Source organism: Carettochelys insculpta, chromosome 1, assembly GCF_033958435.1.
Source record: "Carettochelys insculpta isolate YL-2023 chromosome 1, ASM3395843v1, whole genome shotgun sequence".
In the NCBI taxonomy this organism is placed as follows: Eukaryota; Metazoa; Chordata; order Testudines; family Carettochelyidae; genus Carettochelys; species Carettochelys insculpta.
In genome coordinates, this window is record NC_134137.1 from 151,540,762 (window position 1) to 151,653,150 (window position 112,389).

Below are 112,389 nucleotides of genomic sequence, written 5' to 3' on the forward strand. Positions count from 1 at the left end.
AAAATATTTACAGCTTTTCTTAAACATTACAACTAACTTGCTGATTTTAATATACATTTTTCCCATGGGTTTTTCACCCATTAAGATAGATTAAGTGACTATTCTTATGCACAATAGCAAATTTTGCCCTGTGGTTTAGTGGCTGGCTGTGGTTGACTGATACTCAACCCTGTGAATCCCTGCTGAGTATCTAAGCTCTATGAGCTGCACTGAATGCATTTGATCTACATAAAAGAACACAAATTGCATATTAGCCTTTTTGAGCCTAGTAATCAGTTTTACAGTTTACTTCATCCATTTCCCTGCAATCTGAGTGGCTGCTATGTGCTCCAAGGAGGCTACACAGATTCTCATTTTTTTCCTGCATCAAGTGAAAGCAAAGTGTTTGCATTTTGATTGTGCTCATTGAATGACCCCTGTAATTTATCCATTGTTCATATTTAGTGCTGACTGGAACCCTGCTGGGCAGCTGATAACAATAATTTGTAATGCAGAATATGCAGCTCTCTTTTGGTTCTTGTTTTCCTTAACATAATGGAATTAGATTTCTTAATTAAAATAGGTGAAGCCAAATATGATTCCAGGACTGGAAATAAAAAAGTGTATGGATTATCTCAGCCTGAAATTAAGATTGTTATACTATTTGGTCTTTTAAATTACACTGAAGTCTTAAAAGTAGGTACAACCTCACACCATTCCTGGAAGTAAAATGCTGTTTCCTAACTTGCAGATGAAGTAAAATGAAGCAAAGAAGTTCCATTTTCCAAAGCTTTTGTGGTTTGGTATCAGTGGATCAGACATGAGTTCATTGTAACACCACTGGTTGGGTTAATTTTGAATTCCAGACTCTACATGATGACAGTGGAACTGGGGTGATTTTTTGTTAAGTGTGGTTAGAACTTTTTGTCCAGCTTGAAAAGGGGCTTTTTTCCCCCTGATTTTTTGCTGTGGCATAGCTGAACATGTTGGGATTTTCTTCAAATCCTCATATGTAGACAATAACTGCTGTTCCACTTATTCATAATGCCTGGCCCGTAAAGCAACACAAGCCACACATGTCAAGGTTTGTTCCCCTTAGAAAAATTCTTCAGAACATCTGGTCGACAGATATGAAGTTTTCCTGTTTTGAATTTTACTGATATTCTGAGTATCTGTTATGTGAAGCATCCTTACTTTTAAAAGAGCATACCTTGAGCTTTAAGTATAGAGTAAATTAAATTATCTACTAAGGATTTTAACTAGGTTCAGGTTAGCTGTCACTTTTAACTGAATATATTATAAGTAATGGAAGAGAGAACATTAAAAACATGAGCTTCAACAATTTTCACCAGGAGGCTATAGGTGTTGACAACAATTGTATAGCCAAGAGTGGAATACCATATTACAGAGTCTGTAATGCCCAGCCTTATGCAATGTCTACACTAGTGTGTTTTGCCATCAAAACTTACAGAGCGTCCACACTCCCAAGGCTTTCTGTTGACAGTAAATTGACAGAACACAGCGCTTTTGTCAACAGCATTCTGTTGCTCCCCCATGAAGCAGAATGCTTCTGTTTACAAATCCGTCGACAGAAAGCCAGCCTGGACATTTCAGGGGCCTTTCTGTCGACAGGCAGGGCTTCCAGGACACTGGACAGCCCTGACTGCTGTGCTTCTGGTTGGCCCTTTTGTAGAGCGAGTGGCTGGGTGCTCCAGCCTCTCTCTGTTGACACAGCAGATTACGCTTTTGATTTGCTTTTCTTTCTGGCCGTGATCTGTCGAAGAAGTTTTGTCAGAAGATATCTTCTGACGGCAACTTCTGTCAACAGATTGCTTTAGTGTAGACATAGCCAAATACAAAAAATTTGCCACTAGACTGCAGGCTTCTGTCGGGAATTGTCAGGAGCGTTCCACGAGGAAGAAGGGAAGCCTCAGCAGAGGGGCTTTTCCTGACATATGACCCAATGTGCGCAGTTTGCATATCTTTTGTCAACAGTTCTCAGCAATCTAGACACAGCCTGAGATGCTAATCAATCAAGAGAACTGAAGAAACAGACAATGTAATATCTCTCTTATTTTGGTAGCCTAATGTTTAGAATAAATATTTCTCTTTAGTCTTGTGTATAGGATTTCAACAGGGAAATGTGTGAATTGAAGTATCAAGTATTCCCAATGGCTAATAAACTCACAATTATTTTTGAGGTCTTTTGTGTTAAAGTAGTGCTGAGAAATCAGCGGGAGTGTATTGAGTTCTGCTTACTGAGCTGCTGCTGCTGCAAAGCAGAGTGGACAGACACTTGTCATGTGGCCAAGCAGCATAGATGTGAAGCTGCAGTGCAGGTAACTCAAATAGTTCCTCAAGAATAGGGCTGTATGAAAGGAAAAACAGACCTATGCGCCCGTGATGCTTCTTAAGGTTCCACTAGTAGTCTCAGTATTATTTAAATTGTGGTAGCTTATGCCTACTTCGGAAGCATTGACTTTTTGTCCTTGTTGAGGAACAGTAGTGGTTTGGGAAAACATTGTTCAGAAAATGTTTGTGGCTGGACACAGCTCCTTAGTGAGTGATGGACCTAATGTGGGACTAGGTACTGAGCGCAGTTGTGCTGCTAAAAAATCCAAGGTAACTCAGTTGGCTCTGAGATCACTAAGCAGGATACTGTTGTTAATTTTAAAAAAATCACTTTAGCTTAATCCAGATCAGCATATAGCCATTAGTCCTAAGTGGCAAACAGTAACGCTTAGTCTATAAGGTGCCACGGGACTTCTTGTTGTTTTTGAAGATAGACTCATTCAGCTACCTCTCTGAAACAGTAACGCTGATAACAAGCAGACCTGTGGCACTTCAGAGACCAACAGTTAACACCAAGAGCTGGTTTGAGAAGTGTGCTAGAGCTACCAGGAAACAGTAATGCTAACACGGGCCACTTCTCACCGCCATTATGTTGCATCGTCTCTTACTCTGTGAGAAGGTTTTCTGAAGTCAGTGGCACTACTAGCAGTCTCAGAGTAAGGTATGATCTAGTGCATGGAGAAGTATCTTTACTTTACAGGCATAGGTGCTGGAGCTCGAAGTGCTCTCTGTGTGTGTGTGTGTGTGTTCTGTAGCATCCCTTGTCTTAAAGTTGTTTACACTATATACAGAAAGAGAGCACAAAGTTGGGTGTGTGCCCCCTCGGAGGCGGTGACATTTCCTAAGGGAGGGGGGCGCAACATGATTGGCTGCTGGGTCTCTAGTTCATCCATGTCATTAAAAATGTTGAAATGTGTTACTGTTTTTTTATAGATGTGTATTCACATTTATATACCCATTAATAAAGTTTTTACCTTCTACATACTTACTTTCTTACAGGTGCTGAAAGGGGTTTTGTTTCATATGAACATAACTCATATTTCCATTGGTTTGGATTACACCAGATAGGTTGCGGGTGGCTGCTGCTAATTAGAGGGATGAAAAGTGGAGCCCAATGTAAAAAGTTGGTTCACCCCTGATATACAGGATTTATAGTTTGGTTCAATGGTGCTCAGCAGCACCCCTGTTATACAAACTGTCCCAGCATTTCTATTTGCAGGATTGGAGAACACCTGCAGCACAAGGCACAGACCACACATTGAACTGTGACTTTGAGAATGACAGTCCCCCCTCTGTTCCCCCTCACACCAGGTAAGATACTGCTCCCCTTTATGTGCAATGGCTTTTCTCCCCAGTGTGTGCCAGCCAGAACTGGCTGGGCTAGTAGGGGACAAAGTCAAGGCCCTCTCCATCCCCTCCCTGTGCAGTAGCTCACAGCAACTAGAATCAGGCAAGTCATCCACGCTCTGCCCCCAGCCGCTGGAGCAACAGTCTGAGCAGGGCAGTATGTAATCCGTGGGCTAAGTAAGGAGTCCAACTACTCATGGGAGGGTTTCCCTGCTGTTCCCATTGGCTGGATTTCAGCCAATGGGAGCAGTGGAGAGCAGTGCCTGGGAGTGTCAGGGAGTGCAGAGCCAGGTTAGCACCCCATACACACACTTTCTCCTCAGGTTCAGCTCCCACTCCTGCTCCCTCCTGCCCAGCTTTCCTCCTCATCCACTCCTACACCCTCCTCCCACTCAGCTTGCTCACCCCGCCTGCACCTGCATGCCCCTCTCGCTTAGATGCCCCACTCCCAGTCCACTCCTACACCCTTCCCACTGGCCAGACATCAGACCCCCAGCCTGCTCCTGCAAACTCCCCTTCGGCCACACACACCAACTGCAGCCCATTGCTGCCTTTCCCTGCCTTCCAGTGCTCCTGCTTCAGTCCTCTCCCCTCATCCTTTCCTGGCCAGACCTCTGCCCTCATCCTGCAACCTCCCTCTCACCTAGACCCCCACCCTCACCATCATCCCTATGCCACTCCCTGGCAGCCCCCTCCTGCACACTGAGCCCCTAATTTTTCGCCTCACCCTCATACTCACAAAAACTAACCCAAGGACCCCAAAAGCATTAATCTGACCTGTAGGAAGCCATGAAGCTTGGTCCTTCCCACTGCCTCTCTCACCTTCCCCCTGCTATGGGGCTGGAGCACCAGAGGAGTGAGGCGACATCATTAAGGGTTGGGTTTTGTTTGTTTTATTTTTGCGGGGCAGATGGTTGCCTTACACTTGTTTGACCCCCAACTGATTTTTCTGTAGATCAGTGGTCTCCAACTCAAAAAGGTTCCCCACCCCTTCCATAAACAAAGACAATGTTGAAAAATGTTTTGAATGTAAATTAATATTTTACTTTACCAAACTTTATTTAAATAAACTAAAATGATAAAGTTGAAGTGCTTAATCTGTTTAACTATTTTGATTAACAATATTTCCTTTCTTACTGGTTACATACGCCCCCTTACGTTACAGCTCCACTACCCTAATATGAATAATTTAGTATTTAAAGTATTTAGAGAGCAATGAAGGCATTTTGCCATCATGGATGGTTGGCTGGTGGTCCACAGAAAGGTTTGCATTGAGCGGTGTGGGCCATAAGCCAAAAAGTTTGAGAACCACTGCTTTAGCATGTTGAACTGTCACCCATCATCATAAATGTCAAGCAGAGAAATTCTTAACCAAAAAATCAGGAAGTAAGAAACAGTCTGAAGGGAGTAGGTAGGAAACTGAACTCCACCGAACCAGCATGAAGCCTGATTTAGCATATGGTGCCTTTATCAGAGTCACACAGTACATGAAAACCCTTCTGAGAGAGAGAGAGAGAGAGAGAGAGACCGACCCCCTGGCTATGTGCTTTTATATAGCACCTTATGCCACATGGCCTTTTTCCAACAGTTCCCCAAGGCACTACTGTAATGTATGACATAATGCAGAATTCTAATAATGGGGACTAAGAGGACATAAGAACATAAGAATGGCCATACTGGGTCAGACCAAAGGTCCATCCAGCCCAGTAGCCTGTCTGCCTGTCTCTCCCCCGGTCCCAGCCAGGGTTCCTGTGTCTGGCTCTGCCAGCCAGAGCTCTGCCCTGAGCCAGCTTCCAGCCACAGGGATGGGGGTTCCCCCCATATCGAGTGGGGTTCCCATGCCTGCCCTCTGTTTCCTTGCCTTCAGAGCTTGATTCCTCGCCAGCAGCCACTGCTCTCCAGCTGTCTAGCTCTGAAGGCAATGCTGCGCTAGCAGCCACGCAGAAGTAAGGGTAGCGATACATAACTCCAAGGTAAAAAAGTTGTGACCTCCCCTGCGCACACACACACACACAATATTCCCCTTTTGGGTCAGGACCCCTATAATTACAACACTGTGAAACTTCAGAGTTAAATAGCTGAAACTGTGGAATTTACCATTTTAAAAATTTATGACTGGGAAATTGACGAAAATGGACCCTGAATTTGCTACAGCCCTAATTATCTCCAAAAATAGGGGATATATGGGCTTTTAAAAGACTGGAAACAAGAAAGAATCTGCCAAATCACAACACTGAATCCTGCTGTGTACTGAAAGCCTTTGAATTGCTGTAATTCCCCTCAACTACAGTGGGATGTGAGACCACTCAGTACATTGCAGGATCAGGTTTATAGTTAATAGTAGCACAAGAAAAGACCTTTTTGGGTCATGTGCCCCTCTGTTACTTACGGCTCCTCCCTGTTATCCCAAAGAATGCGTTCTCTAATCTGTGCTTACATATTTGCAGTATTATTTTTTGGCTTTGTGCTTCACCCACTTCCCCTGGCAATTCTTCTTCATATTAAGAACTGTTTTCCTACTGCTTAACCAAAATTTCTCTTTGCTTACCCTAAGTCTCTGGATCATTGTCATATCATAATTAATTCCATGCCTTCACTTCTATTGCTCACTTGTAGGTATTTATTGCCTGTGGTCATATCTACCTGAGAATTGTCTTTTCTCCACTAAAATAAACTGGGCTTCTGCATTCTTAACCTAATCCTCCAGGATTCTAAGTATAGTCACACAAAGTAATACAGAATGTCTCCTCTGTAGTTTCATGTATAGTTCCTCCTCGATACACTGCAGAGCAGCACTGTGTTCTTTCTCAGTCCTGTTACCTTGCTCTCTATGATTAATCCTAAAATTTCTTGAACACATTAAGGTTCTGAACCTACCACAGCCACTTAGGTAATTCCCTGTACAAACGGAATCCTGTTGACCCCAAACATCAGTAGGTACAAGGGATCCCCTTTCCTCTTTGCTTGCTGTGAGTAATGTAACAAATGAGCTGACCACCAAGATGAGTTGAAGAAGCAGGTTATTTTTAAGCAAGTCTGCAAGGAAGACAAATTCCAAGCTCAACATATTGACCGCACATGGACAATACAGTGGTGCAAAGGACCACAAATTTGCTTGTGTTGGCTTCTGTAAGCTATACGCTAATATTTCACCATTATAACATAACTGAAGCTATGTCTAGACTGCAGGCTTCTGTTGACAAAACTTCTGTTGACAGAGAGCATGTCTAGACTGCAGATCTTTCAGAAGAAATCTGCTGGTCAGGAGCGTTCTGTTGATATCCTTGTACACCTCATTCCATGAGGAAGAAGGGATGTCTCATCAGAGGAGGTTTTTCCAACATTGGACCCCGTGTGGACATGCCAAATGTGAGAAAAGCCCCTCCAGACAGAACTGTCCGCAAAAGATACACAAATGTGTTACGTGATTTGGGTATCTTTTGTCAACAGTTCTCAGAAATCTAGACCCAGCCTGACAGTGATCAATTCCAAGAACTTCTGGATCTAAACAATGCAATTACAGCCAAGCTACAGAACAGTCAAATTTCCTTAGCTCTCCTGCAAACCATGCGGAGAAAGCAAAACACTGAGGATGTGCCTGTGACAGTTAATGACATTAAAAATGATATTTATAGTAATTTCTGTAATCTTATAAAATGCATTAAAACAGCAGATGCTGACTGTGCCGAGAGGAAACCAAATGCAGCTTTACAGATGTGTCATACTGTGAAATTATATTTGCATAATCGAGAATGAATGTTGGCTTGTGATGTTTGATGGTAAATCTCTGATTTATTCTGCTCTTAATGTTATAGGGATATGGACATTACTATCTTTTGAAGATAATTTTATGCAGTCTTCTCTGTTACTAATCTTTCCCCAAGGAAAGGGGGAGTAGGGGTAGAGAAAGACAGAGAGAGAAATATAAACCAGTTTATGGGCTTTACCAAAAATTACCATTGATTTCACTGAGACTTTTAGATGTCAATAAATGGGGGCTCAGACCATTTATACCTAGATAATCATTGCTACCATTTTTAGTATTACCATCTGGGAGTACTCAGATGATAATACTAAAATAGTATGATAAACAATTATTTAATAATTTAATAAACAATATTGAATTGTCAAGCGAATTTGAGCCAGTATCTTCTATAGGGTAAGAATCTACAAAGTACCATTAATTAATACTATACTTAGTTTAATTGCTGTTTTAAATATTTGGTTAGCTGTTTTTAGGGTGGAAAATTTCAGAAGCTATTTTTTTAGCTTTACTTGAGATGGGGTGTTAGAGATGGGTTAGGGAGACCTGAAGAGATGAGGCTTTGTAATGTTACTTTGATACCATCACAGACAGGATGTTATTATTATGTGACCTTGCAGTCCATTTTTAGTGTAGAGCACAACCAGGCACAGTTTCTGGAAGTAAGGTGGAAGCTTGTTAAACAAAAAAGCCATCCTGCTTCCTGCTGGAAGAGCGAACACAGGCTGCTCATGTCATATTGTTACACTCACGCTATCTCAGAGAGAGCAGAAAACAGATACACGTGACTTTCTCTCACACACTCTGAGCCTTTCTAGTAGGGCTACATCTCTTGGGTGAGAGCCAAGACACAGTCTCTCACACACAATCAATGCAATACCTGTGTTGCGTGATATAGAAATTGACATTGCCACCTGTTGGTGAATATGTAGTTTTTTTTAAAACTTTCTCATTTACATAATTCTTGATAATGTCTGATTTTTAATTATTTCAAGAAAGGAAGTTTTGTAAATTGTGAGCAAGGTGTGGTGGGGGGTCTAGTGGTGAGAGCACAGGCTTGGGAGGCAGCAATTTCTGGGTTCTAATTTCAGCTTCTACTTCCTCTGCCTTGGATTGCCCTTTTGACAAAGGAAGCTACTCTACTCTACATATTTGAGAGAGATTGTCTACCTGTGAGTGTATCTGTCTGGCTGTGTGTCTGGCTGGCTGGCTGGCTCTCCAAGAATTCCTCCTGAACGGTAAGATCTAGGACCATCATATTAGGTATGCAGCTTCCTCCTATCATAACTTAAAGCAGGGTGAAGGTTTGGTTGTGCCAGGAAAATGAGAAGTGCCTGGAATGGGATTGTTTCTCATCAAGTGGAAAGGGAGGACTCTGCTCTGTAATGACCATGTGAGAGCAGCATTGGCTGTGGAATGGCAAGAAGGGGTGGTTATACTGTATAACAACCACAGGGGTGCAGCAAGGGGCAGAGATGGGGACCGAGACAGTTATAACCCCATTGAGGAAGCAGGAGGCAGGAGTGGAGAAAGGGACTGCTCTCTACTATGTATTTGAGAGAGTTTGTTTATGCGCCTGTCCCTCCGACCAGGGTGACGTGCATCCCTCCCCTGGCTCTGCCCACTGCAGCTGTAGTGGCATGAACAGGCACTTCTCACCTGGCCTCCAACTGCTACAGTGAGGTAGGGCTGGGGTAGAACTCTCTCCCCAGGGCAGCCTGCATAATGAACCCCTCATCCCCAGCACCACTCCAGAACAATGGTTTAAATGAAAGAAAACAAAAATAAATTGAGTGAAAGACTCAAGCAATGCCAGGTAATTCTTCTGGTGCATGCTAATTATAAAGAGCTGTTAAACTGAAAGCTCTGAATGTACTATTAAATAAGGGTGAAATTCACCCACAGTGTGGGTGTTCAGTGCATGGTCCTTGCAACCATTTAAATCCCTATGTTTCGGCTGGTTGGAGGGCGTTACAGGCACAGCAGCAGTACGGTGCTGCCTGTATGTGCCGCTTGGGAAGGAGACTCTGAATTAGACTTTTTGAGGGAGGGACTGGTTTTTGTTCTGTGTTTGTGCAGTGCTGAGGGTAAGGGGCTCCTAGCCCATGACTGGGGCTCCCAGATGCGATGCTAATACAAATAATAAATGATATAAATCCTACATAGGCTGCTGCGGTGTGGAGAGATGTGATGGGCTGGTGTGTTCATGAAGTTTTACCCTGTTTTCACTAATGAGACTAATGATTAAAGTGGGCCTGTAAGGCCTCACTTATGACAATGAGACAGAGCATGCAAGGATGGATAAGGTGGATGTGGATGCATTGGGGCAGGTCCAGTGGAGGGCAACTAAAATCACCAGGGGACAGGAGCACAAGACCTATGAGGAGCAGCTGAGGGATTTGGGCTTATTTAGTTTGTAGAAGAGAAGACTGAGGAGCAAGTTGACAGCAGTCTTCAACTTTCTGAAGTGGGGCTCTAAAGAGGATGGAGGGAGACTGTTCTCAGTGGTGACAGATGGCAGAACAAGGAGCAATGGTCTAAAGTTACAGAGCAGGAAGTGTAGGTTGGATACTAGGAATAACTGTTTCACCAGGAGGGTGGTGAAGCACTGGACTGCATTACCAAGAGAGAGGTGGTAGAATCTGCATCCTTAGCCGTTTTTAAATCCCAGCTTGACCAAGTCCTGGCTGGGATGATTTAGTTGGGGTTGATCCTGCTTTATGCTGGACTCAATGACTCCTGTGGTCCCTTCCAGCCATAGGATTCTATGATTCTAGGTATATGATTATACAGTCAGGTAGAAGCAATGTGGAAGTGCTATGACCACTATTTCAGCTCATAAAACCACAGTAACAGCCTTGCACGAGGGTGAGAGCTGCACTTTAATCCCACATCCTAATCCTGGGTTCAGAGTGGTAGATTTCAACTACAGTAAACCCTCCAGTTACACAGGGGTTGTGTTCGTGCAAAACAGGGGGTGCGAGATGGATCTGGGAAACTGAACAGCCCACTAGTTTCCTGGCTGCTTCTCCCTGCCTTCCCCCAGCCACGCTGCTGGGAGAAGGCAGGGGGAAACCTTTTAGCTTGCCTAGCTGCCTGCAGCTCTGGGAAGCGAGGTGAGCTAAGATCTCCTTCCCCCTGCCTTTCCCCAGCCCCATGGCTGACAGCCATGCGGCCGGGAGAAGGCAGGGAGAAGGGGCTGCTGAGAAGCATCAAGTTGTGCTTGACTCATGTTAAAGCAAGTTACGTGCCACTTGAAGCCACGTATGTCGAGGGTTTACTGTACACGCTGCATTTCACCTGGCATGGTGCCCACCCAGGCTCAGTGCAGGAGAAATGGATTTCCCCTCATGCTTGCATTTATGTATGCAGTAATTTGGATGGATGTATTAATGTTAAAATTCGTCACTGTGAGCAATGGCAAAGGAAGCTGTTTTGGTTTTGGTTTTTCCTAGAAAGAGATTCCAGGTAAGCTTTAATTCTTGGAGGAATAATGGTCACCCTGCTCTGTGCCAAATATGTTTTTCAGGCTTTGAGATAACAAAACAGAGCATGTGTAAGGGTAGGCTATGTCATATAATCTAATATTGAAGTCTGCTCATAGCAAAACTCTCCTTTTACTCTTCTTTAACGACTGTTTGTACTTCCATAAATTCCAAAGGGTTTATAGTAAAAGCTCCCATGATAAAAATTCACTCTGGCTTTAAGTGCTAATGCTGCATAAGTATATTAAATAATTTGGTACAAATTTCTTAAGACAACAAGATTATCTAGAATGTCAGCAAAGAAACCAAATCTATCCATAGGATTTCCACACTTGGCCCTTATGGTCCATTGCCCAAATAATGGAATATGCTCCTATTTTTGTAGACTAATACATGAGCATATCTGCTCATATATAACTCCCCAGAGACGGGGGTACAGGATACACATTCTCGCAGCTATTTTATTTTATTTACTGCAGCTCGTACCCCTGCAGTGGCACTGTAAAAAGAGCGAAATATGTCAAAAGTGAGCTTCAGTGGGTTTGGATCACTAGTACGTCCCTTCTGGGCATTCTTGGCCATCTGCAGATCCATTCAAGCTGCCACATCCCTTCTGCATCTTCTAGTTGTAGTGACTTTCTGTTCAGCCATGTGAACAAAGCTCTGTTCTATATTGAGGAAAGTGTTCTCTGTTTCCAATTTCTCACTGTCACTTTTATTTCTAATAAATGGCAAGATAAGACTTTCACTGTTAAACTCAAAAAGACACTCAAATGATGCAAACTCTTAAAAGGTGAAACAAGTTGAACGGAGAGCAACACTCATTTGTTCTCCAGAGACCTGTATGTTTTAAGGTTGTACTAATGCTTTATGCTCTGTTTAGAGCAGATCTGATGTGTGGTAAAGCAAACCAAAGCAGCAATGTTTTCCTGGGTTTTTCCATTCTTTCATCTCCGTAGGTATGTGATTTGACTTGATGCCTTTTAAATGATCCTTTGGATAAATCAGATTATTTTGAAAAGATTGAGAGATACAACATGGATTTCTTATGGAGGCAGACCGTTTAGAAAGAAGATATTAAAGGAAGATCAAGAATTAGAAAGAGCTAGAAACTGGTAAGCCTAACCTACAAATTTCAGCTTTATAGAGTGAGCCACTCTAAAAATAGCCTCTAATTGTCCTCCAGCTGTTCTAGCAGCACAGTGAAAACATGAGTGGTTGGGCAATATCAACAAAGAAAGGACTCTGTGTATATTTTTAAAAAGTGTTGCAGTTTCAGAAAGTTCTAATTAAAAAATTAAAACAAATGCCATGCTCTCTGAAGTCTAGGTACAAGTTAACCTTTTTAATTGTACACGCTCTATTTATTTTACCCCGAAAGGCAGTATAGGCTGCATTCCAAAGATCCCTAGGCATTCTGTAAATGTAAAACCTAGCTGTCCTCCTTCCAGAGCTGCAAGAGAACTCACGTAGTGCTGATTTCTAGACTCAATATTTTAAAGGGCAGTAGTGAATATCTGGTCCTAAGTGGCCTCTCTTCTAGGTAAATCACGGAATTTTTCCTTTCTCTTTTTAATAGAAGTGGAAAGAAGGGTGGCTCTGCTGTTGCCATTCAATTAATCTGGAAAGGTATTTTGAGTTGATTTGTTTTTTAGTTCATAATCCAAAAATCTGTAGATGTTACACATCTCTCCTTTGGTTTAAGCCATTTCTGTACAACAGGAATACACAGGATTAAAATACAGCAAGATCCAAAATTAAGACAACATAATTTCATATGTAAATGATAGTTCTTGTAAAGAATCAATTACCAAAGGAAGCCTTCCAAGTCTGACATTTAAACAACAACAACAACAACAACAACAACAAAAACCCCTTTAAAGTAATTATAAAACAAACACCTATTTGGTAGGAATATCTGAGACAAACTACCAGTTCTCTAGTCGCAAAGATTCATGGGTTATGATATGGGGTTGGAGATCTGTGAGGCTGTGGATGCACTAAAAAGAAAACAAAATAAAGATTGACCCTCTCTTATCTGGAACCCTTGGGACCTAACTTGTGCTGGATGAGAGAATTTACTGGACCGGGGTAGGTCAACATTGTTTAGCAGCATTACCAATACTTCCACTGCTTACTGGGCTCTTAGAAGACATTTAGGGGTAAATTACAGCTAAATAACAGCACAGAACACTCAGAGCCAGGACTGGTGGCTGGAAGCAAATTTTTTGGGACCACGGGAAACTTGGCCACACCCAGGATAGGTCCACTAACTCCAAATCAGGCCAGATTACGGATGATGCTGGATGAGAGAGTTCTGGATTAGAGAGGTTCAGCCTGTGTAAGAAGTCTCAGAGTACCCCGGCCATCACGTTTATTAGAAATCATCACACCAGGGAAGTTCCCCCGCTCATAAGTGAAATAAATGCTAAACTCCAAACAGTGAATTCTAGCATTGGGAGCATCTCCATTTGACCCTGAACATACCTCTTAGTGCTCTCGAAGCAGAAGATGGATGAGGGAATGCAGGATTATTAGGGATTCAAACAGGCCCAGTGAAATCCAGTGGATGACATGATACGGGCTTTCCCATCCTGTATAGTTAGCCTGCCTACCATAAGCAGAAATACACAGATTTTCAGTTGGTGTAAGGTGGCATATCTCCTTTGAATTCAATGGAACTACACCATTTACACCAAGTGTGGTTTTGGCCCATAGTCTTTTTACATTGCACTGGCAAATTATGCAGGAAAAACATTAATGGTAATGGGCTGCATAGAAGTAAATCTTCCTCATACTAAAGGAAGAACAAATCCCTTCACAACTTAGCTAGTTAATAAGTCATTCCCTTTCCTTGATTATACAGAACTTTTATGCCTCACAGAAGCAGGGCTAACAGAGCCCTTAACTACTCGGAAATGCAGGGACAATGTAAAATTGGCATTCATAAATCACTTTAGGGGCATATTAACAAAAAGTAGAATGAGAACACAGTTAAACCATTAATGGGATATTTGAAACTTCCTGGACTAGATGGAATCAGTCATATGCATGCCATAGAAATACATATATAATGCTCTTCCGACCATGTATCACACTTAACCCAGACACTCAACTCTTATTGATGCTGTGAGGAGCCCTCATGTTATTAGCTCAGGAACTGTACATGGCTTAAAATGTGCTCTCCCCCTAAATATCTAAATCATTTGCCTGTACAATTTGTATGTCAAAATGGCAAATGAATATTGAGCATCGATAAACAGCTAGGTGAGAAACAGATGGCAAGAATAAATATGCCTAAGTATAATCCAAAAATGAATATACTTGACTTAAACCCATGTACTCTGAGAGGCGCATGGATCATCTACATGTCTTTTCCACTTCACTCTGTCTCGAGATAAAACTTCTAGATGACTCCAGGAGTTCCCCAGTTGTTGTCCTTCAATCTCAGTAGATCTTAGTATAAGGACTAAATTATTAGTTATATATAGTAAATTTGGTTTGTTTTCCCCAGTTTCATAGATTCCAAGGGCCCATTGTAATCATCTAGTCCAATTTTCTGTTTATAATATCCCATAAACTTCCCCAACATGGTTCCTGCAGCACACATTTTAGAAAAACATTCAATCTTGGTTTAAAAACCCTCAGTGACTGTGAATCCACCATGACCCTTGTGTAGTGGGGTGAGTGCTTCTCTACTGCAAGAAAAGGGTTAAGGCAGGCTGGGGGAGCATGCGCAGCTCCCCTCAGCCAATGAATGAAGGGCTCCTGGGGGTAACCTATTACAAGCAGCTTTCTGGAGCAGCCTAGTATATACGAAGCTGCTCCAGCAGAGCTGGGTCAGTTAGGTCCTAGCCAGGAAAGGGGTGGGACCAGCTCCGGCTCCCAGTTACAAACTGCACCTCAGGACTCAGAAGAGTGGGCGGGTCTGAGTCCCTCCCTTTCCCCCCTTGTACTGCACCTGGCTACGCCTCAGTACCCTGAGGTGAGGGGCTAGACCAAGGCTGCAGTGGGCCACAGTTGTGGGTGTCCTGGATTGACCCAGGACTGCTGAATCCCCTGGAAGGGAGCAAGGGACTAGAAGATCAGGCACTGCTGGAGGTCAGTGTCTTGAAGAGGACACTGCAATCTTGAGAGTAACGTGGGTCCAGAGAGTTGATTGTGCAGCGAGAATGGGCAGCAGAAAACACACCTGCCAGAGAGAGGTGCTGAGTTGGAGGTCAAACAAGTTGATTCTCCATCAACCAACAGGAGGCGCCGTGGCAGTGAGTTTGCCCTGTTATGCCATGCTGAATTGCTCCAGTGCTGAATGGCTGATTTCTCTCAAATGTGCACCTTTTCTTCCAGTCTGAATTTGTCTAGCTTCAACTTCTAGTCACTTGCTCATGTTATACCTTTCTCTGCAAGATGGAAGAGCCTGTTGTAAAATAGCTGTTCCCTATTTAGAAAATACAGCCTGAGATTAAGTCATAGCTTAACCTTCTCTTTGTTAATATAGAGTCAAAGAGCTTAGTCACTGTAAGGCATGTTTTCTAACTCTATAATCATTTTTGTGGCTCTTCTGTGAACTCTCTCCAATTTAGTAACAGCCTTTGTTATATTGTGGGCACCAGAACTGGACATTGGTTGCACTAGTGTTTCATGAAGAAACAAAATAATTCTCTTAATCCTACTTGATATTCCCCTGTTTATGCATCCCAGGATTGCATTACCTTTTTTTGGCCACAGCATCACACTGGATATTCACGCTCAGCTGATTATCTACCACACCCCCAAATATTGTTCAGTCACTGCTTCCCTGGATAGAACTCCCTATTGTGTAAGTATAGCCTATGCTCTGTGTTCCTAGAGGTATATATTTACACTAAGTGGTATTAAAATACCTGTTGTTTTCTTGCAACCAGTTAATCAAGAGATTCTAATCTCTCTCAATCAGACCTGTCCTCTTCATGATTTATCACTCCCCCAATTTTTGTGTCCTCTGCAAACTTACTGATGATTGTTCCTATTCTTATTGTTCTTCCATGTCATTGATAAAACTGCTGTATAGCATCAGGCCAAGAACTGATCACTGTGGGACCTCACGGGAAAGACAGATCTACTTGATTCCCTGTTTAGAAGTTACACCTTGAGACCTGTCAGTTGGACAGCTTTTAATCCATGCACTGCAGACCACGTTAACTTGATATTGTTCTAGTTTTAAGATGGAAATATATCTTCTCTTCTAGAGCCTATACACATGGGATTTAAGTGGCGTGGATGGCAGGAGATGAGCTTTTCACATGTGGACCACTGATTTGAATTCAACCTAGGCTGACAGTGCAAGAAAGTAGTTGCTGTCTGCTGGCTGGCTCAGTGACCTGTGTGACCATGAAACCAAGGACTGATTAGGCATGAAGGCTGCTCTACGATGCATTTTACATGGCTGTGAATTTGGCGGGGCCCTACCTAGGCACAAACTATTATCTCTGGAGTGAAGGGATTCTTTTGTGTGGTAAAATGAAACTAAAAATAGGAACTATTAAAATATAGAACGCTTTTTTGGCAAGCCATCTATCTTCCCTTTACAGATGTTTTAGAAATACTGTATTGTACATAGTGTCCATGAATTTATAACTTATGTGTGACTCACCCCGGAATAACAAGAAGTCTTGTGGCACCTTATGGACTAACAGATATTTTGGAGCATGCACTACCCAGCCACTCACAAAAAAATCCCTTCACTCCAGAGATAATACTTTGTGCCTAGGTAGGCTTCTATCAAATTCAGTAGTAGGCATCCTTCGATCCTGAGGGATCATGGGTTTGTGCCCCAGTTGGACTGATTTGAGCAGCATCTTCTGTGGCTGTGCAATCCAATGCGGGAGTGGGAGTCCTTTCCGCACTGTGAGCAGCAGTAGGCAGATGTCGCTCTGGTATCACGGGCACGGATCTTCCTGAGGGCTCTCCTGTCTTCTGCTTCCTTCACCAAGGTAGTTTCATACATAGCAACAGGTTCCCTCACTCCCTGTTTCCAGGCATGCCTGTCTGAGGTGAGTGAATGCCAGGTGTTCACACTGATAGAGAGAGCGCTGAGGTCACACTTGCACATGTCCTTGTAGTGCAATTTAGGTCGCCCTTTCGTCCTCTTTCCAGACGCCAGTTCGCCGAAGAGGAGGTCCTTCGGTATTCGGCCATCTGTCATGAGTGAGACATGGCCCAGCCAGCGCATACACCTCTGTTTGAGAAGGGTGAACATGGAGGCGGTGCCTGCCCTCTCAAGCACTGCACTATTGGGGACCTCGTCCTGCCATGAGATACCGAGTATGCGCCTAAGGCAGCGCATGTGGAATGTGTTGAGCCGCTGCTCTTGTTCTGAGCGCAAAGTACATGTTTCACTGGCATACAGCGGTGTGCTCAAAACACAGGCTGTGTAGACCTCCACCTTGGTGTGTATAGTGAGCATATTGTTAGCCCATACTCTCTTCGTCAGCCTGGAGAACATTGTGGCGGCTTTTCCAATGCGCTTGTTGATCTCGCTATCAAGTGACAAGTTGTCCGAGATCGTCGAGCCTAGGTACACGAACTCATGGACGACTTCCAGTTCATAGTCTAACACGTTGATAGATGGCTCGTTACCCATGTTTTGGCCCATTACCTGGGTCTTCTTTAAGCTGATTGTGAGGCCAAATTCCTTACATGCATCTGCAAAGCAAGTTATGAGTTATGCATCATGGGCTGTGAAATCTGGTCTTTTGTGTATGTTTACCCTATACTATATGTGGGTAAGAGTACATAGGGGCAAGGCCAGAATTTCTCAGACTGGGGGTTTTAGTCCAAAAGGGAGTTGTGAGGGGGGGTCACAAAGCTATTGTACGGTAGGTGGTTGTACTGCCACTTTTATTTCTATGCTACCATTAAAGATGGGCAGCAGATGCTGACTGACTGCTGTCAGTCAACATGTAGAGCTATACTCTTCCTCATAGATCTTGAGAAAGTATTCAGAGGTCATCAAGTCCAGTCACCTGCACTCACAGCAGGGCCTATCACCACTGCTAGCCCTTTTTTTTTTCTTCAAATCTATGTGCCCTGGATACCTAAATAGCCCTCTCAAGGCTGGAACTCATAAGCCTGGGTTTGGAAGACTAACGTGCAAACCACTGAGCTATTCCTTCCCCTTGCTCCCTGACGTCTGGAAGCCTCTCCCTCTTTGGTGGGATGGCTGGCTGGCTGGCTGACAGCCTCCCCACATTCCAGGGCCAGGGGTAAGGGCTGGGGCTACGCTGCCCAGCCTCCCAGTGGTCTGGGACCAGGAAGACTGGAGCTGCACTGCTTCGCCTCCTGGCACTCCACAGTCACAGGTGGTGTCTCATCTAAGTTTTCCCACCTCTGAACCAAATGAATTCTATGTGCACCAATGTGGTGGTGATGTGTGACACATCACCTTCAAAGTTCATACTGGTACAAACCTCATGTGGCAAGAGGTTGGGCAAAGGGGGTTTGAGTGTGAGAAGGGGCTCAGACCTGAGGCGGTGGCCTGGGGTGTGGGAATGTGAGGGCTTTTGCTGGGGGCACAGGCGATGGGGTGGGCATAGGGATGAGAGGTTCAGCATGCAGGCTGCCATGGGGAAAGAGGACTACTCCCAGCCCTCTCTCACTGCAGCAGCTTGGGGCCAGGTGAGCGGTGCCTCTCCATGGCCACAGAAGCTCCAGTGGGCACAGCCATGGGACGGGTGCCTGTCCTCCAGCCAGGCCAAGTCCAGGTTAGGCTGGATGGGGGCCACAGCAAGGGGCACCTGCCGCATGCCCGTGGCAGCTTTGGGGCAGCACTAAATTGGGTCTCTTGGCTGGGGGAGAGGCACCCCTTCCCCAAGCCCCAGCACAGAGCTACCATCACCAGACGGTAAACCCTTCCCCTGGGCCCAACATGGAGCAGGTGTGGCCAGGAGGGAGACGTCCCCTGGCATGGAGCTGCTGCGACTTCCACCTTGGGGCCAACGGGCATAGGTGCCACTCTGTGCACCTGCCCTGAGCCCTCTGTAGTGTATGTTAGAGGGAACTTAGGTCATAGGGGCTGAAGCCACACTGCCTGGCAACCCTGCGCTCCAGGACTGGACTGGGGAAAGCTGGAGCTGCGCTGCCCGGCACTCTGGGCCCGGGGCAAAGCTGGAGCCATGCTGGCTGGCGTCTCTGCGGTTGGGAAGGCTGGGGCTGTGTTGTCCAGTCTCCCCATGCTCTAGTGCCAGAGGCCTGGGGCTGTACTGCCTGGCCCCCAGTACTTGTGGTGGGGGGCTGTAGCCTGTAGGGGCCAGTAGCTGTGATGGCAGGATTGGAGACGTGGGGCAGATGCCAGTAACCACAATGGGGGTGTGCTGGGCTCCGGTGGGCACAGAAGGGGCAGCGCCTCAGGCGGCAGGGGGAGGGCTGGAGGACCTAGCCTCCAAAAGCCAGCAGTTCACCCACTGCCCATGGATCTGACATTGCGGGGCTCTTAAACGAACACAGTGGCAAAGGAGGTCAGGGCCACGAGTGATTCGGTATCTGCACGCAGCCACCAGCCACTCTCCCTTTTGAAGGGAGAGCACACAGATTGTGGGATCCTATAAGGGGATGGCTGCAGTCGTGAGTACAGAGTGGCTGTGGGTCCCTCCCTGCCTTTGTCCCTACAAAGATCCTCAGCATCTGACCGAGCTGTATGCGGTCAGCTCAGAAATGAAACATTTGGCCTTGTGAACCCAGAAAAATAAACTGAGCTAAAGAACACACTGAACTGCTCATTATATGTGAATTGATTTCACCAGACCTGGAGGACGATCAACACACCATGCTGAGGATCAATGTGTCTCGAGTGCTCATGGCTGTCAGGGTGTGAGATATTTCTTTCTCTCTCTCTGATTCAATTGTCATATATATTGATAAATTGCATTGTTCGTAGATGACGCAGAGTTCTTGTGGCATAATACTTAGACTGCATCATTTTGTATAATATGTTTAAAAATAGATAACGGATGTATATTGTTCCAGTGATGCAGCTAATGCAATGCACTAATAAAGGCATACACAAGTAATGTGCCCAAGGATGATTTGGGTACCACGCAAAGGTCACTGTCTTCAACCTCTAATTTTCCAGCAAATGTGACATTTAAATTGTATATCATTAAGATCTCAACAAATTTATTTATATCCTCTCTCCTCTGTTATTGGATCATATTTCCACACATAATATGTTTGATATATTATGTGCTAATTGGACCACAATGCATTTACATCATAACACAATGTAATGTGCTGTCACCATGACATTGGGTGTTAGGCACAAAATGTTACTCATTTGCAAGTTGTCTTTGTACGAGCTGTCAAAGCAAGTGGGCAGAGCCAACATTATTGGAGATGCTTTAAGAAATAATCCAAAACTAAACCATGAAAAGGGGAAGGCATATTAAGAAATTACATATATGTAATTGTGTGTGTGTGTGTACATGCTCACACATACATATGAACCGGGTGCTGAATCGTATCTCCAGTGTTAGTTTTAATGAATAAAACTCTCATTGAATGCACTGTCAAAGAAGTAATTTTTCAACACTTTCAGGAATTGAATCTTTTTTTAAACTGAATGATAAGGGCACTTAATGAAGTTGTACATTTAATGTATCTAATTAGTATTTTTACCACACTCATATGTTTGATTTAAAACACTGTGTTTTAGCTTAGTGAATCTTAAAGCCATTAATATCCTTCTAAGACAAACTCTATTATGGGAGGTGCTTTTTCAGTCCTTTTTAGTATATGTGACTGCTAATTTCAGGAAACGCTGGCTGGATGCAGGTTTAGATTTAGAATTATTTTAGTGTATTCATTATTCTCCGCTTGATAGTTCACATTCACATTAATTATTGGATATCGTGTATTATTTACCTTTATAATGCACCTTATATACTTAGTGCAGTACAAATGCTAAAACAGCAGAAAGCGATATTTTAGCTATCTTCCTGACCTCATAGTGCAAGGAACAGGAACTAAACGAAAGTGCTAGTTTGCTTCTGAAACTGCAGATATGTTACAATTCATTAGAAATTTTTCTCAGTGTTTAGCTCTTCCTTTCTTCTGCTAGGGAACTGGGGAGGATGGAGGAATGAAATGATTTTTAGTAAAGCCTGAGAAACATTTGATTTGTTGTATTTAAGGACCTCAGACAAAGCTTAATGGGATTTCTTCCACTGAATTAAATAGGCTCGGCATCAGAACCTAGGTGCTCTCCTTTATTTTCCCCAATCATATTTTTTGTATTAAAAATAACAAGGGAGAGAAAAGAGAAACAGTCAGTGTAGTGGGGCAGAATTTTTCATATCTCACTTGTATTGCTCCTTCTCTTTGCATTCTACCTTTCCCTCAACATCTCTGGTCTATCTGTAATTTTCTGTTCTCTTTCCAGCCACTGACCCCACAGTACAGATTCTATACTATTACACTCTACACACATCACCATTGATGGACTAGTGCTCCTTGCAGCATAGTTCGTGCATTGTACAACACTCACACGTCCATGTGGTGATTTTCATTCATAGATCTCAAAGTACTCTGTAAAGAGACCAGGTGTGAAATTTTGACCACATTGACCATATTGCCATTAACTTCAATGGGACCAGGATTTCACCCTATGTAACAATTGGGGTAACGAGGAATGGGGAACTGAGGCATGCATATGCTAATTGGCTTGCCCATGATCATACAGTCAGTGGTAGGGCTAGGAATAAAAGTCAAGTCTTCTGGCTGCCATTCTTCCGTCCTATCCACTGGACTACGCTGAATCCACTGAGCAGAAGCCTATATGGAAACTTCAGAATCTAAAACTAATCAGTTTTGATTTCTAGGATGGCTGCACAATGTACTTCAGGATGGGGCATTTGGCCCTTCATAGCTGATGCCTATGATAACAATCTTTCTCAATGCAGAACTAGGCATGCCCAACAGGCAGATTTCACTGTGAAAGGCTGCTCCTCTGTTTGGTTGCTGATTGTGTTACAGCTGAGATGAGCAACCATGAAGAGTGGGTAGGCCGCATGAGTGGCCCTCCTTCATCTTTGTGGGCTGCAGTAGCCTACAACCCACTGGGATTCCACCCATGGGCTCCCCTGTCTGCTCCCCTCCCCTATACGCCTCTTACAGTGCTCTGGAGCACTGCACTTACCCACTCCTCCCCTCCCTCCCAACATTTTTGGAGTACACCAAGCACCTGATTCATGCTCCATCCCTGCTCCTCCTCTGCCCTCCCAGAACTGGAATGCCACTAGTCGGAACTACTTCCCACCACTGCGGTGAGTGCAGGGGTGGGGCCTGACCCCCTGCTGCCAGCACCAGGCCCTCCCCTCCCCTGCTAAACCCCTGGATCACATTGCATTCCTTGGGGGGAGGGTGCAAGGGGGTGGGAAGGCATGGCGCAGTGGGTGGGAAGAGGTGGGGCAGGGGGAGGTGGAAGGCGTGAAGTGGAGGTAGGGCAGGTGTTGAGGATGGGGGGGTTGTCCTGGCTCTGCCACCTTTGAGGGGTGGTGCTGGACACTGTAGACCTCAGGAGGCTGCAGTGCATGTTCTCCTTTCACACACTTAAAATATGGGCAGTAAAGATCAAATTTTCAAAGATATGAGGTGTTTATCTGCATATTAAAGAACCTACATGATTGAAATCAATTAGGGAATAGGTGCCTGACATGCTTAGGTACTTTTGAAAATCTCCCTAGATGTCTGTCTGCTTCTTCAGAAGCCTAAATACTTCTGAAAACCTGGCCCTAATACCTCAGTGAAGAAAGGTCCAGGACAGCCACATTTTAAATGCCAATAAAACACACTTGAAAAATAATAAATATGCAAACCCCATTAAGAGACTGCTATCATGAATCTACAAGGCAGATACGCCCAGTGGAAGTAAAAAGGCTAAGTTATACCCCACTCTCCCTGGTAACTGGTATCTTACTGTGAAGGTAGTTGTGTTAAAGGAAATGGTGCTATTTGTTCTGAGTGATGCAGTGCCATTTCAACCTGCACTAAACCAAATTTTCACCATCATACCCTGGCCCTGGAAAACCTTATGCAACTAAACTCAGTCAGTCTTGGATTAATTTTCATTATTGAAGGGTATACAGGGCCTGTTTCTGATTTCTCTTAACTTAGTTTTACAGAGATGTGCTTTGGAGAGTAGGATTAAAATTCAAAATGATCCTGGACAAACTGGAGAAATGGTCTGAGGTAAACAGAATCAAATTCAATAGAACAAATACAATAAGGACAAATTGCAAATGCTTAATTTAGGAAGGAGCAATCAGTTGCACACATACAAAATGGGAAATGACTATGCAGGACTGAGTACCGTGGAAGGGAATCTGGGGGTCATAAATATCAGAGGGGTAGCCGGGTTAGTCAGTGTCTGCAAAAACAATGAAAAGTCCTATGGCACCTTATAGACTAATGGATATATTGAAGCATAAGCTTTCCTGGGTAAAGACCCACTTTGTCAAATGGGGGTTGTAATGTACCACAAGCTAAATACAGGTCAACAGTGCAATGCTGTTGCCAAAAAGAGCAAACATAATTCTGGGATGTATTACCAGGAATGTTGTGAGCAAGAATCAAGCAGCAATTCTTCGTGTCTACTCTGTGCTTATCAGGTCACGACGGAAGCGTTGTGTCCATTGCCGGGCGCCACATTTCAGGAAAGATGTGGACAAATTGGAAAAGATCTAGAGAATAAGGGGAAAAAATTAAAGGTCTAGAAAATATGTCTTATGAGAGTTTGTTTAATCTGGAAAAGAGAAGACTGAAGAAGGACACATGGTAAACTCTTTGATATCGAGCAACCCCAGGACCGGGAGGTTGCTGCCTGCTCCAATATTTCAGTTAATGCAGAGCAGCTGGGAGAAGGCACAGGCAGTGGTCAGTGGCCCCCTGAATAAGAAAATTCAGCCCCTCCTACTCCCCAGTGCCAGCTCCCACTCAACTGCTGCCCTGTTTACCTTTTGGTGGTGACAGCAGGAGCCGCTTGTGGGGCAGCGGACACCACCATGCAGACACTGCTACGCGCTGTGAGGAGCCACTTGTTGGGCCATGGACACTGGCATGGACATCATCATGTGGCACAAAGAGCCACTTTGGGGCAGCAGACACCGCCACATGGCATGAGGAACCCGGAGGGCTCTCACTCAGCCTGAGGGGGATCATGCAGCACCCAGGGACTATCTGAAGAGAGGAAAGAGGGAAAAAAAAAGGAAGCCACATTTGCCAGAGTTATGCCGGTTATCTGAGAGTTCTGGTTGATCACGAACCAGAAAAACAAGAGTTTACTGTAATAGCTTTCAAGTACATAAAACGTTGTTCCAAGGAGGGAGAAAAATTGTTCCTTGAACCTGTGAGTATAGGACAAGAAGCAATGGGCTTAAATTGCAGCAAGAGAGGTCTGCGTTGGACATTAGGAGAAACTTCCTGTCATAGTGTTTAAGCACTGGAATAACTTGCCTATGGAGGTGGTAGAATCCTACCATTGGACATTTTAAAGAGCAGGTTGGACAAATTCCTATCAGGAATGGTCTAGACTTAGTCCTGCCATGAGTGTAGGGGACTGGACTACAGGATCTCTCAAGGTCCCTTTCACGTCTATGATTCTATGACTACACCAACATGAGACTGGAATTGGGCCCATCATCTTTAAAGATAAAAGCCAACTTCATTGTGGCTATTTCTGAAGAGTCACCTTCAGAAACAGCTGGTTCAGCATAGGGCCCGATTCAGTGAGTTTCTTGGACAGCTCAGACTGCTACAGGTTGGTGGTTTTTCACATAAGCTGGAAAGCTTCACGTGAGCTGAAAGCAGTCTTGCAGGCCAGCTGCACATTCTTGACTAACAAAAATATCTTGGCTAATGTTAGCCTCCTACTCAGGTGTGATGCTGAATAGTTCCCTATGAGATTTTTGGCTCAGGCCATGCATAGTGGGCGAACGTCTCAGCTTGCCATCTAACTGATTATGGTCTGACTGCAGCTGGCTTCTCTACCGGCTAAGAGCCGTCTTACAACTGTGTTAACTTCAAAGAAATCACATGTCCCTCTGACCCATCCATGTTGTTGGTTATCGTCAGGACTACCTGACTGCTTCTCTCTGCTACTTGTGATAGAGGCAGCTTTCCAGCAGACTCTCCAGCTACCTTATCTGTTATTAACATGTAAAGAGTACCATTTCAGAACAATTCTGTGGAAGGGGAGGCACCATGTACCTTTTCACTTATGAATCTCAACATCCAAGGTGTAAAAAGGAATTTTACTGCATCGCTTCTGTATGGAGAAAAAGGAGCATGATGCAGGATGTCAGTGTGAAGATGATGAAAGCAGGTGGTGAGGTTGAGCCTCTTCATATAAGAGAATCATAAGATATCCCACTTGTGACTACATTGAGTACAAGCCATGAGTTACCACTTTTCTTTTTCAATTGGAAGGATGTGCATTTCATTATCTAGTACAGTTTGTCACTTCTTGTGACCTAAGTTGAGATGTATTTGTCCTGAAGCATTAATTAATTCAACTTGATTAGGGCAAGAAGCTATCCTGAATTTTCTTCCCAAGGCTTTAGTATGGTGACTGTTCTCCTCACCCATCTCCCTTTGGAGTATTCCTTGGATGTTTTTTCCAGATTCTACAGTACTTAAGATGGTTCTTGGATAAATGCATCTGATATTCTAACTTCAGCACTGACAGGACTGAGATACAAGTTTGAAAACAGAAGATGTTTTACTCACATTCTAAAGGAGGATTTCTCATATTATTCTTGCCTCAGGAATAGAGCTAGTTGGAAAATTTTCATCAAAACATTTTTAAGAGAAAATGACTCATCGACGTTGAAAAACTTACCAAAATATGTCTTTTTTTTTTTCAAAAATTCCTGGGGAAAGCTATTTCAAAATATTTTCTTCAGTTTCAGAAAAAATTGCAATGTCATTTTAGAATGTCAAATTTCCTTTAGAATTTAATATTATGGGTTCTATTGTTTAAATATTGTATTTGTACATTATCGCATGACCTGTCAGTAGTAGTGGGAGTACGTAATATGGCACACAAAGTCTTAAGAATGCAAACAGGACACACTTGATCTAGAAAAAAATATTTCAGTTTATCCTTAGTAGCAACTGCCCTTAATATTTTTACAAATAAAAATAACAGAATATTAAATTTCATGTAATAATAGCATCAGAGGTAGTGTGAATATTATAAATTATAGCATTAATAGTATTTAATGCGATAGTATAAAATGAAAAACATCAAAGAAAATGCAAAACAATTTTACAATGAGAATCCAAAAGCAAAACACAATTCGGCAAGGAATTAAAACAAAAAAAGCAGTAATTTAGCACTTTAAAGACTAACAAAATAATTTAGTAGGTGATGAGCTTTTGTGGGACAGACTCACTTCTTCAGATCAAGTCCCACACAAGCTCGTCACTTAATAAATTATGTTGTTAATCTTTAAAGTGCTACATGACTGCTTTTTTGTTTCAATAGAATACAGACTAACATGGCTATCTCTCTGTTACCACTCAGCAAGGAATTGTTATTGAAATAGAAATTTTGCAGACATAGCAGGTCATATGACATTTAGAAAATATTTTTTAGTTCTGGATTGGATATTTTGAATTTCCCTTTAGCTGGAAAATCTGAGCTAGATCAGCTCTGTTCAAAAGCTGGAACCCATGGGGAAAATATCCAATGGCTAGAGGACCTTGGCATTCACCTTTACCTGAGGGAGAATTTCACTTTCCCTTCACAGATAGGTGAACAGCATTTCCTGAAATAAATAAATAAATATATAAAATTCTGGCGGTAACTCATAGTCATTGAAAGAGGTTAACAGGTTTTCATCAATATTATCATTGCACTCCAATTCGAAGAGATTCTCTCCTGCTCACTGCTTCTGCATCTCATTCAGTTAGAGGCCTACTGAATGAGTCTCAGACACACTCCTATCTTGTCAGATTTCCATCCTCCTCCAAAACTGACCTTTTCAAATGTTAATATGTAAGGTAGATGATGTGTATGAGTCTCTAGTTGAGATTTTACAGCTGACTGCATTGCAATAAGAATAGCAATTGGCTGCCTGCATAAAGTGGTGGGTGCTGGGATATGTGTGGAAACAGTATCTCCTTTGCAAATGATACCCCATACTTCAATCAGCTGTAGCCTCATCATTTTGCAAGTTAACTTCTTTTAGACCATCACAATTAGTGAAAGAAAAAGTTGTAGTTTTACAGAGATCAGTAACATTTTCTGATCCCTTTGCTCAAGTGAGTAACCATTAACTGACGGGGCCAGCACAAGCCATCACCCACAGCAGTGACCATTTTGAGAAGTAAATATTTAGAAAGGCTCCATTCTAAAGCACCCCAACATCTCTTCCATCTAATGGATGGACAATTTCAGGCAACTTACTGCTTTAGGAGCATCTCTCCACTGCAAGATAGTGGCCTAGGCCATGGGTGAGCAAAGTTGTGGGGAGGTGTGAAATTTTATAAGGAAGGGTAGAGCATGACCTGCTGCTGGGTCTCAGGCGCATCCATCTCATTAAAAATGTTGCAGTATGTTGCTGTTTTTAGGTATGTGTATTCATATTTATATGTCAGTTCATAAACTTGTTGTATTCTACATACTCATCTTCTTACATGTGCTGAAAGGGCTTGTTTTCATAAGAACATAACTGCAATTCCCATCAGTGTGGATACATTACACAGGTTGGGCGGAGGTGGGCGGAGGGAAGAGGAGTCTGCTAATTGCAGGGGTGAAAAGTGAGGTTGTCAAAATACCTGTCAATGGCTCTACACATTACTTAACCTGACTTCAGTTGCCTCATTAGGACAACTCCTATGAGTAACATCACTCACGTAGGGAGGGAGGATGTCTTCTCTCAAGATTTGGCCCATAATGAGACATGAGTACAGTCTGATGGTGAGAAAGTGGTGAAAAGTTCTCCCAGTTTCACAGAAAAAGGCCCACACAGTTTCCACTGATCTTTAACGACTGATCCAAACCCTACTGCAGTTGACAACAAGACTGCCATTGGAAAGCCACTGGGCTTTGGAACAGGTCATAATAAATCTGGGAATCCCTGGGTGTGATCCCACAGCCACTCCACATGCTGAATTCCCACTGAAAATGGGGGAGAGTGGTGGGTGTTCTGCTCCAGGATACCCTTTTAACCCCTTGTAATATTAGGTGAGCTCAGATAGTGAGCTTTGCTTCCTTCTGCCTGACCTCAGTGCAGTAGCGCACGTTCCAAGAAAGCTAATATCTCTGTCTAAAGCATATTTAAAAAAAAATGCTTAAAGCAAAACTAATGCATTATTCACTACTTATTGAGACAGGAAGAGCAGAGGTGGACATATAGGCCCGGGGTCTTTCCTGAGAGGTGCAGTATGCTGACTTGATGTGCTTATGGCATAACGACATTCCTCTCAATAGATTTTTCATTACCAAAATTGTTTAAAAAGCCCTATGTTCACAGGAAGAGAAAATGGTATGTGTGCTTCTGGAGAACGACATTAAATTCATCTTTGCTTTTTTAATCCTATAATGGCCAGAGATGTTTCTGGTGCTACATCAGTTTTCTAAAAGGTAAAATAAGCATTTCTTTCTTTTAGAATATTAAATATTAGGGGCACACATTGTGGGGTGGGTCTTAGTGCAAAATCTTCTCATCTCAGCAGCTATAGAACTTATTTCTGAATCTGGCTTAATGAACACAGGTCTCACCACCATCCATGCAAAATTTAAAACTTGCTTATGTAACTTTCCCAAAATAAGAAAAATAAGATGGGGTTTGGGGAGAGAAAGTTAAGGGACATAAAGTATTTATAATAAATAAGTAAAAATCCTTGTAAGACACTCAGATTTCATTGTGATAAACATAGTGTAAAAACCTCGACAGAATAAATTTACCTCTCACTATAGAAATCATAATTTCAGCACAATCACAGAGGCAAGGTTCTTCCTAGTCTTCCAGAACATGCATTTTGGACTTTTACCATAGAACAAAAAGGTTCCAATTTGGGAATGTACAGTATATCTCAGTAGTTATACATGTTGTAGATGCATCACATACAAGCCTTCCCTGTTCTACAGGGGACATTATGTTACACAATTTCTTCTGCTGTTATTGGTCAAAAGAAACATCATACTTGGCTATAAAATGTGAAAATTCATCAAGCCTGGTTAACTGTATGGAGAAGGACTGCTGGACCCAGGAATAGCATAACTGAATTTTAGTTATAGTTTCTCAAGTTAGATTCAGCCTAATTTGTTTAGAATCTGACACTTTAGCTGTGTCTACACGTGCACGCTACTTCGAAGTAGCGGCACTAACTTCGAAATAGCGCCCGTCGCGGCTACACACGTCGGGCGCTATTTCGAAGTTAACTTCGACGTTAGGCGGCGAGACGTCGAAGTCGCTAACCTCATGAGGGGATCGGAATAGCGCCCTACTTCGACATTCAACGTCGAAGTAGGGACCGTGTAGACGATCCGCGTCCCGCATTGTCGAAATTGCCGGGTCCTCCATGGCGGCCATCAGCTGGGGGGTTGAGAGATGCTCTCTCTCCAGCCCCTGCGGGGCTCTATGGTCACCGTGGGCAGCAGCCCTTAGCCCAGGGCTTCTGGCTGCTGCTGCGGCAGCTGGGGATCCATGCTGCAGGCACAGGGTCTGCAACCAGTTGTAGGCTCTGTGTATCTTGTGTTGTATAGTGCAACTGTGTCTGGGAGGGGCCCTTTAAGGGAGCGGCTTGCTGTTGAGTCCGCCCTGTGACCCTGTCTGCAGCTGTGCCTGGCACCCTTATTTCGATGTGTGCTACTTTGGCGTGTAGACGTTCCCTCGCAGCGCCTATTTCGATGTGGTGCCACGCAACGTCGAAGTTGAACATCGACATTGCCAGCCCTGGAGGATGTGTAGACATTATTCATCGTTGCTACATCGAAATAATCTATTTCGATGTAGGCTTCATGTGTAGACGTAGCCTTTATTTCTTAACGGTGATTATACATTAGTTTGAACTCAGATGGCTATATTCTTTAAGATTCTACTACTATCTTATTAATATCCACTGCTGATGTGGCATTTTATCTATTTGTTCAGTTTGCTCAACAACAGAACAAAGAAGTGACTACACTGAGCTGTAAAAAAGAAAAAGATTGTTTTACAGGTTTCTCCACAACCACACACCTGGTTTATCAGTAATTTTCTTCATAACCTTAGATTATAGTTTTAATTCAGGCCATAACATGATTTCTATAAATAAGAGTTTATTAAAAAGAGAATAATTGAGAGGGGAAAGAGTTATTTGAAGTCTCTATTCTTGACAGAATTTATATTTTTCTTCTGTTTGATCCCAGAAGCAAAGTCTTAAAAGCTGACACTACATCTCTATATTATTGGGTTGCATAATGGAATAATTTTTTAAAATGTAAAAATCAGTCAGTAAATGGCTAATAAACTGTGATTGGAAGCACCACCCATTAGTGTGATCTATTTTTTTAAGTTAAAAATACCTGGTTAATATGAGCTAGGTTATAACTACACTAAGATGACATTGCATATAAAACAGCACATGACATTATGGTGACATCACAAACAGCTAAACAATGCCCATGTCATTTATTATTGTCACTAAAATCTTTTATTATATATAGCAAATGGGAAGCCAGAGACTATATAATTCCATTGTTGCAATACAGTGATGAAATAAACCATGCAAATCAAGTGGATTATGACCTCATGAAAAATAACAAACCCATCTTATAAAATCTTCTATTTGTTATTCTTTTTGATAGCATACAATTTTTAAAGATGCCTAACAAGTAATTTGGCCCTGCCTTAGGCTTCTTGCTGTCCATTCCTTATTGGTTCAAAAGCTGAAAATTTCTCCTGTCACCACGAATCTTGCATCTGTTCAGAATTTCTGTATTATATGCTCTCACCCCCTTTTCTGTGTTCTAGAGAATTTAGAACAAATGATAGGCAGACAATGGATTATAAACTCTACATGGCTCATCGTATCAGTGATAGTTGTAATTTGTGAATTCAATTTAAAATTTGTAATCCATCTTGATTGCTGCATTAGTAACAAAATGTGCCAGCATTTCTTTTTATATATATATATATATATATATATATATATAGCATTGTCACGTAATCAAAGTGTTTCTTTGAAATCAAGAATAAAGCAAAGATATGAGATCCAATTGGATTACTTGTGGTGCTCTGTAATGGGAAATAATAGTACAATATTAGGATTACTATTAAAAATAAGATATTAAATTGCTATAGCACTGATATACAAGATGATCCTCATCACTTTAAAGCTAGTACAGATTAAGGTTCTAATTCTGTGCTGGAATCCACTAGTGCACACCCCATGTCCATGCAGAGAGTCCTGATACTGACTGGGGGCCCTAACTACACAAATGCTGTATTTTAATTTTGCCACCCAAAAGTGTACAAATTCCCTAAAGATGCTCAAGTAGTATTGTGGGGGGACTCTATTATGCCAAGATTTATGCCATAAGTAGATTTACTCTTGCATGCAAGTATTTTTGCAGATTAAAGCCTCTTAATTTCCACCCTTATTCTAGCTGCCATGGGTACAGCAGTAGAAGCAAATTGTTCTTAACAGAAACAGGATTCGATTTGAGCACTATCACGCTATGTTATTAAGATAAATACTTTTAGGAAATACCATAGATGGCTGAGGTAGATAATGCAGATACACACCTATGGAGCAGTACAAATGAATAAATAATAATAATTGCTCTTTTAGTAACATGGTGAAGTGCCCGAGGCTGTGCTCTCTCACCTTCCTCAAGGGATATACAGCAAAATGGCATAATGGTTTCTTACTTGTTTAGTTGACATTGACCATGGCAGGTCTGTGAGAGCATCAGTGGGAGACATATGAAGAGGGCAATCAGCCATCATTGCCAAAAGGATTTTTAATTGATTTTAAATTAATGTCATTGTCCCCAGGCCACAGATAGATTAGATTTTTTCTGGCAAATTTTAGAAGGGTAATTGTAAAGATGTGCTGTGTATGTATCTCTGACTTAAGGGGTGACAAAGGTTTTGCATAGATCTGTGATCCAGCAAGCCTTTAAAATGTACTGTGGAAATACATCTAATGTTGACCCTATCCCTCTGACAACAGTAAACATCTTGTTTAACTATTCAATTTATTGATAGTTCAAAATACCACCATAAACATTACTGTTTCAAAACACTCCAGATCCACAAACCAGTTAGTCAACATTTTAATGGAATGGGGCGTTCTATTAATGACCTAAAGGTATGTGTGTTACTGAAAAAGAATTTTCGCACAGTTCTTCAAAGGGAAGCAGGTGAGCTGGCTTTTATATTCAAATTCGGCACATTAACACATGGTTTAAACCAGGACTGGAACTTTCTAAGTCATTATAGGGGCTTGTCTGCATACTTGGCTTAATCTAATTCTTGACCTCCCCCCTCACCCCTCCACTCTCTGATTTGTTCACCTTGATTATCTTTTTCTGATTTGTCCTCCTTGCTTGCTGTTTTTGGTTCTCTGTGCCTTAAATATTGAGTCTGTTCTGGTCTGGCTATGGTCTGAAGAAGTGGGTCTGTCCCACGAAAGCTCACCGAATAAACTATTTTGCTAGTCTTTAAAGTGCTACTTGACTGCTTTTTGTTTTGATTACTGTTTCCGTTCTACATATCTAACTAGATTACAACAATCTCACGTAATAGTGCAGACTGTGTCCCTACTCTTGGTATACTCTTGGTATATTACTCTGTGAAATACGCTAGGTAATAATGATCTCTCCAGTTGTCCACCATTGGATAGCTGTAACTCAGTTTAGGGAGTCTCCTTTAAATTCAAGTTCATAATATTAAAATATTTGGGGATGGGGGAAGAAGAAGACTTTCTCTAGCCTATGCTATATACCTAAAAATGGAACAGCTAATATCTATTATTGATTCCTTTTATGTGTTGATTCCATTTGCTGTGAAATCCATCCCTTGCCACAGAATTGTGTTCCAGGACATACATTTTTTTTTTTAAATCATAGTTCTCATATAGCTTTCATATCTGCGAAGAAAACTTTGGAACTGTGGACCCAGTGTACGTTGGTGCAATGTTGTCTCCCTATGAGTGCTGACAATCCTGAAACAATAGCTTCTCCATTCATCAAAATGGGGTGTTGATTCTGAAACCTAAATATTACAATTTAAATAATTGATGATAATTTTACTGAGAGCATCCAGGTAATGTTTTCCTCCCATAGTCCTAAACTGCCTTCTATGGAACCAAAAATCCCAAATGTCCTCTGAGAAGACTCTCCTGCTTTTCCTCCCTGCTTCCATAATGCAGTTGTGCATTTCCAATACATAATTTTATACAATACTAAAAATTAAAAAGTTGTGCACAACTGTTATATGTAAAATCAAGTTAAAGCACAGAGGCTGCTTCACTGAGTGCATTATTTATATTTGATTGACCAAACCCCACCATTTTTAAATTTAAATGAACCTACTATTCAACCCATATGTGCTCTATTCCACGTGGTGTTGTTTCCAGGCACTACATCACTGGATGCAGATCAGTATATGCAGGGCATTGGCTTGGTGGTGGGTGTGTCTGAAAAAAACTGACAACATGGGTAAAAGAAATGAAAGATTAGAAATGATTTAATGATCTCTGTCTCAGTAAAATTCATTTCTCTGTTATGAAAAATGATTTTCTGATCTGGATTTAAAAAATCTAAAAGGTCTACTTGGCCATGAGTTCTCAATATGGGACCAACTCTGCCTTTTTTATATTGTTAACGGTGAAAGGGCTCACCTACAGTTATAGTTTGGAAAAATCCAAGAATCACAGTATTAAGTAATCAGTCAATAAGCTTCTATTAGCTTTCTTATTTTGAAGTGTTGGCATACATTCCTAAGGGGTGGCAGAGGAGCATTTGAAAAACTGCACTGTTTGGGACATGGACCTAAAGTCTTTTTTCCCCTCATTAATTCCAATGGTGCTATGATAAGAGGGAGGGTATGTCCTTCAACATTTCTAAATCCATAATCCATTTGATCCATGTCCAATGAAAGATTTTGAAATGACATCATAAATGAAAACTCCAAATCTGGAGTAGTTTGTTAATATTGTCATAAACAGAGATGGGCACATAATCCTTCATCGAATGGGCGTTTAAAGGCGTATTATGTAATACTAGACAGAGGCTTAGTTTAATGCTCTGAACCATCCAACAGGCTGCGTGCCATTAACAGAAAACTGAAGTATCTCAAAACACTTTAAAAACGGGGTTGCATGGTAACAGCTGGGGTGGGAGGAGTTCTGGCGATGGGGAACGCGGGTCTGAGAACTGCACGCAGAAATGGGGTGCAAAGTGAAAACCAAAGCAGGGGTCCGAGCCGGAAAGCAAACGGGAGCGTGCACAGTAGAAGCAGGGGAACCTAGTCAAATCTGGGGGAGGGGACAAGACACACACCGTGGAAGGGCACACAGGCCAGAACAGCCATTAGCGGGGGGAGGTCCCATTGTCTCAGCTGTTTATCAGGTTGTCAGGGCCGTGTGGGAAACAACAAGGTTAAAAATGCGGTGATAACCCTCCTCCCCGCAACGCAAGCGCCCACCGCAGCTCTCTGGTTGCAGAGTAGGGGCCCGGCCGGGCCGCCTCTGACAGCGGGATGAGCTGAGGCAGCCCACGGCTGACGCCACCGGTGCTCGGCAAGCGGCCGGGGCCGCTCACGCAGCTCCACTTGCAGAAGGGGGCCTGGCATAAGCGCTGCAGAGACGCGGCCGTGGGGGCGCGGGGGGGGGAGCTGCAAGCGCCCCGCTTCCCGTGGGGGGGCCTGGCTTCCTGCCCCCCGCACCCCGAGTCTTCCCAACACCCCGCCTCGCCCCCGGCTCGCCCTGCCCCCACCCCGTGGCGCCGCGCTGCATCCGCCGCTCCCCGCCTGCCTCGCCCCAGGGGGAGCCCGCGAGCTGGGGCTGCAGCCGCTCCGCTCCACCGCGGCTCCAGCGCATCCCCCCGCCGCCACCCCGCCGGGCATGCGCCGTGGGCCGCGATTTTGGCAGGGGCGGGAGCGGTGCCCCTCCCCGGCATGTGCCTGGGGGGGCGGAGACAGCGCCTGCACCCGCTGCCCCCCGCCTCGCGTGGGAGGAGGCGGCGGCGAGCCAGCGAGACGCGGCGCAGCGGCAAGGGTAGGGCGGGCGGCGCGACACGGCACGGCACGTACCGGGGCTCAGCCACGCCAGGCGGGCGGCGGCTGACAGCGCCTCAGGACCCCCCTCTCCCCCAGCCGCAGCGCGGCCCCCCAGCGGCGGCGGCGTGACGGTGCGCGCCCCATGGCGCCCGGCTAGCGGCTTGTACCCGCGGCAGCCGGGGGGGCCGGAGGGCGGTGAGTGCGGAGGGGGGAGGGTGTCCCCCCACCCCCAGGGTGCACCAGGCCCCCCCCGCGGGCGGGGCGAGGCCGCGGGGCCGTCCTTGGGAAGGTGACATCAGTGGGGCTGGGTGGGAGGCAGGGCGCAGCCGGCTGACAGGTCGCTGGAGCAGCCGGGGGAGGGGAGGGCTGGCGGCCGGGAAAGGGGCTGAACGGGCGGTCCCCGGCACCGAGCAGCTGCTCCGCCAGGTTTGCCCTGGAGAAGGGAAAAGCCGGGGGGGCGGTGTCGGAGGTGACGTGGTTTTGGGGTGCTCGGGGCTGGTTGGCGCAGCCCGGGGGTGCGGCGGGATCCGGCGTGGCGCTGGGGGAGGAGGCTCAGCGCGCTGCTGGCTGTGCGGATTGGCATCCAGCGGAACAATGCTAAAACTGCCTGGGGGGGGGGGGGCGTTGTGTGGGGGAGTCCGTCGCCTCTTGGACCTGGCGGCTGGGTGAATGAATTGGGGTGTTTGGGTTTCGCTTTTTAAAGGCTGTTTAAAACGCGGTGCCTGCTCCCCGCGGGTCCCGTGAGCGGGGTTTGCTGGGAACTCGTATTTTCAAGGGTTTTGCAAAATATCTCCTTGCACCCGTGCTACGTGCACGGTATAGCCGTCAGTATTGGCTCTGCGGTATGCACTTCGGGCGCCGTAGAATAAGCCTTCTGATGTGCTGGGAAATGGTCAAAACAGGGCAGATAGGAAGTTCCCGGCTATAAAGCGTGGCAAGCACGCAGAGAATTGTAGTATTTTATTTCTCTTGACTTTGCTACATTTCTAGCTCTCTCCATTGAATGGCTAAGGCAAATAAATCCTGCATCGGATGTGGTTTTTCTAGCTCAAGGAGTTGATTGCATAGACATTTGCTGTAAACCATGACTGTTGTGTCACCTCTCTCTGAATGATGTCTGAATGTTTCCCGAAATGAAATCCCATCACAGTTGCTGTTTAGGGTTAGAAATGTTGCCAAACAGCTGCTGCTTTGTGTTTCAATTGTAGAGGTCCCAGGAGTAGATTTTGGACACGGTAAGAGAGATGGTGTGTAAACATTGACGGGAGAAGATGAAGAGGCTATAGGTATGTTCATAGGGTGCCTCTCTACAAAACTTTTAAATGTAATTATTGGGGGTCTGGAGCAGCAAGCTTTGCATGTATATGAGACAGAGATAATTTAGGTAAGGTGGTCCAATTTTTAAAATCACCAAACATTTCCCAGTGAACATTGCTTCAAATATTTGGACCACTGTCCTATAGGAAATGCTGGAAAGAAATTAAAAAATATTGTTAGAAGATTGGCAGTAATTTAACTATGTGGATATTTTTCATAATCATTAGTGAAACACTAAGATTTGTGGTTCAAAAGTTGCATCAATTCCTTTTGCATTGTTCAGATTCATAGTGAACGTTGCCAGGAAGACAAATTGTCACCTGTGCTCTTTGTTATGTACGGTAGATAGAGTTAATTGTTTGTTCGGGACTAGGTAATGATGGATTTTGTATCACTAGTGTCAGAGTAGTGAGTTCTGGATGCACATCACCTTGCATTTTTAAGAATCGGTAAATATTTTACTAACGGAGTTTTATGTGAGCCAAATGATATTGTGCAGAGTCTGAGTGTGCAGTGATGGGGATTTTAAAACATTTTTTTCTTAAAAGATAGGTTTTGCTTATGGGTTTTTTTTTTTTGCAATTGTTTACATTAGTTTTCTTTTGTGTTATTCTCAATATAAATACTTTTTAGAAGGAAACCTTTCTTAAACTACCAGAAAAATTCAGTGAGGTAAAATATAATCTTTAATTCTAATGATTTGAGAGAAAAGATCATTTTGTTGCTAAAGAATTCTTGTATTCTACTATATTAACACTTAATTGTCTAGACCACATATTTTCTTTTTCATTGTCACCTCTTTAATAGAGCTTATTCTTTAGGAAAAATATTTAAAATTAATTTGAAAAGAGCCATATATTTTTGCTGTTTGGCAACTGTCAAAAAGATGTTTAATTTCTATTATACTGGAGAACCTTGCAGTATTTCCAGGATAACAATTCTATATAGCAGTAGCTCTCAGACTTATTTTATTGGGATCTCCCTTCTTCACATCTGTAACGTCTATGGCCTCAACCCAAATCGTACATATTCTGTCACCCAGCTCTAAAGGCAGAGCCTAGAGCGGCAGCTGCTGGCAGGATGCCCAGCTTTGAGGGCAGTACAATGCCAGCAGCAGCACAGAAGTAAGGGAGGTGATGTGAAGAGTGATGTGTGTCAGTATCAATTTTACAGCAGACTTAGCACCCCATTGTCGCCCTTCTGTGCTCCTGCAGTGCTGCTGCGACCCTGGGACTGGTAGCAGGTGCCCCACAGCTCCCAGATGAGGGCTTGGAGGAGGGGAGGTAGGAGAACTCAAGCCCTGGATGCTTCTCTGTGAGGGATTGAAGAGGGTGCGGCAGGACAGCCTGAGTGGTGAGGTTCTAGCTGAATCTTTATCCCCAAGCTCCCAGCCATGCACAATCCTTCTGCCTGAGCCCCAGCCACCTGGAGTTGACAGAGCTCTCAAAAAACAAACATCCAAAACCCACACAACTTGCATCTCCCTCGACACATTTTTGCACCTTCTTTGGGAGGCTTGCCCCATAGTTCGAGAGTCACTGATATAAAGTAAAGTAAGAGTGCTTCCTTTTTCTTTTAATTAGATATATGGATCTGGGGAGTTTTTCTACTCCTGGAAAGAGAGACATAAGTGGCACTTACTGCAGTTGGAGACTGTGGGCTAAATATGTACCTGGGGATTGGCTCCAATAAGATGCAATTACTATGCAAATTTTCCCACACATCTGGCTCAGTGTAGTTCATTAATTACTTCTAGAATTCTCGATATTTTTTTCTCAGAGTCTCCAGTCAATTTCATGGTAGTTCTATATGGTAAGAGCAAAGCTCCATTTGGGGCCTCACTGAAAGAGCTGAACCTTGCCTCCCCTACTCTGCTCCAATTTTATTTTTTTAATTTAATCACCTTAGTCTGATACATCTGAAATGGTCACAGAGGGAGATAGGGTGAGTCAGGGCTCTGAGGTGGTATCAGGCATTCGTTCACTCAGATGCTTGGCTGGCTGGTTCTTGCTTACATGTTCTGAGTCTAACAGATATGGGGGATCAGGAAAGAATCCCCCTCACACGTTGTCACATTAGCAGTGACCTTGATGGGGCTTTTTGTGCTTTTTGCTGCAGCGTGGAATGCAGGTCACTTGCCAGAAATATCTGGGCATATCTGCCTTAATCATTTCCTTCCCACTGAGGGAACGTCAGGCACTGGTAGACTTTGATCCCTCCTGTTCTCGACTTGTGGCGGCACACGATAATCTAGTCTGCTCTGGGCTGTAATACTTGGTCTAATTTTGGTTCTTGGATTTAGTGTGTGAGTGCGGGATGGGGCTGATGGCCTGTGATTCATAGGAGGTCAGAGTAGATTCTCTAGAGCCACAGTGTCCATCATGCTAGCCACATGTGGGTATTTGGTCGGCTGAGTGTGGCTTGTTGGCCTGAGTAATAAATGTGTTTGCAGAATAATGTGGTTAGTTTGCTATAGCAGTTGCCACTATAGTGGTGATTGTGTCAGAACTGGTTGGACACCATGGAGTCTAGTGGTCCCTTCTGGCCTTGAATTCTATGACTGTAAACCCATTTGGTCTTGTAATATGTCTGAAGCCAAATTTGCACGAGGTGAATGCTAGTTAATTAAGCTAGAGTGACATTTAGTGTGCATGTGTGTATATACAATTCTGAAAAAGTGCCAGTAGAAAGAGCTGTCTGAGTCTCACTGCATCAAGAACCTCCAGAATGATAATTTTTTCCAGGAGTGCTGACCTGTGTTCCTTGTAAGCTGAGTGCTTAGGTGGCCATCCAGCACAGATTCAGGTACGGCCCAGCTGATCAGCAGAATGCCCACAGCGCCCATGGCTGGGCAGCATGTGTTTCTGTTGTTGGGGCACAGGCGCATATGCCCAGGTGCACATAAACAAATTTTTTTGTGCACATGGATGGAAAAATATTAGAGGGAATATGGGTGCTGACTGCTTTCTAATGGGAACACAAATGCTAAGCATTAAGTGCATGGATTGCATTAAAGTACAAGTGTCTAGGATAGAATTAGTGGAGCTGATTAGAGGGAGGCATAGAATGTATGGATCTGAAGAGGATGCAGGTTTAGGAGGCTGGAAGCTTCAGCGAGCAGCCATTTGAAACTCATGCTTGATCTGAGCCCAAAACAATGTGGATTACAGTATTAGAGGTGAGTCCATATGTAGTGAAAGAAGGTTGACCCTGTGGTCTGGGATATATAAGGTCCAGGTTCAATTTCTATCTTTACCACAAAGTACTTATGTGGCTTTAGGCAAGTCACTTAATCAAAACAGCTAAAACTGACAAAGGATGGAGGAACGCTGGCACAGACAGATCATGAACTGTTCAGGGCAGGGACTGTCTCTCACTGGGTGTTCATAAAGTGCTGAGCACAACAGAGCTTGGATCTTAGTTGGGGCTTCTAGGCATAATTGTAATACTCATCATTAATAGTAAAGTAACAAGAAAGTCATCAGCAACTGGTACCTTGAGAGTTCTGTGTGCTACCATATGCATTAGTCAACAGAGAATGGAAGTGGAAGGAAGCAGCATTCTTGGAATAACAACCAGCTTCTTATTTTAGCATGGAAAAGAGCCAGAGATAGGGAGGTTTTTGCTGCCTCGCTGGTCACAGTAAACCAGAAGTCTTGCTGAACGGGCAAAATTTGGGTACAAGGAGAGCAGAGGACTGTCTCTGGACTTAAGGACAGAAAGCTAAAGCAGCAGTTTGCATCTAGAAAAATACAAATGATTGCAATGAGGCCTAGATTCTCAAGTGACACATGGGTTTATTTATTTCAGCTGTTTCTCAGTCCCAGAAATAGGGTTAAATATGAGGCATTTGATGTGGCCTATAGTTTAACCCCAATTACTTTTACGTAAATTGCATGACAATTAGAGGTGGTAAGTACACATGTGTCACATTAGAGCTACCTCTGAGAAAAGATTAAGGTAACTTTTAAAAATGTTATACTGAAAATTTTGAAAAAATAAAAAATACAATAAGGCATTAGCTTGCCTTCACTGTGCATTATGGAATCCATTGTACAGACAATGGAGCCACCTATCTGGCTCCGATCAGAGAATGAAGATGCTTATCTAGTGTCCTGTATTCTACTGGAGAGTGTTTAAAAAAATGAAATAAGAAAATCAAAATTCTGTAGCTGTGTGAACTCTTTGTGCTCACAAGTCTGACTGCTTAGAGGACTGAAATGGTGATTTTGTCAAGCAGTGAACAAGAGAGGGAAGCAAAATGGGAGCTGGCAAATATTCTTCTTACAAAACTGTCATGGATAAACGATTTACAGGCATGTTTGCTTTTTAAAAAAATTTTTGCACGGAAGGACTGAGTTGACGTTATGTAGTGATAGCTGGGAACTGTTTGGTCTTGGGATCAGCCTGCATTAACTTACACACCTCTCCAGAATAAAAATTAAATGAAATACTTTGTAACATCTCTCAGAAATCCAGCTATTAATTCTGTTGCCTTGGTTTAAAAAACCTTTTTTTCTTTCAGTCCTTATGCCATTCTGCAGTGGTTCCAGACAGAAGAAACCACATTGTCAACAGTAATGATCTAGTAATAAGTAACATTACTTAGTTATTTTGAGTTTCCCTCCCTCTTCTAGATGTGAACGTGTGCACATGTTACCACCCTCACCACGTCATCTGTGCTAGCCCTTTATTGTCACCAGTTTCCCATATACACGTTGGCAAATTTGAGAGTAATTTTCTAGAATCAGATGAATGATTTTATTGCGTTCTTACATTATAAAATTATTAAGTGGATGTGAACAGGGAAGGTGAAAGTGTGCTTTAATGTCATTTTGTGCCTGGCTGGAGCACTTGGGGAGCCTTAGCAACAGTGCCACAAACATTGGCACATGCCCTCTGTGACAGATTACTTTATCCTTTTTTGTTCTGTAATTACAAACCTGAGAGGCTACTTCAGGAACAATCCTTTCAGTATCGGTTTTGGTTACTATTATAGTACAATTCCTAGAAAATTCTTCTGTCACACATCTGGCAGGAAGCTGAATTGTCTGCAAGAGCTAACCCAAATCTCTCAGGCATTCCCCTCTCAGCCTCGCCACTTTTTTTTTTTCTTGTGGCCCATTACTATCTTCATGGCATAAAGTGCCCATCAGCTTTGTGAACCTCATCTCACTGACACTTCCACCATGAATCTGAGTTTCTTTAAATTGGTTGTGGAAGTACTTTCAAGGAAAACGGGCTGGGACTGCAAGTACGGTTGGTAATGGTGAGCTAATTACTGTTTCCCTTGAACAGGTACGTTTTGATTTTTTTCCAGCTGGCGCTTGTGGAGTTCTTTGAGCAAGTTCCAGGACTGGTCATGCCCAGAGCTTTTCATTCCAGTTCCAGTGCGAAACAGCCTTCTGCTGAAACATGCCTATAGGGATGCCCGTCAATCCTCTAATTATACATTGGCAGCAGGGCCAACAGCCTTGGTGGGGCCTTGGGCAGAAGAGGTAGGGGCAGCCAGACCTCAGTGCCACCCAGACCACAGTGCTCCCACCCTCAGCCCTTAGAGCTGCCTGGAGCATACCATGCAGTTTTCTGGCAGTGATTTAAAGGGCCCAGGGTTCCAGCTACTGTCACTGCTGCAGTTGCAACAGCAGCAGCCAGGCATTCCAGGCATTTTTGTATCACTGGGACCAGAGCATTTACCTTTTTTGCCTGCACTCAGTAAATGAAGTCCTCAGTTGAAACTATAAAGGGCGCGATCCATAGTCTATGCAGACTGAAGGATGCCTACTAGTACTACTACTCCTTCCCTAGCCCCTGTTGGGGGTCCTGCATGCTGTGTTCATATATCTTTGAGCTTATTTTACAGTCTTTTGAAAAATCTCAGCTTGAACTGTTGTGGGAATTAAGAAGTCAACCTCACCTGTATTTCCGTGGCCATTGGGTGCCTAAAACATTTTCCTAGACGCCTTTGAAAAAATCCCAGCTTTAATCTTTGAATTTAGTTATTTTAAGCTAGTGCGAAGAGCAATCTTGAGTCCAGCATCAGAATTTACTTAAAAAACAAAAAAGCAGTAAAGTAGCACTAAGGATTTACTTAGGCTTTGTGTTTTTTCTGCTTCTATTGAGACCTGATAACAAAGAGACTAGAAGAACACTGTGGCTAACATGAGGGCTGGGAGGCCAATGCTCTTACATGCTATGGAAGACAGGGTATTCTTCTTAGCGGGAAATCTGGGTTATTTGCAGGGGCGCACTGAGCAAGTCCTGCATTCCCATGAAAAATAACTCATTAATGGCAAGAGAATTACCAGTTTGCTCTGGAAAGCCTCTCCATCTGCATTGCACCAACTGTTCTTTTTTAGCCTCTGAATTGTAAATGACAGTCACGGCTAATTTCTCGGTATTATCTATTTCTAACTGCAATGTCCTTTTTCTCCTGAGTTTTAAAGAGAATATCATCGGAGTAATTGCATTTTATAGCTATTTATCACTGTTCGGGGAGGACTCCTCCTCTATATTTGAAAAGCCAAGGGCTTGGTCAGTTGGGACTAGATTGGCTGATCTGCTGCAGTGATTTTAAGCACCTAAATTCCAGAACTAGGCCCTACTGGTATTTGTGTACAGAATCCTGGCTGTGCTGCTGCTGAACTCTGTTCCTGCTTATGGTCCCACAGTTCCTATGTTATAGCAGTATAAGTTTTCCAGGTGCCTATGTTTATGCCTCCGTCCGGATACCTGAGCACCAGAGCAGGTCATGAAGCAGGTGAAGACGTGTTCTCTGCATAAGTTGCCTGTAGGGCCTCATGTTGTAAGTGGACTGGGAGCTCGCCTACCAGACTGAGTCTCTATAGAGGAGCTTAGACAAAATGGGAGGATGGGGAGTAAAGAGAAGGTCTTCCTTTATAAATAGCTTTATAGATAGGTCTTCCTTTATGGATAATAGATGATATATTCTCTATAGAGAATATAGAAATAGATAATACCAAGAAATTAGCCATGACTGTCATTTACAATTCAGAGGCTAAAGAAGAACAGTTTGTGCAATGCAGATGAAGAGACTTCTTCTCTTGTGGTAGGGGTATTCACCTAAGAAGTAGGAGGCCACTGGTTTGACTCCTTGCTATGCCTGAGAGGAAGAAGGGATTTGGTTAGGGACCTGCTACAGCTCAGATGAGTGCCCTAACCAGGGAACTATGGGATATTTTCATGTGGTCTCAATCAGTCACTCAAGCTGAAGCTGTTCCACTATGGGTAAATATTTTTTTAGAAGTAATTGGAGTAGGAGAATGGATTCTGAGTCTCCCACCTCCCTGGTAAGTTCTGCAGCCACCAGGCTACACAGTTGTTCTCATGCTTTCTCTCTGGTCCAGTGATTCATTCATTCTTTAGTCACAGTGAGTGAGCATCCGCAGCTAAATCACTGGGAAAGATAGCCACTTCCCTGCAGCCCAGTTTTAGGTGCCTAACTCTGCAAGGGGGAGCGGGGCACAGCGCATACCCTCTCATTGACATCTTCCATGGTCTAACTTAGCATGCTGGCTTTTGTTTCAGACTCAGGAACTTATGCGCCAACTCCAGCCCTGGAGCACCCATGGGGATAAATTAGCAGGTGCACAGCATCCGAGCTCCCCCCCTTATGCCCCTTCCCCCAATGTCCTTTGCCCACTCGCAGTTCAACTCTTCTCCTTCCCTTCCTTCCTTCCTCCCTCCCTCCCAGTCTCTCACTGCATTCAGTTGTTTTGGGGTGTTCAGGATTTTCTGGGAGGGAGGGGCAGGAGTGGAGCCTAGGTGTGCCCTGGAGAATAGGCAGGGAAGTGGCAAGGTGGGTTGGAGGATTGGGAGAAGGGGGCAGATGGGGGCAGGGCCGTGGGTGGAGGGGGTGTTGTGAGCTGCTCCACACCCCTGGCTAGACTTGAGGGGAAGCTGGTGCCTGTGCTCCCTGTTCATTGTTTAGAGCGCCGAGGCAGTCACCTCAGGCAGTGAGAAGTGCAGCGTTCCCGTGATTTTTTTTTTCTGAAGCCTAAAATCGTGCAAATACCTTTGAGAATCTAGTCCATCTTCTAGATTAAGTTGTAATGTCTCATGCTTCTTGATCCAAAAGTCCTGGGTTCATTGCCTGCAGACAGCCCCTCCAGGGCTGTAAGACACTACACTCTTTGTGATCTGGCGTTCGTGGGGAACAGATTTGCCAGTTAATCAAATGTGCCAGTTACCTAAACTGGGGCTGCTGCCTCCATTCTCAGCCACTCGCGTTCTCATGTCCACCAGCTAGCTCGGGTTGCCTGCCTTGGCTGTGCTCCCAGCTGCCAGCGGTGCTGCTGGTCATGCTGCCGGCTCCACTCTACTGCCGCCAGCCCTGCTCATGCAGCCAGCCCGGGCACATGCCAGTTAACTGAGCTTGCTGGTTATTAGTGTGCTAAATAACATGTTTTTTACTGTAATATAGGCGACAGAGCTCTGGCACAATACGCAGCGTATGAGAATCACTGCTTTATAAGCAGACAGTTGCATTCTTTGTTATATTAAATTACTGAAGCATCTAAATGGCATTACTGTGCACTGTACTCCATTGAAGAGTACTGTGGTGAGAAAGGTGTGCAAAACTGTAGCTGTGTGTCATGTGGCCTCATGGCTCTTCATCCCTCTGTTGTGCTTACGTTAGTTTGGGTGACACCTGCTCTGGCTTCTGGTTAGTTTCCAGGTGGAATTGAAGGTGTTGGTTTTGTACCATGAAGGCCTAAATGATTACGAATTATTGCTTGAGGGACTCCCTTACTCCAAGTGAGATGCTAAAGGTAACAGCCTCTTGCTTTAAAAGGGACAGGGCATTTCTATTAGGACTCTTCAGTTCCAAACTCACTACTCCTTTCGCTGTGATATGTCACCCCGTAGGACATACAGTAAGAGTTATTTTCTCTCCCACAGGATCTTGTTGAAAGGATAGGTTAAAGATTATTACAGGAAGACTAGTAAATTGCACTGGTTACACTGGAAGTGCCTCTGCTTAAACATTTAATGTGGATTTTTAAAAAGTCACTAGTAAACATCAAAATTATAGTGTATAGTTGCTGCTGTTAAATTTGACGTGCATCTAAGAATGGAAAATCAAGTCTTTTAGGTTAACAACACAAAATGTTTATAATTACCATTCAGTGTGTTTTAGTGCTTTTCTAAATCTGCCTTAATCATTTTAAAAGGTTACAAAGGCAAGCTTTAAAATGAGGAGAGTGGGAATGGTGACATTTCTATTACTGCATATAGTTTTGCATTTGACTGCAGTCAAAATATGATAGATTTCAGTATGGGCCTGGTCCAACCAAACCTTATTCTCATGAGCAAGAGCAGGTCTGACCTAAATCAGCACACTCCTGTCTTCACCTCCAAGGAATTTGGCCCTTGATTCTGCAAAGTCTCTCACATGCAGCTTGAGGTGTGACAGCAGAGAGATAAATATAGTTAGTATTGCTCATTTTAAAGTAGTTTAAGAAGGGGCTAATCTGCAGCCCAAACATTTGGTCATTTCTCATGCTCTTTGTTTGCCATTCTAAGTGTTTTAGGGAGAAGACTGCACATTTCTTAATGTGTACAGATCCTGGCATATTGTGGGTGCTGTCTAGAGTGGCCACATAGCCAGGGTGAAAAATCAGGATGGGAGGGAGAGGGAATAAGCACCCATGTAAGAAAAAGCACCAAATTTCAGGACTGGTCCTATAAATTTGTTATATCAGGTCACCATAGCGCTGTCAGGAGCAAATTATTAAGATGTGAATAAATCCCTTATCTTTATTGAGGCCTGTTCCACGCTACAGAGTTCTCACCAGGGAACCAGGAGTCCAGTTGGCAGCAGAACTGATGATGAGTTGGTGGCAGCCTGGCTCCCCTTGGAGAGCTCTTCCTGGGGCTGAGAGCCCATGCTCTGAGCCCCTGACACTGCCTTTCTTAAGTTGGTGCAGACATTCCCAGTGAAGACTCCTCCAACAGAAGGATAGAGTGGATATGAATAACCACAGTAATTAAGTCAACGTACAGCCACTGCAATGACTGAAGGCCTCTTATGTCTGTAATGTAGATGTACCCTGAGAGTAGCTGCCAATTACTGGTATGAGCAGGGCTTTATAAGTGGGGTTCTACCAAATTTATGGCCTCAAGAAAATATGTCATGGACCGTGAAATTTGGTCTTCTGCATGCCTTTATCCTATATTGTGCAGATTTAATGGGGGATACCAGTGTTTCTTGAATAGAGTGTCCTGACCCAAAAGGGAATTGCAGAAGGGGTAGGGGGGTCACAAGGTTATTTTAGGTGGGTCACAGTATTCGAAACTTAATTTCAGCACTTCTTGGCAGCTGAACAGGTGTCTCTGTTGGCTGGGCACCCAGCTCTGAAAGCAGAGCCCTGCCTGCAGCAGCGCAGGAGTGAGGGTGGCAATTCTCCGTATTGCAGTACCTCATGACATACTTCTCTGCTGCCTTCAGAGTGGAGCAGCTGGAAAGTGGTGGCTGCTGACAGAGGGCCCAGCACTACAGGGCAGCAGTGCAGAAGTAGGGCTGGCAATACCATACCATTCAGTCCTCACTTCTGCATTGCTACTGGTGGTAGCTCTGCCTTCAGAGCTGAGCTCCCAGCCGGAAGTCGCTACTCTCCAGTTGCCCACCTCTGAAGGCAGCACTGCCGCCAGCAGCAATACAGAAGTAAAGGGTAGCAGCACAGGCCCAACCTACGCTAACATTGTGACACCCAGAAACTCCTTTTTGGGTCAGGTTTCCTATAATTGCAACACCTCAACACTTCAGATTTAAATAGTTGAAATCATAAAGTTGATGGTTTAAAAAATCCTACGACTCTGGAACTGAGCAAAATGGGCCATGAATTTGGTAGTTCCCCACTGATAGGGCCAGGTTACAAGAACATTATAATGTAATTTTTAAAATGTAAGCTTTTTTTGTTTTTGAATGTCTTATTTCACAAGTTACTGATTTTCATTCCTGTTGGTTGGTGAAAACTTACACATCAAAAGTATAAAAAAAAAAAAGTCCCACCAAATAAATTCTTTAGTCTTTCAGGAGGAGTTTCATCAAAAGCATGGCATGCACACGAGAACAAGTCACTTCAGATATGCTATGGCTACACTACAGAGGTGTTTTGAAGTAAGATGAATAATCTTAATATATTATAATATATATCATAATATAATATCTTATTTTGAAATAACTCAGCTATGCACAAAATACATTTTGAAATATCACCCAGCTATTTTGAAATAGCATTTCTGGGTATGTAGCACTATTTCAAAATGCAGTAAACGCTTTCATATCCAGCATTCTACTATCCAGAACTCTCAAATAAGCAGCATTCTAGCATATGTGAATTTTAGTTATGTTTTCCATAAGTACGGTATAGTGAAAGTAAATAGAAATACAGCAAATGTACTATAACTTTACAGTGTACAATACTACTGTTGTTTTAAATAAAGTACTTTGCATACATTTTTGTTTGTTAAGATCTAATCTTGTTTTTCTTTAGTATTATACATTGCTAGACACACCTCTCTGTTATCCAGAATATTTGAATATCCAGCAACCTCCTGGTTGTGGGGCTGCTGAATATGAAAGAGTTTACTGTAATGCCATTGGGTGCCATTATGGCTTATTTTAAAATGTACTATTCTGTGTCTTAATAGCTTCTATGTTGAAATATCTATTTCAAATAAGGCATTCATTAATCCTCCTGCAATGAGGTTATCAAAGTCAAAATAATGCACCCACTCTTTTGAATTTATTTCAAAATAGTGCATGTGTAGACACTAGCAAAGTTGTTTTGAAATAACAGCTATTATCTCGAAATAACTCTGTAGTGTAGATATAGCCATAGGAAGGGGTTGTTACCCTTGCCCTGTAGCCTGTAAGGAACCACAGCTTGTCATCTGCAGCATTCATGAAGTGGTGTCAAGCTGGAAAGATCTGAAACCGGTTTTAAAACACTTTTTTATAGAAAGTAAGAAATAGGACTTCTAAAAGATAAAAGCAAATGTTTGGGTTTAGTGTTGCAGACTAAGAGCCCAGTCCTACTGTATTGTGTTTTTAAAGGGCGCGATCCATAGTCTATGCAGACTGAAGGATGCCTACTCTACTCTACTCTAAGTGAGGACCATGGGGCAAGAGGGCAATGGACAGCCTGGATTCTTGAACTTCCTGCTGACTCCCAAACATCCCTGTCACACCTTCCTCCTGCCCACCTGAAACCTGACTGTGACCTGCCCACTTGAAGGTTCAAGGGGGAAAACAGTGTGGTGGAGGCAGCCGAATGGAAAGAAGCACACACCTTGCATAGGAGGGCAGGTCTGGGAGGATGAGTCTCCATAGTGCTTTGGGGAGTATGAGTTGAATTCTGCTGTTATGTGTGACCAGCTCCATTTGTTAGCTGCAGAAGAGTCACATAGTTATAAAGAGCAGATATGGCACTGCCCACCTCCCTCTCCCCTGTCTCATTGATTTTAGGGCAGTAACTTTCGTAAGGTCAGAACCACCTCCCTTCCAAGGAAGTGGCTGATACTGGTCTCATGGAAGATAATGTGAGTTTGAAAGGAAATGAAAGGGGATCAAGACTTGTCAGCCATGGGAGAGTAGCTGATTATCAAAATGATTATATGGTTTTTTACAGATTCTCATCCTTGTCCAACTAATCTTTGCTGACTGAGATCCTGATCCAAAGCCCATTAAAAACAATAGAAAGACAGCCATTACGTTCAATGGGATCTGGGTCTGCCCATATGGAAGGTTTGCCAATTGCCCTTAAATTAAAATCAGAAGTGTCTTCAATAAGAGGGAGGTGCATATTGCACATTTGAGATAGCAAGCAAAGGTCTAACAGACAGATGGACAGTTGGAAGTCTACCACACTGACTGCTTATATCTCATCAACTTAGCTCCACAAACAGTTTCTACTTGATTGTTGCAGGATGAAGGAGAGGCTGGACAGGTTTGGTGCTAGAATGAAAAAAGACTACAACATTTTATTCAAACTCATAAATTGACATCCTAAAAGGTCCACAAATAATTGTTCCAAGTTGTGTGAGCAGCCTTAAGGACATCATTCATGACTTTGGGCATTATGAACTGTGTGAAGAGGCATCATATGTGGAATCTGTTTCTCAGGGATTGCTCAGTTTAGTGGCAGGAACCATTGTTGGAATGCAGGGATATGTGGGATTGACATTTCATTAGTAAAACCAATGATATGATAAATGGTTGTGAAACAAACATTCAAGATTTACCTACACAGTAGAGCAATGTGTATTATAGGAGCAACATTTCTAGGAGTTAACATCTTGTACACTGATTGGTCTGTGTAAAATCTGCTGGTGTGCACTGAAGACACACTAGTGCACTTCAATATTATATTGTTTCAACAATGCTATTTTAAAGTCCACTAGGGAAAATGTAACCAGCATCAGCAGGGCTTACCTGGGCAAATTAATATACAATACATTAATGGTCTTCAGAAATCACATTTCCATAGTGTGTACTGCTGAACCATGTAGGCAAACCCTTAGATTTATTTTTCCCATCAAGATGGAAATCACTCTACTACAGGGTTATGTTAAATGCATTTTGCAGCAACTTTATCACACAGAAACAAGCCATTTTTGATGTTTTTAATGACATTTATTTATCGCAGGTAGTGTGCAAGCTGCTGCTATTTCTCAGCATGCTGCAAGAACGTTCTCCAGATGGCACTTGCTCTTTATGCTTTCATCCAGTCCACTTGAACACAGCTGCACTTTGTGCAAAACACAGAAAACTGGAAAATAAAAATAATACTGTTTCTCCGAAGTGCCACATTATTAACTGAGAAAGCTTATATTCTGAATGATGAGAGAGTGGTCTCAGGCCATGCTGGGTGATCAGATGTTTCTCAAATACCAGTCAGATTCACCAAATAGATAACAGGCATCTGCCTCAAATTTTCGTCATCCTTCCCTCTCCAGAAAAGTGTTTTAAGCATGACTACTATTATCTCTGTATGTATTGCCTCCTATTTCCTTTTCTCAGTCTAAATGGGTTTTGATGGAATTTTAGGTAAGCGTTTAATATTTTAGCTATATTTTACATTGATATAGAGCTCCTCCATGGAAATTGTGCTTGGGGCAAAGTGCTCTATGCATTATTTTATTTCTTTCCATTGTCATTCTCTTGGCTTTGGATTTCAATGAAAAAAATTGTTAGGGCTTTTTCCCGAGGGTGGTATTGAGATCACTAGAGCTCCTGATGACCTTTAAAGGAACAGGATTAGGCCCTGATTCTTTTTCCATATATGACAAAATCATACAGGAATAGCTAAATTGTAGTCATGGCAGCCATATTGTATTCGCTTGGACATCAGTGGGACTGCCCACCTGAGAAAGGGTTCCAGGACCTGGCCTTTTTATAGAAATTCGGCAGTTTCTTAAGGGTTATTCTGGCACTCTTTAGTCATTTCAGTGGACTCTTTTCAAAGTGAAGTATTACATAGAGTGAGGAAGGATGGTAGGATTGAAACCAGAACATAAATATTAAAATCCAATTGTTAAATATTTAAATCCACTGCCTTTAAAAAATGAAATTGGTTCATTACTTCAGTAACTATGTCTTATAGCTGCAATTAGACGTATACAACTTGTGCAATTCTTAAGCTTTCGGTTAACTGGGCTCAGTATGCCTACATAGAAGACACGGTGTCTGGTTGTGAAGCATTTGGAAGAGTGAAGGGGACTGATAGCAACCTCAGCTTGTACAGGTTTGGTCCCCTTCTCTGTTGCACTTTGGATCAGGTCCCATTTGATGTTCTGTTGGTCTTCACAGGCAAAACCTATTCAAGTCAATGGGAGGCATGCCATTTACTTCATGAGGCCTTGGATCAGAGACCGAGGCAGTTACCTTCTGTGGCTTCAAGGTTGGGTGGCTAACTGCTGAGGGACAGATCTTTTGTTGGTGTAGATTGTCATAGTTTATTGAAGTCAAAGGAGGAAATGCAATTTAAATACTCTGAGGATTTGCCCTTGAAGGCAGAAGACAGGATTAAAAGATGGAAGGGAGGGAAGTATAGCAAGCTGGATGAAAACCTGTCATCCTGTGAAACTAGATCATGAACCAAGAATGAAAAACAGACAGTGATTCAATGCCTCACCATTCATCTTTCTGTCAAAAACATTGCTTATGTCTATCACAAGGTATTTTGACTGGGGTTTGCAGTAGAATTAGTCCGAATTTTTGAAAACAAAAAGTTGAATAAAAAAACTTTTTTGAAAAGGAAAATTATGTGGTGAAAAACAGTTGTCAAAGTGTGTCATTTAAACATTTTCCGATTTTTCAATCAAATCATCAATGGCATTCAGTAAAAATATTGATGAACACTTTCTTGTTTTGTGTTTTCAAACAGTGAAGAAAAATGTGAAATAGCAAAGAACAGGTCAGTTTCCAACACCTCAAAATAAAAAACAACTTTGATTTTTTTTTGTTAACGTATTTGATGGTCAGCCAGCTCCAGCTCATAATATTAGAAGTAGATATTGGTATTAAAACAAATCAAAAAATTATATCTATGTCTATAGAGATGGATACACACACACAAACGGATTCCAATGTTCCCTAGCTAAAGAGCAAGGCAGTACTGTGAGATGTTTCCATCCTTTTCTTCTTTCTGTTCCCTCAGGGAAACTCCTTTTCCAGCAAGAATTCTTGCTATATCAGCTACACGCTGTTTATATTGGTTGCTCCCTTGGCAGTTGTTATTTCTTAATGTGTTAATTGCAGTTCTTGGACCCTTTGAGAGATGATGGTGTGAGTGTGTGTGAGTGAATTCCTGGAACCTGGAAGAGAAAATGCTATTTCTATCCTTTACATATTACATCTAGTAAAAGCATCTAATGGCAAGAATTAAACTAGCAAAAGAACAATAAAATAGTGACTGTAAGTAGGAAGAGAAGCTACCATTTTCTGCTTATCTAGTAAAGAGTCCTACTACTGTTCTTGGTTTGTGTTATGCCTTTTAATTGAAGCTCGATGTATGTTGATTGCCTTCCACCCATTACTGATATTTACAGTGAATTCCTTCATAAGAGTATCTAGTCTGGGATAAGGAATGACTCTAACGAGAGGTGAGGAGTTTTAATGATTTAAAATGAAACCTATACATTTGAAACATGCAGAGATTGCTGAGCTTGATTCACATCCCAGCTAGGATTCTTCAGGTACTTTGCTCACAAATAACTGTATAGTCAAATAGGCCAATTAACTTCAGTGGCAGGATCTGATACTTCTGTATTCAACCAGTGCAATTTGATTGATTGATTTGAGAAAAGTAGCTCTAGGGTTTACATTGGTACAGTTTAAATCCAAAACAGGACATAATGTTAGGTTTTGTATTTAGGCGTTCCCAAAAAAGTCATCCATAGAAAATATTAAGTTGAATTGGTTCTTGAAGATTGAATATAACTTGTGAATTAATATTATATGTATTTAAATATAAATGTTTTCATCAACTCCTTTATTCAGCTGTAACCCTAGAAAGAGGCAACACTACATATATTTCCAGACAAAGCTGATTGAGGATAGTTATATAAGCACAGATGGCTAGAAATTTGGGTTCATTTTGTAAGTATTTACACACATTATATAAGGTCTGTTATTTTCTTTGAGACACCGCAGGTTTCAGTTAACTTTATGGAGAGGCACATGCTTGGATGAGGAGGAGAAAAATTTGTCCTCTGTGCTAGTTAGAAATTAGCAGTAATGTTTTGCATCTGTGCAATAGTTTAAAATGAATTATTCAGAACATACCATTTGAACAGCTTGCACATATATGCCCATTTACTACTACTCTCCATGGTGGAGTTGTTATTGATTTCGGTGGGAATTGAGCACATGGACAGAGGGCAGGATTTGTCCTATAGCCTGGAACACCATTTCACAGCACCTGTGTAGAAAAGGGTAGGCGTATCTCCCTCACCATAGTAGGAGACCTAGGGAAAATGTTGTTTTGTTCTTTTTCTTTGGTTATTTCAAACAAGTTGTGAATGAAGGGACTTTTTTAAACTAAGAAAGAGTTAATAGTTTTGACTGTTTAAAATATGTTCAGTGAGTAAAAATTACAGGGTCAGGGTGTATGTTCTGATAAAAGTTGAGGTAATTGCAAGAATGTTGCTCAAGTCTTCCAAATCCTGTTGTCAAGACAGTTTTATATCTGACTTTGCTGAGATCTTTAAATTAGTAGAGAAAAGTAAAATTGGAGCATATTATTGGGTTTATATTGTTATTTATACGTTTTGTGGTACTATTGTATCTTCATGTGTCAATTTAATGTTCCCACAGAGGGGAATTGTCTGTTCACCCCCTAGTTGACAATTAAGAGTTTTGCAGCTTTCATGCAGTTAAGCGGCCAGTCCCCGCACCTTAAAAAAATTATGTCCATTTCCATTGTCCGGTATTTACAGAATGTGTCTCTGTGTGTGTGTGACATAATTATTTCAATAGCAACTATTTAGGTATGTACAGGCTCCCATCTCTGTAGCCTCTGAGCACCCAAATTTTGTCAATTTTTTTTTTACCCTCATGGCACCTTTGTGAGGTAGGGAAGTATCACTATCCCCATTTTTCAGATACTGAAGTGAGGTACACAGACACATGGGGCTAGATTTGAAAGGAGGTTAGGGGCCTAAACATGTTTATGGGTGATTTGGAAAATCCCACTAGGCACCTATCTCCTGTTAATTTCTGAAAACATTAGGTACTTGAATACAGAGTAGAAAACTGACTACAGGACTTCTGAGGTCCAGGTTAGGAACCTAACTACTGTACTATCCCTTCCTCTAAAATTCTTAAGAAGAGTAGGGAGGGATAATAAAAATAACCAAAATAAAATGAAAAGAATAAATATCATAATGAATGTGTGTGGTATGGCTGCATAAAGCTTTAATTGATGCTTGATTGGGAAGATGTGTATAACTTGTGAGCATCCACTCACTAGTAGCGCAGTCACCATACTGGTGTCAATAAAAACTTTATAGGCCCTCACAGCATTATGTGTTTTCTTTCTGTGCCTTCATATATAGATGTGTGCATGTGCATCAGCATTGTCATACAGTATATAAAAATATATAATGCATAATGCAACTAGTTTAAATTTGTTTAAAAAAAGATTATGAACTATTTTAGCAGTGAATTTAGCGCATGGATTTTTGTACAGAATTATATGGAATGTTTAAATACAATCTTTGACATCCAGTAATTTGTCTTACACACTCAGTAATCTGTATTAGTTTTTATTTTGCTGAAGTGTGTTTAATTCTTCTGTAAACCATTCCAGGATACATTTTGTAGCATCAACTTTATGGGTTAGTAACACAACTAGCAGGTTTTGAAAAACAAACTCATTTTCTTCATGTGCGTGTTTGAAATTAATTCAACAGTGCATCAAAGAAGGCAGACTGGAAATTTCCATGGCCATTTCCTGACTAATGCATAAGCAGAAAGCTGGCTTGTCTGTACTGTATGTAGCTGCAGTACTGCAGAAAGTTAATAAAGAGCTGACCACCTCACTGCTATCAAATCTGCCTCATCTGCCTTATTAAAACCACACTTGACTCCTGCAGAGAAACATAGCTGGAAACCTTGAGGAGGAAGGAGGAATAAAAAGGAAGCTAAAATTGCATGGGTGTTCTGTGCATGTAGGCCTCGCAGCAAGGTTAAAGTATTTTTATTTTAAAAATAAAACAAAAAGACAGATTCATTAAGCCCTCATATTAAATATGGACATTTTGCTTGAACTGCTGGCTCTCCCGTATATAGTCTGACACAGTAATAAGGTGATTAATTTTCCCCATCAATGAGTGGATTGAAATAGTTCCCTAATGGGTTTTGTGTATCAAAAGTATAAAATATATATTTCTTTATTCTCTAGAAGAAAGTACGTGATGAATAATTAGTAAATAAATGAAAAAACATGTATGATATTTAGAAGTGTTTATGAAGGGTCTTATTATTTTATTCTTATCTACTGTATAATATGACTTTATTGAAGGGTTGTAAAGCTTTCAGTAGCAATAGTTGGGATTTCTCTCCTGTCTCCTGTCCTCCCAGCATTTTCTCATCCTAGAGGGTAAAAAGAAATACCTGTAATAGAAAGATCACTGGTTAGTGGCTAAGCTTAATACTACAAGATTTCAGAGACTGAATTAGCTAAAAGCAATGAAACTTAACCCAGAGTTATAGCAATGATTTTGATTTCAGAAACGTTGAAAAAAGCTAGCCCATTAGCTTTACCCTTCATACAAGTTCAAAGTATGTAGGGTTTTTAAGCAATGTCTATCTTCTGCCAATCAGTTGTTTTTAACAATGTTGTTAACTAAGGACAACCAGAAGTAGCTACTAGACAGAGAATTATTGGAAGTCCTTGCTGAGGAGCCCAGAATATACCTGACCATGCATTCAGCTATATTCACTGCCTTGGTGACATGAGGTTACTGACTACGTCCTTTTCACAAGAGCAGCTATTGTGAGTAATGCCAACCCATACACACAAACAAACCCAGTCCCGCAGTTCTTAGCCATGTGAACACTCCTCGTTGATCACAGTAGGACTACTCATATCGCTTTTACAGATTCTGTTTTTACAGTGCTCCTCTGGCCAGGAACTTACATGTGTACTGACTAGGGCAAGAGCAGGTAACCCTTTCAGGACAGGAGATCTGGAGGTATCTGTCATGCTGTCTGGTGTGGTTCATGACCAGGAGCATCACCTTCTGGGCAGATCGTAGAGGAAAAAGGGTACCAATCCCAAAGTGGATTTGTGTTCTGTACATGGATTTCCATTATCGGATGCTTTCAGAATCGGGAGCAGCATCAAACAAGGATGCATGCTTGCTCCGACATTGTTCGGGATCTTCTTCGCACTCCTCCTGAAGCATGCCTTTGGATCTTCAACAGAGGGCATCTGCTGCACACAAGATCTGATGAGAAACTGTTTAACCTTGCAAGGCTGAAAGCTAAGTCTAAGGTGCGAGAAGTCCTCATCAGAGACATGCTGTTCGCAGACGATGCTGCTGTAGTGTCTCACACAGAAGACCAGCTTCAAAAACTACTGGATCAGTTCTCCAAAGCGTGCAAGGACTTTGGGCTTACCATCAGCCTAAAGAAGACAAACGTACTTGGTCAGGATGTTGCTGAATCCCCATCAATCAGCATTGACAACTATACGTTAGAAGTCGTCCACGAGTTCGTTTACCTCGGGTCCACCATCACTGACACCCTGTCGTTGGACACTGAGCTAAATAGGAGGATTGGAAAAGCAGCCACAACTCTGTCCAGACTCAGCAAGAGAGTGTGGAATAACAACAAACTGTACACTCACACCAAAATGCAAGACTACAGAGCCTGCATCCTCAGCACCCTCCTTTATGGCAGCGAGACTTGGACCCTGTATGCCCGCCAGGAAAAGAGGCTGAACGTCTTCCACTTGCGCTGCCTCAGGCGCATCCTTGGAATATCATGGAAGGACAGAGTGACCAACACCGCCGTCCTTGAGCAAGCTGGAATCCCAACCATGCACACCCTCCTCAGGCAGCATCGACTCCTCTGGCTTGGCCACGTCCACAGGATGAATGATGGAAGGATTCCAAAAGACATCCTGTATGGTGAGCTAGCCTCTGCCAAAAGACCTCCTGGATGCCCCCAGCTGTGCTACAAAGATGTCTGCAAGAGAGACCTCAGAGAGGTAGACATTGAGCTGGACAACTGGGAAGAACTAGCAGATGACCGCAGCAGATGGAGGCAGGGGTTACACAAGCGCCTTCAGAAGGGCGAGATGAAGATCAGACAGCTAGCAGAGGAGAAGCGAGCGCGCAGAAAGCACAATAAGGACTTGCCAGACACCCACTACATCTGCAAGAGATGCAGCAAGGACTGTCACTCTCATGTGGGTCTTCATAGTCACAATAGACGCTGTAAATGAAGTCCTCAATTGAAACTTTAAAGGGCACGATCCATAGTCTATGCAGACTGAAGGATGCCTACTACATGGATTTCACCAACCCAGTAACAAGCATGAGCTCCTAAAGCGCCGTAACAGTTTTACCACGGAGTCACAGACTGTTCTGTTGGCATTCCTGCCTGCCTTGGAGTTTTGACAAGCTTGACTTTGTGATAGTTGATTTCTTGACACCAAAAATCACAGTTGTAGTCAGGTGACTCCCAGTAACTAACCCCAGATCTGTTAAACTCAGCTCTCATACCTAAGACAATGCTTGTAGCCAATCCTGTAACAAATTAACTACAACTTTATTAACTAGGAAGAAGAAATGAGTTATTTACAAAGTGGAAGCATGTAAGCATACACACACAAATAACTTACAGTCAGATTTAAAAAAGTAATAGAGGTTGATCCTCTCTCGTTCAGCACCTTTTGGATCTAACGAGTGCCAAATGAGAGAATTTGCTGGACTATGAGAGGTTAATATTCTAGCAGCATTACCAACAATTCCACTGCTTACTGGGCTCTTAAAAGACATTTAGAGGTAAATTACAGCTAAATAACAGCACAGAACACTGAGAGCCAGGACTGGTGGCTGGAAGCAAACTTTAGGGGACCCCAAGAAACTTGCCCCAGCCGTGATAAGTGGTTGTCTGGCTAACTAAAATGATGCTGGATTACGGATGTTGCTGGATGAGAGTGTTCCGGATTAGAGAGGTTCAACCTGCACAACATTTCTGTAATTAGCAGAATCTCTATATCCTTTAGAACCCAGGCAAAAGAGCAGGGGACTTCTTACTTTGGCACAAAAATCTTCACCCTCAGAGTGCAAGCAGCATATGAATAATAAATTCTTCTTATTTGTGTTCCCTTCCCCTAGTGTGCAAGCTGTGATGGGATCAGGACCTGGGTTCACCAGTGGTGTGGGGAAAGCAGTCTACAGAGTCTTTGTCCCCAGCCTGGTGTCTTCTTTTGTTGGGGAGAAGATAACGCTCCTTGTGATGGGCTGGTATTTCACGTTTGCTAATGCTTCTCTTCTGGCTGTGAGGGATTTACAGGCTTAGTAAACGTTTTTATAGTTGCAGAGCAAACATTTAACTATTACCTTTATAGGATGGGATACAGATATTATAAGTAGGAACAATACAGATAGCATCCTACAAGCACACCTAAAAGTCTAATGCAACTCACATCGCTCTAATAGCTACTTCAACACACTGACTCAGACTCATGGGCCTCAATCAACGGGTTAATTGCATAGAAGATGTTTGGGCTTGAGCCGGAGTCAGGCTATTGGACCCTCCCCTATTGTGAGGTCCCAGAGCTCAGGCTCCAGCCCCTGAGAAAGTTGCCATTTTGCTGCATGACAAATTTGTACTTTTTGGGGGATTGGGGAGGGAGACAACGAGGGAGGGACAATAGGGCTCTTAGCACCATAGCCACTGGCTTGCTCGTTGCAGCCTGCATTCAGTGAGGTGGAAGTGCAGTGCGTAAGAGGCCAAAAGCTGGAAGCTGAAGGGACAGATGAGGCTCTCCTCTGCACGTTTCCTGCACATTTGCACGCTTGTGCATACCAGAGGTTGGCAGCAGGATTTCATGCTTCCTGAAGAATGCTGTAGCCTAAATCTTACTACCAGTGCTAAGTTAGAGTCGTTCAGAGGTGCGGTAACAGACATTTTTTCAGGAACTGAAATAAACCACAGCAGAGAGCATCGCTAGGAAGGAAACATAATTTTACATATCAGCAATTTTTATGATTAATAGCATTATCCTGCCTTAATTGAAAAGTGGCATGGTGCCTTCATGAAAATTAAGCTGCTGGAATTAGTATCTAACATCCTTCTGATGAATGTATATTTTTACACACTACATATTATGGTCAGTGCATTTAGAAATAAAAGTTCAGTGTATTGTAACAAAAATCATCCTGTGGTGTTTGTAGCTTTGTGGCACCATTCTGTCTGGCTGACTGGACTCCTAGAATTGAAATGTTTGTGTAGATTTGGGATGGGGATTCCGAAATCTTCACAAGGGAATTAATATACAAACATGAAACTAATATACAGGCTCTCAGGTTTGTTATCAGTTGTTATTGCTGAGAGGTATTTGCAGCACATTAATGCTAGGCATAGCATTAGCAATTGTCAGCTCCAGTGCCATCATGAGAAATCAGTAACAAAATAAACTGGGACTGCTATTTATAGCCGTGTCTACACGTGCACGCTACTTTGAAGTAGCGGCACTAACTTCGAAATAGCGCCCGTCACGGCTACACATGTTGGGCACTATTTCGATGTTAACATCGACGTTAGGCGGCGAGACGTCGAAGCCGCTAACCCCATGAGGGGATAGGAATAGCGCCCTACTTCGAAGTTGAACATCGAAGTAGGGCACGTGTAGCCGATCCGCATCCCGCAACATCGAAATAGCGGGGTCTGCCATGGTGGCCATCAGCTGAGGGGTTGAGAGACGCTCTCTCTCCAGCCCCTGCGGGGCTCTATGGTCACCGTGGGCAGCAGCCCTTAGCCCAGGGCTTCTGGCTGACGCTGCTGCAGCTGGGGATCCATGCTGCATGCACAGGGTCTGCAACCAGTTGTTGGCTCTGTGGATCTAGTGTTGTTTAGTGCAACTGTGTCTGGGAGGGGCCCTTTAAGGGAGCGGCTTGCTGTTGAGTCCGCCCTGTGACCCTGTCTGCAGCTGTTCCTGGCACCCTTATTTCGATGTGTGCTACTTTGGCGTGTAGACATTCCCTCACAGCGCCTATTTCGATGTGGTGCTGCGCAACGTCAATGTTGAACGTCAACGTTGCCAGCCCTGGAGGACGTGTAGACGTTATTCATCGAAATAGCCTATTTCGATGTCGCTACATCGAAATAAGCTACTTTGATGTAGGCTTCACGTGTAGACGTAGCTTACGTGACTTAAAAAAAAATCATTCCTTTGCATGGTAGATCAGTTGTTGTGATGCGTTTTTGTAATGTAGCTTTATGGGCCACTCTCTCTACCTAACCAAGGACTGAGAGTGAAAAAGATGATTCCAGATAACAGGGAAATTTGTTATGCCCACCAAAAAGCTGTGCTTAACATGTCAGTGTGAAGTAACAGAGGGCTATAGTAAACCTCTTTTCTATCTACTAACAGCTAGTCCAGTGGAGCTACCATAGTCTGACTTACAGGCATAATGCGTATCATATAGAACTAGACCCTCACTGGTGCAAATCAGCATCACTCCAGTGAAGTCAGAGTTGCACAGATTTACATCAACTGAGGATCTGATCCATGATATGAAAAGTCAGGTTGCAAAAAGAGGCCATTTCTATTGATGTAATTCATATTTGACATTATACTAGTATGAATGTCTGAATACTTCAAACAGCACCAACTAAAATCTGCAAAATAAATATTAATGGTATTGTCAGCCCAAGCATTAAAAAATTGCAGGTTTTCTTAAAAGGCCAGTGAATGTATGGTCTTTTTATTTCTGTGTTTTGGAACCCTTAGAATTCAATTTTTTGTGCTCTTCTCTTGAAACTATGAGGACTTAGAAACATTGCTGTCTGTGAGAGGTTGAGGGTGGATACCAAGGGAAGGAGAAATTTTAATGTAATCACCCAACTCCAATAACTGGGGCTCAGAGAGAAAAAAGGCCTTGGTCTCATGATGAACCCATGAGCTGGCCACCATGTGGCTGTGCTGCCCAGCACACCTTCCCTATTCATCCAGAAGAGAATAGGAATCTTTATTAGAAATGCATGTAAGCAGCTGTGTAATAATGCTTCGCTTTCCTTCCGTAATAAAAACTAAGGGGAGGGAGAGGAGAAAGGCAGGATCCAAAGTCCTTCATATGCATGTTCTAGCGCTCCAGCTTGCAGGCACTCACCCCTCACGTGAAGACAGGTCCTACTGTTTTGTAAGTTGGAGTGGAACACTGTATCAGTGTGAAGAGGTTTTCAAGACGGGCCTGTACACACTCTGCACCAGTGTTTTGGACACACAAGGTGACCAGCAATGATTAATTGATTACATTAACCTTCCCCTCCTCTACTCCTAGCAAGGGCAGTCTAGCCAGAAAAATTTCTTTGTTCTGCTCTCATCAGAAAAACAAACTGAAATCTTTGCCCAATCTTGCTGATAAAGTAGGAATTGATTGAACAGTGAGAGAGATGACAGGTGGTATTGGCATTTTCCTGCAGCTCTTCCAAATCATTGATGGTTTGGTGCGTATATGTTGGTCACCATCTTTCCACTTATTCTTTGTACAAATTTGTAGGTAACTGTCTACCTAGTTACCTTCACTTTTGAATTCTAGTTCGTGTCCCTATGAGAAAAGATAAAGAGAGATGCCATAAATAATATACTTCCCTCCCCGCCACCCTTCATCCCTTTAGGAAAGACTCATTTCTACCAAGATCTCAGTTTCCAAAACTAAACAATATACTATCACAATAAAGTGTTTTGATTCAGTGTTCTAGTATTCAGAAGAAGCTCTGCATAGGGAATGAAAAGGATCCTCTCTAGCCAGCCAGTGGGAGAAAAAAAAGAATCTTTCATTTTCAGTGTATTTTGAAAAGGAAGTATTGCAGATAAAGACCAAGGGACTTCTTTGCCATAACTTAAGCTTAAGAGGCTTATTATTCAGCATCTGTCAACAGCGCTCTGTCCGACTTTCATCACTGATTGGTTGTTGTATGTAATCCCATTGATATTGCTGGGTTTTATGCGTATATGTGCTGTTTGTTTTTAATATTTGAACAAGTGAGGTGTCTTACTGAGAACACTGAAATGAAATATGTGACTTGAAATTGGTTTCCTTTAACGTTGCTCCAAATAATTCAAACTAAAGCAAACCTAAGTAGCGGTGTAATCCCTAGGAGATGAGCTTCTTTGGAATTTGGCCAGTTTAGCAGACTGGGTAATCTGCACTGTCATCAAGATTTGAAGGTTAGCTGTAGTGAGATTAGTTGGTTTTGACATTTCATTAGGGGGAGTTTTCTGTAGTCAAACGCCCCAAATCCTTACACTGTAGTATATGGATGACCTGCTGTTATTGTCCGTATAACTTTTAGGGGGAGGTTTTCAAGTCCCAGCTTGACAATGTCCTGGCCGGGATGATTTAGTTGGGGTTGATCCTGCTTTAGGCAGGGGGGCTGGACTAGATGGCCCCCTGAGGTCCCTTCAACCCCAAAAATTCTATGATTCATGTAAGTAAAGGAATTTCAAGCCTGGCTAACAGATACTTTTGTTAATTGTGCATTGTGGCCTGATCTAAGCTTAAAAATGAGCTATATAGGGCTGTAAAAAATGTTATGCCTGAGCATCATAGTTAGAGTAGCCCAGGGGTCAGCAACCTGTGGCTCCGGAGCGACATGCAGCTTTTTAAGAAGTCACTTGTGGCTCTGGGTGCTGCAGCCGCTGATTCCTCTTACAGCTCCCTGCCCTGCCACACTGAAATAATGGAACTGAATTGAATTGGTTTAATGAGCGGCAGGAGGGATCCAGACGTTAAGCCAACTAAATTTAGTTCCATTGATTCAGTGTGGCAGGGCAGGGAGCTGCCTGCGTAGTAGGTGGCGGAAGTGAATGGAAAAGCTGGAGTGAGGGACAGCTGAGTCTGCCCTCACAGCCCTGCTGAGAAGGACGTGGAATGGAGCAGTGGCGGCATGCGCAGCTGGAAGAACTCGCCGGCTGAGGCTGGCTAATACTGGGTTTGGGGCTGAGCGGGATTAAGCCTGGGGGTCGGCGGTGTGTGAAAGTAACTTAAACTTTCTAACAGGAACAAATCATCATGTGTATGCTGTTCTTAAAATAGGGGTGACAAAACGCACAGTTTGATGTTACTTATTAAGGACTGTCTCGTATTCACAGTCATTGTGGCTCTTGAAGTATTGAGTTTGTAACTCAATTTGTAAAAACGGCTCTTCTCGCAATTTTGGTTGCAGACCCCTGGGTTAATCTAACTTCCGGTGTAGATGCAGCTTGGCTGGCAGAAAAATTCTTCCATCAACCTAATTCTGCCTCTAAGCAGTGTTCTCTCTAAGACGGGGTGGCCACCACACAGCCTGTGGGCCAGAATCCAGCCCGCCAAGCATTTTTATCCAGACCGCAAGGCACATTGCAGGGTGGGGTCTGTGGGACTGGGTGCAGGGTGCCTTGCCAGGGTGGGGAGTCTGCTGGGTAGGGGTGATGGGGGCAAGGGGTGGCAGGGCTGCCTGCCCTGGGCTGGGACTCACCTGAGGTTGGTCTCGTTCCTCTGGCCCAGTCCTAGGTGGGGGGATGCTCCAAGACTGCGTTGGCTTCAGTACAAGTTGGCGCAGCTGCCGTGGCTCTTGCAGCCCAAAAAGGGAGTTTCCTGCAAGATGAAAGAAGAGGCTGGGGGAGGATCAGGCTCACTCTCTCCAGTCTCCCAGGAGGGGGCACTCCCTGAGGCCTGAGGAAGCCACCAAAGGTGGCACTTCCTTTCCTCTCTGGAGAATTGGGTCTGCGTACAGCACAAGCAGCAAGTGGTCAGTTCGAGCAGAGGCGGAGGAGAGCATTGTTGCATTTAGGGCAGTCGTTTTTAAGCTTCTTATATTTGCGTATTGCTAAAAAACGCCAAATAGAAGCATACGCCCCTTTGGGAATCTGAGGCAGTCTGGGGACTTACTGGAAATCACTGTTGTACGGTAACATCAGCCTTTCACAGGCTCCTTGGACATAGTCCACTGAAACTCCCCCTCTTTCACACCCTTCCCTTCTCCCTGTTCTGGGTTGAAATTGAAAAAGCAAAAGAAAAGTGGTGCTGTTATCACAACAGATGTCTTTTTGCTTCTGTTTACAATGATCCTGGCACCATTGTTCAAAGTGAAGTATTTTTTCTGTGATCAGAGTTGCATGGATCTTTTGTTCTAAGTGTGGGCATGTTGCTTTTTTAAATTGCTCTGGTAGTGCACGTACTAATATATTGACTCTAAAGGGATGCTGGTTATTGCCAACTACATTTCAGCCCTGGAAAAATGGTCTGTCTTTGGATAGTTGATTTCTGATATCTGTCAAGAGTATTTCCCCTTACACTGAAGCCTTTGCATGGTGTAGTATTTCTAATTCCTTTTGCCGTGTACTGTAGTTTTATTGTTAATAGTTTCCCAAACATGAAATATAATTTGACCAGAGACCTTTCTAGTATATAGTTTACTGTATGATATTTTTAGTACTTGTTTAAGTGAAGATTTGTAAGCAGAAAAAAAAATGCACATGCAAATGACACTTTCACTGACTGAATCATGGTAGCTGCGTCTACACGTGCACGCTACTTCGAAGTAGCGGCACCAACTTCGAAATAGCGCCCGTCGCGTCTACACGCGTTGGGCGCTATTTCGAAGTTAACTTCAACGTTAGGCGGCGAGACGTCGAAGTCGCTAACCTCATGAGGAGATAGGAATAGCGCCCTACTTCGACGTTCAACGTCGAAGTAGGGACCGTGTAGACGATCTGCGTCCCGCAACGTCGAAATTGCTGGGTCCTCCATGGCGGCCATCAGCTGGGGGGTTGAGAGATGCTCTCTCTCCAGCCCCTGCGGGGCTCTATGGTCACCGTGGGCAGCAGCCCTTAGCCCAGGGCTTCTGGCTGCTTCTGCGGCAGCTGGGGATCTATGCTGCAGGCACAGGGTCTGCAACCAGTTGTCAGCTCTGTGTATCTTGTGTTGTTTAGTGCAACTGTGTCTGGGAGGGGCCCTTTAAGGGAGCGGCTTGCTGTTGAGTCCGCCCTGTGACCCTGTCTGCAGCTGTGCCTGGCATCCCTATTTCGATGTGTGCTACTTTGACGTGTAGACGTTCCCTCGCTGCGCTTATTTCGATGTTGGGCTGAGCAACGTCGAAGTTGAACATCGACGTTGCCGGCCCTGGAGGACGTGTAGACGTTATTCATCGAAATAGACTATTTCGATGTTGGCTGCACGTGTAGACGTAGCCGGTGGGTGAGGTAATGTCTTTTATTGAACTTGTGTTGGTGAAGGAGGTATGAAGAAGACCTCTGAAGCTCAAAGACTTATCTGGAGTCGGTAGGCACTACTATATCACAGCTAAATGCAAGCGGGACAGATTGTTGAACATATTGGCTTAAAATGTTGCAAGAAATCACTGCAAATGAAGTGGGGGCAGAAACCTCTTTCTTCTGCCAGCAGAAGTTGGTCCACTGAAAGAAGCTGGTCCACTTGTTACCCTGTTTTTCATACTGTGAGACCCACATGGCCAGATCAGCACTGCGAATATTATTGACTTAAAGACATACTGGGCAAGTGAAAATATGTGGGGAGTAATGCAAAAAAAATCTGCATGCCAACTGATGGTAGAAATGAGATGCACACAGGGAGCAAAATGTAGTAACTTATTTCTGCTTGTAAGAAGAGTTACTTCCAAGCCCTAAAATCACTCCTGAGTCACTCTGGGCTTGTGTAAAAATAAAAACGTGAATTGTCTAGATTAATAAAATATCAATTTGTTCTCCATTTTTCTGTTTTGAATTATTATGCTATTTTATGATTGGCCCCTGGAACGTGTAAAAAAATGGCCGTGTGGCCCCCAATGAAAAAGGGTTGGCCACCTCTGCTCTAAGATGTGCATCTGTGCTGCTCAGGAGAGATTCAGATCCTGCTCCGCTGATAAGGAGAGCACCCACAGCTTGGTTTTATGTTTCTACTGGTGGTGCACATTCTCACATGCCTTAGTGCACATAAAATTATTCCGCACAGGGATGGAAAAACCTGCACATGGGTGGAAAAGGTGGGAGGAAGCATTGGTGGAGAGCTATATGTAAAAGCCACTGTTGTTTATCTGTATTCTCTGCTGTTGAGTTGAGCTTTCCAGAACTTTTATTTGCTACGTACATACAGCAAAACTTTGGAGAAAGAGTGGCTGTGCAAAGCAAGAGCAAACCCTCATACTGGGGGAATGTGCTTACAAAAAGAGAGAGTGCTGCAATCTGTCTGGAAGGGTCAAGGGAGTGGGGAAGGACATGGTATACCAATGTTGTGTGTTTTCAGAGACATGTTTCAAGGTAAGGGCTCTTGGTGTGCATGAGCATGACTAGGAATGAGATAAAAAATTGTACAGTAAGCTCCCAGAGCTGAATCTGTCCTGTGTATTTCTATAAATCACAGAAGTGCCTTAATATTTTAGCTGCCAGTAGTTTGGGAGAGGTGTCCTCTTTGTCTGTCCGAGCCCCAGTGCCTCTCCCTCTGCCTTTGTTTTATTTAGAGAAGAATAAATGTGCATTCCTGTGTGTGCATTCCTTTTCAGAGGCTGTCCTGGCGCTTCAGCTGAGCAGTGCTGGCTGCTGTCGAGCCTACCTGTGCAATTCTAAGGGGGTTACGGAGGTTGTGAGAGTGTATTGTGGGGTGATCCCTTCTCCATTGGGAGATACTTAAGACTGACAGGCAGGCCCAACAGCCACCTGTTTCATGCCCCCAGAAGGGGCAGGGCAAAGGGCAGATGGGTCTGGAGCTAGGGCAGTTAGCCCTTAGTGCCGCTCAGATCACCGTGCTGGAGGCTTCTCCTACCAAGAGCTGTGTGAAGCAGCACTTCTGTGGCACTTTCAGAGGGGTCTAGAGCTCTGGCCCCTGCCAAAGTAGCGGCAGCAGCTCTGGGCCGTGGGGCAACTGCATCCTTTGCCCCCCCATTGGCAGCCCTGATGACTTAATTTCAGATTCCCAGATTCTAGTGTCTGTAAGACTGCTGTGACACCCAGGTGCAAACCCTGATAGCCATGATTTGCATGATGACGTCTAGAATGAAAAATTCCTAACATACTTGACTCAGAGAAGAAATATAAATAAAATTAACATACATATTGGTTATTAGTCTTTGAGGTGATTAACTTGTCTGAGTCTCGATTTATTTAGATGTATCTGTTTTGATTTCTCTCCAGACATGCACGCACAAGCAGTCTTCTAGCACCTAAAAGACTAACAATTTAATTAATTAGGCAATGAGCTTTCACTGGCAAGACCCATCCCATGAGATTTGAAAGAATAGAGAGAGAGAGAGTGTGTAGTAGTAGTAGTAGTAGTAGTAGGGAGGGAGGAGTACTGTTAAGCTGAAATCCTGGCCCCACTGAGCTCAGTAAGGCCAGAATCTCACCTTTACTTATTTTTGTCTGGGCAATTTTAATGACACACAACTATCCAAATGATATTGACTGTCTTTCTCTTACCTTAACTTAAAGCTTCCTGGGCCAGGGACCAGGAAAAAGAGAAAGCTTGGGGTGCTGGGGTAGGGGAGAGAAGGCCCTGCTCTAAGTCCCTCCTCACCCCCAACCCTCACTCTCTGATACCCCCAGGCTCTTTCCCTGCTTCACCCACATCCCCAAGGCCTCCTCCTGACTCCTGCACCTTACCACACTCCAACCCTCTGACCTGAAGGACCTGGGCAATGCCAGGTAGGTCTTCTAGGCTACGTCTACACGTGCAGCCAACATCGAAATAGCTTATTTCGATGTTGCGACATCGAAATAGTCTATTTCGATGAATAACGTCTACACGTCCTCCAGGGCCGGCAACGTCGATGTTCAACTTCGACGTTGCTCAGCCCAACATCGAAATAGGCGCAGCGAGGGAACGTCTACACGTCAAAGTAGCACACATCGAAATAGGGATGCCAGGCACAGCTGCAGACAGGGTCACAGGGCGGACTCAACAGCCAGCCGCTCCCTGAAAGGGCCCCTCCCAGACACAGTTGCACTAAACAACACAAGATACACAGAGCTGACAACTGGTTGCAGACCCCGTGCCTGCAGCATAGATCCCCAGCTGCCGCAGAAGCAGCCAGAAGCCCTGGGCTAAGGGCTGCTGCCCACGGTGACCATAGAGCCCCGCAGGGGCTGCAGAGAGAGCATCTCTCAACCCCCCAGCTGATGGCCGCCATGGAGGACCCAGCAATTTCGACGTTGCGGGACGCGGATCGTCTACACGGTCCCTACTTCGACGTTGAACGTTGAAGTAGGGCGCTATTCCTATCTCCTCATGAGGTTAGCGACTTCGACGTCTCGCCGCCTAACGTCGAAGTTAACTTCGAAATAGCACCCGACGCGTGTAGACGCGACGGGCGCTATTTCGAAGTTGGTGCCGCTACTTCGAAGTAGCGTGCACGTGTAGACGCAGCTCTAGTTACATATAATACAACAAAGCGAAGTCTCAGGGAAGAGAATGGGGGCTTTGTGCCTTAAGCTCCCCCAGCCGACTAAATGATATATCTTATTTAGGTTTCAGGTAAAACAAAATAGTAGTTTATTCAGAGAGTCCTTGAAGTAACTCATTTTTGGGTCATCTCTGTATCATGTGACTTGTAGTGTGAAGCTAAAATTTTGTTGTTCTGATTGTGGTTCATTCTCACTTCACATCTAGACTTTGAACGTTAGGTGGTCTTTCAGTTGTTGTTTGTGGGGGCTGGGGTTGTTACCGTAGGGAATCATTATTTTTTACAACAATTTCCTCTTTATTTATCATTTGCTGAAACAAGAATATGATAAAAAGCCAGGCGTGAGTTGGAAATCCACCCACGAAAGACATAGAATGCACTAGGTATTTTTTTTTTTAATGTTTGGTAGTTTCTTTTTTCTACAAATCACAGTTATTAACAGAGACATTTTGAGTAGTGCCATCAAAACAGTCCTCCATATTCTCTCCCCCCTCCTCAGCTCCATAATGAACACGACACTGAAAAAAAAAAAAGCTTCTGTAGACAATTTTGAAAGTAAACATTTTCCTGCTCTGGCATGTCTAAGAAAGCATTATTTTCTGTAATTTAATTCTTTTTGGTTTATGATTTTTATGTGATGCTATTGCTAAGTTTCTCATTCTGCTTCACTGAAACTTTCGTTATTTATTTTCCTTTTCTTGAAGTGAGATTACCAATTTCGTCAAATAGTTAGGATGAAGATGTGAGAGAGTATATTTTCCAAACTAATTTTAATCCAGCAATCCATTTTATTTTAGCCTCGAAGTGGATTCTTCAAAATGAAAATGTTGAAGCTTTTGTGCACTAAACTGGGCTTTTCTTCATCCTCTCCCATTGAAAAAATAATTGTGCTTTTGTATTTGAGTGCCATCTGGATGCAGGGTACAAGACAGTTCTAACCTGTCTGTAAACACCAGTGTCCCAGATAAAAGTGTTTTTAGAGCATGTGGCTTCACAAAACAGAGGCAGCAAATATTCTAAAACACTTCCTACAGATAAATTCTTGAGAGTAGAACTCATTAAAATAGTACCATAAAAAGTAGATTAATTGCTCATTTTAATGAAGAAAGTCCTAACACAGAAGTATTAACTGTGCATGTGCACACACGCACACACACACACAAACAACATCTGTGTTAAAAGAATGTTGTTTTAGATCGCAAAGCCAGGTGTTTGAAAATTTAAATATACCTGATTTACAGTTACCCAGGTAGTCTTTATTCTGGTTCCTTATGTGTTCATCCTGTGCCCTGACTGAAGCAGGGGTCTTTAAAGACAGCATCATTATGCATATGTACAGAATTAGGGTTCCACAGCTAACTGTAATAGTGGCATTTTGTGACTTCACAGCACCCTGCATGTTCTGTTTACAGTGTGTGTCATCTGTGAGCTGTGTTTTTGTTTGTTTTTTAAGAAAGACGAAAACAAGTTCTGTGATGGGCAGGTGCCACCAGTTGCCCTAACTCCTCAGAAAGGTTTGGCCTGTGAACTTTTAGATGTGTAGCAGAGACTGTTCACATGTTAGGTCAACTCTGGAAAAGGCTTTTAATCCCAGAGGTGGGAAATGAGTTTCTGGCTCCGAAGACTAGGAGGTGATTGCTAAGGGAAGCCCAGGCTGGCTTGCTTCACTCTGTCCCCCACTCCTGGGAATTTGGAGCGCTCCTGCCCAATCTGGTCCTCCCAACTGGGAGGAAGGAGGCATTGGGTCAAGTGTCAGAAGGTGGTTGCAGGAAAGCCACCTGAACTCTGCTGAGTGGAGAGAGAGAAAGGTGGAGGAATTCCTGGCCCAAGGAAGGATTAAAAGGAAATGTGTACTGGATTCACTATGTAAATGTCTTTTCTCTGCTACATCTCTTTTGGCATTAAGCATGCTGCTGCAGGTTTGGCGGAAGCACGAACCTACCCTTGGTAGCATTTAGTAACTTGGGTGAGCTGCCAAGATTTTCTTGAGGAGCACCAATGAGAGAAGAGAACTGCTGATATTTAGCATTATACACCTTGCCAAATTTGGATCGAATTTCTTGGTCCAAAGAAAAGGCACTTCTGTGACCCAAAGGTGTTTGTTACGCTGAATGTCAAAAGCCTGCTACAAAAGGAGGAGAGAGCTTTTCAAAGAAAATGTCAACAGAATCATTTGTAATATAATGAAAATTGCAGGGCAACCAAAACCAAAAAAGTTGCTGCGAGCTCCCCTACAATAATAGTGTGCTCTACAGCAAGTTCCATGCCACAGCGGTCTCGCAGTCCAAGCAAAACAAACTGACGAGTGTGCCTCATTCTGCAAAACTTGTGTATGTTGGAGAACAACAAGAAGTTGTGTGGCACCGTATAGACTAACAGATATTTTGGAGCATAAGCTTTCGTGGGCAAAGACCCGCTTCATCTGATGCAAAGATACAGACTAACACAGCTATCTCTCTGATACTTGTGTATGTTGGTAACTTGTATTCATGACCAGTAGACCCATCTACTACTGGTTGAACCTCTCCAGTCTGGCACCATCGGGACCTGACCAGTGCCAAATGAGAGAATTTGTCAGACCATAGGAAGTCAGTACTGTCTAGCAGCATTACCAACACTTCCACTGCTTACTGTGCTTTTAGAAAACATTTAGGAGTAAGTTACAGCTAAATAACATCGCAGAACAGTGAGAGCCAGTGCTGGTAGCTGTAAACAAACTTTATGGGACCACGGGAAACTTGGCCGCATCCCTGCTAAGTAATTGTCTGGCTAATTATAACCATGCCAGATTATTGATGTTGCTGAAGTAGAGAGGTTCAACCTGTAGTAAAGGTTCTTGCGGTATTTGCAGCATTGAGTGCAAAATCAAAATGGGATGAGGATCAGCAACGATTCAGATAATGGAAGGTGCATAGTAATTGTTAGTGAGGAAGGAAGAAATGTATTTTAAGGAAGGAATTCAAGAGGAAGAGAGAGAAGACTTGCTTGTTGGGGACATGAATGAAAGTGTGCAGTTCAGAGTGAGAGGAGGAGACAAAGGGAACAATGAGCAGAACTGCTGTCCCCCACTTTCAAAGTCATGAGTCAGGCCAACAAGTGAGTGGCTCAAAAATAATGAATGTAACAAAAATGTAGTTTGGTTTCTGTGCATTTGCTTTCTGGTTTATGAACCTTTGTAATACTCTTGGGTATGTTTCTGAGCTTTTCTCTGACCATGAGGGCGAGACATTATGGTTTTAAATACAAGGTGAGAGTCACACATCTTGGTATCAGAGAGGTAGCCATGTTAGTCTGTAGCTTCGAGAACAACAAAAAGTCTTGTGGCACCTTATACACAAACAGATATTTTGGAGCATAAGCTTTCGTGGGAAAAGACCTGCTTCATCAGATGAAGCGGGTCTTTGCCCATGAAAGCTTGTGCTCCAAAACATCTGTTAGTCTATAAGGTGCCACAAGACTTTGTGTTGTTCACACATCTTAGTGTTACTCCTGGAGCTGGGACTTTAAGAAAACCAACAAATATTATAAGACTTCTGATATTAGAGTTGGCAACACTGCATCAATGACTTATCATACAATACTAGGACTGGAAGGGATCTTGAGAGGTCATTGACCTAGCCCCCTGCACTCATGGCAGGACCAAGTATTGTCTGAACCATCCCTGACAGACATTTATCTAACCTGTTCTTAAATATCTCCAGAGATGGAGATTCCACAACCTCCCTTGGCAATTTATTCCAGTGTTTGACCACCCTGACAGTTAGGAACTTTTTCCTAATGTCCAACCTAAACCTCCCTTGCTGCAGTTTAAGCCTATTACTTCTTGTTCTATTCTCAGAGGCCAAGAAGAACAAGTTTTCTCCCTCCTCCTTATGACACCCTTTTAGATACCTGAAAACTGCGATCCTGTCCCCCCTCAATCTTCTTCTTTTTTCCAAACTAAACAAGCCCAATTCTTTCAGTCTTTCTTCATAGGTCATGTTCTCTAGACCTTTGACCATTCTTGCTGTTCTTTTGTGGACCCTTTCCAATTTCTCCTTGTCTTTCTTGAACTGTAGTGCCAAGAACTGGACACAATACTCCAGCTGAGGCCTAACCAGCGCAGAGTAGAGTGGAAGAATGACGTCTTGTTCACAACACACCTCTTAGTGCATCCCAGAATCATGTTTGCTTTTTTAGCAACAACATCACACTGTTGACTCATATTTAGCTTGTGGTCCGCTATAACCCATAGATCCCTTTCTGCCATACTCCTTCCTAGACAGTCGCTTCCCATTTTGTATGTGTGAATCTGATTGTTCTTTCGTAAGTGGAGCACTTTGCATTTGTCTTTATTAAACTTCATCCTGTTTACCTCAGACCATTTCCTCAATTTGTCCAGATCATTTTGAATTTTGACCCTATCCTCCAAAGCAGTTGCAGCCCCTCCCAGCTTGGTGTCATCTGCAAACTTAATAAACGTACTTTATATGCCAATATCTAAATCGTTGATGAAGATATTGAACAGAATTGGTCCCAAAACAGACCCCATAGAACCCCACTTATGTCTTTCCAGCAGGATTGAGAATCATTAGTAACTACTCTGAGTACAGTTATCAAGCCAGTTTCGCACCCACCTTATAGTAGACCCATCTATGTTGTATTTGCCTAGTTTATTGATAAGAATATCATGCGAGACCATATCAAATGCCTTACTAATGACACGTGCAGGTGAAAGGATTTTAACGAAGAACTGTACTCAGTTGTACGATATTTATCAAACCTTTATTAATCCATTGTTTTTGTTGTCCTTTGGCAGTTTCACCTTCTCTGTCTCTCTGACTTGCTTATGTGCACACATGCACAATGTCCTTTGTGTGTCTTTCTCTTCAGATGAACATTTCACTCTCCAATCCTTTTGTTTTCCTTCCTAGTTGTGGATGAGTTATGGCAAGGGGACTAAGTTAACTAATTCATTCTGGCTTTCTAATATATTCAGAGCTAAATGTCTTTCAGCTTAAATTATGCACAACATTTTAATAGCCATATTTTATTCTATCAAAATGAATTTTTCAATAAAAAATTAAATCTTTTTTATTTAGTATCATCTGAGAAACGGCTCCATTTTTAAACCCTTTTCTAAGATTCCCATGGGTGTAATCTAGCAAGCATTTCCTTACAGAGTCTTCAATGCCATGAGCAGGAATTCCTCGTACAATGCCTGTGCAGAATTCAGCCCTAGGTTTGCAGAAAGTTGTTTGTTATCTTTCACGTACAGCATTATAATTTGTCCAGCCACACACATTTTCATTTCTCATGTCTCATAAATTTTTAGACCAATCAGTGCTTGTGTTAGATAAAAACCACAAAGGGAAAATAGCACATGAGAAACAACCTTCTAATCAACATTAAATAATTAATAAAGACAAAATGTGAATGTGCCCCATTCACTCTTGCCCTGCACGTGGTGTAGATTGAGTGCCAAGAGCTGTACGTACTACCCCTCTGATTTGGTAATGTTTTACTCACTTTGCACACGTGACTGACTGACTGCACCTTAAGCTGTAGGGCAACAGTGTGCAAGCCTTGTTCAGTGACTCTTTAATGAAGGTAAGGCAGGACAGAATCTAGTGCTTCCTTCCTTACTTACAGGGCACACAGCACAGTAATTGTAGCCCATGGGCTTAGTGGGCAGAAGATCTGTACAATCACAGGCCCCATGGATCATAACTCTACCTTGTAAGTAGGCTTGTTTCCTTCCCTTCCCTTTTATTGCTTCTCCGTATGCTGCAGCGAAGCTTTCTTTTCAGCGAAGCTTTCTTTTCCCCAAGGGAACTCCCCAGTGAATAGCCCTGTTCACTCAGAGCTAACGAGCAGGTTCCAGAACACACCTTACAGGAACATTCTGTTCCTGTAACCTGTATGTAGCTTCTTTGGTTGACGTTGCCCTCCAGTAAAATGCTTTTGTGTTACTGGTGGCTGTAACTTTAAGGGCAAAGCTTCCCACAGAGTCTGGGTGGAATGCTGTGAAACTCTTGTTCTACTCAGCCAATGGAAATGGGATAGAGAGTAAAGCTGAGCTTTCCCAAGCGCCTTACACCCAGAACACCACACATCCTTTGGTTAAGAGGTGTAAATTTGCAACGCTCCATTGACTTCCATGAAATTAGGCCGCTTTACACCAGCTGAGGAGCTGGACCCTTATATTCTAAGCAAGTTTAGTGTTCGGTGGTTTCCTGTACTTGTAGCCAGGTTGGCATGAGCAGAGTGCCACTGCTATAGATACATCGGAGAGCTAAGGACAGACAGGCCCTTAACATTCTTTTTCCATATTCTTTTCATAGAAAGGTAATCAAGTTCAACTTCAATCATTTGAAGGACAAAGAAGGGCTTGCAGATGCAGATTGCACTGGGTGACTTCAGAATCTCTGGGGAACTTTTTTTTAGTTTTGTTTAATTAATTTTTGGTAGCCTTACACTCTTCTACTTACCTTGATTAGCATTAAGCTATCAAATTGCGAATGTCAGACAGAAAAGTCTATTGATTTTTCAGTATTTTTAGATGTGTAGTATGAGCATATCCTCTGTATTCATACTCACTGTCTCCATCAGGTGGTTTCAAAGTCCAGAAATTGCTCAGGGCACTCATCTGAAAGGCCCCTCATCCTGCAAAAGCTTCTGCACCAGTTTAACACCACACATATGGGCCAGTCTATTGAATGCACTGAAATCAACCCCGCCTGTTTGCAGGCAGGTGGGCAAATACTCCTGGTGAGCTAGATGGGAGATATACTTAGCACAGCCATATATATTATTATTTATATTCCTCTTTGTTGGTGAAAGCATTCTACTTGTTCTTTTTTTAAGGTAAAGCAAGAAGAAGTCTGTTTCAGACAGCACAAAATCTCTTGCTTTCCTTCTGTACCAGAGTTAGTTTGCCTTTCTCTTTCACAACAACATTTTTCTATGCTGCAGTCATCTTAAGTGTTGGATATACATGGAAAAATTGCAGTCAGATTTGCACCTTGTATGTCTAATTTGGGTTGGTGGGTTTTTTCCCCCAATGTTAGCTTTTCTGTTAATTGAATTAATTCTGAAAGCAGTGCTCTTGGTTATTTATTTGATAATCTGTCTGAATGCTGCTGTTTTCCACAGTAGGTGGGTTTTCCAGTTGCCTGTTCTCTGCAAAAAAATAAACAAGTATGGCATTAACAAGAAGCTGAAATTCACTGGGCTCTTCCTCATTTCCAAGCAGACCTGGACTGAGAACTGGATGTGTATGTTACAACTGGCTTTCCATAAACCTGTGCGAGCCTTATCACATGTGCAGAAACCTTTTTGGCTAAGTGTGCTATTAAAAAAAAAATTTACCTCTCCAAAGCTGAATTGGAGAGCCACTCAGGGTTATCAGTATGGCCTTGTGATAGTCCCTGGAGGACTTACGGTCCATGATGATGGATTACATTGATCCACTAATGTAGTAGTCCCATCTGTAAAAGATGTAAGTGTGGCCTTGTTTTGTTTGTTTAGAACATGGTGGTATGTGGTATCACATGTCACAATGGCAATTGCTTATAAAAAATGTTTCTGTAAATGTGTATAGTTGGAATATTTTGAGTTTGGCACCACACAGACGTGTCCAAGATAGCAAAAATAAATACGACCTAGAGCTTTTTTCATTTGTAATGTTACAGTATTATCTCCCACAGTCTGACAAGAAAAAACGGCTTGTCCTGATTTTTTGCTTCCTGGTGGTTCATCAAAAATAGTCTCTGGGAGTACATTCTCACAGACTATTTTTGTGTTGTCTGGTTCCAACTCATAATTATAGGAAAAATATTTAACTTTACCTACAGTGGCACTGGCTCTTTTGCTTCATTGACTTCATTATCTGAAATGTAACCAATGTTCAGCTAAACGCAAAGAACATTACTTGACTGAATATCAGTTCAGATGTGGTACTTACAATTAGTAGAATGGTAAATGTTTTTTTGGGGAAAGAAATATGGAAGTCCATTCTGTATTTGAAAGGTAGAAATAGATGTTGTGAAAAACAAAATAACGTTAATGGCATACAACCGTTTAAGGGGAAAATACAAGTTTAAACCTTCCTGGTGAGTGCACATATTTTTTCTCTGTCTCTTGCTCGCTCGCACACTCTGTCTTGATTATTTTTATAACAGCAGTATCTGGAAGTCTTACCGAGATTGAGGCCTTGTTATCATAGGCACTGTGCTTTGTGCAAAACACACAGTAAGGGATTGTCCTAAAGTGCTTACAGTCTAATAAACCTGGCAGAGGGTAGAAGAAAGGAACTATTTACAATTAAGGAACACAAGCATCTATGTACACAGTGTATATATGTGTTTGACTATGTGTGTATATATAATATAGGTGTCCTAGCTAACAGTATGTGGATACAAACCCAGAGTCACCTCTATCAGGATAGTTCTTCAGTATCTCTGGTTAGTTATACATAATTGGTGACATGCAGACGTCTTCAGATGTTTTGCAGTTAGATATGTGGACCTCAAGGAGACTGGAATAAGATTCTGGGAGTGAATATATAGGTTGTGAGTCTTCTCTGGTCACTTCTATCAGCACTGTTTTGTTGCATGTTATGTTGATTATCTCAATTTCAGTAAAAGTGTGAAGTTTTACACATGAGCATGCAGAGGAGAGGTTAGGTTGTTTGGCTGTCTTACAAATTAAAACAATAAATTCTCAGAAAGCAGATGGGGCTGAAATTGAGTAGTTTTGAGTGAGAAAAATTAAAAACTCTGTGCACATTACCAAATGTTGTAGGAGCCTTGCATTTTCTATGCTTGGTCCCTTCCAAAAGGTGAATTTTTGAAAGCTCTTTATGCAAAACCCTTTCAGTCGTTTGTTAAGTTTTGAAAGGGTGTAAACTATAATTTTCACGGTTTTAGACAGGGCTACAGAAAATGGTCTGTTTTGAAGCTTGACAGGCACAAACATTCGGCTGGGGGCTAATGTCTTTACTTGGTTATTAAAGTGTTGGGTTTGGTTTACCAAAGTTATCTGCATTTGAATATTATATACTGATCATACTCGGTAGATTGACTGTTTGATCTCATGATGTGCACTTAGAGCCAAATCCCATACCACTAAGATTATAGGGCGTGAGGCCAGAAGGAACCAACGCATCATCTAGTCAGACCTCACATACCCGACAAGCCACCAGCACCAACCAGCAGCCACTAAACGCTAAACAAATAGCGTTTTGCAATTGACTTCAGTGGGAGGGGTGCCATAGGCCAGGCCAGGCTATGTGTTGGGGAATTAATCTTCCTCCCTGCCCCCCCTCCCCCAGCAATAATTAGCCCTTCTGCAGCTTATTGTCTGCAGCAGGTGCCAAATGAGCAGTACCTGCCCCACAAAGCAAGAATAGTTGGAAGCGCTACATACTTGCAGAAACTCTGACCCACCCCAAAACCCTCTCTTATCAAGGGACTTCTTTGGTGGATTCCTTTGGGTGCAGAAATCTACCACCTCTCCGGAGTACACAGAAAATGACTCATTCTCCTCCTTGCGTAGCTTAACCATGTTGATTCTACTACCTCCCATGACCCTTCTGAGCCAGGGAAGGGGGCCAGTAGCTGGTGGTGGCAAGAGGAAGTGCACAAGAGTGCTTAGCTAATTACATACATGTTCCTTAAAGCTGACCTTAAACACTGAAAACTGTAAAGCCACTGACCTAGTTTTCTTCTCAAATGGATTGTTGGTAGATTGCTCTGAGGCTTTAATATCAAGCCTTCTTCTAATAAAATGGCTAAATATGAACATTTGCAATTATCTGGAACATTCAGATGCACATTGAATCCTTTTCCTTTGTTTTCATTTTCTTCTACTGATATTAGATTGACTTAAAGCCAGAGTGGGTATGAGAATAGTTAGAGTTTAGAAAACAGCACTCTCTGTCTAACATGAGTTCAGGACTTGCTGATTCTAAGCATATGTGACTTTAAAAATATCCAACAGATTTTTTATACGTACTTTATTTAATCAGACTCAAGGAGCACGGCAAATAAATTGAGTTTAGAGAAAATTAGCTGAATGTTTTGAAGTGATTCACACTTTTAGTCTTTTTTCACTAGGAAAGCAAAGATTTGGTTTTAACTGTGGTTAGCTAACCCACATTAAAACCCTATGAAAATTAGACAATTCATGGTTTTTTTTTTGAAGGAATTAGCAAATCAAGTTGATGAATGTCTGCCTAGCTCCGTGGGAATCCCACTGAAGTCAGTGAGACTGTAAGGATCTGCACTAATGGATCCCATTGCAAGACCAGGGGCTTAGCCTGGTGGTCACATCAAAAAATATTCCAGAATACATCATTTGGGTATATGATAATAAAGGAACTGCTAGAGTTGTTGAGGTTGCACTGGTGTAATTGTGTGATATTTACTTCAGTTGACATTTATAGTCAAAGACCTGAATTGGGACTAGCTGGAATATAGGAAGCTTTTCTCTTTTAATGCCACAAAAGCTACGTCTACACGGGTATGCTGCATCGAAATAGCTTATTTCGATGTAGCAAAATCGAAATAAGCTATTTTGATGAATAGCGTCTACACATTCTCCAGGGCTGGTGCCATCGACGTTCAGCGTTGACGTTGGGCAGCACTACGTCGAAGTAGGCGCTGCAGGGGAGCGTCTACACGCCAAAATGGCCCACATCGAAATAAGGGTGCCAGGAACAGCTGCAGACAGGGTCACAGGGCAGACTAGCACTTCCGGGGCAACAGCTAGCCGCTCCCTTAAAGGGCCCCTCCCAGATACACTTGCACTAAACAGCACAAGATCCACAGAGCCGACAACTGGTTGCAGACCCTGTGCATGCAGCATGGATCCCCAGCTGCCGCAGCAGCAGCCAGAAGCCCTGGGCTAAGGGCTGCTGCCCACGGTGACCATAGAGCCCCGCAGGGGCTGGAGAGAGCGTCTCTCAACGCCTCAGCTGATGGCCACCATGGCGGACCCCGCTATTTCGATGTTGCGGGACGCGGATTGTCTACACGTGCCCTACTTCGACGTTCAACGTCGAAGTAGGGCGCTATTCCCATCTCCTGTTGGGGATAGCGACTTCGACGTCTCACTGCCTTACGTCAATTTCAACTTCGAAATAGCGCTCGCCATGTGTAGACGTGGCGGGTGCTATTTCGAAGTTGGCATGGCTACTTCGAAGTAGCCGGCTAGTGTAGGCGCGGCTAAAGTCTTGTATATAGGGCACGTGTAACCCTTGCCTGCCTGATGTGATGTTCTGTACCTCTCTATAGGCACCTAGACCATCTCAAGATTAATAAATCTGCTATAGGTGTAGCTAAGAGTGAAGTGTTTTTTAGCTGATGCAGTGCACTGAACTTCAGAGGTCCTAGGTTCAATCCCACCCACAGATACTTGGTTGCTGGCATTATACTTGTATACCAGATCATGGCACTGTTCTCCCTCTTTCCTCCTCTGCACCTGAGTGCACAGTGTTTTTTGTTAGCTTGATACAAACTCGTGTTTTGATCTGACATTATGAAAAATTAGACATTCAGCAAAAGCATTGTAGGGAAGCATTGAAAATGGGTCAGGAGAAATTAGCAAATGGAATACTTCTCTGCTGAATATAAACATCAGTCACAGAACTAGTAGTCACAGAGAGGTAGCCGTGTTCGTCTCTATCTTCACCAAACAAAAAAGCAGTTCTGTAGCACTTTAAAGACTAACAAAATAATTTGTTAGGTGATAAGCTTTCCTGGGACAGACCTACTTCTTCAGATCTGGAGAATTCTGGTAAAAGTAAACTGACGCAACGAGAATTAAGCAAAGAAAAATAAAACGAAAACTGACGAATCAGCTACATAGGACAGAAGGGGGGGCCAAATGGGGGAAGCAGGGAGAAAATTACTGCAAGTGTCTACTAAGTTAAGTGGGTTGCCTGAGGTTGCTAGAATATCAAAGATGGGGAAGCTGTCCTTGTAATGGGTAAGGTAATTGATATCTTCATTGAGACCAAGGTGCAAAGTATCAAACTTGAGAATGAACTCCAATGCAGATATCGCCCTTTGTAATCTGGTGTTAACATCTCTTTGTTTTAGAATGCAGGTTTTCAGGTCTTGGTTGCTATGGCCTACTCCACTGACATGCTCACTGACAGATTTATGCATATTCAGATTCTTAATGTCTGATTTGTCTGTTCATTCTTTGATGAACGAATAATTATTTGGAGTAATTATTTAACAGATGTGAAGCTTTGAAATCCTTTGCAAGAACTAAGGTATTTTAAGCTAGTTTCACAAAATTGAAGACTGTAATAAAATACTTGTCTTTTCTTCTGAAGTTGCTTGTTTTTAAAAAAATCACATTTTAATTAGTATCCTTTTTTCTGATGTTATCATTGTGACATCAATTGCTGAGAAAACAAAATGCATGTTTTATAAAATTATTTTGAAATAATCTCACTCATTTAGTTTTTATTTTTGTATTCTCCGAACAGCTAATTTTTCTGTGCTTTCTTGGAGATTATAGTGTTTTGACTGGTTCCTAAGTATCATCTTTATTCACTGGGGATACTTTAATTACAAAAGGAAAACACTTTTAAAATTTTTCTTTAGGAAAATCATGCATGCTGTAATTCAAGTCTAAGGAGACTTTTAATATTATTATTGTTCCATGTGCATCTCAAGAGCTCCCAAAACAAGTGAACACATCTTGTATGTGTGAAAGTAGTGGAAACCAAAATTTAGCAAATGTCAAGAACTAGTTTTTCAGTCTGACAGATGACATTCCCCTAACATATAACAGGGGTTTTTTATGTTTGTTTTTCTTCAGAATTTGTCTCTTTGGTTCTTGCACCTTTTTTCTCACCATCTCTTCTAAATTTAATGGAATCTTCTAGGCCCTGTCTACGCAGTCCCCCATACTGCATCCCCTTCTGGAAGGGGCATGGTAATGAGCAAAGGGGAATATTCAAATGAGGCATGGATTTAAATACCTCATGCCTCATTTGCACAGTCCCACGAGATTTTACTTCCAGAAGAGCCCTTTCTGGAAGCTAGAGAGCTGTGTAGACAGGGTCCTTCCAGAAGGAACTCCTCCCCCTTCCGAAAGCCCCCTTATTTCTCAAACATTTGAGAAATAAGGGAGCTTTCAGAATGGGGGGTTCCTTCCAGAAGTGCCCTATCTACGCAGATCTGTAGCTTCCAGAAGGGGCTCTTCAGGAAGTGAAATCTTGTGAGACTATGCAAATGAGGCAAGAGATATATAAATCCATGCCTCATTTGAATATTCCCCTTTGCTCATTACCATGCCCCTTCTGGAAGGGAGGGGGCTGTGTAGAGGCAGCCCTAGTGTTTGGGATGCAAGTAAGAATTCCAGACTCACCCCATGTTTGAGACAAAGGAAAATACTTGTTCCCATAAAAATATCTACCAGGAGATAATGCTTACTGAGTGACATCTTTAGATAGAATGTTTTAGAGGTGTCCCTGCAAATTCTGAAATATGTTCAAACTCTTTTTAGATTCTAAATGGGATCAAGTTATCATCAAGGTTAACATCTGTGAAATTAGAGTAGCAATTCTGTATTTTCTGTTTGACAAGCTTTGCAAACATTAATGAACCAAGTCTTGTCATACCTCTGTATTGTAGGCAAATACTGGAAATGAAGACACAAAAGTTACATTTGTATAGGCCAGCACACACAAGTTGTTGACATGAGGGAATGAACCTGCAACCTCGGGGGATAAAGCCCTGCACTCTACCACATGAGCTAAAGGCTGGCTCAGAATTTCCATAACTGAAGAAGCGGGTCTGTCCCACAAAAGCTCGTTACCTAATAAATTATTTTGTTAGTCTTTAAAGTGCTACGTTACTGCTAAGGGTAACTACATTCAACACGAAACAAAGCAAGCAGTCTTGTTTGTTATTCTTTTTTCTTGATAATCACTTGATTATGAATAGGAGGTCTTCATGTCACTTTGCTATTTATGAGTCCATTGGTGGCTGATCTGCCTGATTCTGGAGCCGCAGATCTTATCATAGAAGGGGCAGGTGCTGGTAGCTGTTGGAGATGCAAGGAGTAGTTTTTGATGTTCTTTTCTCCTTCTCCACTTCTCTTTGTCTGCGCTGTGTCCACCCCTTCATGGATTATCATTCTGCATTGGGGATGGTCTTGGGCAAGATTCTCCCAAGTGCCGACACCAATGCTGCACTTCAACTTGTCCTTATATCTCTTCCGCTAGCCCCCAATGCTTTTCTTTCTTTCCTCCAACTCGGAAGGCAGAATCTGTTTTGTGAGGCACTGAGCAGACATCCAAACCATGTAACCAGTCTAATGAAGTTGTTGATGAATGATAATGGCTTCAATGCTGTTTATGTTCAGCTCCTCCAGAATGCTAGGGTTTGTGCGCCTATGCTCCCAAGAGATATTTAGGATTCTCTTGAGACAGCATTGCTGATATTGTTCAAGTGTCTTCAAATTACGCTTGTATGTTGTCCAGGTTTCACATGTGTACAGCAGCACTGGAACAACCACTGCATGGTATACAAGGAGCTATGTCTTGCAATAGACGTCCCTGTTCTCAAAGACCCTTTGTCCCAAGTCAGCAAAAGCAGAGCTTCCACATCTCAGACAATGCTGGATTTCTGCATCAATGTCGACTTTAGCAGAAAGATGACTTCCAAGGTATGGGAAGTGCTCCACATTTTCCATCAATTCTCCATTGACTTCAATAGAAGGTATATGAGATTGTCCTGTTGGCAAAGGTTGGTGGAGCCCCTTGGTCTTTTTAATGTTCAATGTGAGGCTGAGATTCTCGTATGCTTGAGCAAAGGCACTCAATACGGTCTGAAGGGCTGCAGGAGAAAGAGCAGCAACCATGTTGTCATGAGCATACTGGAGCTCCATGATCAAGGCTGCAGCAGTCTTGCTTTTAGCCTTCAGTCTCCTGAGTTTGAAAAGCTTCCCGTTCATTCTGTAGACAATCTTCACACCATCTGGAAGCTCCCCATCAATGAGGTTGAAGGGTTATGGTGGTGAAGATGCAGAAGAGTGATGGGGCAGAGTTGCAGCCTTGTTTGACTCCCATTTTGACCTGAAAGGGGCTACTTTAGGATCCATTGTTGCTCAGTACTGTGGCAGTCATGCTGTTGTGAGGCAGTCTTAAGATGCCAATGAATTTTTTGGGGCAGCTGATCTTTGACAGGATGGTCCACAGGGTGCTACGATTGACTGAGTCGGATGTTTTGGTCAGGTTGATGAAACCCATCTATAAGGCTTGGTTTTGTTCATGACATTTTTCTTCCAGTTTCTAGCTGGTGACAGTGATGTCTGCTGTTCCTCAGAATGGTCGGAAGCCAGACTGGGATTCTGGGAGAATTTGTTCTGAGAGTCTCAGGAGTCGGTTTGCAAGGATTTGATCTAAGATTTTCCCTGCCATTGCCAGCAGTGAGCTGCCATGATAGTTTCCACGATTCGACTTGTCACACTTCTTGAAGAAACTGATGATCAGTGTGTCTCTGAAATCTAATGGCATCTGCTTCCTATCCCAGATCTTGAGAAGCAAGAGTTGGAGGTTTTTTTTGGTGCTCTGGCCTGCCTTCTTTGAAGACTTCAGCAGGGATTCCATCTAGTGTAGTTGACTCGTTGCACTTCATCACTTTGATGGCAGCTTGGACCTCACTCAGGGAAGCAAATGTTGCAAGATTGTCCCTAGGTGGTTGCTGAGGGATTTGGTCAAGGGACTCTAGGACACCGGTGGAGGAATGGTTCAAGAGCTTTTTATCTTGCTCCTGCCAGCAAGAAGCAATGGCTTTATTGTCTTTCAAGAGATGGGTAACATCCTTTTATCTCAAGGGATTGATTCCATGGTACCATGCTTTGGTAGCATTGAAGAAACCTCTTGTGTCGTTGATGTCTGTGAGATTCTGGAGTTCTCACACCTTCTCAGTCCAGCATATTTTTTTCCAGAGTCTTTGTTTTACATTGGACTTCTGCCTTGGCCTTGACATGCGATTCTCTTTGTCGTGCAATTGATGTTGCTCTGCTAGGCCCTAAAGTCTTTCCTTTTTGCTTCAATCAAGTGTTCAATTTCCACATTGTTATCAACCCAGTCCTGATGCTTCTTGGACTGGTAGCCATTGGTTTCTTCACAAACTCCAATTATGGCATTTTTCAATTGACACCAGTGTTCTTCCGCATCTTCAGAGTGTACTGTCAACCACTTCCTTTGGAGCACTATCTGGAAGTCACTTAGTCTGATGGGGTCCTTCAAGCCTTGTACATTGATCTTTCATTGGATTTGTTTCCTCTGACTTCTCCATTTGGTGACAGTCCTAGTCACCAATGTGGATTGAATAAGGCTGTGATCAGTCCAGCCATTATTATCACTAGTCACTGCATGTGTGAGAAGCGCATCCCACAGATCCCGAGTGCAGACGATGACATAGTCTATGAGGTGCCAGTGCTTCAGCTGAGGATGTTGCCATCTTAAATTTTTTTTTCTAGTGGAAGAGGGTGTTTGTGATGACGAGCTTGTGTTCCGCACACTACATGCGGAGGAGTACTCCATTGGAGTGGCTCTTGCCGACTCCACCTTTCCCGGTGGTAGTCTGCCAGAGGTCCTTGTCAATTCTGATGCTGGCATTGAAATCCCCCCAAGAGAATAATTTTATCTTCTTTGGGAATGTCTTTCAGGACTGTGTCCAATTGGGTGTAGAACTTCTTCATATCATCTTCACAGCATCTAGAGTTGGTGCATAAGTACTGATGACAGTTCCCTCTTGGTTTTTGGCAAGTTTCCAGCAGAGAGTCATCAGGTGCTCATTGACGCCGACAGGAACTTCAGATACGTTCTTTGTCAGTTCATTTTTGATGGCAAATCCTACTCCATGAATTCATTTTTCTTCCTTTTGGGTTCCTTTCCAGGAAAATGTGTATCCACCACCAATTTCTCTTAGCTGTCCTCCTTCTGGTCTGTGCGTTTCTGCTGGGCAGCTATAACGATGTTGAATTGTTGCAGCTCATGGGCAATAATTGCTGTGTATCTTTCGCGTTACTCACTGTCTGGGGTGTCCATTATAGTCTGCATATTCCATGTTCCAAAGCTTACTGTTCGATTTTGACCACATGGATGTGAACCCACTGGATGCAGTTATCCATTTGGGGGTGGAGGAGGCGTGGTGGACTATATTTAGGGCACCTTTTCTAGCTCCCTCCCCATGTGGGGTGAGCAGTGCAGAACTTAAATAGGGCTGGTCAGTCATGGATGCAGCAGCCGGACTGTTCTATCACCTCAGGCCTCAAAAACAGAATGAGTGATATATACATCCACTGCCTCCATACTGGTTCATGTCTAAAAGCTTCCAGATTTCACAGTCCTGCTCCTGTCACCATAGGGCTTAAGTGTAGGAGAGTAGTAGGCAGGAGGACACCTGTGCATGACTTCTTTTAACATGGGGGTGGGGGGGCCTGTTGCACTGCAGCCACCACACAGTTCTTGATGGATAGAAGGGTCAGGCCCAATGACATGGGATCCACGATCACCGGAAGTCTCTTGTCTACTGCAGCCTTTGTGTGCCTTCACCGCTGTTGTAGCACTACCATTGCTATCCTCCGCCTGTTTCGCCATTGAAGACTTTCAGGGTCATTCTTTGCCTGGACCCTCTCCCCTGACCTTGCTGCCATGGGTGACCCTGCTGGGAGTATGAGACTCCCTACGTCATCACTCTTGGGTTCATTGGAATACATAAGCCCACTCACCACAACAAGGTGATAATCTGGAGAGGGAGTCCCGTAGCTCCGTAAAGATTAACAATTTTATTTATTAGGTAATGAGTTTTTGTGGATAAGACCCACTTCATCAGATTTGGAGCACAAGCTACTTCTAGACAGGCCTAAGAGGGTAGACAACAGAACACCACTTGTCATCACCTATAGCCTTCAACTTGAACTCCTCCAGTGCATTATTTACAATCTAAAACTTACACTGGAACATGGTCCCTTACTCTCACATGCCCTGAATGACAGGCCTGTTGTTTCCTACAGACAGCCACACAACCTCAAGAAAATTCTCACTAGCAGCTACACACCACACCACAAAATACTAATCCTGAAAGCTTTCCTTGCAATAAACCCCATTGCCAGCTCTGTCCACATGTCTATATTAGAGACACCATCATTGGAGCTAACCACATTAGCAACACCAATGGGGCTCACACATCTGCTATTCCACTAATGTGCCATCATGTGGCAGAGCGATGCCCCTCTGCCATGTACGTTGGTCAGACTGGACAGTCCCTACACTAAAGGATGAATGGACACAAATCAGACATCAAGAATTTGAATACTTATAAACTTGTGGGTGAGCACTTTAATCTTACAGGACACATTGGGCTTGTCTACACTAGCTTCGTACTTCGAAGGGAGGATGGTAAGTAGGGTGTTGGGAGATTATTAATGAAGTGCTGCGCTGCATATGCAGCACTTCATTAAGCTAATTCTCCCCGATCACAATTCCAAATTGTTAAACTTCGAAGTGCTGGCTCACATGTAGCCGCGGCTTTAAAGTTGTCCAGGCACTTCGAAGTACCGGCGGGTTAGCCGCGGCTACACATGAGCCGGCACTTTGAAATTTAACACTTTGGAGTTGCCACGGGGGAGAATTAGCTTAATGAAGTGCTGCATATGCACCGCAGTATTTCATTAATAATCTCCCAACACCCTACCATGCTCCCTTCGAAGTAGGGAGCTAGCATAGACAAGCCCATTATAATGGACCTTAGGGTAAGTGTATTATTATAAAGAGATTTTAACACCCGATTACAAAGGAAGGCGTCTGACTTGGAATTCATTTGCAAGTTTGATGCCTTTAACTTAGGACTCAACAGGGATCTCAATTATCTTACACATTACAAGGACAATTTTCTCAGCTTTGATAGCCACAGGAATGGCACATACACCACTCAGCTTATTCCTTCCACAGGTTCTATTAATGACAGGTGATGCTCCACTCCCTGCATTTTCTCTCTTCTTCTTCCTTCTCTTCTTCTGCTACGTATATGCCTTATATTGTCATCTTTGCTCCAAATCTGCTGAATTGCATCTTACCCACAAAAGCTCATTATTTAATAATAAATGTGTTAGTCTTTAAGGTGCTACAGGACTGCTTATTTTGTTTTGCAAAGATACAGACTAACTCAGTTACCTCTCTGAGACTATATTCCACATCCGTGTGAGCTAGGGAAATCCTATTATTTTCTTGTCACAGCTGGGGAGCTGAGGTACAGAGAGGCTAAATGAGTTTTCCAAGTCGCACAAGAAGCTGTGGTGGAGCAAGGAGTTGAGTCAGAGTCACCCACATTTGAGGCTGCCATCCTTGCTTTCTAGGCTTACTCCCTGAGGTTCAACTCAACTGGCTATATCAAGGTAAAACAACGCCTTGCCCTGATTGTAGTAGAATGTTACATGTGTTAGTGATCTTATTGTAAAAACCCCTTTATTTTCCATACTGTAGATAAGAGCAGTGTGGCCCCAGGAGGACTTGAGAGTTCATCCATGTGAATCCAGTTGCAGGATTAGGGCCTAGGAGAGTGTAACTTGTTGTCATCTTGATTTGTTAGCATTCTATACCCCTTTGCACTAATACCAATGATGAGGTGGCAGTAAATAATATGATCCAAAGGCCTAGGGCTAAAATCATGGTACCACTGAATGAGAATTTTACCATGGACGTCAGTGGAACCAGGACTTCACTCAGATCTTCAGCTGTGGGTGGGGAGCAAAATGTGACTTTGAGATGTGTTTGCATTTCTTCATCACAGCGCCAGTTATGTCCCCAGTATCAATTAGAGCAACTTCCTATGCCTGCTGCCAACAACTTCCAGAGACCATTGTGATAAGCAGGGATCATGAGGGTCTAGTATGTCTCATCCTTGCTGTTTGCACTAGCTGCTGAGTGACATGAGCACACATCTCTCAGCTCCTCTGAATATCCCTTTCTGTAAGAGCAGTCCTTAAGGTGCTCTATCTCCTGGGTCTCTGTGCCAGCAGATTGGGGCAGTTTTTGTCCCTGAATATTAATCAAGCTCCAAATGGGGTCTGCAGTACATGGCAAGACGCATTAACGGAAGATTGATTTCAGTGAAAGTCCTTGTAATTGCTTTAGGAAATTTTTCAAAATCCACTACTCAGCTTCATTGTTTGAACTCAAACTCTGAACAAGAAGGCTGTTAACAAGTTCTGAATCACTCTGTTATGTTGAAGGAATCTGACAAAATGCATGCAGCATGTGATGCAGCAGTGATTACAGTCTGTGGCTTTATTTTCTTTTTCTGTGTGTCATGTGTAATATGTTAAATTTCTGTACAGTATCTCAGCTCCAGATCAAATGTGTTCCCTACTGCAGACTAACTAGTTGGTTGTTTTTTGGGCCAGGCTGTCTAAACTAACAAAGTGAGTCCTACCTTCTTTTGGAAAACTTGATACAGTGTATCTGTCCTTTATAGCTTGATGGTTTAGGGGAGCGGTCAGCAACCTTTCTTTTAACCTCTGTATACAGTCAGAGTGCCGGTGATACTTTTAAAAGTCACTAATAGTCTTACTTACAACAACTTCATTAATAAATAAACTTAGATGCAGAGCTTTACCGTTCAGGTCGTGGTTGGTGGCATTAGCTGGTCTTTTGTTAATCCACAGGCGGCATGGCTTTGAACTAGCTCCTGGCTGCATTGGGGAGGAAGAGCGGGACTCCTGTAACGCTCTTGGCGTAAGTGCCGGTGGTTGCTGACCCCTGCTTTAGAGCTTTGAAATGGTGAGAGCTAGAACATTTTACAGATATGTGAGAACCTGAAGCTCAGAGAGTAGCAAGATGAATCTCCAATCATTTCAAACTCATCGTATTTTTATACTGCCTGTTTGTATGTAGTACTATAGTAGTGACAGTTTTCAAACTAGAACCTTGGGCAAGGGGTTCACTCGATGACCTCCAGAGATCTCTTTTAGCCCAAGGACTCTATGACCTTTAATCAACTATTTCATCCAGTTATCAGAATAGTAAGTAAATGGAGCTGAGATAGACAAAGGGCATCTGGAAAGACAGCAGCGTGTGCTGTCCCCAGTATTGTTTGGAGTGTGCCACAGTTCCCATTGTAAAAACAGGTCACTTTTTTTAAATAGGCTATAAAAATTCTTTACAGGTTGAAAATTGTCAGATAAATATTCTGTTCCTATTTCAGTATGGAAGGTCTGCCTCATCTACTTTGCCTTTGGGAACAGAAACCAATGTCTCAGTTGTGGGTCAAATCTTTTAAAAATACATAATTTAATTAATTGAGTGGATTTATTCTTAAATTAGAAAAAAAAATCCCTTCTTCCCCAAAATAGACTGTTAGCTTTCCACTAAACTACCATGTAGGCTACGTCTACACGTGAAGCCAACATCGAAATAGGCTATTTTGATGAATAACGTCTACACGTCCTCCAGGGCTGGCAACATCGATGTTCAACTTCGACGTTGCGCGGCACCACATCGAAATCGGCGCTGCGAGGGTACGTCTACACGCCAAAGTAGCACACATCGAAATAAGGGTGCCAGGCACAGCTGCAGACAGGGTCACAGGGCGGACTCAACAGCAAGCCGCTCCCTTAAAGGGCCCCTCCCAGACACAGTTGCACTAAACAACACAAGATCCACAGAGCCGACAACTGGTTGCAGACCCTGTGCCTGCAGCATGGATCCCCAGCTGCCGCAGCAGCAGCCAGAAGCCCTGGGCTAAGGGCTGCTGCCCACGGTGACCATAGAGCCCCGCAGGGGCTGGAGAGAGAGCATCTCTCAACCCCCCAGCTGATGGCCGCCATGGAGGACCCGGCAATTTCGACGTTGCGGGACGCGGATCGTCTACACGGTCCCTACTTTTAACGTCGAAGTAGGGTGCTATTCCGATCCCCTCATGAGGTTAGCGACTTCGACGTCTCGCCGCCTAACGTCGAAGTTAACTTCGAAATAGCGCCCGACGCGTGTAGCCGCGACGGGCGCTATTTCGAAGTTAGTGCCGCTACTTCGAAGTAGCGTGCACGTGTGGACACAGCTGTAATGTATAGAATACACATAATAATAAACCGACTGGTTTACAAAGTATTAGCCTATCAAACAGGCAAATATTTTAATGACTTCTAAAACAGTATATTCAAAAAGATGAAATATGAAGATTTAAAAAACCTTCACTACTGCTTTTCAGAAGTTCATGCATAAATAATATAATCATATTATGTAGTCAATAGAATATCAATAATATGCAATTTTGTGCTGCTGTAATGATTTTCTTCTCCTACAGTCCCCTTTTCTGTTAATAGCCTACATATGGGAGTCTTGACAAATCCATAATGCAACATATGTAAGTGGAATTGAGGAGTCTTTATTAGAGAAATATTTGGTGCATGGTCTGCATCCAGGATATCTGCTATTATCCGGTGTCTTGTCCCCCTCCAAGTTGTATTTCTAGATGAGCTTTTTGTGGTATTCATATCAGGAGCCCTGTATTAGGTAAAATAATACACCAGGAGCCAAGGCAAAGCCTGCTTAAAGGATGGTGAATGTTGCTTGTTGGTAGCGGGGTGGGTGCAAATGTAATTTTATGCAGCTTAACGCTGTAGGGGCATGAAGGAAAAGATACAGCCACGGCCGGATTAACTCTTTTTGTGGGCTTGGCTCCACATAAATTTGTGGGCCCCTGTGGTGGCAGTGGAATATGACAAGGGGAGGTTGGTTCTTGGAGGAGGGGGCAGGTCAGAGGCAATGGGGCATGGCACAGGGGAGCAGAATTGCTGTCTAGTGCTGTGGTGCCAGCACACTAGCCACATGTGGCTATTTGGGCGGTTGAGTGTGGCTAGTTGGCTTGAACAATAAATACATTTTCAGAACAATGTGGCTAGTTTGCTATTGCAGCCACCACTGTGGTGACTTCTGCTTCAGAGGCGGTTGGATGATACGGGTGTGGTGTGAGGCATGGTACAGAAACCTGACAGGGGTGGGTCCATGTTGCATCACACCGCACCTCCTGGACCCACTGTGCCCAGAATCCGATATCTCAAATGCATGGTTCCCCTCCCCCTCAGTTCCACTCCCACCACAACTGCCTAGTCCCCCTGCCATGCCCAAAACTCAGAGATCTCTCCCACCCCTCTGTGCTGCACCCTTCCCTCAGCCCCACCACCACAACTGCAGCACCTCACACAGACTCCCTACTGCCTAGCACCCCAAAATACACAAACATCCCCATCTGCCCAGCGCCTCCCACTCCGGTAACCTCCCCCACAGATCCACTCCCCCACACTCTGCTCCCAGGCTTTGGTGAGCCAGTGCAGAGCAGGGATCCCTGCTCCCAGGAGCAGGACAGTGGCAGCTGTGGAGCAGCCAATCCTGTCACCATACTTCACTTAAATATTTGCAGCTCTTTAATAACTTCTAAATCATGCCACTAACAGCATGATAAACTCCTCCTGTGGGCAGGGTGATTAATGAATCATCCACAAAATGCTAGGTTGGAAGATGGCATGTGTGGTTTCAGCCAGAGAGCCATTTACAGAACGTGGGCGGGGTGTGTGTGATGTGGAGGAGAGTCCACTGATGGTTTTAAAATTAAAAAGCACTTGTCCTCAAACCTCCAGGACAATTAAGTTAATACCATTTTTATTTATAGGGCACCCACATAAGTGAAAGACACTAGATAAGTAAGCACACAGTAAATGTGGGCAGCAAGGCTGGTTAAATAGCAGAACAGATGCTGAAATGAAAAACAAGATGTGCACCAAAACTCCATCCCCATTGCATATAAATAAAATATCTCGTTCAGAGGAGGGGGGCCAGTGCGGATGTATTTTCATGTATTTGTCAGCGTGTATCTTCATTGTTTTTTTGAGGGAGGGAGAGAACTTTTATGTGACGGTCGGTTCTGGGGGGAATTCTGCAATTTTACTATAGCTCCAAATGGAACAATTGCAGAATTCCTCCCAGGACTAGAGCGTGCCTTTAACAAGCGAGATGGCTGGTAATGGGTATGTCTACTTCATAGCTGGAGGTGTAATTGCAGTATGTATATACATACCCAACCCGACTTTAATGTAGATATCATGAGTATTAATAGCAGTGAATTTGTGGCACCGTGGCTTTGGGAGGGAGCCCAAGACCCTGAATACTTCAGTGTGGACTAGCTACCTAAGCCAGTCTCTGCTTCCTTGGCTTTGCTGCTGTTGGTACTCAGGCTAGCTAGATTCAAGCTAATTTAGCTATGTCTACACATCCTGCTGTAACACCTCTGACTGCAGTGTAGACCCATCCAATACGTTGACATTATTCTATGAGCCTTAGAATAGTTTTTGGTCCAAATGCTGCTATAAGTTACCTTGCAGTTACACTGAATTCAGGGCTTATAACTTTGCTTTTAAGTGTAATCAATGCCTTTAAAAAAATAAAATATTTAAAAGGAGCTAGTATGCGGCTGCCCCCCCCCCACCAGCCAGTCCCAGGGCTGGGGTTGCTGAGGTGCCGGTACTAAGTACCAGCACAAAAACTGCACTGTGTGTAGTACTTTGCATATATTTAAAAAGAAAAACCTGACACCACTGTCCAACTCTTATGTTACCACAAGCCTTGTGCTCTTTGGTGCTTTTTTTGATAATCCGTGTTCGTAGTGTCATGTGCTTATGTGAGAATCTCAGCTTTCTGGAATGAAAGTTTCTAACCTTCATGGTGGCGGAGGAAGGCTTGAAAACATGATTTATATAGGCTCAAATATCAGAAGGTAAATAAAAAGAGCTCCAGATTTTTTTCTGAGACGTCAGTCTTTAAAAAAAACAAAACAAAACAAAACATTTTTCATCATTCTTTGCAGGCAAGTTCACGTAGAGCTCACTACAGCATGCAGATTATTACTCATGTTGAGTTCACTTCAGCACTTGTCTGTCTTCACTTTCCTTTCCCTCAAACACCTTGGCTGTTGTACCAGATGATGTTACATTACAGCAGACCCCTGACTTACGCGTAGGTTGCATTCTTGGGTAACCACACCTAAGTCAAATTTCAGGTAAGTAGGGACCAAATGGGGCAAGGGCCCTGCCACCTTCGGGTCCCCTGATCTTGGCTGTGCCTGGCTCCCTGCTCCCATGAGCAGTGGGGAGTCCAGAGCCAGTCACAGCAGCACTGGTCAATTTTCTGGCTCCTGCAAGTGGTGGGGAGTCAGGAAACTGACCAGCACTGCAGTGCCTAGCTCCCAGAAGGCCACTCCCAGGACCCAGGAAACTGTCCAGCGCAGTAGAGTGACAGGGAACCGGAAACCAGGCAACAGCGTGGCTCCTGGGTCCCCTCTGCTTGTGAGAGCCGGGAAATTGACCAGCACTGCTATGCTGGTCAGTTTCTTGGCCCTAGTGAGTGGCAGGGTGCCAAGAACCAGCAGCAGCCTGGCTCTTAGGAGTGGTTGGCAGCTGTGAGCCAGATGCAGCAGTGCCACTCAGTTTCCCAGCTTCCCTCCACTCGTGATTTCAACTCACGTTTTTGCAAGAAACACGTAAGTTGAAATCATGTAAGTGTGGGGTCTGCTGTGCATGAGAGTGGTCATATCCCGTCAGACCAAATGTCCATCTAGCCCAGAATCCTGTCTTCCAGCAGTGGCCCCTTGGAATGAACAGAAAAGGTACTCATCAAATGATGTCACTCCATTCCCATCTTCTGGCAAAGAGAGGCTAAGGACACCATACCTGCCAATCATGGCTAATAGCCATTGATGGACCTCTCCTCCATGAATTTAGCTAGCTCGTTTTTTAACCTTGTACTGGTTTTGACCTACACAGCATCCTCTGGCAGGGAGTTCAACACTTACTGTACGTTGTGTGAAGAAATAACTTCCTTTTGGTTTTTTAAACCTTTATGTTTATTCATTTCATTTGTTAACCTCGTGTTATGAGGAGTAAATAACACTTTTTTATTTGCTTTCTCCACACCAGTCATGATTTTAGAGATATGTGTCACATCACCCTTAGCTGTCCCTTGTCCAAGCTGAATAGTCCCAATTTTTTTTACTCTGTCCTCATACCCATAGAATTCTAGGGCTGGAAGGGACCTCAGGAGTTCACAGAGTCCAGCCCCCTGCTTCAAGATCAACTCCAACTAAGTAATTCCAGCCAGGACTTTGTCAAGCCGGGACTTAAAAACCTCTAGGAATAGAGACTCTACCACCTGCCTAGGCAATGCATTCCAGTATTTCACCACCCTCCTGGTGGAGTAGTTTCTCCTAGTATCCAACCTACTCTTCTCCTTCTGTAACTTCAGACCATTGCTCCTTGTTCTGCTGTCTGTCACCACTGAGAGCAGCTTCTTACCCTCCTCTTTAGCGCTCCCTTTCCGGAAGTTGAAAGCTTCTATTAAATCACCCCCCTCTCTCCTTTTCTGCAAACTAAATAAGCCCAAATCCCTCAGCCTCTCCTCATAGGTCATGTGCTCCAGCCCCTTAATCATTTTCACTGCCCTCTACTGAACCTGCTCCAGTACATCCATATCCTTTATATACTTGGGGGGGGGGCGAAAGCTGGACACAATATTCCAGGTGTGGCCTCACCACTGCAGAACAGGTTCTCTCGATCTGCTCGAAATGCTTCTCCTAATGCACCCCAGTATGCTGTTAGCCTTCTTTGCTAAAGGGCACACTGTTTACTCATATCCAACCTTGCATCCACCAAAATCCTTAGGTCCCTTTCTGCTGCATGGCTGCTTAGCCAGTCATTCCCCAACCTATAACAATGCTTGGGATTCTTCCATCCTATGTGCAAGACTCTATACTACTACTTATTGAATCACAACAGATTTCTTTTGACCCAATCCTCTCTCTACCCTCCAACATATGTACCTCTCCCCCTAGTTTAGTGTCAACCACAAATTTGATAAGGGTGCAATCCAGTCCCTCATCCAGTTCATTAATAAAGATGTTGAATAATACCAGCCCCAGAACCGAGCCTTGGGGCACTCCACTTGAACCATCTTCCCTGTTTGTGAGCAGCGGGTCAAGCTGCACATATCCCCTGGTTGGTTCCTTCAGCACTTGTACCAGGAAGTTGTCCCCAGCATTCTCCAAAAACTTCCTGGAGTGTCTGTGTGCTGCTGTGTTGGTCTCCCAATAAATGACTGGATGATTAAAGTCTCCCATGAGAACCAGGGTCTGTGATTTTGAAGCTCCTCTTAGCTGTCTGAAGAAATCCTCATCTACCTCATCTCCCTGATCAGGCAGTCTGTAGCGGACACCAACTACATCACTCTTGTTGCTTCCGCCTCTAAGTTTAACCCAAAGACACTCAACTGGCTTTTCTCCCTCCTTGTACTGGAGCTCCTCCTTTTCTCCCCTGCCTGTTCCTCCTAAACAGTCTATACCCTTCCATGACTGTGCTCCAGATATGCAAATCATCCCAGCAAGTCTCCGTTATTCCAATCACCTCGTACTTCTTTGATGTGCCAGGACCTCTAATTCTTCCTGTTTGTCACGAGGTTTCTTGCATTTGTGTACAAGCACCTTAGAGAAGTAGCTGACTTGCCCACTTTCTCCTCTTCACCCAGGAATCCTACTTTGTTGTTCCCTACTCTTTCCCCACTTACCTCAGGCTTGTGCACCATCCTCAGCCAAACTTAGTTTAAAGCCCTCCTCACTAGGTTTGCAAGCTTGCCCACAAAGATGCTCTTTCCTCTCTTCGTTAGGTGGATCCCATCTCTTCCTAGCGATCCTTGTTCACAAAACAAAATCTCGTGGCCGAAGAAACCAAATCCTTCTCTGCAACACTACCTATGCAATCATGCATTTACCTCTGTGATTCTTACTTCCACAGTGAGGATGGACAAGAACATCACCTGTCCTTGAGCCTTCTTCCTAAGGTTATGTAATCTGCAGTGATCTTGTCAAGGTCACTCTTGGCTGTATCATTAGTTCCTACATGAAGAAGGAGGAAGGGATAGTAGTCTGCAGGTTTGATGATTTTTGGAAGAGAGACTGTAACATCCCAGATTCCAGCTCCTGGTAAGCAGCAAACTTGCCAGGACTCTAGGTCTGGATGGCAGATGGATGACTCTGTCCTTCTTAGGAGGGAGTTCCCAACCACCACCCGTCTTCTTCTCTTAGAGGTGGTGGTTGTAGAACCCCCATCCCTATGACTGCGAATCCCATGCTTTACAATCTATGGGGTCCTCTTCTGATCCATTCCCTGTGATGTATCTGCCCCAGCTATCTCCACCGTATCACCTGGGCAGAGAGGCCGAAAACGATTGCTTAACTCCAGTGGAATTGGAGAGACCTGAATTGGTTTTCTTCTCCCAGAGGAAACATGCTTCCAGTTCTCTTCCTTGTTTTGAACAGCCTGCTATTCCTGCAGTATTATGTGGTGCCTTGTATCCAGAAAGTGTTCACCTTCTCTGAGTGACCCGAGGGTTGATATTTGCGCCTCAAGTCCTCTAACCTTCTCTTCCAAAATGGCGACCGGGTTGCACTTTGGACATACAGAATTCTTTCTGTTGTCTGGGAGGAAGACAAACGCGGCATGTACTATGCAGGTCACAACAGCAGACTTCTCAGTAGACATGTCACATCCATTTTTCCCCTTTCTTCAGAGAGTTCCCCTATATGTTTTTAGTGCCGCCTTGAAGGGCACAAGAGAAACAAACTTATAAGAAAGGACAACAAGTATGGGGATTCCCCCCAAGACAAACTCACTGTTAGTGGCTCATACTGTTCACTGTGGCTGCCTTCTTAAAAGGCTGCTGGATGGCTAGGACCAGTTCAAAGCCTTGCCTCCAATCTAATCAGCCCTTGAAGGCCCACCTGGAACAAAGCACTCCCAATTCACAGCTTACAAGCTTATCAAACTGCTAAACACACTTTCAAACTGCCCCTCTTTGCAAAACAAATGCTCAGACGTACCCATGCTGTTCTGAACCCTTAATAATTTTTGTTGCCCATTTCTAAACCTTTTTTTCTATTGAAGTATATCTTTTTTGAGATGGGGTGACTACACCTGCGTGCAGTATTCAAGATTCATATAGCAGCAATATGATAGTTTCTGTCCATTCCTTAATGATTCCCAACATTCTATGTGAGGGTGTGTTTTTGACTGCTGCTGCACACTGAATGGATGTTTTCAGAGAACCATCCACAGTGATTCCAACTTCTCTTTCTTGAGTGGTAACAGCTAATTTTGAACCCATCATTTTATCCATATACTTTGGAATGGGTTTTCCAAAGTGTGTTACTTTGCACTCACCCAAATTGTTTCATCTGCCATAGTTTCCCAGTCACCCAGTTTTGTGAGGTTCCTTCGTACCTTTTTGCAGACTGCCTGGGACTTACCTATTGTGAGTAGCTTTGTATCATCTGCAAATATTGCAGCCTTTCTGTTTACCCCTTTTTCCAGATCCTTTTGTACCTGTTGAACATTACTGGTCCCAGTACAGACCACTGGGGGACACCATTATTTGCCTTTCTCCACTCTGGAACCGGACTGTTTATTTGTACCCTTCGTTTCCCATCTTTTAAACCTGTTTTGATCCCTCCATTTTGTTGTTTGTAGTGGGAGGTTGTGAATCGGGACTCCACTGTACAAGGAGAAAAGGCAGTCCCAGCCCCAAAGTGCTTAACCGCTACAGCTGACACTGTGCAGGCAGATTGCTGTGTCTGTGGAGCCCTGTTAATGTGCCCAATCAGGCTATGTCTACGCTAGCCTGGAAGATCAACCTGCTCAGAGTCTATCTTCCGGAGTTCGATTTTGCATGTCTACTATGGATGCGGGAAATTGTCCTCTTGAGGATGGCAGTCAACCCCTGTACTCCTCGAGATGCGAGGAGTAAGGGAGGTCCACAGAAGAAACTCTCCCATTGACCTTCCCCCATGTGGACAGCCAAGTTAACCGAGCACAGCTATGCAATTCCTGTAGCTAGAACTGCGTATCTGTGGTTGACCTAGTTTGCCTAGTATAGACATAGGCCTGAATCCTGCAATTGAGAGTTAGGCTAAGAGTCTTAAGCAAAAACACTGCACAGCCCGGTACTCTTGCAATTTAAGCGGTAAAATGCCTAGTACACTTTGGATGTGGCATAAATAATTAATAATGAGATAAGCTGCAAGATGGGGTGCATACAAGCAGGTACAATGTAATGCTAAGGTGTGCTTAATGGTTTTAGAGAGACAGAAATTGTGTGATTCCACCTTACAGCACGTAAGTGCTGACATGATAGAATTAATCACCATTCTTTTAAATGGGATTTCCGCGTAGTTAACATATAGTTTCTTATAAGGTAACATACATCATTGCATGGTCCTGTGCATTTAACTCGAATCGCCATCCTTGGGGAACCTCGCGGTATTTATATGAAGTCTGTTTTCAGTGCTGTGAGTTATGTTTTGCATTAAAACAAACAAAAAGAAATTAAATGTTAAACCAGTAAGTGAAATCAATTCCACTTCTGGCATTGAAGCTTGGCAGATAGTAAGAGGAAATTTTAAGATTTCACTCATTTCCATTAAGTTGCAACTTTACAATATGTACATTAAATTTCCTGTGACATGAACACTGAAAAAATATTCTGTGAAATTAAATCTTAATAGTTATTTAAAGAGAAAGAGACTGTGGGTGAGGTAATGTCTTTCATTGGACCAACTGCTGTTGGTGAGCAAGACAAGCTTTTGAGCTATACAGCTGTTACTCAAGCCTGGGAAAGGTATTTTGAGTGTCACAATAACATACAAATTGGAACAGATTATTAAGCATAAGGAGTAAACATATTACAAGAGACCACTCAGGGTGAGGTGGGCAATTAATAACTCAGCTGTCATAAGAACTAAGGAGTGTTTATAGATTGTTGTAATGAGACATAAAACCAAAGTCTCTATTAAATCAGTGATTTTTCGTGTCTAACAAAGTTGTGAATTTAAATTCCTGTATTTGTCTTTTGAAGATGTGCAGGTTTCACACTCAGGTATGGAGTGATCACTGAAAAGTGGTTGCTCAGGAGTGATAGGGCTGTGATAGGATAGGAATTTCTCCATGTGAGTTCATTTAAGAGCATAGTGGCCATCTGTTTTCACCCACACAGTTGTTGGGGCATTGTTGGGGCATACCACATGTTGTGATAGGCCTAGGTAGGACCCCTGGCTCTTGAAAAGTGTGTGGTATGGAGTTTTGATCATTGTAGCCAGGGAGATATATCTGCAGGTTTTGCATCTCTTATGATGATGACAGGGGCTGGTGTTGCTTTGAGTTGACATGTCCTGGTCTATGGTGATTTTGTGAAGTTGGGGGATTGTTTGAAAGCCAGAAGAGGTGGCTTGGGAAAGAGATTTTTTTGATGTGGCCCCCATCAGATATAGGTAATAACTGTTTAATCATATCCCAAATGGGTTCCAGTGTGATAATAAGAGACAAGTAGGAGTGTACAGATGGTGGCTAATATGTTGTCTTCCCCCTCTATTGATTCAGTGACTCTTTGATATTTGAGTGGTCAGTTCCATGATGCAATCTACTTTTCTGGTGGAGTGTCCTTGTTTTTGCTGCAGGAGGTATTAAGGGGTTTAAAGTGTGTATCCTGGACTTTTTCCCACATTAACGTAAATGAGTGCCTGGATATAGATAACTGATTTCATGATGTGCCTGGGATGGATTGGTGAAGGTAAGTGTGGTGATCTGTGGGTTATCTTGTTCATAGATGTCTGTAGAGTTTCATTGTTCAAGCTAATCACGTCTAGGTAATTTGATGCTGATGTAGGAACATTCTGAGGAGAGTTGGATGGATGGGTGGTAGTTGTTGAAATGATGGAAATTTAGGAGGGAGCCTATGTTGTCTGTTGAGAGGATGAAAATGTCATCAGCGTATTTTAGATATATTACTTGTTTTATGGTGGATTTTCCCAGTACTTCTTTCTAGAGGTGAGTCATGAAAGGATTGATATATTGGTCAGTGTAAAGTTGTTACGGGTGAGAATGAAATGGAAGAGTATACCGATGCCTTTGGTGTGCATATATGAGGGTTGTAGATATTTGAGGCAGACAGGGAAGCCACCATTGTGTGAAGTGTTGGTATATAACAAAGTGATGTCCATGGTGGCCAAGAGGATGGCGTTCTGAGGCAGGCTGTTAATGTTACAGAGTTTCTGGAGGGTGTTGGGTGTGTCCTGGAGACAGTTGGCCCTTTGTGTGGTCAGTGCTTTGAAGATGTTTTCTGTGATTCCAAATATTATAAACAGTGAAGTGGACAAGTCTGCTATTGAGCCTATCATAATTCAAAATGATCTGGATAAATTGGAGAAATGGTCTGAGGTAAACAGGATTAAGTTTAATAAGGACAAATGCAAAGTGCTCCACTTAGGAAGGAACAATCAGTTTCACACATACAGAATGGGAAGAGACTGTCTAGGAATGAGTACAGCAGAAAGGGATCTAGGGGTTATAGTGGACCACAAGCTAAATATGAGTCAACAGTGTGATGCTGTTGCAAAAAAAGCAAACATGATTCTGGGATGTATTAACAGGTGTGTTGTGAACAAGACACGCGAAGTCATTCTTCCACTCTACTCTGCGCTGGTTAGGCCTCAGCTCTAGTATTGTGTCCAGTTCTGGGCACCGCAGTTCAAGAAAGATGTGGAGAAATTAGAGAGGATCCAGAAAATTGCAACAAGAATGATTAAAGGTCTAGAGAATGTGACCTATGAAGAAAGGCTGAAAGAATTGGGCTTGTTTAGTTTGGAAAAGAGAAGATTGAGGGGAGACATAATTGCGGTTTTCAGGTATCTAAAAGGCTGTCGTAAGGAGCAGGGAGAAAACTTCTTGTTTTTGGCCTCTGAGGATAGAGCAAGAGGCAATGGACTTAAACTACAGCAAGGGAGATTTAGGTTGGACATTAGAAAAAGTTCCTAACTGTTAGGGTGGGCAAACACTGGAATAAATTGCCAAGGGAGGTTGTGGAATCTCCATTGCTGGAGATATTTAAGAACAGGTTAGATAGATGTCTATCAGGGATGGTTTAGACAGTACTTGGTCTTGCCATTGGGGCAGGGGGCTGGACTCGATAAACTCTCGAGGTCCCTTCCAGTACTCTGTGATTCTATGATTCTATCACATCTTAAACCAAAACAATAACTACTGCTGTGTGCTTTTATGACTGTGTGAAATATAAAAGTACATTTTTACACCTTTTTGTTGCTGTGATCACAAGTATAAGAACAACTGGAAATAAACAGGATATCCTTCCACATGTGTGTGAAGGAAAGTAACAGTAGAGGTTTAGTTTTCTAAGCGCCTTACAATTCACACACATAGGACAAGAATACTAGCAGAGCACATCATGGTTTAATAGAGAGCTTACAAGATTCTACCTTCTAACCATCATAATTTTGTATGTATGTAGTTCTGATTTTGGGGGCAGCTGCCATATCTCCAGTTCTGGTGAACCTGGTCAGTGTTTTAACTATTAAATAGACCTATATTTGAGAGCTCTCTTGCTCTGTCTCTTTTTTTGTGCTGTATGATACAAAGGTCCCATAATTGTGTTGCTTCAGTGAGATTTTGAACATAAAGTAGGACTTGAAAAAATGTACCTGACCCCTTTTAGCCAGGGGCTGATGCAAAAGATGGGGAAGGCTGCTAACAGGGTCCAAAACCAAGCCCTGCAGAGAAGGCCAACCCTGCTCCCAGGATTCGTGCTAGAGAACTCTCCATAGACACAGCTTCAGGAGCACCACTGACTTTCCTAGCTGCTGTTGCAGGTGTGAGGTAGAATTAGAGTGGTGTCCACTGTTGTACTCCTCTCTCTCTTCTTTGCTGCTGCTGGATGTGGTGAAAGTTGGTCTTTTTAGGCCCCAGCATGTGTTCCCGCCCCCCTCCCATAAGGGGCTGCCTCTGCCTTGCTTCCCATCCCCACGCATGAATAGCTACAATACATTCCCCTGCTTAGAGCTTTGCCATCCCAACCATTCCAAAATCAGGAAATTATAAAACATCATAAATTCTTTTTCTTGGCCTTCTGGTGTTTGGAGCCCTGGAGGCAGGGGAAGAAGTAGTCACATTTCCAAGCCTTTCTCCACAATGTTGGGGGCTAGAAACTTGCTTTTTCTTTTTTTAAAAAAGAAAGCTGAAATTTTTCCCTAATCCCTGGACTCCAGGCCTGGAGAGAGTTGGCATAAAATTGTGAGAGATGGTAACGCTGTGAAATGAAAATGGTTCTGATCTGATCAGTTTTGTGGCTGCCCCGGGGGCTCTGTCATGCACCCTTGTCCACCAGCAAGAGAGAGAGAGAGAGACAAGAAATTAAAAATACACTCTGTGCTTTGTTATGTAACATATCTTAAAAAAAACACACAGTGCCTCCCCCTTCTTTCCCCTTTGGAGTTTGCAATCTTACCGCTGCCTCTCCGCTTCTCCATTGCTGACAAGCCAGAACCCTCAAGCAGAGCCAGAAATATTTTCAACAAAATATATATCCTAGAGACATGCAGGAGTCAGCATAGAAAACAGTATTTGACTGTGTTTAACTATATCCTGAGACTTTTCTCCAAGGTGTCAGATATGATACATGAGGTCTGCTTTCCCTGTCCAGCTATCTCATCTGCTTCCAGCCGTGTAACATTTTAAGGCAGCAGTGTGGGGTTTTATTCTCTCATCTCCTTCAGTTATCCTGTTTCCTTCCCATTGCACACAAAGTCATCAAGGCTCTAATGTAGTGTAATTCTCACCCTGCCTGCCTTCCTTATTTTTCACTTATCTGTTGAGCTTGGCAGAGAGATAGGGGATCATCTTCCGAAATCATATAAATCTCTGTTTAAAAAAATCAGAGAAATCTGATTTAATTTGACAAGGATACAAAATGAATTACTGTATGCTAAAATGTAGAGAAACAACAAAATGGGTGAAAAAAATACAGTAGGTAAAGAACGTGAAGGTGACAGTTATAAACAGAGCAGAACAGAGGTTTTAAAAGATGCTTTTCCTGGATTGTTTTCTAAGTTATTAACACGGACAGGGAAGTTTTGTTTTTTGAAAAATTGAACTTCGCAAGTATTGTTACCAGCGTTACTTTATTATTAGAAGTGTTTGTTCTTTACATTCCAAAAATGGACTGACCTGAGTTTTTATCAGTTCAGACACATTTGCTCCTGTTTGAATTAGTGATGGGCTTTTCTTTTTGCAGAGCAGAAATCTCAATAATCTCAATAATTGATTAATTTAGTTTGCTTCATTTAGAGCTGGACAAATAATAAATAATAACTAATAATCATCATTCCTGCATATATGGATGTTTGATTCAAAGCATGTAATAAAATATGACTATACATAATTTGTTCTCCCAGTTCTAGCAACTAGGGCTGCATCTACGCTAGCACACTATGTCGAAGTAGCCTATTTCGATGTAAGAACATCAAAATAGGCTACTTCGAAACGTATCGTCTACACGTCCTCCAGGGCTGGTGCCATTGATGTTCAATGTCGAAGTAGTGAGGAAGAACGTCGAAAGGAGCTGCCCTGGAAGGAAATGTGGAGCGTCCACACACACAAGTGCACCCCGTTGAAATAAGGGGCCAGCAAAGCCCCAAGCTGCTCCCTTAAAGGGCCTCTCCCAGACACACTCTGCCTGCACAGCTCAAGATCCACAGAGCCGACAACTGGTTGCAGACCCTGTGAACGCAGCATGGACCCCCAGCTGCAGCAGCAGCAGCCAGAAGCCCTGGGCTAAGGGCTGCTGCGCGCGGTGACCACAGAGCCCCACAGGAGCTGGACAGAGCATCTCTCAACCCCTCAGGTGATGGCCATCATGGAGGAAACTGCTGTTTCGAAGTAGCAGGATGCGGATTGTCTACACACGTCCTACTTCAACGTTGAATGTCGAAGTAAGGCGCTATTCCCTTCTTCAGATGGGAATAGCGATTTCGATGTCTTGCTGCCTAACGTCGATTTCAATGTTGAAATAGCACACTTTGCGTGTAGACACAACACATGCTATTTTGACGTTGTGCCAGCTACTTCGAAGTAGCTGGCTAGTGTAGATGCACCCTAGGTGAATAACGGGAAAATAACAGAATAATTTATTCCTAAAATAAAAGTTTGATAGATTATTGGAATATTATTCAGCCAACCTTATATTATTGCCCCTTCACCTATTTGTCGTGTGCCACTCACTGTGATACTTACACCCCAAATACAAGTATTAAAGTCACAGGAGATGACAGTGAGGTCATAATTTTATCTTTATTTTTTCCTCTCTTTTTTTTTTAACTCTTTGCATGGTGTTTATTTGGCCTTGGAAGGATTAGATTTTTATAGGTCAATGTTGATTTCACTGAATATACACAAACCAATGAAAAAATATTTCCGTTCATGCTGCACTAACTCGTCACTTAATATTGTAGTTCTGTTCCTGAAAAGTGCTTCTTTAGGCAAAATGTTGTTAAGTGAATCCAGTTTTCCCCTATGGATTAATGCAAATGGGAAAATCAGGTTCTAGGGAGATTATTTTAGCAGACAAAAGACATGTAAGTAAAATGTTTAGAATATTTTTAAACAAAGAATTGAATAGTGTACTCGGCAGTGATGATTATGAAGCTTGGTTAGGGCAGGATGTAATGGGGTTGTGGCACGGGGCCTTACCCCCCTTCTACCTTCTGAGTGCTGTTGCCAGGGAGTGTGGTCACAGCATGGGGGGTTTTTCTCACGCCACCTGGCTAGGATGCTGGGCAGGTAGAGTGAGGAAAACCCCCATACCTCAAACCAATTCTCCAGCTGGAACGGAGCAAGCCAAACAAGCTTGTAACAGAGCATTGCAGGACTTTAAATGAGAACGTTCTTGACCTAGATCAGTCACCGCATAATGAAACAGTATTGGTGGGGATGACTTTCGCTGAGGAATTACTCTACCGTGATCAAAATTTACATATAGGCGAAGTAAGAAAAAGGCTGTCTGAGAACTTACTGCAGTTTGGTTTATGTCTGTTTGCTTTGTATATTTTCACGTGTGATGTTGCTGATTTGGTTTTTAAGCTTTAACTTTTTGAAGCTTACTTTCTGCTGTCTCTATATAATTGATAGGCATCTTCTCACTCCCCCACCCAATTTCTCAGTCTAAATTGATACAACTTGGAAAAATACTTCAAAATAAACAATATTAGCCATCCAAATTATAAAAGAAAAAAAAACACCTAAATGCTGCTAAGCCTAGTTTTATTACATTCCCTTTTAGCTTGTGCATTACAGCCACAGTCTCAAACACTTACGAACGTGTCAATTTCTATTCATGAGAAGGCTGATTGAGTCAGTGGAACTACTCACTACTCAAATGTGTCTCACTTGCCTAAGCCAGTGGTGTCCAAAACAAATTTAGCCAGTCACCACAGCCCCCAACCCCAGAGCCAGGCACCCTACCCGCACCCACCAGCCAGGCACAACCTCTTCTCCCCCGAATGTGAGATTACAGACCACAACTGGAGCCACCCTGGATCTTGAGTAGCTGCCACTGAGCTGCAGCTGCAGTGCTACTGGAGCCTGCAGGAGCTGCCTCTGCCATGCGCTTGTCACACTGCCACGTGGCAGGGCATGCTCACAGAGTGGTCAGATGGGCGCCCCATGTGTGTGGCTCTGCTGAGCTGCATTGCCACATGTGGTAAACGGGGAGTGTATTGGACACCACGGGCCTAAGTATTTGTGGACTAGGCCCTAAGAGGTCAAATTGTGGCATTACACTTAACTTGATTTTATTGCAATAAGAAACAGGGTTATAAGGGAGAAAAATCTCCTGAACTGTTAAGTCTCATTAATGCAGCTGTAACTTCAGGTGGTAAAATTCTGGACACTGTAAGTGGAAATGTAAATTTGGGATGCTTTTCTACCTCCTCATGGTGATAAATATAGGAATGTTTCTGTGGCAATTATCAGAGGATGGAACACTTTGGAAGCATCATCTTTTTCTTGTTTTCTTCTGTACTACTGATTCAAGAGGTCCTATAGAGAACTTTTGCATATGGTAGCTTCCATGGAGAATGATCATTGAATTCACTGCCTGTATGGGAGAGAATTTTCTTTTTTCTTTCTTTTTTTTAAGAAATAGGCTAACATTTCTTTGAGCTCATAAAGGGAAAATATTTCTGTACTTCTTATTAACGTTTGCTTAGTTAAGATAAAGGGTTAGTTTGTCAAAATAAATTTAAAGTTGCTTTGATTTTTATTCTTTGCAGGTTATTCATAAGTTGTCTGGTTCATATTACTGTCATCTAGCTCTAGAGCAGGAGGTGCATGCTGGGTTTACGCTTCTTCTTTTTTCTATTTTTTCAAGTGGGGAGAAAAGTGTTGTTATTAAATAAATGAAACTGCCAAACTACACAGCCCTATGCATGTGTGTTGCTGAGCTACTGATTGCTCTTTGTTGTGCTGTTTTACTGCAGTTTTTGAACGTGCATGGCTCATCCGATTTATTTTACCAATTTCAAAGAAGAGAAAGGGATGATTAATTTAAGCTGAGCAAGGACCTTTTATCCATGGACAGACTTCACAGCCTCACAGTGGAACATTTTTAGCAGTTTATTTTTAGCAAAGTTTGTTTTTCTGCTTTTTATTGAGTTTAAACAGTGCAGGATCTCTTGACAGTGCAATACCGTTTTGTTTAAAAATGTAAAAGGTACTGTCTCAGGTCTTTTTTTTTCTTTTTAAATGCTATGTCCTGGAACTTTTTTCTTTGACTGCAGTTAGTTCATTAGGCCTTTAAATTATCTGTGTTAACTCTTCATATAACACTCACGGATGTATGTACTGCATGTATATACAGTATGTATAGAGAGCGTACAGTATCATGGAGCAGTTTTCCTGACGTGTGGAAACATTGTATAGCTTGTTTGTGATAGGCTTTTTAAAGGCAGTGGCAAATATTTTAAGAACAAGATTTATGCAGTGTTTAAAGTATGTTTCTGTTTTGCAGGCCAAGCTATGTTGGTGCAGATTCTTTGGCAGCCCTGACACAATGCGGATCCTGTTGACTGCAATGTAAACGTGAATTTCTGCAAAGTCTCAGAAGTCCTGTAAAATGGAGGAACTGTACAAGGACACTCAGAATCTGCCCATGGATGTTACCAACACTCCTTCCACGATAGCGAACAATAAGCTAGAAAATGGGGTTGCTCAGCTGATAACAGCAGAAGCCTGGAATATCAACTCCACAGATTTGATGAAGAAAGCACTTTCGCCACTTGTGACTGTCCCAGCCCCTTCGATCCTCACTCCACCTGCAGAATCACAAAGTGGGGTAGCTCTGAAAGTAGCAGCCACAGTGCTTCAGCCAATTTGCTTAGGGGACAGCCCAGTGGTTCTTCCTATACACCTGCAAGTGGCAGGGAGTACCACCCCTCAGATTGCACCCAACACCACCACTCCATATGTTATGACAACTCAAGGGCCAGTTCCGCTGCCTGTCCTCTTAGAACAACATGTATTTCAGCATCTAAATTCTCCCTTGGTGCTACCTCAGGGTTCTCCCTGCTCTGCAAATCCCATTCACAGCAATCTGTTCCAGGGCCCTTCTGCCCCTGTTGGACAGCCCCAGTTACTGGATCAGAAACCATCCAACCCGACGCAGGAGCCCATATTACCCCCTGTGTTTCAGACGCCAGGATTTGCTGCAGTTCTTCAGGATTTGTTTCCTCCGCAGGGCACTTTAGGTTCCTCCCCCTGTCAGCCACCCCCAGATTACTCCTCTGTCCCTCCCCAAGCCTTCAGTTCCCCTCTCTCACCACTTGTGCCCCCAGCTACCCTCCTGGTACCATATCCTGTGATTGTTCCCTTGCCAGTCCCAGTCCCCATCCCCATCCCTATCCCTATCCCTGTGCCTCACAACTCTGAATCCAAGGTCAACCCTGACTACCCCAAGCCACCATCCTTCACCCTGTATTCCTGCAAAGGGACCCAAACCCCCGTGGAGAAAGAAGAATCCAAGCCCTTTGATTTTGTCCACCCCAGGGAATATTCCCAGCTGAACCGCCACACGGTCATCAAGATGAGCAATGAGAATGAGGCCTTGGACCTCTCCATGAAAACGGTGCCTTTGCTAAAGGCAAGTGAGGTTAGCTCCCAGCTGTCCCCTGAAGATGGTGCATTAGACCTGTCAATTGCTTCCTGTAGGAAGCCTGGCAGTGCCGGGGTCCATGCTGAGGCAGTGGGTGCCATCTGCTCTGGAGTCATGCTGGACAGTGCTGCTCATTCCATGATGGATAAACTCTCCAGTGTAACAGCCCCCTTTGCCCCTCCCAAGCCTCATGAAGCCTCTGCCAAGGTTGAAAACAGAGTGACTGGTAGCAGCTCGGCTGAGCTCCTGAGACAGCAGCAAAAGTGGCTGGTGGATCAGACCAGCAGAGCAGCCTGTGAGCCCAAGGCTGGGAATAATATTGAGATTGTGAGCACTTCGCAGACTGCCAAAGTGATCGTCTCTGTCAAGGACGCTGTGCCCGCTATTTTCTGTGGCAAGATTAAAGGCCTCTCAGGCGTATCCACCAAAAACTTCTCCTTCAAAAGGGACATGCCCCAAGACTCTGTACTGCAGTGTTATGATGTGAAGAGCCAGCCAGACCCTAGGGATAATGCAGAAGCTCTTAGGAAACCAATCAAAAACAGGAGTGTAAAGTTAAAGAAAATGAACTCCCAGGAGATACATATTCTTCCAATCAAAAAGCAACGGCTCGCTGCCTTCTTTCCAAGAAAGTAAATTATGGCTTTTTAGAATTTTAAGATATTATTATTATTATTATTATTATTATAAAAAATGCACTTGGTTTAAAATGCATTTTAAACTATCTTTGTAAGTTATTTTGGGGAACGTGGGAGAGGACTGGATATAGGTTTCCTGTAAAACTGAGGGGTGGGGTGAGGGGTGGTTCTTTTGTTTGGTTTTTGTTATTGATTTTTGATTTTTCATGAAAAAGTAAATAAAAGCAACCTATTTTTCAAGCGGATTGCACCTTTTTGCAGCTTTAATGGAATATTGGATGAGACAGAGGGGTAAGAGCTATTTTCATTGCCATAAAGTGCTTTGATGATGTAATTCTTAATAATGGACACAATAGAAAATTCAAAATAAATGTTTGTATGTGGTAATTGTTTGTGGTTATTTTGTCATTTATAAATTGTTTTTATGATGGGGAAAATTTGGCAAAAGACTGCAAAGTGTAAAGCACTGTAAGTTATCTTTGTTATAGTGCTGAAATGTTAAGGTAACCAGGCTAAGAAAAATTATATTGTAGCACCATCAGAGTACACCTCTGAACAGCCAGTAAGGACATATTTCAGCTATCTTCAATTCAAATGACAGAACACAATTACTCTTGTGCTCAATGGCATGAGTCTAATGCACAGAAAATACTGGTTTTATGATTAGGAGTAAATATAGATGAGTTTATAAAGCTAAAAGTCAGGACAATTTGGTTGTCAGTGTTTGAGGGGGAAAAAACAATCACATAATTTTTCCCAGCCTGACTATATTTACATGGAAAAGTTGTTTCTTGTAAGTTTTAATCATCTTGCTGGTGGAAATCAGTGCACATGAAAGAGTAGAACAATGTAATTTTATGACATTACAGTGTAAATGCCAGACACATAAGTGGAGAAATGTGAATGTAAACTTAAAATAAAAACCTGCTAGGTGACCGTTGCACTTGTATGTGAAAATGGGCTGGAGATGTATTATTGCATGTTTGCTTCTAAATTTACACCTCTTGCAATTAAAATCCGTCTAGCCGCCAGTGTGAACACGAGCTCAGGAAATATTCCGATGGATGCCCTGTTTTTAATGATAGCCCCCACCCCACATGTCTGGGTTACCATTTTATTTTTAGGTGTTCACGGCATGTGCTGCACCAGCTGCACTGGTTCCACTGACATAAAAGTGAGATTGTGGACAAACAAGCAGGGATCTGTATCAGGTTTACTGCTCTTTACTCTGCAAGGTTGCAGCCACTCTACTGCCACTCTGCAGCTCCGTCCTTCTGCAGTGTCTTGCATTAATTCCTGAGAACCAAGGCAAAGATTCTTAAAAGTTGGACACCATTTTAAGGCACTGGCTTTGCCCACCCACCTCAAAAAAACCCTGAATGCCTGAAAGGACAGTGCCTTAATGTGACTTGAGGAAAATCGCGGCTCAACCATGTTGTTAAAAATATAGATGTTGCATTCTCATTAGCTGTTGGTGCTTTATCTTCAATACCATTGTCCTTTCTGTGGAAGCCAAAAGCTTCAAGAGGCAGGACATGTTAGTGCAATATGTCTGTTTGTATTGTAATAAGTTTTTTTTTTTTAAGCTAGCATTTTCTTTTTCTTAAGGCTGGCTGAAAGGAACATGTACGCAATAGTGTGAAGGGCCAACCACACAGTTAATGTTTATTGACTCTTCTATTGTCTGTCTGAAAATACTTCCCCTTGAATACAGTTTAGATTAAATGAAAGGGGTGGATCTTGTGATCTTTGCAGTGTACAGAAATAAACGTGGTGCAGTCTGAATGCTCTTTTCAGTTTCTGCTTGCCTCTCTTTGTTTCAGGTTGGACGTTTTCAAACCACCAAGATCTTCTGAAAATGTAGCTCATTCTAGCTGGGAGATTTTAAGAGGAAAGTCTCAAAATCAGCTGCCGAAACATTTCATTTTCAAATAATGCAAGGAAAAAAAAATCAGTGGAGGAAACCCCACAGGTTTGTAGTACTTTCCTGTAGACTGTGTGACCCTTTTTAAAATACTGTACTTGGATTCAAATGACAAGTGAGTTCCTAGCCATCAAGTTCTGCCGCTTGCCTCCAATGATTAAGCTTAGTCATTATGGTACAAGTGCTGAGTTGTGGCCTATTTGAAAAGAAATATGGGAACATGAATTAGGTACTTGTTTTAGTTTGCATTTGCAGCAGCCACCTAGGGAAGTTATAGCAGAGCCTGCTAATGGAGACCTAATCCAACTAAAATCAGTGTTTAAAAAAATCAAGGGTCAAACCAGTAGACACATTGACATTGGTTTCCAACTGGCTCATAGCGATATAGCTCAATTCACACTGTGTGATTGTGTACACAGGAAGGGTAGTCACCAAATTTAGCTAAACCAAATTTAGTTGTAAATTGCTGTGTGTTTGTAGCCATGTGGAATTTTCACTAAATGAATTAGAAACCAAAGTTTAGTTACGTTGGTGCAATTTTGGGGTGTAGCGAAAACTGCAATAGCATGCAATGTCTTCCAGAAATGATTTAAAAATCTGAACATGTGAGATGTGACAGCCGCATTGGATATTAAAGAAATTCTTCCAAACCTCTTTTAAAATATCCTTGCTTACCTGCTTCCTCTGCAGCAAAAGGGCCTGTTTTCCAGTCACATGTTTGTTGGTTTAAACAATCAGTTTGCCCTGAGATAAGCACTCATGTAATGCTGTTACATTTGCTTAGAAACCATCAGCAGCAGTTCAATTAGAGCAACTGCAATGACAGGGGTGCTGTTCCTACATTAAACTGTCTTACCCTCAACGTAATTTTTAAGGTGGCAGAGTTTGGAAGAGAACCTGCCCCAACAGTAAGGGCTATTGCAGGTCACTTTGTCCTTTCACTGTTTGTCCTCTTCGAAATCTATGAAAGCTACAATGTTAAATAGAAAAGGTGCAATGCTCCTTCCCTAGTTTCAAGCAAATGACACCATGTTACAGGGATTTTCTTTCCCACCCTCCCAGCAGAACTGTTC

At 43.1% G+C, this 112,389-nt stretch overlaps 1 protein-coding gene and 1 long non-coding RNA gene across 6 annotated transcripts; one reads left to right on the top strand and one right to left on the bottom strand.

The window, feature by feature from the left end:
* Nucleotides 1-23,507: 23,507 nt before the first annotated feature.
* Nucleotides 23,508-35,344, bottom strand: LOC142012882 (uncharacterized). Its single transcript, XR_012645494.1, has 3 exons — nt 35,208-35,344; nt 33,488-33,601; nt 23,508-23,639 (listed from the first exon to the last, which is right to left on the bottom strand). It is a non-coding gene; the product is annotated as an uncharacterized LOC142012882 (long non-coding RNA).
* On the top strand, nt 35,061-111,364 carry RAI2 (retinoic acid induced 2). Of its 5 annotated transcripts, none has more exons than XM_074993853.1 (3): nt 35,061-35,172; nt 107,615-109,386; nt 111,216-111,364. In XM_074993853.1, the coding sequence occupies exons 2-3, from the start codon at nt 107,720-107,722 to the stop codon at nt 111,325-111,327; spliced, it is 1,779 nt and encodes a 592-aa protein (XP_074849954.1). In that variant the 5' UTR covers nt 35,061-35,172; nt 107,615-107,719; the 3' UTR covers nt 111,328-111,364. The 5 variants fall into 5 exon arrangements, with proteins under 5 accessions (XP_074849954.1, XP_074849937.1, XP_074849974.1 ...); XM_074993836.1 differs by lacking the exon at nt 35,061-35,172 and adding an exon at nt 35,188-35,369; XM_074993844.1 differs by lacking the exon at nt 35,061-35,172 and adding an exon at nt 35,541-35,600.
* Nucleotides 111,365-112,389: the final 1,025 nt, after the last annotated feature.

Excerpts from the sequence above, each read along its gene's own strand:
- RAI2 (XM_074993853.1), top strand. The coding sequence starts at position 107,720 with ATGGAGGAACTGTACAAGGACACTCAGAATCTGCCCATGGATGTTACC. Across the intron at positions 109,387-111,215 it reads GCTGCCTTCTTTCCAAGAAA|GTTGGACGTTTTCAAACCAC; the intron begins GTAAATTATGGC and ends TCTTTGTTTCAG.